The 120,710-nt window shown below is 34.8% G+C and overlaps 8 protein-coding genes, 2 long non-coding RNA genes, 1 other non-coding gene and 4 pseudogenes across 12 annotated transcripts; 6 read left to right on the forward strand and 9 right to left on the reverse strand.

Annotated features, from left to right (window-relative positions):
• Nucleotides 1-5,821: 5,821 nt before the first annotated feature.
• On the reverse strand, nt 5,822-10,584 carry LOC120122947 (annotated as a pseudogene).
• A 6,417-nt stretch (nt 10,585-17,001) lies between these two features.
• Nucleotides 17,002-21,252, reverse strand: LOC120122907 (annotated as a pseudogene).
• A 3,346-nt stretch (nt 21,253-24,598) lies between these two features.
• On the reverse strand, nt 24,599-25,968 carry LOC120122908 (mitogen-activated protein kinase kinase kinase 3-like). The gene is made up of 3 exons (XM_039141951.1): nt 25,748-25,968; nt 25,317-25,420; nt 24,599-25,225 (listed from the first exon to the last, which is right to left on the reverse strand). Exons 1-3 carry the CDS (start codon nt 25,946-25,948, stop codon nt 24,946-24,948), a joined length of 585 nt encoding a protein of 194 aa, XP_038997882.1. The 5' UTR covers nt 25,949-25,968; the 3' UTR covers nt 24,599-24,945.
• Nucleotides 25,969-35,017: 9,049 nt separating this feature from the next.
• On the reverse strand, nt 35,018-37,909 carry LOC120122909. 2 transcript variants are annotated; one of them, XR_005516134.1, is made up of 9 exons: nt 37,772-37,909; nt 36,904-37,250; nt 36,624-36,711; nt 36,412-36,474; nt 36,093-36,253; nt 35,934-36,009; nt 35,420-35,479; nt 35,155-35,262; nt 35,018-35,045 (listed from the first exon to the last, which is right to left on the reverse strand). It is a non-coding gene; the product is annotated as an uncharacterized LOC120122909 (long non-coding RNA). The 2 variants fall into 2 exon arrangements; XR_005516133.1 differs by having other exon boundaries at nt 36,624-37,250.
• A 41-nt stretch (nt 37,910-37,950) lies between these two features.
• LOC120122910 lies at nt 37,951-38,432 on the forward strand. The gene is made up of 2 exons (XR_005516135.1): nt 37,951-38,051; nt 38,186-38,432. It is a non-coding gene; the product is annotated as an uncharacterized LOC120122910 (long non-coding RNA).
• Nucleotides 38,433-50,809: 12,377 nt separating this feature from the next.
• On the forward strand, nt 50,810-56,372 carry LOC120123089 (annotated as a pseudogene).
• Nucleotides 56,373-63,346: 6,974 nt separating this feature from the next.
• On the reverse strand, nt 63,347-63,853 carry LOC120123090. The gene has a single exon (XM_039142080.1). The coding sequence runs from the start codon at nt 63,851-63,853 to the stop codon at nt 63,347-63,349; it is 507 nt and encodes a 168-aa protein (XP_038998011.1).
• A 317-nt stretch (nt 63,854-64,170) lies between these two features.
• Nucleotides 64,171-74,850, forward strand: LOC120123091 (phosphatidylinositol 4-kinase beta 1-like). The gene is made up of 10 exons (XM_039142081.1): nt 64,171-64,338; nt 64,456-64,525; nt 65,212-65,309; nt 65,402-65,506; nt 66,556-66,609; nt 66,822-66,965; nt 67,078-67,131; nt 74,134-74,208; nt 74,473-74,556; nt 74,640-74,850. The coding sequence occupies exons 1-10, from the start codon at nt 64,171-64,173 to the stop codon at nt 74,739-74,741; spliced, it is 954 nt and encodes a 317-aa protein (XP_038998012.1). The 3' UTR covers nt 74,742-74,850.
• A 1,614-nt stretch (nt 74,851-76,464) lies between these two features.
• LOC120122911 (O-fucosyltransferase 38-like) lies at nt 76,465-81,197 on the reverse strand. The gene is made up of 11 exons (XM_039141952.1): nt 80,856-81,197; nt 80,546-80,624; nt 80,266-80,333; nt 79,521-79,609; nt 79,239-79,416; nt 78,941-79,069; nt 78,556-78,692; nt 77,978-78,191; nt 77,693-77,877; nt 77,094-77,186; nt 76,465-76,913 (listed from the first exon to the last, which is right to left on the reverse strand). The coding sequence occupies exons 1-11, from the start codon at nt 81,036-81,038 to the stop codon at nt 76,787-76,789; spliced, it is 1,482 nt and encodes a 493-aa protein (XP_038997883.1). The 5' UTR covers nt 81,039-81,197; the 3' UTR covers nt 76,465-76,786.
• A 1,900-nt stretch (nt 81,198-83,097) lies between these two features.
• LOC120123116 lies at nt 83,098-83,213 on the forward strand. The gene has a single exon (XR_005516157.1). It is a non-coding gene; the product is annotated as a U5 spliceosomal RNA (small nuclear RNA).
• Nucleotides 83,214-87,793: 4,580 nt separating this feature from the next.
• LOC120122912 (T-complex protein 1 subunit eta-like) lies at nt 87,794-92,874 on the reverse strand. Its single transcript, XM_039141953.1, has 14 exons — nt 92,753-92,874; nt 92,402-92,662; nt 92,041-92,166; nt 91,746-91,949; nt 91,204-91,373; nt 90,989-91,124; nt 90,517-90,633; nt 90,283-90,402; nt 90,103-90,201; nt 89,925-90,014; nt 89,268-89,355; nt 89,076-89,164; nt 88,889-88,963; nt 87,794-88,057 (listed from the first exon to the last, which is right to left on the reverse strand). Exons 1-14 carry the CDS (start codon nt 92,765-92,767, stop codon nt 87,959-87,961), a joined length of 1,689 nt encoding a protein of 562 aa, XP_038997884.1. The 5' UTR covers nt 92,768-92,874; the 3' UTR covers nt 87,794-87,958.
• A 1,395-nt stretch (nt 92,875-94,269) lies between these two features.
• LOC120123092 (uridylate kinase-like) lies at nt 94,270-96,190 on the forward strand. The gene is made up of 4 exons (XM_039142083.1): nt 94,270-94,353; nt 94,756-94,847; nt 95,066-95,885; nt 96,019-96,190. The coding sequence occupies exons 1-3, from the start codon at nt 94,270-94,272 to the stop codon at nt 95,298-95,300; spliced, it is 411 nt and encodes a 136-aa protein (XP_038998014.1). The 3' UTR covers nt 95,301-95,885; nt 96,019-96,190.
• A 1,197-nt stretch (nt 96,191-97,387) lies between these two features.
• On the reverse strand, nt 97,388-98,182 carry LOC120123011 (protein MKS1-like). The gene has a single exon (XM_039142034.1). The coding sequence runs from the start codon at nt 98,080-98,082 to the stop codon at nt 97,453-97,455; it is 630 nt and encodes a 209-aa protein (XP_038997965.1). The 5' UTR covers nt 98,083-98,182; the 3' UTR covers nt 97,388-97,452.
• Nucleotides 98,183-100,078: 1,896 nt separating this feature from the next.
• Nucleotides 100,079-102,685, forward strand: LOC120123028 (annotated as a pseudogene).
• Nucleotides 102,686-107,218: 4,533 nt separating this feature from the next.
• Nucleotides 107,219-108,549, reverse strand: LOC120122992 (U-box domain-containing protein 27-like). The gene has a single exon (XM_039142014.1). It carries the CDS (start codon nt 108,455-108,457, stop codon nt 107,258-107,260), a length of 1,200 nt encoding a protein of 399 aa, XP_038997945.1. The 5' UTR covers nt 108,458-108,549; the 3' UTR covers nt 107,219-107,257.
• Between the last annotated feature and the right edge of the window lie 12,161 nt (nt 108,550-120,710).

Below are 120,710 nucleotides of genomic sequence, written 5' to 3' on the forward strand. Positions count from 1 at the left end.
AGAACGAAATTATGTTATATATCTACATAATCACACATATAATATATATATCAACATTCCACTTGGCATACTCTAATCTTTCATTTCTTAAACTAAAATAAAGATCTATTTCCATTTTTCCTTTGTAGTGCATCGGTACACACTATAGTGTATCGCTGCACTCACGACATTCGATGTTTTCATTTTAAGGGGTGCATCGATACACTTCCTGTGCATCGATACACACTGAAAAATTTCTGGAAATTTATCCTTGATACATCGGTACATGTTGAATGTGTACCGATGCACACTAGCCCATAATTGTATTTTAAGCCCGAAAATTCATCCTTTTCAGCTTAAATTCTTCATGTTTCATTCCCTTTTCTATTATTAACTCAAGTACATATACTTACACTAATTTCTACTCATTCAATACATCTTTAACCTCAAAATTCCATATTTCATATAGAAATCAATAATCATACCAAATTTTCAAGATGCTCTAAATCCAATTCTATCACTTCATATCTCTTAATTAAGTTGATGACAAGTTAAATTTAGTTTCAAATTCAACTTATCAACTCTTTTCCAGAAATTCTCTTAAAACCCTATTCTCTTTAATCTTTCATAACTTACAAATCTTTTGAGTTTCTATGACCTTTTTCATCTCCATCATGTTTCCTAAGCCTTCCTTAACCAAAACCATACTTAAATTTTAAGGATTAAGCAAAAGAAATCAAACTCACCTTATCTTGGTAATTCACATTGGATAAGAGAAAAAGATAAGTCTGGAAACTTATCTTCTCAAAACATGCTCCACATGAGTATTATAATACCCACTAATTATTATTTAATTATTTTCCTTGTTCAATGACCCATTTGCCCTTTGACTCTTTTGATAATTACTAATAACTTCCAGGAAATATTTCCAAATAAATCATTGAACTATTCAATTATTCTACTTTAATCACCAAATTCTTAAATTTTACTATTTAATCACTAACCCGGTATTGAGAATGTTACAAATCTCCCATCTTTTTTTAAAAAAATTGTCCTCGAATTTTCACTGTACACATCGATAAGAACATATTTTCTATTGTTCTTATGTTGCTTCCTTTACTTAATATTTCCTGTTTATCACTAGCAGACTTACCTTTTTCCCTTACTCAATTCTTTATATACATCCGACTTTTATAAATCTATACAATGTTATTCGTTATATAGGCATTACTTCAATCCTTACTACTTAATATCATGAATCAATTGATTTCCTTCATCATTCTTTAATTATTTTTACACCATAAACCAAATCTTTACTTATTCCTTAATTATTGTCTGTATCACAATACACAAAATCTTTTCATATAATCTTACATACTTGTCCAAGGAATAATCACCCTTTTATAACAAAAGGTGTTAACTTACTTCAATCCTTCCATTACCTTTTTCCTTTATACCTCCATATCATAATCCTTGTCATACTTGAGCTTTTAAACTCCATCATTTAATTTCCTTAGTCCTTCATTCCTTCACAAATCAAAATCTCCTTACAACATATGTCATATCTTTTTCTTTATATTCCATTACTCTTCTCATATCGATATAAGAAACATCATTAGAACACTTATACTCATATCCGATTAATTTTTTTATCACATCTTCATATCCTTGATAGTCAATACTAATTTGCACAGAACTTTATTCTTTATCATTCTTATACTTGTATTTTCTCCACTCGATTCAACTATTACTAGATTCTAATACTCATCTAATCACTTTAAATACTTTTTCTACTTCAATTTACATAATTTCTAACAGAACTTTTATTCAAATTCACAAAGGTTATCTTTAACCCTGACTTATTATCAATTAACTCCTTGTTTAATCTTCCAATATCAGACCCTAATAATTGAGTCTGTCTGATTCTCATTTGATTTGATTCTCTGGTAGAGAACACAAATAATTCATACTTGGTCGAAAGTTGAAAACCATAATCTATACCTCTCTTTGATGGTGTTGAACTCCATAAATCACTAATTCTCTTAATCATATGATATTTTTGTTCTCCAAACCTTTCATTATGAGCTCTCTCTCTAGAGCTTTAGTGAGATTAACCATTTCTTGAAACAATAACAAATTCAAAACCAATAACATTCTTTTAATTTTAGGCGCAAGCCCTAAGCAACCAATCACATGTATCATCTTTAATCGGAATCAATTCATCAACAAATTTGTTTACTTATTAAACTTACATTCATACACATACATGTATAATTCCCTTGCTTCAAGCTCGTATATTCTAGCTTCATTAGTCTTATGAACTAATCATCGATTTACTTATTCTTGAACTCTTCTATAGTCAATAACTACGTCACTTGATCTTTTAACGTTCTCATGGTGACTTTTGTCCACCATACTCTAACTTGCCAATGTAGTAATGAAACTACTCAATTTAACTTCTCCACTTTGGAGAAATTAAAACCTTATAACATTATCTTCATATCATTTAACCAAAGGTCTGTAACAACAGAACCTTCCTCAAATTCACCCTGGAACTCAGGTGCTCTTAACACTTTTAACTATTCCGATACATTCATTCTATGAGTAAAAGAAGTATAAAATTGAAAACACATCAAAATATCATTCAACATCATGAAAACATTCCATAATCTTATACAGGCACTCCCTGAGGTATTCGCTCTTTTCCCTTCCTGGCCAGGGCAAATGAATTGCTATTACCTTCAGGTCTATCACCTTGTGCTTAACTTTGGAAGCTCTCATGATCATACATCTAATATAACATAACAATTTAACTCTATTAACAAGACAATACCCTCCTTACATTATCAGATCAGAAAATTTTTCACTTTGTGTTGGCATGTATACTTTTTAAAACACTTTTAACTTCTATTTAAGCATAGATTCGGTTAAACCGTAGCTCTGATATCATTAAATGTAACACCCCCAACCCGTACCCGATTCGAATACAATTCCAAGACGTCACATCGACTTTTCAAAACATTTACTTACACAAAATAGTGAATAATTTTAAACTTTTACTAAATACAACTGAATAATTTACATAAAATATAATAATTTGATTTTACAAAACCAAAGAATAACGGATTCAAATATTTATTTACATGCCAACTACAATCGGTATTACAAAAATACATACTATTCAGTTCTCTTCTGAACTGACCATCATTAAGGAGAAACTGACTTGTCTTGCTTTTCATCGGCTCTATAAACTCATCCAAACCTATGTGTGCAACACTCACACGCTAAGTCTTTGACTTAGTGAGACATATAAAACATATAATAGAATCATATAACATTTCATATAACAAAATGCATACATGCACATAAATTATCATTACCATTAATCAATTTATCATATGATCTTGTACTTATCATTTTTTATATCATATAACACATATATCCTTTCACAAAGAAACACATAATATCATAATAATGCAACATTTTTTATATCTTTATGGGCCCATGTACATTACTGAAAACTTAAGGTATTCAAGTACATTGAGGTTGTGGACTTATGCTGTCACCACAGCTCGTATGGAATCCCACTAGGGGCATGTGAAATTTGTCCCGAAAGACCTATGTATTTGTCCCGAATAACCTCTGTATATTGTATATATCCCGAAGGACCGCGTAGACCCTCGACTCTTGGCATGCCAACTATACCTCTAGCTCTCATGACACATGACATGAGCATTATTCTTTATATCATTTCATATATTCACATAAACACACAGTTCACTTACACGTAGAACATTTTCATATGACATAAGTTATGTAACACATTGCATGTAATGACATGACATATATCTTATCAATAATTAATCACTTGTGAAAATATCACATCAATAATATAAATTAAACGTTAATTAACTAATAATTTAGATTACTTTAATTAGAAATTAAAATATTTAAAAATAAAACAGCTTTAAGAAATTATAGGGCACGAAATAATAATTTATACATATGTTAAAATTTGATTTTATGGTTATGTCAATTAGAATAGAATACTTCCTACATTAATGTTATTTCGTTACAAAAAAAGAATGATTATATAATATAATATTATTAAAAAAGATAAATTGGATGCATTTAAACAAAATGTAACATGCGTGATTAACACACTCAAATGTTGATTGATGCAATAAATGACGCATGTGACGTGAAGGCACTAATAAAATGAGCGGAAGATTGTTAAAGATATTGATTTCCGACACCGACAAATAAACAAATAAAATTGCTTAATTTGATCGTATGACATGTCATGTGCATTATTTCTTTATATATGCGTCGACATTATTGACTAAATCTTTCGTGTGTGTAATTGCTCAAAAGATTTAAACTACCCCTGTAATAATTTTATAATCTTCATGATTTTATATCGATTGATCTAAATTTTTATCAATCTAAGGGGGGGAAATTGAAATTTACCCATAGGGTAAGTTATAGCTTTAATGCATTCAAAGGAGCTGGAATATGATTCCCCCCCCCCCCCATTAGGCCGCCCCTTGACTCCTCCAATGTTTTTATGTTTAAGTTTTGGTGGTCAATAATTTAGGTGTTAATGTTTATTAAATTCACCAGTAGATTAAGATTATAAATATATTATTTTAATAGTAAGCGGTGATTATAAGGAGCAGTATATGTTCAGAATTTGTATTTATCATCGACAACATACATATTTTGTAAATATGGTTGTTCAAACCTATAATTTTTAGGAAAAATAATATTCTCCTTAACTATTAAGTTCACTGAATAAACTCGTAAATAGAATTTTTTTTAATTCAAAGAAAAATCACAACCAATATAAATAAATATCTAGAAATAATAATTAAGGATTTAGGCGTCATATGTGGTCGACAATTTCATAGCCTTTAATATTTCAACGCCCAGAAAGAAACCCATACAAAATTATTCAAAACCAAAAAATCCACAATTAATTAAAGTTCAACCTGAATCACAAATTTAGTTATTTTATTTAAAGTTATTTATAAAATTTTGTAATTCAAGTCCATCTGGGTCCATTCTTTTTTCTTTTCCTTCTGGCTTTAAATAATGCTTCTTGTGCCCAAATTTTAACATAAAATCTTTTTTTTAATTATCAATATTTAATCTATTAAATGAATTAATTTTAATTAAATATTTTAAAATAATTTTTATGATATTATGTTTATACTCCAAAATATATCTGGTCAACTTAGAAAGATAAAACGAGTTTAGATCAAATCTACACACAAAGAACTTAAGATTTGTAAGTTCCAAAAACTTTGTTGCCATCAAATTTCTGTCGGAGAAAAACAGAGGGTTTAAAATAAAATAAATAAAAGGGAATTGTGATGATGCAAAGCCTCTTTAATATTTGAATTCGAAAACATTTGAGCTCCAAAAGGTAAGCTAATTAATCTGAATTTATTAGTTTTCAAAAAAATAATTTTTCAAAATGAATCAGAACATATAAACTATTTAATTAGAAAATAAATCAAATTTATGAGTATTGTTTTATTACTTAAACTTGTTTATTTATTTTTAATAGGATTTGTAGAATTCAATTATAATTGAATTAAATGCATATTTTTAAAATTTATATTTATTTATTTATTTATAATATTATAATACTGTTTAATTTTGATTTAAACAATTTCTCCAAGCACATTTTATATGAAACTCGATGTACTATAATAGAAGTTTTAAATTTACGAGTACAGATCCATTTAATAAATTTCCATTGTTTCATAACCCTTGCATCTTCTTCTTGTAAGTTGCAGTAAACATTGCAAATACAAACACTTAATTATCAGGCAAATGCAAAGAACTTTGTTGACTTAATCCTCGCTCACATGGCCACCTTTGGATTTGAGAATCTCTCTAATAGAAATAAAACATGAGTTTGTATACCGACTCAGATTTTATAGGAGGTCCTGTCCTGAAAATGCTTCATAGCATTCGACTCGACTCAACATCCACAACCCGAAAATCACCCTCTCGATTAGGTATACAGTCTCAGACGTGTCGTTATCGGTTGCCGGCACATCGGACATGATGAAATTGTCACCCCACAATCCTTGCAAGTCTTTGAACAACACAAGATAAAACACGATAAGCAATTATATAAAGGAAGTCTAGGTACTCAAACTAACAGAATTTACTGACAACCGAAACCATCGTGGATATAAAAAAAATCCATGTCTCAAACTAACGAAAATGGACATACCGTGTGACCGCATCCGAAAGCCATGTCCTTTGGGTTTGTCAGGCAGATAGGGCATACCTTGAAGAAACAAATGCATATCTCAACATCAGTATACCAACTTGAATGGAGATTTTGTGAAAAAGAAAGTAAAAAACTTAATTGGAAAAGAAGTAAAAGAACCCTATTACCGGTTCCGCTGCAGAACTTATTTCGGGTTGTGCAGGGCCGTTGGCTGCACTGTTTCATAGTTTGTCACGTGTGGGATGATTGAACAACATTATCATGATCGATCACTCCTCGTGGAGGCGGAAGTGGTCTTTCGTGTCTGTATTCTAGTTCTCTACTGCATAATTTAAAAGTTTTATGTCTAAAATTGTTCCAAACTGACATTAGGTATTAACCGAAAGCTGGCATTCTGGACTTACTTATCAAAACGAATATTCAGGGTAGCTTTGTACTGATATGGAATTTCCATGAGGGCAGCAAGAGCAAAGGCTGCTTCTTCTTTGATGTTTGCGTGTTCCAGACATGATTTTCGTGAAGTTGACGAACTGCAAAGAATTGTTGACACAGAACATGTCCAAAGGTTTACTTACAGTCACAAGATAAGATGGAAAAGACAATCCTTTGTAAAGAGATCACCATATGTGAAAATTACATAGTAATAGTAGTGTCAATCCCATGATAATGACCTAGTATTCGCATAAAACACAATATTGTTTAGATATACTAGAAACTAAAAGACAAATTAAACTTACAACAAAAAAGGTTGCTCTTTGCATATTGATTCAAGAAATGTCGACATACCTGGAAGTTGTCAAAGGCACGAGAGGATATTATCATCAAATTGTTGCATTGAATCCCATGGTCCATCCCCCACTCCAACCAAGATAATCGAGAGGATGACTGCTTATTGAATACCATGATCAATACGATAACAACACAATAAATCTTAATCACTAAAAATAACAGTTCTTTACCTAGCAGCAACAATGGAATCAACAGTTGCTTGTTCTTGTGGACTAAGCCTTCCAAGCGGTACGTCGGGATTCCTCGTAACCTATGCAATCAAAAAAAAATTTGGTAAGACTGAAGCATAAAAGAAATGGATTATTTAAAACTAAGTGCATAAAGCATGCTTTTTTAAACCTGTCCATCTGCGATGATGACAAGAACATGGTACTGTCCATTACTGCTATCCACAATGTCAATTGCAGCATTAATAATTGGAGCAAATGAAGTTGGACCTAATAACAAGAATAAGAAATCATCATATTCAAATCTCTGCATCCGTTCTGAAGACTGCGATTAAGAGATTAGATCAAACACCATTGATACTTACAACAACTGTTTTATGAGTAAATAACAGTTTCATACAACTAACTATTTATGAGCATTGATATCCTTCAAGCAATAAAATTAGATGATAATCATGAAATTTAGTACAAAAATTTCTCTGCCAAATAAATTAGAAGAGAGGAATAGATATGTAAACCACAATGGTGTATTTACAAAGTGCTTAAATAAATTAAAGAGAATAGAAGGAAAGATCTTCAAACCTGCCAACTTTATGTGTGGAACAATCTCTTTATACCGTGCAAGAGCTTCCTCAAAACCATGACAAGGTCGGTGATCAGGATAAAAGCTGAATATGTATTTATCATGCGTCGACGCTACCAAAAACAAAAGTGTAATGAAATAACTTATTCAAGCAAGAGAGAAATCACTGAGACAAATAATGAAATAAATATACTAACCATCACCAAAACCAAACAAGGTATTAAATTATCTTCATCAAAAGGATATAAAGTACGACCAATTATAGAGATTGCTTGCTCGTATGGATTAGGTGAGCCACCAATAGCATGAAGGCTTCTTCTGTTGAATGAACTTCTCCCTATAGTAAAAAAATGTGAGTTTTTTTGGACTAAATTTATACAGTTTAATAAGAACCACAAATTAAAATAAAACCGGGGGGGGGGGGGGTTACCTGTCCACTCATTGCTCTTTGTGAAGTCAATACCAAGTATTAAGTTGGATGATTCAAGTCCAGCCTCTCTCAATGCTGAAATAACCTAATTAAAGTGTAATATTCTTGTTATTAAATCACTTCCATTCAAAACTACATCTCTTAAATAAAATAACACCATACAACAATATGATAAGCATATGCAAACATAAGTATCTCACGAAACTCAGAATCTAAAGATGAGAAATGGAAGAGATGTATCATAATGACATTTTGTACGACGCTAGGACCACATTGCACTTCAATTGCTTGTGCATTTTCTAGTGGTGTAGTGACCTCCAAATTTTCATATATTTTTGCTTATATTTAGTCCTCAGTACCATTTTTTAATTTGCAGAACTTTTAATCATTTTTCACATGGTGTATGACCTGGTACTTGTTTAACTCCTAGGGAGGTATGCTGTCACAAGTACATTACAATAATGCACCGTGGTCACACTACTCCATCACAACTTCATGCTAAGTTTAGGACACCTTAGCCAGCAACGGTCATCCATCCTAACCACTTTCAGATAAGTCATTTCAAGTCAAGACATGTTATCTAATCTACATTAAGTAAATTTATTTAAACTTCTTTCAGCTAAATCAAGGACTATGTTCTCCAATAGCTGTAGGGATGCCAAATACTTTTTTACTGCTTAACATGTGATCTTAGTTCTACCTCAATCCCTCCTCATCTCTCCATGTATTTCATCACTCCAGTTAATGTACATCTTCGGCCTGCATTCAATTCATCCTTTAAATTTTATGATGAATGATTTTGTGTTATTCTTTTCATTATAACCAACCAATTCTGGAATTGATTATTTGCTGTTTCACTAGGATTAAAATTTAGTTTATCAGTTCAAATATCAAAATAGGTCATATTTCTATCTAGACTAGCAATGCAACTGTAAAAGTATTATTTTTCAAACAAGCCAAACCAAACAAGACTCTGCAGCAGTCAACAACTATAGTAAAAAAAGTACTCGTCATTCTCTTATGGTATGCTTCATATTTTCACCTTATGAGTTGTACTATCAACAAATAGTATCTCCTATTAGTAAATTAATAATTCAAAGTTCAAATAATGGTAAAAACCTGATCCAACGAGCTGAAATTGTCAGGTATAGATGGGGCTTGCTGTCTGGAGTGATGGTGTCGATCCATTGAAGTTCCTGCTAGGGATGAAGGTGCATAAGAAGGTGTAAACGGGGCTTGCGGCCTGGGTTGATGGTTCCAATCAGTTGAAGTTCCTGCTAGGGATGAAGGTTCATAAGAAGGTTGATGCCAATAGTCAGAGGGAGAAGTATCATCATATCCTGATTCGGTATTTCCCATACCTGAGGAACTGGTACCTTCATGAAAACACAAACACACCTTTATCAAGTTGAGTCGTGAGAAACAAAAAATTTATGCATGCATTGAGAGTTCAACGGAAAAAGGCAGAACACTTGTACTTTCTATTTCAAGCATTTTCTCTATCAGAGCTTCATTCAATAACTTGCTTGGGAAAGAGAACCATTCCAGAATGTGCTCTGATTAGAAACCAAATCTAGAACCAACCAACTACTTCAAACAATAATAGCTAAATCAACTCCAACAAATGCTAATGAATGCAGGGATGATTTTACCAAGATTCTGAATAAAAAAAAAACAAACCTTACTGATTTTGTTAACTTAGTTCCAAGTCCTAAAGTTGTTTATCTGTCATAAATCTATAATTTCCACCTTAATTAAAGCAAACCGTTATCAACCTGAAGTTTGTTATCAGTCATAAATCCTATAATTTCCAGTTAAACGCAATATGAAGCCGGGAAGCTAAGCTATAGAAAAACTGAAACAAAAATTAAAACATCAACAGCAATTCAAAGCTGAATTTTTAATTCCAAAATCCTCTTTTTAACTTCTTTGATAATCATCTCCCAACAACCAGCTAGATTTTTTTTTGGGGGGGGGATCGAATTTTCTCTAGATGAAAACTACTTTATACTCAGTTTCTCTAATTAGACCCAAATGTTTTCCTCTAACTTAGTCCCTAGCAATGAAAATATACTAAATCGCCATTTTCAATAAAATTAACAAAAATTATATCCAAATCCGAGAGAAACGAGACAGAAAGAGATCCAAGGTAATAAATGTAATCACACAAAAGCAAACAGTTAGAAAAAAAGAAAAAAGGAAGTCATTTGCAATGAAACAAAGGGAATTTTGCAGAGAAAGTTACCTTTCTGATCAAGAGAGAGAAAAGGAAAACAAAGAGTGCCGATGATTCAGGTGGGTTGAAGTCTTTTGAGTATACAAATGGATATCCATGGATAAACACACGTTTGTTGACGTTTTTTTTGTTAAAAAGAAATTCATGCCTTTTTCTTTAGTTCCTTGTCGGAGAGGTTCACTTGTTTGATTTCAGTTTTCACAGCCCTACAGATCAATTTTGATTGTCGGTGATCACAGGGCTGTCATGTAGATTTGTGACGGATGCGTTGACTGTTAGCCAATGGTGACCAGAACGTGGACGAGTAATCAGTAAGATTGGTATTTAATGCAGTTTTTCAATTTATGTAGTTGATAATTAAATAATATTACTTACTAAATCGATATTTTATAACAAATATGTTAAGATAATGGTTTATAAAAAAATTGATTCAGATGGGTGTTAGGATATTTTTTTGTTGTTGAGATAGTGTAAATGTTACTGTGTTGGTAGGAAGTCGATCGAACCACTTGGTTTCTTTAAAAAAATATATAGAATAAATGACATCTTTAAGAAGATATATGAAAGACACGATATCTTCTTCGGACAACATGTAATATGATAACATAGATTTCAAGTATCGAGAATCATGCAATTTAAAAATCACTGAATCGTTTGGACTTCTTTTAGATATCGTCAGATGATCCTAACACTTTCTAAATAGATACTACTGTAAACATCCTAAGTAAAAATAAATAAATATTCATGTGTCTTATATAAGTTAATTGTTTTTTCTATCATATTATCTAAGAAATTTCATCAATATCTTATAGTTCAATCTTAGTTTGATTAGATAATAAATGGTTTAATATACAAATATTAAAATAATACAATATGTATATATTTACTAATCCATGACTGATTATGCATAGGCCTACTATAAAAGCAATCCTTCTAACTAATTTATTCTATTTGTAATTGTTATGATTCGAATCTCTAATCATCTGGTGTCTCATTTCACAAGATAAATTGACATTCAAAAAACCTTTAATGTTAGATAAAAAAATAAATACTTTATATATTTATTTTACAAAAATTATTCAATGTTTACATAAAATATAATATACTTTAAATATATAAATAAAACCTTAGGATTGTATTATCAGGTATTGAAAACTAAATGACAGTGTACAAAGACTTGTCAAAAAAGAGGTACTTTCATGTCAGCTTCCCTGAAAAGATTTAGCCTAATGGGTTGCTCACATGCCTCTGTGTCTTGCATAAATGCAAACAAATTTTTGTAGTTGCTAAATTGACTTCAAAATCTTCTCATTTTCCTTCTCTTTTATTCATATATCGTAAAATTTATTAAAAAAACCTAGAAGAAAGATGTTATTTTTTAATATCTCGAGTTCTATCAGTATATATATATAGAATGTATGTATTCATCAATGATTAATTTTTTTTTAAATAAAAATTCTATTGAATGATGTTATCACGTTCGACGAATACAGATGAACAATATTAAATTAATTTATAAAATGTTAAATTATAAAATATTAAATGTATAATTATAAATTAGTTAAAAAAATTAAGTTTAAATGTAATTTAATTAAAATATAATATTTATAAAACATTAGATTTTAGGGTAAACTATACCATTGATCACCTAACTATTTATCATTTTTAATTTAACCACTAATTTTTCAATTTTTTCAATCGAGTGACCTAACTATTTAAATCTTGTCAATCAAGCCACCTGTCGTTAAATATTAACGGAGAAGATGATGTGGCAGTTAATAAAATTTATATAATTACACTTTTAGTCCTCATTCTTACACAGTCTATTAATTTGGCCCTAACTTTTAATTAATTCAATAAATTTAATCCTCAATCTAATGGTAACATGTGTCACTGTGTGATTTGATTTTTTAATATTTTTTAATAAATTTTTCATCCAATCAAATTGTGCCACGTGTCATCAATTAAATGAATGGAAAATATATTAAATTAATAACTGTGGTTGGTGGGACTTAAACCTAATACAGGCTGAAAAACTGAGTGCCTTAACCACTAAGCTAGACTGCTAATTGGTCTAGTATAAAAAATCTATAATTTATAATATAGTTAATGGTAATAAACATTATAAGGATTCAAACATGAAATATTTGAATAGTATAAAAATATAAAATATATAAAAAATATTACAATTGATTAATAAATAAATTTGTTTTATTTATATTTTAAATCACATTTAATGCAAAAATTTTAAAAAATAATTAATATGTTATAATTGAAATGTATCATTTTACATATTTTAAATTAATAAATTATCTTCATTATTGTAATTTTATTGAACTAAAATGTATCATATCTTATATTTTAAAATATTAAAACATCGAACGAATTCTAATCTTATTTAACAACCATTTATTAAAATAGACTAATTCAATAAAACCAAGTTCCCCCTAATATTTTCTCAATATATAATGATATATATATAAATATAAAATTCTTACTCTAACTGGGATATAAACAAGTCAATGCATAAGTTAAAAATGCTTACTGCGATACGCCTTCAGCTATCAGAAAAATTCTAAGTCAACGAAGCTCTTCGTATATTTCAATTATAATATTAAAATTATTTTTATTTTTCCATTAAAACGATTAAAATTAAAATAAATACATTCACATATTAATCAATTATAATGTGTTGTGTGTGTCTATATATATATATATATTATCATATTATTCAATTATTCAATGTTGGAGTTCTTATTAGGTCATTATTTTATTTTCATTAACTATATATATTATGTCGAGATAGGTTTGTCATTTGATTGGTGCACCCAGTGGTTAGGATGTTTGCTTCTTTCCTTACGTCTTGGGTTCAAAACCCCAACAGTTGTGTTGTTGATCTAATCTATTTTCTATTCATCAATTGATAACATGTGACACCATTTGATTGGATGAAAATTTTATTAAATTAAATAAAATATTAAGAAAAAGTCTAATCACATAGTAATACATGTTACCATCTGATTGAGGATTAAATTTATTGAATTAATTAAAAGTTAGGACCAAATTAATTAAATTGATTGAGGATTAAATTTATTGAATTAATAAATTATACATATTTTATTAATTGCCATGTCATCTCCTCCGTTAATATTTAACGGAAGGTGGCTTGATTGACAATATTTAAATAGTTAGGTGACTCGATTGAAAAAATGGTAGTTAAAGTAAAAGGAGTAAATAGTTAGGTGGTCAATGATATAATTTACCCTAAAAACTAATGTTTTATAAATATTATATTTTAATTAAATTACATTTAAATTTTTAACTAATTTATAATTATATGTTTAGTATTTTATAATTTAATATTTTATGAATTAATTTAATGATATTTATCGTTAACCGTGCTCATTTACGATGCGTCATTGTAAAATTTTTCTATTGTGTTATATTCTTCTAGACATAACCTACATATGTAGGATATGCAAAAACGTAGAAATTATTCAAATTCAAATTTTTAGAAATTTATTACCCAACCTACTTAATGAAGTCAATATAGACTAAAACCTACTTAATGAAGGCAAAGCAGGCAGCTGGTGCATGCATAACACAAGTGTACGTTCTATATACATACGTACGTTCTCAAATCTCTATATATACGACTACGTTACGTTCTTCTTCCCTATCACTACTCACTGACTTTTCTAAAATTGGCAACACTCTTCCAGCATAATGCATTCGAGTTCTTCAACCTCGTTTTGCTTCCTTCCATGGAACCAAAAGACGAAAACACTCTTCGTCTTTTCGATCTAAACAAGCTGCAAAGGCAAGCCAACATGCCCCCACAATTCATGTGGCCGACGATGACCTGGTCGGCACCGAGGGAGTGTTCAACGATTCCCCATAGACTGGAAGGGTTCATCAAAGATGAGATCGCCACTGCCAAGGCAGTCGACATCGTCAGGACTGCTTGCACAACCATGATGTCGACTCTGATCTCATTCAAGCTGCGTATTGAGAGATCGATTCGATCTTCGAGTTGCCTTGACAAGAAGCTCGGTTTCCGACAAATGCCCAGCAGTCATTCGGGCTTTTCTTCCGCCCATGCCGACCGATTCTCCACCAATTTGCCTTGGAAGGAAACGTTTAGCTTCAGGTACCGATGAGGAACCGACTCCGCTGTGGTGGTTATTTACATCTACTTTGGGCCAAGTTGTGAGCAAGCCGGGTATTTCTAAATATAATTTTTATATTTTTATTTTAAATTAATTTATTTTTAAAAAGTTTATTGAACAAGGATGGTATGTTCTGATTTTTGGAGGCGGGTTTACCGTATTGTGAAAAGATGAGACAATTGTCTCTGATCATCATGGGAGTTTTGGCACTGAGTTTAGGAGGATCATTCCATACCGCAAAATTTTCCAAGATGGTACTTCTATAATGAGGAGCAATTACTATCCCCATGCAAGAATTCCGGTGTCACCTTCGGCACAGGCCCTCATTGCGACCCTAATTCCATCACTATACTTCACCAAGACAATGTCGGAGGGATCGAAATATTCATCGGTAAAATGGATGGCGGTTCGCCTCGACAGGATACGTTCGCCATCATCATGGGTGACACTTTCATGGTACGTTAAAATATATACCTGTTTTCATTTGATGCTATAATTAAATATTTGGTATCTGAATTTTGTTCTTGTAGGCATTTAGTAACGGGATATACAAAAAGAGCGCAATGGTGAATAGGCGAGGGAGAGGAGATCGTTGGTTTATTTCGTGAGCCCGAAGAAGACGCCATGGTGAAACCACCGGAAGAACTGGTCGTCGGCTCGACCAGGCTTACCCGGATTTCAGCTGGTCCTATCTGATGGACTTCGCAAATACCGCCGTCGAGTTGATCTTCAGACCCTTGAAAACTTCTTCCCATGGCTTCTGTCATCTCAACCCAAAGTTTATATTAATTAAGTGGGTTCCGCCTTGTTCTGTCGTTCTCGTGTTGATGTTTTAATAAAACATGTATGCTTCTAATAATAAGCATCAATCTCATTCCTCTACCTTTGTATGATTCATTCCCAATTGCACAATATACTTCAAACCATAACTTGAACAAACAAAATAACCCAAAATCAAATTAAATAATAAACAATTATTTAAATAAATATATTGATAAAAAATACATTTTTTACCCCCAACGTAGCTTAATCTATGAACACATCCACGTGAAATTCGATTTGGCATGAGTGATCCGAACCCCTTAAATTTCTAAGCCAATAAAGCTCAATAATTTGCATGTACTTAAAACCCATTTCTTATTGTTCATGTTATTTCAATTTTTTGCGATGTCTGGATGTAATAGCGATTAAAAATCACATATTGAGTACATAATTAATAAAAATATTTTAGTGTTTAGGTGTGATTGAGATAAAACATTTCGGTTATGTTGTTGTCTTTCATGTGTTTAAGTCTATTCTATCTTATCTAATTCTATCAATACATCATTCAAATTCATTTGCCCAAGAATTGTCTACATCATTATTTGCCACAATTTGAGTCTGATGTTACGTGTTAGAAAATTATAATGTTAATAAAAAATTAGTATTACTATTCTGTTAGCACTTCAATGAGCTGGTTAGCATGTTGTTAGTGCGCTATATAAGCCTATTATTGTAATGGCTAAATATGCTTTTGTAATCCTTTCTATTCATTTTAGTAAAAGCCCTATTTCCCTCTTATTTGTTCTCTTCACCAAAATAGCTGTTGGTTTCTCTTTCCCTCTGACTGTCTCGTCGTTCGGCGGGCTCCGACCACCTTGCTAAAGTTATAATTCTTACACCATCCAACAAAGAAGTATCTTACTTTAACGTCGTCGTTACTATATTCAAGACGAGAAACCCAAAACATTCTGATGTCAATTTATAAAACTAAATGTCGATAATGATAAATATAAAAAAATCACAATTTTTTTACTATGTAAAAATACAAGAAAATTACTGTTATATATTATTTAAGTACATACTTTAACTTTAATTGATATCTATTATAATAATAAGTACTTAAATATAAAAAAAAATCTTAAGTTTACCTTCTATTTTATTCTTTAAGAAAATTATATCGTAAGTTTTCATGTCAAATCAAAAGAATTCAAGTAACATAATTCATTTAGATATATTATAGATATATATATATAATACGATAAACAAATAAAATTTCTAAAAAAAAATATTGATGTGTTAAAAGAACAACATAAACGAAACATGAATATTTACATGTTAAAACTCGGTTTTCAACTTGACATTTTAAGTTCTTTAAAAAAACTAAAATACTTGAACATTAAAAAAAATCAACCACTCAAAAATGAACAAGAAATGGCTAGAATTCTATAGTAACATCTCAAAGTTAAGAATTAAAACAATGGCAATGACATCTCTCTCCTTTCAAGCTCAGGTTCATCCGAACTAAATTTGTTTTTTAAAGAGTCCGAACTAAACTTAAATGTCTAAGATACATTACATGATCACTTGGACGTTGGACCGGCTATAAGATCAAGGAATAAAAAAACCAAAAATAAAATAAAATAAAAGCATCATAAATGTATTCACGCTAAAACCCTGTTTAAATGATACAAAAGCAAAGCCTCCCTTTGGCTTGGAGTATCAATCACCATGAATTGCAATTTGAACCTAAACAAAAAAATACCTAGTCCACTCTTAAACATGCCGGCAACATCATCCATTCAAAGGTAGAATATGCCTAAGCAATGGCATATTTGATCGTCTCCACCTCCTTGGTCGCCACATGGACTTCTCGACACACAGCAGGCTCTCATTGGCTTTCGAGTATGTCATCCGCACTTCCACTTCATTGACTTTAGCATATTCAAGCTCGTTAATGGTCTCAACATTGTCTCGAACAATAAGCTTTCCTTGTGGCCTTAGTATTCTATCAACCTCTGCAACAACGGCCACCAAGTCGCACCTATATGCCCATAAGCCATTGCAAAGTTAGGCCAAAGCTCAGAATCCGATGAAAAATAAATCAGATATGATGAATGGTGATGATAACGGAGTCAGGAAAAGAATATATTTACACAAACCTCTTTTTAACCTTTGAGAATAGATGGTCCGCATGGAGAAGATCATAAGACCTTGGATAAGTACTAAACGATTCGCACCAATCATGATACATGCCAAATAGACCTCTTTCAAATATTATGGGAAGTGTATCTGCCGAGTCAATTGAGACCACATTCATGACCCATAAATCGAGATCTTTGAGTGCAGCAGCAAGCTGTAGCATACCATAGTCAGAATCAAAGAAAGATGGAATAATATAACAGAAAAATTAGGCGTTAAACCAATATATCCTCCATACCCTCCATAAATGGCGCTCATGTCCATTACATTTCTGACAGATGACCGCTTATTCCCATCCCATTATGTATGACTTGGTACCACCCGTTTCCAGTGCTCATGTCTGCAGCAAAATCCTCTGGCGCTGCTTTGCCATACACTCCAACTTGGGAACTCAACCAATAAGGTGATTTCTCCAACCTTGCTGGCCATTGCTCAGGCCACTGAGACCCCGTTCTGATGCATCTACTGGGGCATTGTGCATGCACGCTTGCAGGGGCACATTCCTATAAACAAGAATCAAATCAAATGGCTGTTTGATAGCTATATTGCAAGAGATCTATATTTATTCTCAAGTAATGGTAAAGCGCAAAGACATCTTAATAGAAAGACATCAAATCAAATGGCTGTTTGATACCAAAAATATTCAATAGTTACTCCATGAATGCAAGTAGCATACTGAAAGCCGTGGATATTTCTAGAGTCATCTTACAAAAAGTGTTAATTTGTTTTTAGCCAAAATATAGATTTTACATCCGAGTCAGAAAATACCATGCCGCATTTGGATCATCAGACTCAGGACAGAGCGGAGGCTCTTGTTTTGCCCTTTGCTCATAGCAGTCGTTAGAGGTAGGCTAAATGCTGCTACAGCCACCCTATTTACTTCATCCTTACTAGTTTTGTTACAAGCTCCCAGCACATAGATTTTGTTAGATCAACCATAGCTGTGCACAGAATCCACACATAAATTAAGCAGCTGTTGCAGACAATAGATTTCTCACACAAGATACAAAGATATGATGATATATACCTTTCCAGATTTCAACATCTTCAGGAATGCTCTGATAAATAGGAGTAGCAGACCACACAAAGAAACCACCAGGTCGCAGGACACGATTCAGCTCCAAGAGGAGTTTACCACCTGCATTTTGTTAAGACCAGTGAATATCAAGCAACAAAAATTCATAAAATAAACTCCAGCACCTGATTATTACGACTAAAAAACGGCTTATAACTAAATGAGGTTTTAAATCTAAATGCCATGGTACTCTACATCGTGCACAATGAACAACATCAAATACTCGCTAGGGTAGGGAAGTCTCTTGGTACCCATCACAGCAGACACAGCAGGAATTCCCCTTTCAAGTGCAAATTGTACTTGGGCTTCATGTTCATCTTTAGGTGCGAAGGACATAGCAACAACATTTCTGTCAAACAGAAAACCTCCAAAGCTGGCAACCCCACATCCAACATCCAATATTACGCGAGTACGTTTCCCCATGCTACATCAGGCACAGACGAACAAGTAATAAAAAAATTACGCATGTATTCAAATCACAAATTGCAAGAGGGGGAAAATAATTTGACCATGAATAAGCTCATCCAAAATAAAAGACAACAAATAATGGTAGCAAACTAACAACAGAGATGACAATAATAACTATGGTGCTCAATAAATGTTATTTTCAGCTATAGCTCAGATCAAAGAGCCACATCAAAGTACTTATCATGGGAGATACAGCTGTTACCAATGTAATGATAGCCAACTATGCTGTGAAGGCGATACTCTGATTTAGGGCACTCACCTCTTCTATGAAGTCAATATAATGAAGCGCACCATGCTTAAACTGGGTTCCACCACCAGGAAATGTGAGGTATTCTCCAGTAACTTTTACCCAATTCTGATGCCCCTAATTTGTGCCAGTTTGGTATGGGGAACATTATAATACCAAATCTGCAGCAGCAACAAAGAATTTGTAAGTTCATCCTATCAAGCACAGAGTCAAAGTGAGAAAAATAAACCAGCACATGTTAAATTAACATACCTTCTCCCTGCTTTTTGGCCACTCGATTGAACGTTTATATCCTTCAGGAAGAGGGACAAGGCAGGTTGGTGGTTCTTCTGGACAGTGCCTCTCTCGATGTTCATAGTGTTTGGTAGATGGGAGATGCTGATTGCTTCCCAATTGTCAAGGCATGGGATATAATCAGGCCCAGCAGTGGAATTGCACACCTTCCAATTATTTCTTGGATGATAACTGAGCCTCTTTTTCAGCCTTAGATTCTGTTGCCTGAGTAGAAAACGATCCGGTTTGAGTTATGGTTTCATTCAAAAGTTCAGATTGAGCTCCAGATGGGGAAAACTTCATTCGAGCTCTGGTTTTTCTCTGACCATCATCTTTCACCTCATCAGAGCTTTTATCCAACTCATTATCATTTTGCTCAACCTTCTCTATCTGACCATCAGCCTGATCTCCATTAGTTTCAGAGGAGCTTTCATCTTGCTTCTTTTCACCATCATCAGAATCAGATTTATTGCCATTCTCATCAGAGTCGGATTTCTCATTGCTCTCTTCTGAATCAGACTTCTTGTCATCAGAATTCTCTTGAGAATCCCCTTCTTCACCAGAGTTCTCACCACTGTCACCGCTTTTCTCTCCACCTTCAGCACCTGATTGTTCATCATCCTTCTTAGTCTCCTCCAATTTAGTTTCTTCAACATTATCCTGATTTTCCTGTGTGTTTAAGTTTCCTTGCCATCATTTTCAGCCAGACTACATTAGTGTCCCCTTTGGTGGCATCCTCGGGCAAATCCCCAGGGTTATCTTCAAACTGTGGGGTGTTGCTGCTGTCACTGTTATCACTGATTACTGGTGTAACCTTATCTTCGAGCTGAGTTTTCTTTTCCTGAGCCGGATCGTCTCCAATAGACACAGCTGAGGACGAAGTCATCATCCATATCCCAACTAAACATAACCCCACGAAAACCACAACGGTGACAGTGGAACAATAACCCGAAGACTTCCTACTAATATTATTATCTACTCTACTATATTTTCCTAATGCCATTATCACTATTTATTTCCTCCTTTTCCAAACAATACTTCAAAATTTTCTCACCTGAAATTTATATAAAAGAAGAATCAGAACTATATTTCAAAGAAAAAACTAATGATTCACTAAAGAAAAATGCAGATCCAATAAGATCTGAAAAAATTGAAGAAAACTAACAAACAGAAGCATATAGAAAACAAACGAGGTATGTAACTAGATATTTTCAAAATTATAGTCAGAAACATTCAGATCTAGTCAAAACAGTGCCCTGGATAGATAATAAAAGAAATAAGGAAGCAAAAATAAGAATTAGATCTGCTACGAACAAAGAAAATTAAATTTACCAGAAACAAAACTGACAGAGATCTGAAAGAGAAAAGCTTCAATTATCGCTAATGCTTCATTGTTCCTGCATTAATCAAATAATTCCTGCTTATAGCTGTCGCTGGAAATTAGAAGCCAAAAGAAAAATCCCTTGGTGTTTCCTTTTTGGATGGTCTAAGCTAATAAAAGGGACCAAGAATTTAGAGTTTATATAAGGAGAACAAAAATATGAGATAAAAATGGAGGGTATCGCTCAACAGAGCAAGGAGCGAAATTGACGGCAAGGGTAAGCCAAAAGCCGCGGTATCAGTGGGATTATAGTATATTAGTAATATTATCAATATAAGGGTAGTTTTGTAAATAAGTATTTATTTAAATATTTACTCAGTAATGACAATTTTGCCATTCCATTATTCTATAAATTTTATAACCCTACTTTTATTATTATTATTATTATTATTATTTAATAAGTGTCTAAACTATATATATTATACACTTTAGGTACTTAAAACTTTTTACTTGAAATGTGTCTAATATTTTATTATTATTATTTTAAGTGTCTTGTTTGTTACTATTGTTAAAAAATTCAACTACTCAAATGTGACAAATGTAAATTCTATAAAATTTTATTTAGAAAACAAAATTATTAATTTTTTAAAACCCTTCATAATTTAAGTAACATCTAAAAAAAACTCTAAAATTTATTTCTAAACCTCTTATTATCATTATCAGTCGTTATTATTATCATCAAACGATCACTTAATCATCGACTCGTCCACTCATTAGTCCACCCTTAATCGTCGTTCGTGTCATTCCTTGGCCTGGACAACAACTCCCTATTTAGCTTTCAAAAGAAATACAATGGGCATCTATATGAAAAAAATATGTTTATAATTTTCACATAATAATGGATGTTTTCTTATTTTAAATAAAATAATAAAATATTTATAATTCATAAACTTTAAGTTTTAAAGTATAATAGAATTGTAATTTAATGTGAATATAAAGTATAATTTAATATTATTAAATTTATCTATATAAATTGTATATTTAGTTGAAATATAATAATAAATATATTTTAAATTAAAATGACATATAATTCAAGAATAATATAAATGTAATTTAATATTTTATTGAAATTTGTCTACGCAAATTTTTATTTAATTTTTAGTATGATAATAAAACCAATGTCTTGTGTTAAAGTATGAAATATTATAAAATATAAATGTTTTTATTTATAAATCTGAACAGTATAAATTAAAATGAAAGTGTAATTCATTTTTAAAAATGATAATTGAAGACTATATATAGAGTGTAATTAAATATTAAAACTATTACTAGATAACTTTTTAAGGGCAAGATAATTAGATGATTGATATCTAGAAAGAACGCTAAAGGATATTTTAGTAATTCAGTAAGTTATTATATATATTTTTTTTTGAAGAGTTGTTATGTAATGAACTGGAAAGGGTAAATTTGTAAGTAATGGGTGTCGATTTGTGAGTGGACATTTTTAGATCCAGTGTCAACCAATCGCCATACGGGGATCGAAACGCACCGACTTAAAAAAATCTAATGAAAATTATAGAAAATAAAATAAAAAGGGAGTGCAGTGAAAGGAAGAAGACTGTAGAGGATTATGAACCGACAATTGCGATGGGTCCCGCATGTCAAGGGATAGGATTATTCCACTGACATATTTATTATTTAGATTATTATCATTTAATTAAAGTATGAATCAAACGATTCTTATTGATATTGAATTTGAATACAAAGTTTATAATGATTAAGAGTATTTATTATTAAATAATTAAGAGTTTTTTTTGAAAAAAATATTATAATAATCCTCATATTAATAAAAATAAAATTCTTGAATTATAATTAATAAAATATAATAAATGAGATGAAATATGAATAAAACACGTTAAGTAATTTTAGTGGTAAGAAAGAATAACATTCTTTTTAAAAGTTTTGGATTTAAGTAACAATTGTCTACAAAGTGCATAGGTTAGGGATGGGCATGAGTCGGGTTTTTGGTTCACTTGACCCGATCTGAGAACAAGAAATCTTCCACTCAAGATCTAATCCGACCAAAACAATATTTCACCCGACCCGACCCGATATATAACTTAAAAACCTGATTCGACCCGAATAATAGAAAATACTATTTTTATTCCATAAAAACATTAACTTAATTGAAATATATATATATATATAGACGGATATTATTGTAATTATTCATAAATATATAATGTAAAATTATATATATATTTTTGAGTCAAATATTTTCATTATAAATCTAAACCCAACCAGAACATCATATTAAAAAACTCTATCCAATTTGAACGGACCGGGCCAAATTAAAACTCATCAGATTCGGATTCGATGACTATCTCTATGCGTTACTTGTTAATTGAATAAGAGAAATTCAGCCTAATGTTATTAAAAATAGAATAGGAATAAGAGGGTCCATCGTATCATGCCGTTTTAATGATGACTGCGTAGCTGTGATTGGTTGATCTCTGGTGGTGTTGGATTAGATCAGATGGAGAGCAATTCCAATGGTTTCTTTCAAAGGTGTGAGAACGTGCATGCCATGCCATCGTCTCTCGTGAATAAAAAAGGAAACCTTCTCTTTACTCTTTAGTGGTGGGTTACCAACCACTCGCACTTGCGTTTGCAAAACCGCGTTTCCCCTAAATACCATGGTTAATATATAGGATTAATTGCCCGTATATTCCCAAAAGCTGCTTTTAATTTAGTACCATGGTTACTGTATATATATATATATGAATACAACTTAGGTTAAACTACACATTAGTGATCAAATTTTAAGGGTCATCTCGTTTTAATCATTAAATTATAAAAAATAATTTTCTACTAATCTTTTGAATTGTTCTTTTATTGCTAAATTATTAATAATCAGATGACAGTTATTCTTGTAGATGTTGGAAGGGAATACGGACTTATAAAGCGTTCCGGAGCCATTCGTCCGGACGGATGAGCTACCAGCGCCCATCCACTAATACCATCATTCTATTTTATTGGTCGTCAACGCTTTGCAGATTGGCGCATATTACTGATACATGGAATGAACCCCTTGTAGCTCAAGTACAAACTTTGCTATATGTTGTTGCATAAAATGATTTTTTTTCAGTGCCAGATTCAATGACTTTGGTCAATCTATAACCCCAAAATGACCACCATGTACGGTCCCAATGTAATAATTGCAGACGTGATCCGACCCTGTTCACTCGATTTTTGTAGGCAATTTTTTATATCTGAAAATATGATTGTTGATACATGCACGAGGTAAATTTAAATGATTTCAGCCTTATCTGTTTTATAAGTTTTAGCCATCTTCCAATGAATTTATGATTAGGGACAAGCATATTAAGATTATATATGGCAATTTTAAATTTTTAGGAGTCCCTCTTAGTCCAGCTTTTTGTATTTTCTATTAATTATCTATTTTCGTCGCCTAAAATTTTATAAGTTCGCTCCCTAATATAAAATCTTTCATCTGTCCGTCCCTACACAAGCTTCATCCAAAAGTGCAATGGGAATGGGGGTCGCCCTTCTCCCAGATTAAAAATGAAGCACCAGTCTCTGGCTAAAATGAAACGATATCACATAACATAATTTGCCCGTTCAACCAATTGATGACAAAGTGATGGTATTACGTACGTAATGAGCTAGTATACAACAACAATAATGTTAATAGACTGAGTGACCACCTTCCATATACAAAAATCAATGTGAGCATGTTACAAGATCGAAGTATCGGAGCAGTGTTTATCTTCCTCCTGCAACAAAACTCCCATTGTCCCCAAATATTCTCATTTCGAGTAGCCTTAAACTAAAATCACAATCACTTTTCTAATTGGATAGAAGAATGACTTAGCTGAATCTACCAGAATAGGGAGGGAGGATCCTCCAATCAATTAAATATACTTGCTTTCGTTGGACTTTGAGATGGAGTGGAAAAGGACATTTCATCCCGTCTCTATTTACAATATCTCAAATAGGTCTCGTTCTTGGAGGGGTGCCCGGTGTTTGAACTTTGAACATTTGGTAGTGAAGTTTGACGCCAAGGATCCAGAGTGTATTTTGGATTTGGCCTCGAAGCATTTGCAGAGAAATCACCCAAGTTGTAACTGCTCTGTCCTACAAACTGATAAGCCGGATGAGGAGGAGAAAGAAAATAACTCTTGTGGGCCGTACCGTGTCTTAATGGACTTGAGCAAGGAGACACAGGCAAAGATGTGATTGCTCTTGCATTATCTCTGTGCATATTAATACGTGACAGGCAATTTGGTTCAGAACTACATGCCATACATTTTGAGTGCAGAAATAAAAAAAAAATATCATTAGTACCTGGGACTCCTTAAAGCTCTTGAAGTTGTAGTCATTCCCCTTGTCTCATAATCTCCATCAAATGAGAGGATATTATTTCTACTGGACTGCATTTCTAATACGGGCTGCTCAGAAAGTTAAAAATAACAACAGAGATTAGCTTAAATTCAGCTTTAGTTACTGATAAACAAACTTCAAGCACATATGTTCATTCATATATAAAAGCTTAAATAGTTAAAGAAACAAGATAAAGGTATGGCTGCAACTAGCAAAGAGGCTAAAACTAGCAAAGAAATTGCATTGAAAATTGACGTATGTTTTAGAACCATTACTTACAAAGTGATTGGTTGATGTACCAATCAGTTTAGGATGTAGAGAAGATACAGTGTAATGCAATCAGAGTGATAAAACCATCAGAAAAAGAAGAGAAACAAGCATCTTAAAATATTTACCGGAGTGCGGCTTCCATCAAAAGTGTAGGGAAATGCATCCTTTGTTATGTTGATGTTAGCAACTCTTGTTGTTGATTGATCACGAATGAAAGGGTGATCTAGTAGTTGCAAGGCTGTAGGACGCGCTGATGGTTCCCTTTGCAAGCAAAGTCTTATGAAACTTTTGGCTTCACTAGAAAGGTGATTAGGAATCTCTGGCATATCTTTACTGTTTCCTATTTTAAATAGAGAAAATCGCCTCAGTGACCAAAAAAAAGTTATAATATACGATTTTAACCAACTTTTTTTGGATTTGCCAAAATGACCAACAAAATCGCAACGCGAAATAAAAATCGCAACGCGATCCCCAGAATCGCAAATCAGTTTCCAGAATCGCAACGCGATTCTTGAAAATCGCGATGCGATAGTACAAATTCGCATTGCGATTTTCCATAATCGCAACGCGAATATGAAAATCGCAACGCGAACACATAAATCGCAACGCGTATCCGTAAATCGCAACGTGTATCCGTAAATCGCAACGCGTATGGGTAAATCGCAATGCGTATCCGTATATCGCAACGCGTATCCGTAAATCGCAACGCGTATCCGTAAACCGCAACGTGTATCCGTAAATCGCAACGCGTATCCGTAAATCGCAATGCGTATCCGTAAATCGCAACGCGTATCCGTAAATCGCAACGATAATCCGTAAATCGCAACGCGTATCCGTAAATCGCAACGATAATCCGTAAATCGCAACGAGAATCTGTAAATCGCAACGATAATCGTAAAATCGCAACGAGAATCTGTAAATCACAACACTGAAATTTGGGTATATAACACTGAAATCATAAACTAAATCCTAAATCGCAACTCATTCCATCTCCATCTATCACTCTCTCCGGCGACATCCGTTCCTATATCCAACGACATCCTTCCCCATCCGGCAACAGGTCTTAGTTTCGCATCTCGTTTGTTTAGTTACAACCATGAAATCATCTAATGTTGATCATGTTGGATAGATTTGTGTTTTGGAGGTCATGGGATAATGTTAATGGTGTTTTACAATATGCCTTTACCCATAAATCTTCAACTAAAATTGTCTTTACAAAAGTTAACTTATGAAACTCTAATGCTACGTGTTTCAAATAAATTGAATTTAGAGCCCCTAAGTGGATTTAGGCTATCTTATCAGAGAAATGGTAAAGTTTATTTGTTAACCGACAATGAAGATGTTGAACGATTCATTGCTTACATTAGTGTTTCACAAGATGATGTTACATTGTATGTTGTTGAACCTAGAAGTAGTATTGTTGGGTCAGTAGCGGTAGTAATCAACTAAGTTTTTCTCAAAACCCACAACCTTTCTCTAATCCAAATCCAATCAACTTTCAGCACCAAATTCCGATTTTCGTATTGACCAGTTAGACGATGATGAGCCAACAGAAAAATTGTGAGTACTAGTCAGTATTCGAAATTTGGTCTTGGTCAATATCCGGACTTTGATATTGGTCAATACACGGATTTGATGATGTTTCAGAAGAAGAAACAGACCATGCGTGTAATGATATTGATATTGGTCAATACCCGAATTTTGATGATGAAACAGCCGTTGCCGAAGAATGTAATGTTGATGATAATGAGGAGGAAGTTACGACTGTGAATGACATGTTGAACATCCATTCTGTAATTCATATAATCCTGAAGAAGAAAAAGAAGAAAAAAGTCCCCGAAGAAAGAAAATGCCACGGCGTATAACTGGAATATGCCAGAATTACTTCAGATACCGGAAGAAGAGTGATAAAGAAAGCAGTTGATTGTTACACAAAAGTTATTCGTATCAAGAAAGATGATTGTTTTGATACAAAGGAAGACTTGAAGATAGCTTTATATACGAAATGTGTGGAAGATGGCTATCAACTAAAAGTTAACAAATCAAGCAAAGATCGTTTCGAAACAAGGTGTATGATTGACAAAAACTGTACGTGGCGTATGATTGCAAAGAGAATAAAAGATTGCAAAATGTTCAAGTTAGGACTTTTATTGATAAACATACATGTTCAAGAACCCAAGTTTTTTCCTCACCATAGACAGGCAAACAAAAGGTGTTGGGTGGTTTTCTGGCTGAGTTAATGTTTTTGAATGGCAGGGTATATCGGGGACATGAAATTATGACTGACATGAATGCTCGGTTCAAGATTAGTATATCATATCTCAAGCTTGGAGAGCCAAATGTTATGCCTTGGAATTGTTGAGGGGGTCGCCAGAAGCATCGTTTGCCCAACTGCCGGCTTATTGTCACAATTTAAAGCTGAAAAATCCTGGTCGGTAACTCATATCAAAACAGATAGAGATGGACGCTTTGAGTTGCTGTTTATCGCCATTGGTGCTACGGTTAGTAAATCAATATAATTTGTTGACTCATTTTTGTTAGTTACATGCATTTCACATTTAAATGATTATATTTCTTGTGTATATTATTTTGTAGATTCGTTCGTTTATTACTTGCATGCGCCCAGTTATTATAGTTGACGGAGCACATTTGAAAGGTCGATACCTTGGAGTAAACTTATTAGCAGTAACCATGGATGCTAACAATGGGATATTGCCAATAGCTTACGGGTTGGCAAATCTGAAACCTCTGATTCATGGACATGGTTTATGGGGCATCTTAGGGATTGCATAGGTCCTATTAGCAATCTGACAATCATATCCGATAGGGCAACTCAATTGACAACGCTGTTAGAAGGTGTTTCCCAGATGCTTTTCATGGACTTTGTGGTGTTCATTTGTATAGAAATCTAAAATCAAGGTCTGCTGGTATAAAAAGCACAATGGACATACTGGAAGGCTGTAAAGCTTATCGGGAAGTGGATTTCAATAAGCATATAAATTGTTTAAGACGTTTTGCCTCAGTGTGCTCAAACACTAAAAGATGTCGGGTTTGAAAGATGGTCAAGAGTACATCAACTTGGAGCAAGATATGGTTTCATGACGTCTAATAGTGCAGAATCAATCAACGCTCTAAGTCGTCATTCCCGGAAATTACCCATTACTATGTTAATGGAGTTTTTTCGAGCCTCTATTCAACAGTGGTACTACAAGAGAAGAAGAGATCGACATGTAGTCGGTGCAAGGAAAGTGGTCATACAAGGTTGACATGTGGATCACCAGTGCCATCAAAATCATCTTTTCCTCTACCAAAATATGGATCCTCATCAAAATCCAAGCTCATATGGTGTGAACTTTGTATTATGTAAACGTTGTTATTCAGTTGTATTATGTAAACGTTTTAACATTTAACATTTTATGTGTATTATGTAAACGTTGCCATCAAAATCATATGCAAACGTTGTATTATGTGATTTTATGTGTGAACTTTTAACATTTTCAGTTGAATTAATGACTCAGGCCAACCATTTTGACTTAACCAACTCTTGTTATTCAGTTGTTATCACTATTAGGCATGCATTTGACTATCGCAACACGGAAAATACAATCGCAACGCGAAATGAAAATCCCAACATGAAAATCGCAATGCGGAAATGAAAATCGCAACGAGAGAATCGTAATGCGAAATGAAAATCGCAATGCGAAATGAAAATCGCAACGAGAGAATCGCAATGCGAAATGAAAATCGCAATGCGAAATGAAAATCGAACCGACATAATCGCAATGCGAAATTAAAATCGCAATACGAAATGAAAATCGCAATGCGAAATGAAAATCGCAATGCGAAATGAAAATCGCAACGAAAGAATCGCAATGCGAAATGTAAATCGCAATGCGAAATGAAAATCGCAACGAGATAATCGCAATGCGAAATTATAAACGCAATGCGAAATCAACAAAATCAACCATTACATTTCAATCAATTAAACAAGCACAAATAAGAATTCTGTTCGCATCAATTACACAAATCAACTTTTACAAATCATCTTTTACAAATCAATTAAACAATCAAAAAATAAGCAATAATTCTTATTTCCGATCATCTACTATTGAATCAACTTTTACAAATCAATTAAACAATCAAAAAACAATCAATTAAACTATTGAATCAACTTTTGCAGCTCGACATCATTTTCACGCAGTTCACTTCTGAGATTAACCTGCAGAAACCAAACATTTGTTCAAACAACACTTTCTACGCAAATTATTGAATTCTAGTTACTTAACCAAACATTTTCATTTATAAGTATATAAACTTACCAATTGTTTATGGACATTTTTATAACGCGGATGCAGGTAGGCAGCGTCTCGTATATATCGATTTAGCCATATAATGCCGAAACCACAAGCCTACTGCAGCTTTATCTCTATCGGTGGGAGGTAGATACTTGATGCTTCCCGTCGTCAAACGCTCCAACGCCAAGCATACGAGAGGACCACAATCTCCTCTGGCTCCGCTCGTTTGTTGTGGCGCGGTCTCGTCTCTAATAACTGTAATATTGAGCTTCTTTGGCTTCTTGTTTCCAGAACGAGTCCAATAATTGATCGCATCCAAGAATTTAGCCAAATGAGAGCTCCATCCCTTAATAACATCTCTTAAATCAGCCAATGATATGTAATTTATCATGCTGTCATACACTATTGTCTTAAGGGATGGGAGCTGAAGCTCGACGAGAATCCAATGTTTACGTTCCAAAACAGGGATAAACACCTGCAATCATAAGTAATAATTCATTCATTTGCGCACTTATTTCATAAAACCTTTAAACTCAATCTAAAATAAATACTAACCTTATCGACCTCCCACCATGCAGGATAAAGTTTAGCTTGTCCATTGCCCAAATCAAATGATTCATCTCGTGCATTCTTCAAGTGAACGGCGTGAAAAGACGTCGGCATTATTGTATATCGTATATTTTTATTTTTCTTAAGTTTTCTTATTATTAGAAGACGTGTCACCCACGCATCGATATGCTGTTTTACAAAAAAGACATATATTAGTGACTTACATAAATTTAAAAAAAAAATTAATCAAATTGAAATATAAAAAAATATAAGACTTACCCCCCCATCGAAATAGCCATTGTCTTCGACCCTAATAATACGCCCCACCAAGGCCGTTCAAGCAACAAAAAGATATCATCGGTGAGCTTGCATATGTCAGTGAAACACCCCTTGCTCCGCTCATGTAGATAAAAATTAACTGCGGTCTTAGCCCAAAGGGTGTTATCCAAAATTGTGTCCGGTAGTTGTTCCCTCTCCTCTTCAGATACCGGTATGGTACTGGCCGGTAACTCTACGAGAGCCAACTCTCATCCATCATGTCCGGAACCGGTGGGGGTTTCTCAATACTTCGATATATTACCCCATGTGAATCAGACTCTGGAATGGTGGGAGGGACCTCTTCAACGATGACAGTTGCCTCTTGAACGTGGGAGGGGACTCTCGAGGAATGATATGGGGGGCCTCTTCAACGATAGGAGTGGACTCTTGAGGGATGACAGGCGAGTCGGGCTTCTTCTTGCGGTGTCTTCGCACTATTGGGTGTACGGAGACTTAATAGCACGTGCACGCTGTCTGATGCGTGAACTCCGTCGTGCAAGCATAACCCGACGTAAAGCATCCACTCTATCGGGCCGCTAAATAATTAAATACAAAAATCAGTAAATAAACAGACATGATCTTTAAACAGTGAAAACAAAAACAAATATGTTTCAAACTTGCATTGTATTCACCCAAGTCATTATTCTATCATAGTTCACAAAATGCATCAGATAACAAAGAAAAATATGTTTCAAACTAATACCCTGAAGTTAGTATTTGTCTTTGTTTTGTCTATTGGTTGAAGTAATGCAATCCATTCAAGTTTCAATTTGCAGAAGAAGAAATAGTTTACTTTCGCAACACGAAACTTAAAATCGCAACGCGAAACCAAAATCGCAACGCGAAATGAAAATCGCAACGACAGAATCGCAATGCGAAATGAAAATCGCAACGAAAGAATCGCAACGCGAAATGAAAATCGCAATGCGATTTTGGTTTCGCGTTGCGATCTTGTCGTTGCGATTTTGGTTTCGCGTTGCGATTCTGTCGTTGCGATTTTCATTTCGCGTTGCGATTTTGGTTTCGCGTTGCGATTTTAAGTTTCGTGTTGCGAAAGTAAACTATTTCTTCTTCTGCAAATTGAAACTTGAATGGATAAATTTACTTTCAACCAAAAGACAAAACAAAGACAAATACTATTTCACAGTGTTAAAGAATACACAGTTTAGCAGAATTGGCAGCAACCGAACAAATTTACTTTCAACCAAAAGACAAAACAAAGACAAATATATTTCACAGTGTTAAAGAATACACAGTTTAGCAGAATTGGCAGCAACCGAACAATTTACTTTCAACCAAAAGACAAAACAAAGACAATACTATTTCACAGTGTTAAAGAATACACAGTTTAGCAGAATTGGCAGCAACCGAACAAATTTACTAAGCAATCTAAGTGAAATGGCTAATCTAAGTGAAATTACGAGTAAATTTATCATTAAGTTAATATGGAAAATCTTAAACTTACCTCGTTGCGTAGAGTATGAACCTCATTCTGCAACGATACTATCATCTCACGTAGAGCGGCAACCTCACCACGTAAAGTTGACACCTCCACACGCCATGCACCATCGTTATCGCGTAGAGTACCGATCTCCTCACGCAAGGCATTGACCTCATCACGTAACTCCCTTGACTCATCCCGTTGAGGTGGAGGTGGAGAACAGGGAGATAGGAGTCGTGGCATCTTTGCCGGTCGCCTATCATGAGGTGATGGTGGAGAAGAGGCTCGATGATGTGACGGGATAGGTGATGGCTCTCGTTCTAGAGATGTATAGTCGGGTCGATCGGGTGATGGCTCTAGGTGAGGTGATGGCTCTCGAATTGGAGGAAGTGGATGCTGCTCATCATCCGTGCCATCAAAAAAATTCTGACTAGCTTGCCACCAATCAGTGGCAAGCTCTTCCTCCGTGGGTGTCAGTCTTTGTAATGGAATGTTGGCCTCCTAAAATATAAAAACTCAAACAAAGTTAAACGTCTACTATTAATAACTTGTTTATATTATATGAAAGTATTTGTGTTAACTTACTTATTTATTGTGGCATATGGTATTAAGTCTTCCAATCCAACAGAGTTTTCCTCTTCCAGGAAATAGCCCTGGGAATATCATTTGACGTTTTTATTGCATATGTACGCATGCTGGGGAAAGCCTCGAATATCCAAATCTACAAACAATATAATAACAAAATTAGTAATTGTTAAATAATTAATTATAATTTTAGAAACATTATATAGAAATCTTACCTTAAAGGCCCAAACAAAGCCTGACAAAGTGTATTTGGACCCATCGCCCCGCAAACTTTTGCGGTCATCAAAGGCAGACGACAACTTAGTCCAGGTAGCTTTCCATATATACGAACCCCACGGAAACAGATTCCATGCATTTAGGTCCTCTACCAATATTATTAGCTCCCGATGAATAGGTTGTCTGGCCTCTCTGCCTAAAAAGCCGGCATACACAAGTAGTAGAAGGCATACTCGGACAACATCGACGTCTTCCATCCGAGTGAAACCAGCTTTCTTATTAAATAATTTCTTCAGGTCGTCGACATGTAGGTTCGGCTTCTCCATTGACTCATCCGGAAAAACCCGGGATAACCATGATGGGCGGGCGATATGACGAGTGTACCGGCCTACATCATCGTGTCCGAATCGTAGACCAGTGATTAAAAGAACTCCTTCCGCCCAAAGCAAGTATACGCTGGTGGAAAATGAAACCATATCTCTTCCTCACCACGTTGTATACTGTCGGGTAGATTTGATGTCATGGTCTGAAGCCACAAATGGGTCAAATTAGCATCTCCACCCGGATGCTGTACTCTCAGCCATGGCCGAAGCAGGTTTCCTCAAACAATTGTCTTTGAGCAGTTGAAAGCTTCTTTGCAATTGTAGTGGCCAGGCTGACTTTATTTCTCAAGGTCAATGAGCCGAAAAAAATTTCTACAAAAACAATAAACATACCAAGTTAGATATACCAAAAACTACACTGTGAAGATATACCAAAAACAATAAACATAAAAAGTAGTAGTTTATTCTTAAACTAAAATTTGCAACACTGTTTTGTCTTTTGGTTGAAATGAAAATCGCAACGAGAGAATCGCAACGCGAGATGACAATCGCAACGAGAGAATCGCAACGCGAAATGAAAATCGCAACGAGAGAATCGCAACGCGAAATGAAAATCGCAATGCGATTTTGGTTTCGCGTTGCGATTCTCTCGTTGCGATTTCCATTTCGCGTTGCGATTCTCTCGTTGCGACAGTCATTCTCTCGTTGCGATTTTCATTTATCTCGTTGCGACTCTTCTGCAAATTGAAACTTGAATGGATTGCATTACTTCAACCAAAAGACAGAACAAAGACAAAGACAAATACTAACTTGAAAATCGCAACGAGAGAATAGCAACGCGAAATGAAAATCGCAACGACAGAATCGTAACGCGAAATGAAATCTAAGTGAAATGGTTAATCTATTATTGAAATGACCAGTAAACTTATCATCAGTTTCAATATGAAAAACCTACAATAATGCAAACATTTCAAAATAAAATAATTAAAAAAACTAACCCTCGGAGGTTGATTTCCATTTCTGAATATTGTGAGGGATTTCTGACCGTGAATGGTTGTGAGGGATTTCGCCGGAGATGGGGACGGAAATCTTCGGAGATGGGGACGGATTTCTTCGCCGTAGAGAGTGAGAGATGGAGATGGGACTGAGTTGTGATTTTAGGTTTAGGTTATGAGTTGCGATTACGGATTTGTCTTAATATTCTTTTTGTAATTTGAAAATAAAATACGCGTAGCGATTATAATGGCGCTTTAAATATCGCGTTGCGATTTACGGATACGCGTTGCGATTTTATGTATTATCGTTGCGATTTACGGATACGCGTTGCGATATACGGATACGCATTGCGATTTACCCATACGCGTTGCGATTTACGGATACACGTTGCGATTTACGGATACGCGTTGCGATTTATGTGTTCGCGTTGCGATTTTCATATTCGCGTTGCGATTTTGGAAAATCGCAATGCGAATTTGTACTATCGCATCGCGATTTTCAAGAATCGCGTTGCGATTTTGGAAACTGATTTGCGATTCTGGAAACTGATTTGCGATTCTGGGGATCGCGTTGCGATTTTTATTTCGCGTTGCGATTTTGTTGGTCATTTTGGCAAATCCAAAAAAAGTTGGTTAAAATCGTATATTATAACTTTTTTTTGGTCACTGAGGCGATTTTCTCTTTTAAATATTGCAGCCACCTGTTGAATTTAGAAAAATAACAGAAGGAATAATCCTAATTCTAAAACAGTTCAGAGCTAGTCAGAAAAAGACATTGTCTTAGAAATGTTAAAAGATAACAAGTCGAACCCCTTCATACTGATGCCATGGTGGTTTTGATGTTGCCATTTCAAGCATAGTGCAACCCAAACTCCAGATATCCACGGCAAGGTTGTAGCCATTTGTATTCATTACAACCTGAAATCATAAAATATACACATAAGTGACCATACCTTGGAGAACTGGAGCAACTAAATGGGGAAAGCAACTAGCAATGAAATAGAAGTTAACGAGTTTAAAATGTGAAAAAAGTGATTCTGTGATCATATAACTGAACGGGAGTGGAAAACAATACCTCAGGTGCCATCCAGTAAGGACTTCCCTTGAATGAAAGCATTGCACCACAAGCTGTTATCTGGTTCAGAAAGAAAAATAACAATAAGCGGCCTGCTTTCCTCATTGACTAGGGATAAACTAAAGTAGGGAGACAATATCACTGGACCTTGTCAATTTTATAAGATTTCGATTAATTAATTTATGTCAGTCTTTACATAAGTTTTCATTATTCATTCACAGGTTTCTTATGTGTTAGATTTGCACCAAAGTCTAGATTTTCCGTCTCAAGACTACAGTAAATTCTGTAAATGTAAGAATTCAATAGGTGTTCAAGTGATTCTCTAAAGGATGATATATTCAAAATACAGTTTCATTTTAATCTCTGTTTCTTTTCAGCCAAAACCAGCATCGCATCAAAGTATCATTTAGTAGATACTTATTATTCTTGGTCAACACCTATTTTCCAGAGATACTTAAGCTTCAATATTCTAGAATTAACCCGATCATCCCTAAGATGAGATAAGGTAACATACATGTTTTGCCATGCTGAAGTCTGCCAACTTGATTTCACCAGTAGGATCTACTAATATGTTTGCCCCTTTTATGTCCCTGAAACATAAAACCCACAGCTTTAAAACATAAGAAAGTTGATGCCAAATTTCCACACTACAGACAACTAATTATCCTAGTACTTGTGCACTGTATTTCTTCCATGCAAGTAAGAAAGCCCGGAAAGAATTTGTCTTGTATAGTTTTGAATAACAGGTTCCTTGAAGGCACCATATTCTTGAAGCAATTTGTGGATTGAACCACCAGAGACATATTCCAAGTAAACTGAGAGTGCTTCTTCACCCTGAAAAATGGCAATTAGGTTTATACGAAGCAAGTACAATAAACTGGTATTTGGAGAAGGATTCCAATTGTCATTCTCCACTCCCCTTTCTTTTCAATTCATAATGCAATTGATCATTTGCTTGTCATGCATTGTAAAGCAGAATAAAAAAACCATACCAGATCGCTTCCATGGTATCTAACAATGTTTGGATGAGATAGCTGACTCAGCAAATTAATCTCCTGTTGATATTAAAAAGAATTAGAAAACCAGGCACTCAAATTTGGCAACTTGTAAATGATCTCAATCTCAACTGGTAGAAACAACAGAATGTGAAATCTGAACAAAGATTATGTATCATTAATCAGTGAGAATCAGACAAAACTATTACATGGTTCAGTTGCTTTAGGCTTTCTTTTGATGTCTGATCATCAGATACGAGCCTGACTTCTTTTATTGCACAAATCTGTCCACTTTAACTGTCGATCATGAATGCACAATACTCAGAGAAGTACAATGGGAAAAAGCTAAAAACATACTGACGATCTTGCATACTAGCAGAACTAATACAATGAATGCATCACAACAGCTAATTTCTGTGATCGGTAAATCTAAATGACTTTATGACTCACAGCATGTGATGATTAATCGATACAAGATGCAAGTCCTACCTATTAAATCCAAGGTAAACATGTCCAAAAGTTCCCCTCCCTAAGAGTCTACCTCTTCGCCATTTTGATAGAGTACAAGGTGTAGTTTCACTCACTACACAAGCTCTTGTGCTGCTACTGCTTGGAAAGGAAGCAGAGGGACTAGTGGGAGAACCTGGTGGAAGAGGCAACTTATGACACACAGATTTCCCTTCTTCCTTTCTCCCTGTAGGAGACTCGATACTCACTGCAGACAATTGATGATGAAGAGGTGATGTTGGGCTGGTCGGCCATCTCGACCCGGATCGGGGCTTCTTGACCTCATGTTCATTCTACTTTCACCTTGGCCTCTGGGATCAATATACGACCTGGATTTCAGCTAATGTCAGCTCTCTGAATATCATCACAGAAAATGCTTCATTTGACTGCGAATAACCCAATAGGCCAATACCATATGACAATTTTGAATATTTAGCTCATTACAGACATATGGTATGTCAATGGTGATTCGTTTTGAACCTTTGGTGAAAATTGTTCTAAGAGTCATCAAATTCAGCGAAAATAGAAACATTAAAGTAAACAAATATCTGACAGCCAAAAATAGGAGGAATATTCAGTTCCAAAAGCTGAAAAATTATTAGCACATTTGCAGACCCAAATGGATACATTGATAAAATTAATTAGACGAAAAAAAAAAGGAAGACGAAGAAGAAGTCATACCCTGACACCCAAGAAAAGACAGAAAAAACACATTTTTATTAATTAGTCAGCAACTGCTTTATATATAATAAAAAACAGTAACTAACCCAATATTAATTCAGAAATTTTAATATTAAAAAATTCATCTTTCAAATTTCAGATTCCAATACATGTTAGGGAGAAGAAGAACCTGTATGCCTTGAATTGAACCGGATCATTTGCAAGCTGATTATCGTCAGAAGAGCTATCACTTAAATCCGAAGGCGACCCGAATCCTAACCCGACAACATGATCACTTTGCATCGATGAAACAGATGGTGTAGGCAAAGGGATCCCTAATTTTTCCCCTGAATCCGAATCGAAACCGAAAACCCAGATGTCCAACCAACAACGCTGAAGTCCTTGCTGGCACATGGCGAATTGCCGGTGGTTAAAACAAGGCCTCCTCCACTATCAAAGCTTTTGGTCAGGTAGCATTTTCGGTTATTTCGGATTTATCGCGATTGCGGCCGTCGAGGACGCTATTACGGCGGGTAACGCGGACAGCGGCGAAACGCGGACTATATCTCGGTCGCGGACCGTTTTTAAACCCTGCTTTGGGTAGTTGTTGTTGTGGTTCTTTTCATCGGCGGCGGTGGCTGCTGCTTTCATTTTACCAGCAGAACCGCCGCCAGTGGAAACGCCAGCAGTGGCAGGCGAAAGCTGGGTGACTCCGAGGCTGGTACCCCGTGGACTTCGATTTTGACTCTCTTCTTTGCTCTTACTCGGCTTTTTACCCCACCAAGCAGACATTTTTTTTAAAATGAAATTATTTCTTCTCTAGGATGACGATGACAATGAACAATAAGAAGGAAAAGTTTTTTATTTGTGAGAATAAAATAGATTTTATATTGTGAAGAGGAAACCGAGAGGAAAAGAAGAGAAAGACTTTAGAGTTTGGTTCACGGATAAGGGAGAATAAAATATTATCAGATAATAAGATTATTAAGAATGTTGTATTTTTTGTTTGGTTGATTTAATAAAATTGTAAGATTACCGTGTTTGGTTAAAGGAATAAAAGATTATTGAAATGTATATTTGACTAAATTATCCTTATTATATATTTGTATAATATTACAAATTGTAAAATATTTATATATTTTTTTTAAAAATTAAATTTATAATATTTATATAATTTTTTTACAAAATTAAAAATATAAAAAATGTTTAATGAAAAGGTAAAAAAAAATTTAACTCCTGAATTTTATATAAAATTTTAATTATAGATTTTTTTGTAAATTTAAAATAATTTAAGGATAAATTTATAATTTATCTTCGTATAATTTTTATTATTCAATGACAGAAGAATGATATTTTTGAAAAAAATATAAAAAATTAAGGGCATTTTAGTCCAAAATGCTACAATGTTACAATACCTAAGGGAATGGAAGTAATGACATTTCCCGATAATATACCCAAAAAATCTACTATTAGTAATAAAACATTACCGAGAATGAAATTTCCAACCAACCAAACATAGGAATATACTTAAACCAAACACCGAGTTCAGACTTAAGAGAGAGAGAAAGATAGCGTTTTATTTATTTACTTTCTTTAATGTCTCTTGTTTATTATTGAATAATACTATAAAATCACATTTTAATGTAAATATTAATAATAAAAAGTCAAAAATTGAGTATGATTACTAGAATATTAAAATAAACATTATTAAATAAATATTAAAATATATTTTTCATTAATACAATAATATATATTTGAATATAACAAAAACTGACTTAAAAATTGTGTACTTACTGTTTTACTGTTTTAATTTTTTCCATTGTTTTATATACTTATTTTCATTTATTGAATTAGTTTAGAATGGTTTATTAATTTCGCATCAAACAAATGTTTTCCCCGAATTTATTTTTATGCAAAATAAATTAAACATAAAATAAGTTATAATTTCTTAAGTGGGCCAGGACTACACTAAGAACAACTAAGGGGGCCAGGACTACATATGTATAATCTATAATGTAATTATAAAATATGATACAAAACTAAAATTAAGTTATCAATTTCATTAACCGTGTCATAAATATTAAAGTGTCGTAGAAACAAAGTACAAATATATAAGTTGTGTTTGTAATTTGGTGAAAAATAAAATTATAAATACCTAAAACTTGATTTAATATTTAGTTATATATAGATATAGTGACCATTAAGAAATAAGTTAATTTCATTTCGGTAGAGAACATTTTTATACAAAAAAAGAAACCATACCCTCTTGAAAGATTTCAACGTTTTAGATGATCTTCAACTATGTATTTAGGTATCTCTCGTAAAAAAATAAATTTATTATTAATGATTTGTCATTATTAGATATTAGATATTAGATTTTGATTTGAATATTGATTATGATTTAATTCCATCAATCATTATCAACCATATTTCTATAAATATTTAGTTTAAGTGTCACTTTTGCTCTTGTAGTATTTTTAATATATCATTTTAATTTCTACAAAATTTTCACATCAATTTAGCCTTTAAAGTTGTTTAATTGAATCATTCTATATATCACCTTAACTTAAAACCCTAAATTTATAACCCTAAACTGTAAACTATAACTCCATATTCTCTAAACCTTAAACCCTAAGCTCCAACTTAAAACCCTCGATTTAGGATTTTTAAGTGAGGGGTAGGGTATAGAATAATGTAACTTAGCAACTTTGAGAGCTAAATTTATGTGAAAAATACGACATGGGCAAAAATGATAAATTGAGTATACTATTGGGACAAAAGTGACCATTTTACTTAAACATTTTATATAATTTATTATTTCTTATATGTTATAAGTGCAACCAAATATAATATTTATTAGTTTTAACCTGATATTATTTTTTATATAATAAATAATATAATATTACATTTTTTATTTTAATTTCAATTTTTATCACATTTTACATATTTTTAACAATTAAATTTTTTTATAAAAAATCAATATAAAGTAAATTCACGTATTTGAAATAAAATAAAAAATAAAAAAAAATAACATTTACTTATTTTCCAATTACACTCTTAATGTTATCATTTAACATTAAAAAAAACTAATAATGTATTTATCCGTGTATGTGAAATCTAGACTAACGACAAGAGAGGCATTTCCCTACCTTTCCATAAAACCACACTATAATGCTAAAAAGTTCAAACATTAGTTGATTATATTAAAAATTACTATTAAGTCATCTTTTGATGGTTCAAATGTATCGGGTCTTTAAAAAAATCGTCACATGACTGAAGCTGATATCAATCGGTTTGGATTGAATATGACCGAATATCCCTAGATCTGACATGCACTTCCATTAAGATCATAACTGAATTCGAGAAATCGATTGCATAAGTAGAAGATTATAGCACCCCCACCACAAAAATAAATGGTACATTCAGAAGAATGTTATGTTATCTCTTAAATAAAAATAATTTTAATGACAATTATATCTTAAAATGAGCGTAAATTTTGAGATGATTTGGACTTAAATGGGTTAAATAGGTTTTAGGGTTTAGGGTTTATAATTTGGTCTTATTAGGTCGAATAAGTTATTGGTTTGAATTAGTATAGGTTTAGTGTGGGCTGAAAGTTTATTTTTAAGAAGATTAGATCCGAGCTTAACAAACAAAATTTGATACTACAAATACAATTTAAAAATGATAAATATTATTAATAAGAGTTGGTTCAAGTAATAAGTAGTTCGATATTGCATAAATAAGTTTCGAGTTTGAAACATTGTGTATGTAGAAATTCTCGCTAGAAGATCCATCCATCAAAATTAGGTATGTGACACGAATCGATCTGGATTAATCAGGAAAAAATTCAAAAAATCAAGAAAGCAACAAAAACAATAAATATTGATTTTTTTTAGACTATATCGAAAAAATGTTTCGTCTTAATTAGGGATGGGCATGGGTTGGGTCAGATTTTCGGTCAACCCGACTTGAAATAATATATTTATTAAAAAATATTATTTTTATTCGATAAAAATAAAAAATTAATTGAAAAAAATATATAGAGACATTATTGTAATTATCTGTAACACCCTCAACCTGTATCTGACCCGAATAAGAGTATGAGGTGTCACATTGACTTTTCAAACTTTGACTCTTGACAAAATTCAATAAAAATTTAAAACTTTCATTAACATAAAAGCGGTTTATTTACATGAAATGACCAAAACAACCAAAATCGATCAGAGCATTCATAACCGACACTTTTCTAACATGCCAACATACTATACACGACAAAATACATACTTTATCAGTTACTTCTGATCTGATCTTCTAGCAGTGTTGTTGTTCTTGCCACCCTATTTCTGCTCTTCTTGATTCTTGGTACCTATGTTTAAATCACTTACACGCTAAGTGATTTATGAACATGCATTCTTATCATTGATCAAGATATTTCAACTTTCATGTATCTATTACACTATAACATATATGATGATAACATGTACATATAACACATACATTCTCATGCTAATTTCACTTTAATTTATCTTTGGATTGCCCATATACATTATTGAGAACAGAAGGTACACGAGTACACTGAGGTTGTGCACAATGCTGTCACCACAGCTCGAATAAAATCCCACTAGAGGCACTGAATATTTGTCCCGAAAGACCACTATGTCCTGAAGGACCACGATATGTCCCGAATGACCACTGCTAATCCCTCGACTCTTGGCATGCCAATTATACCTACAGCTCTCATATTAAATAACATGGGCTTAATTATAATTACATTTCTCATTTCACATCTCTTTCATCACTGTCCATGTAAACACATAAACCACTTCATACGATCATTTCCATTATTTCACATATCTGGAAGGATTCTCTAATAATTGCATTCATTCGTATAATATCATGTATGAAAAATGCATGGAATCACTATAACGTTAACATATATATATATATATATATATATGCACGTGCATGAATATGGAATCATAAATTCAATGATAAGAGATAGACTTATCGCAAGTCTTATCTCAATTCCATTTCATATGAGATAAACATTCACCTTAGCCTTACTTTGACTCAATTCTAATCCTTTGATTGTTCTGGAACGAGATTACTTTCTAAATCTACATAGTAATACATTGATACATATCAGTATACTAATTGATATATTCTAAACTATCACTCCTTAGGCTAAAAGAAAGCTATTTTCATCTTTTAATGAAGGTATGCATCGATGCACTCTATAGTGTATCGATGCATTCCTTAACGGGTGTATCGATGCACTACCTGTGCATCGGTACACAAATCCCATTCGATGTTTGTATTTTAAGCAGGTGCATCGATGCACTCCTTATGCATCGATGAACTCCTTATGCATCGATGCACTAATGACATTCGATGTTCATTTATTTGAGAGTGCATCAGTACACATTGAATGTGCATCAATGCACATAGCCAGGAAATGTTATTTTAGCACGAAAATCCATTCATAATCCTCTCAACACTTCATATTTCACCTCTTTTTATATCCTTAACTTGCATACACCTACTTAAACTAATTAATACACATTCAATATCTCTTAAACTTAAAAATCCATTCCTCCACATAGAATTTAAGAATCTCACTCAAATTCCCACATGTTCTAAATTTAATTCTAACACTTCGTATGTCTTAATTAAGTCGATGACAAGTCAAATTCAACCTCTGATTTCAAATATAAACTCTATTTCAAAATTCCATTCAAGAACTCCTAATCTTTAATTCTTCCCACACCCTTCATCTTGTTGCTTTAAAGCAAATTAAGCTTCCCTTAAGCTTAATTAGCATCTAAGGATCAAAATCAAACTTAAATTTCAGCAAACAATTAGCTCATAAGAAATCTCACCTTTGTTTTGACCTCTTCACGTGTGGAGAATGAAAAGAAAAAGATAACTCTGGAACATTGTGTTTTGCTTCTTTATCTTCCACGTATAGCTAATATATATATACATTCTTTAATTATTTCCTTGCAAATGACCATTATATCCTTCAATTCCATCTTCCTTGCAATTTAACCATATACCAAATTATAATACTATTCAATTATTATGCTTTAATTTCCAAATTCTGAAGTTTTACAATTTAGTCACTAACCCGATATTGAGGCTGTTACAAATCTCCCCCTTAAGAAAATTCTTCCTCGAATTTTCATTATGCGAAGAGATGGGGGTACTGAATCCTCATGTCCTCTTCACGTTCCCATGTTACTTCCTCTATCTTGTGATTCCTCCATAATACTTTAATTAATGGAATAGTCTTGTTTCTTAGTTGCATAATCTCGTGAGCTAAGATTTTAACCGGTTCCTCTTCATAAGTCAAATCCGATTGAACCTCAACCTCTTATGGAGTCACAATATGGGAGGGATCAGATCGATACTTCCGAAGCATTGAGACATGAAAGACATTGTGAATTTTCTTCATTTCAAGTGGCAACGCCAGTTGATATGCCACTGGTCCAACTCTCTTTACGATCTCATACGGTCCGATGAATCTAGGACTAAGTTTTCCCTTACGTCCAAACCTCAAAACTTTCTTCCATAAAGACACTTTGAGAAACACTTTATCTCCAACTTGATATTCTATCTCTTTTCTCTTTAAATATACGTATGATTTCTGTCTATCAGCTGCTGCTTTGATATTACTTTGAATTACCTGGACCTTTTCGTCCACTTACTGGATCAACTCAGGACCAAGAATTTCTTTATCTTTAAGATCAAACCAATTTAGGGGCGTACGATATCTTCTTCCATAAAGAGCTTTATAGGGAGCCATTTTGATACTTGATTGATAACAGTTGTTGTATGAAAACTCGACAAGTGGTAAGTACCCCTTCCATGATCCTTTGAACTCAATAACACAAGCTCTCAACATATCCTCCAAAATTTGGATTGTTCGCTTGGATTGCCCATCGGTTTGAGGATGAAATGCCGTACTAAAGTTCAACCGAGTTCCCAATGTTTTATGTAATGATTTCCAAAACCGTGAAGTAAATCTAGGATTTCGATCCGAAATAATAGAAATAGGTACTCCATGTAGATGTATAATATCCCTGATATACAACTCGACATACTTATCCATGGTAAAGTCAACTTATACTGGAATAAAATGAGCTGACTTAGTCAATCTATCTACAATCACCCAGATGCAATCTCTTTTATTCGAAGTCAAAGGTAATCCCGTTACAAAATCCATTGTTATATTCTCTCATTTCCACTGAGGAATAGACATTGGTTGTAATAATCCTGACGGAACTTGATGCTCAGCTTTAACTTGTTGACACGTTAAACATTTGGATACGGATTCCATAATATCTCTCTTTATTACAGGCCACCAATATCGACTTTTGAGATCCATATACATTTTGTTTCCTCCAGGATGCATGGTCAATGGACTACAATGAATTTCTGTTAACAAGTCTTTCTTTAACTCATCATCATCTGGAATCACTAGTCTCCCTTGATAATATAGGTTCCCATCAGCTTTCATTTCATAATCCGTAACCTCTTCATTCCTTATATGTTGTAGCTTCTTTGAACACTTTTCATCTCTAGCCTGCAATTCTTTAATTCGATCTAGCCATTATGGTTTGAGAGTTAACTCTGCACATATTGCACCATCTCCGCTTAACGATAGTCTGGCATCCAAAGCTCACAAGGTTGTAAAACGTCTTTCGACTTAAGGTATCTGCTACCACATTTGTTTTTCCTTGATGGAAATCAATCACTACATCATAATCTTTTAAGAATTACACACATCTCATTTGTCTTAAATTCAACTCTTTCTGAGTCATCAAGTACTTTAAACTCTTGTGATCTGTATACAAGTAGCACTTTTCACCATACAAATAGTGATGCCAGATCTTAAGTGCAAACACTACTACAGCCATCTCTAGATCATGCGTTGGATAATTCTTTTCATGCGGTTTTAATTGTCTCGATGCACACGCTACCACTTTTCCCTCTTGCATTAACACGCATCCCAAACCGTTATGAGACGCATCATTGTACACTACAAAGTTCTTGCCAGATTCGGGTTGAATCAACACTGGAGATTCTGTTAAAATCCTCTTTAAATTTTCAAAACTCTCTTGGCACTCTGGAGTCCAAGCAAAATTTACCTCTTTCCTCAATAACTTGGTTAGGGGTAATGCTATTATTGAAAAGTTTTTAACAAACCTTAAGTAATAGCCAGCTAACTCCAGAAAACTCCGGACTTCAGACACATTCTTTGGAACTTCCCACTCTAAAATGGTTTTGATCTTTTAAGGATCCACTCGAATTCCTTCTGTAGAAATTACATGTCCAAGGAACGTCACTTCCTTCAACCTAAATTCACATTTAGAGAGTTTAGCATAAAGCTTATTTTCTCTCAAAGTCTGTAAAATAATTTTTAAAGGCCAACTATGTTCTTCTTCCAACTTTCAATACACTAAAATGTCATCGATAAACACCACTACAAATTGATCCAAATAAGGTTGAAATATTCGGTTCATCAAATCCATGAAAGCAGCCGGTGCATTTGTAACTCCAAACGACATCACTATAAACTCATAGTGACCGTATCTCGTTCTAAATATCATCTTTGAAATATCTTTCTCTTGAATCTTCAATTGATGATAACCTAAACGTATATCAATTTTCGAAAACACTGAAGCTCCCTTTAACTGATCAAATAAATCATCAATTCGAAGAAGTGGATACTTGTTCTTGGTGGTCACTTTATTGAGTTGTATATAATCAATGCAAAGACGCATGGATCCATCTTTCTTTTTGACGAACAAAATTGGAGCTCCCCATGGTGAGACACTCGGTCTGATAAACCCTTTGTCCAGTAATTCTTGTAATTAGATCTTTAATTCTTGTAATTAGATCTTTAACTCTTGTAACTCTTTTGGGGCCATTCTGTATGGTGCCATGGCGATAGGTGCAATTCCTGGCATTACCTCAATCTGAAATTCTACCTCTCAATCTGGAGACAAACCCGGTAACTCTGCAGGAAAAATGTCAGAAAACTCTCTGATTATAGGAATTTCTTCAATTCCTTTCTCTTTAGCTCTCACATCCAGCACACTAGCAATAAACCCTTGACATCCCTGCAGAAATAACTTATTTGCCGACATCACTGATATTACATTAGCCAATGGGTTACATCATTCACTATATACAATAACTTCTATACCTTTTGAACTTCTCAACGTTACTCTTTTCAGTCTACAATCAACATTAGCGTAGTAACGATATAACCAGTTCATTACCAGTATCACCTCGAATTCATCAAAGGGTAATTCCATCAGATTAGCAGGGAATTCAATTCCCCGAATCCGTATGGGACACCCTTGATATACCATATTGACCCGAGCATTGTGCCCTAACGGAATAGTCACTATCACCTCATTGCTAGTAGCTTCTAACTGAATATTCAATTCTCTCACTAACTTACTATAAATGTAAGAATAAGTAGACCCCTAATCAATAAATACAAAAACATTCTTGTCATAAAGTTGAAAGGTACCTGCTATAATCTCCGGGTCATCTCTATCCTCTCTAGTCTTGAGATTATACAACTGAGCTGTGGAGCGTATCTCTTATAGAGTCGAAGACTCTGACTGACTTCTTCCTCTACCTCTTCCCCTCGGAATAACCGAGGTAGACCTCTCTGGCTGTACTGATTCACCATCTATCATAGGACAATCCCGAACAAAATATCTGGTGTCCCCATATTTAAAACAGGCTCCAAATATCATTTTACATATCCCCGAATGGTTCATTTCACAATGTGGACATTGTCTGACTTGGCTCAGGTTAGATCTCCCAGCTCTAGATCCCACTGATTATGTCTGTCGACCCCTCATCTGATTCGATCCCCTTGCAGAAGATGTAACTGACTCTGATCTCACTTGGGGTCGAGAACTCACATATCTACCCCTTTTTGATGGTCCAGCACTCGATGATGCGCCCGATCTTTTCGAGAATCTCTGAACCTCTTATTTTGAGCTATTTCTATAGCTTTAGCACGGTTCACCACTTATTGAAATGAAGATAAGTTCAACACAATAAGCAAATCTTTTAAATGAGGATGCAATCCCTCTACAAACCACTCGCAAGCATTATTCTCTGTAGGAATTAACTCAGCAGCGAAGCGGCTCAACTTGTTGAATTCACATTCGTACTCAAACACTGTATGATCTCATTACTTCAAGTTCATGAACTCTTACTTCATTTGTCGGATGAACTGATCTCCGATATATTTATGCTTGAACTCCTCTAAGAATAAGGACCAAATTACTTGATCATCAGACATTCTCAATGTAACGTTGGTCCACCAAATCCTTGCTTGCCTTCTCAGCAAGGAAACCACTTCATCAAGCTTATCAGCATCGAAATAATGAAGTCCCTCAAGCATGATTTTCACGTCATTAAGCCAAAGGTCCGCAGCAACAGGACCTTTTTCGGCTTCACCTCTAAACTCTGGTGCTCTTAAACCCTTCAACTCCTTCGCAACATTCATTATCAGAGTTGAAGTAACAGAAGGTTGGAAACACGCCAAAATCGCGTCCAGTGTTCTGAAGAACACATCTTGATCACTTACAGGCACTCCAAAGGGTGCCTGATCTTCACTCTGCCTGGCCAGGGCAGGTGAATTACTGCTTTCAGCGGGCCTATCGTCTCCCGCTTCACTCCTAGAGCTACCATGTCCGGACATCTATAAAAACATACCCATATCATTCTTATTAGCAAACCAACATACTTACTATTCTATCATATCAGAATTTTTCACTATTTTGTTGGCATGTATACATTATACGAAACTTTAGACTCCGATTTATGCCGAGAATCGACTAAACCGTAGCTCTGATACCATTAAATATAACATTCTCAACCCATATCCGATCCGAATACGAGTATGAGGTGTCATATTGACTTTTCAAACTTTGACTTTTGACAAAATTCAAGGAAAAATTAAAACTTTCATTAACATAAAAATGGTTTATTTACATGAAATGACCAAAACAACCAAAATTGATCAGAGCATTCATAACTGACACTTTTCTTATATGTCAACATACTATACATGACAAAATACATACTTTATCAGCTACTTCTGATATGATATTCTAGCAGTGTTGCTGTTTTTGCCACCTTATTTATACTCTTCTTGATTCTTGGTACCTACGTGTAAATCACTTACACGTTAAGTCACAGACTTAGTGAGGCATAACATAAATATATGTATACACATGTATAACAATGAATTTATGAACATGCATTCTTATCATTGATTAGAACATTTCAACTTTCATGTATCTATTATAATATAACATATATGATGATAACATGTACATATAACACATACATTCTCATGCTAATTTCACTTTAATTTATCTTTGGATTGCCTATGTACATTATTGAGAACAGAAGGTACGCGAGTACACTGAGGTTGTGCACAATGCTATCACCACAGCTCGAATAAAATCCCACTAGGGGCACTGAATATTTGTCCCGAATGACCACTATATCCCGAAGGACCACTGATATGTCCCGAAAGACCACTGCTAATCCCTCGACTCTTGGCATGCCAATTATACCTACAGTTCTCATATTAAATAATATGGCTTAATTATAATTACATTTCTCATTTCACATCTCTTTCATCAATGTCCATGTAAACACATAAGCCACTTTATATGATCATTTCCATTATTTCACATACCTGGAAGGATTCTCTGATAATTGCATTCATTCATATAATATCATGTATGAAAAATGCATAGAATCACTATAACGTTAACACATATATATGTATGCATGTGCATGAATATGGAATCATAAATTCAATGATAAGAGATAAACTTATCGCAAGTCTTATCTCAATTCCATTTCATCTAAGATATGCACTTACCTTAGCCTTGCTTTGACTCGATTCTAATCCTTTGATTGTTTCGGAATGAGATTACGTTCTAAATCTACATAGTAATACATTGATACATATCAATATATTAATTGATATATTCTAAACTATCACTCCTTAGGCTAAAAGAAAGATATTTTCATCTTTTAATGAAGGTATGCATCGATGCATTCTACAGTATATCGATGCATTCCTTAACGGGTGTATCAATGCACTACCTGTGCATCAGTACACAAATCCCATTCGATGTTTGTATTTTAAGCGGGTGCATCAATGCACTAATGACATTCGATGTTCATTTATTTGAGAGTGCATCGGTACACATTTAATGTGCATCGATGCACATAACCAGGAAATGTTATTTTAGCACGAAAATCCCTTCATAATTCTCTCAACACTTCATATTTAACCTCTTTTTATATCATTAACTTGCATACACCTAATTAAACTAATTAATACCCATTTGATACATCTTAAACTTAAAAAATCCATTCCTCCACATAGAATTTAAGAATCTCACTCAAATTCCCACATGTTCTAAATTTAATTCTAACACTTCATATGTCTTAATTAAGTCGATGACAAGTCAAATTCAACCTCTGATTTCAATTATGAACTCTATTTCAAAATTCCATTCAAGAACTCCTAATCTTTAATTCTTCCTACACCCTTCATTTTGTTGCTTTAAAGCAAATTAAGCTTTCCTTAAGCTTAATTAGCATATAAGGAGCAAAACCAAACTTAAATTTCAGCAAACAATTAGCTCATAAGAAATCTCAACTTTGTTTTAATCTCTTCACGTGTGGAGAAATAAGAGAAGAAGAGAACTCTGAAACCTTGTGTTTTGCTTCATTCTCTTCCACGTGTAGCTAATACATATATTTCCCTTCTTTAATTATTTCCTTGCAAATGACCATTCTATCCTTCAATTCCATCTTCCTTGCAATTTAACCCTATACCAAATTACAATACTATTCAATTATTCTGCTTTAATTACCAAATTCTGAAGTTTTACAATTTAGTCACTAACCCGATATTGAGGCTGTTATATTATCCCTATATATAAAGGTGAAATTATATGTTTTTCTAGGGTTGGGTCAGATATTTTTCGCCATAAATCTAAACCCGACCTGATCCGACTCGAACACAACCTCTAAAAGAACCAACCCTATCCAACCTAAACCCATTTTTTTTAAAATCTAACATAATCGAATCAAATCGAATCAAAACTCTCGAATTCATATCCATATCCTTCCCTAAACACAACTTTGGAGGAAAAACAAAATGAAATTTCATAAAATACGCCGCTATTCTTTCCGTTCAAGTTAGTATAACCTTTATCTCACGGAAATATAATAATAATAATAATAATTATTATTATTATACTCACTGTATATTCATTTGTATTTTTAAAAATTAAATAAAAAACCACTAAAAATAAACGTAACTACCTCGCCAGTGTCTCTCTCAAACAACAGAAAAGAAGGCCACCACCGCCAGCATCGCCACCACGTCCGCCATTATCACGACGTCTGTGGGGGAGTTCGATCTACACTATACCTTTTATTTTCTTCCTCGCACAAAAGTCAGAATTTTGTGTTCTGTATATCTAAGAAGAAAATTCCAAAATTCTCTCTTTCTTTAAAAGATCAACTTTTTCAAACTTTTTCATCTTTTCCCCGATCATTTGACCCCTTTTCCTGACAGCCAAACAACTGTGGAAAACCACTATCAATTATACTCTTCTATCATTTTCACTTATGAATCAGGGTTTCTGCTTTTCTCTACCACTGTGATTCCCAAAGAGGGTTTCAACAGTGAGAGCAATATAGGTAATGGATTAGCGAAGCGCTTCCGAATTCGCTCGGGTGAGAGGGAATTAGGGTTCTCTATGGATGTTTTTAGAAGATTATAGGGTTTTGTACTAGATTGAAGACTTCCTACTTGGTAATTTGGTTTCTATTTACCAAACTAGAGAGAGAAATTAGGCTTTAGGATGGTAGATTGGTGGTAGCGATGGTGAGGCTTCTAGGACTGAGTCGAGGAGAATCGGATGAGTCACCTCGTGAAATCACCACCTCGAGGACTACTCTTACAAGTGAGTCAGGTGAAAACGGGTGGCTCATCAGATTCTTTGACTCGGTGTTTTTCTGTGAGTGGATCGGCGTTAGCTATCTTTACAAGCATGATCATACTGGCGTACGAGATTATCTCTGTAACAGAATGTACAAGCTTCCATTAACTGGAATTGAAAGCTATCTAATCCAGATTTGTTACATGATGGTACATAAGCCAAGCCATTCATTGGATAAGTTCGTTATTGATATGTGCTCAAAATCACTGAAAATGGCAATGAAGGTGCATTGGTTTTTGTTGGCTGAGTTAGAGGATTCCGATGATAATGAAGGGATTAATAGGATTCAAGAAAAGTGTCAAATTGCTGCTACTTTGATGGGTGAGTGGCCTCCCCTTGTGCGGCCACCCAATGCAGGTTCAAGTCCAGGGAGTAAAAATCAAGTTTTGCATCGATTCCTATCCTCGAAACAGCTGTTTTTGTCGTTAACTTCACCTTCTCCACAGAGATCAATATCATTGTCCTCCCCCTCTTCAGGGAACCATTTGCAGGAAGATGGTAATCAATTGTTGTCCCCAGAAGAGAATAAAATTATAAAAAAGTTTATTCCAAGTCCTAAAGTCAGAGACGCCTTGTCGTTTAGGAAGTCGGCTGAGAAGGATGAAGAGGAAAATGAAAAAGGATGGTTTTTTCAAGAGGATTTTGAGAGACAACAGAGGGGGAGAGGATGAGGAGTTAACTTCGAGCTCAGATGGGTTCTTTAAGAGGCTTCTAAAGGATAGTAAAGGAGAGGAGGAAGAAATGACTTCAAGTTCTGAAGGGTTTTTTAAGAAATTGTTTCAAGATAGTAAGAGTGATTCTGATGATAAAATGGTTTCTAAGCCAGAAGAAGATGAGAAAGAGGGGTTCTTTAAGAAGTTATTTAAAGATAAATTTGAGGATAAGAAAGAGGTAAATGATAGAATTAATGATGCACGAATGGCGAACTCTGCAGAAAAAGCTTCAAAATCATGTGAAGATGATGAAAAGGAGGGTTTCTTCAGGAAACTTTTCAAGGATAAATCTGAGGAAAAGAAAGACGGGAATTATATGAATGATGATGTAAATGAAAGAAGTGATGATGTACATATGGTTAACTCTGCAGAAAAAGCTTCAAAATCAGGTGAATACGATCAAAAGGAGGGGTTTTTCCGGAAACTTTTCAAGGATAAATCCGAGGGGAAGAAAGACAGGAATGATAAGAATGATGACGGTGAGGAAGAAGATTTTTCAGATTTCTCACTGTTCAGAAGACTGTTCAGAGTGCATCCTGAAGAGAATAAACCTAGTACAACAAATGAATGCAGCAACAGTGACAGTTTGTTTGAGAGAAGTCCAGGGACTGAGAACTTCTTCCGCAAACTCTTTAGGGACCGGGATCGTTCAATCGAAGATTCGGAGCTGTTCAATTCAAAGAAGTATAAAGAGGTTTGTTTGCTTTTTTTTTTGACATGTTGAGGTCTGTTCACTAGTAGTCCTTTGGTTTCCAACATGTGCATCCATGATACATCAACTTTCTGTGATACACATTCCCATCGGACTGGTTTAAACAATCCTCTCATCATATCACATGGATGGTCTTTTATGAACTCTGTGCTTTTAATTTGATGCAATAATCATTTTGAAAGATAAATAGTGGATTATTTGTTTTATGTTGGGACCACAATTGGAAGAAAAATAGAGCTTTTCAGTTCTACTATTTGCTCTCTAGTTGTCGATCTCTGCTGGAAATTGTGAAGGAAATAGTGCTCTTAATCTTTATGAATCTTACCATATACTTATATGTGAATGGTGCTTCCTTATGTATTATAAGTCTTTGTAGCTTTTCAACTGTTTTCCACTCATAATCCCTAGTGTTACAAGTCTTCATTCAACGTATTCTAATGTTTTTAAGGGCCTTCAAATCTTTCAAATGGATGGAATTGTAGATCCTTTAGGCTAATAATCAATCCAGATAATGCATACTTCATAAACCCATTTTTTACGTCTAGATATCTGTAAATGTCATGAACTTATCATGCTTTGTTGTTTGACGAGGCGGAAGTTGGAAATTGTCTAAAATTAGGGTTTTCACATAGTTCTTTAAATGGTTGTTTCCTGTTGTTAGCTTCTTTGCCATTCCAATGGTATGTGATCTAGTAATGTCATCCAATAAACTAAACCTCTTTTAATGAGGTAATGGTTGAACACCATTGTTTGTGAGATTGTGAATTCAAAACTGTTAACTATTGCTGTGTGTGTAAGTGTAACTTTTCTCCTTAATTTTACATCGAATGTTTGTTAAATCTGTTCATTCACTGAATTACTCCTATTAGTATTGATACTGTAGAAATGTTATCCATGTGAAGCTATTTTTCTCATCCTTAGAACTAGTGCGTCCTTTACTTGGTTTCCCATGAATGGAAGGATAACGTCTTCTAAATGATGAATGTACCCGGTTTGGTTTGAAACAGGATTATTATGGATTCTGATCCATCTCACTAAGATACTTTTCTCACCTTCTGGACAATGGGCTATCTCAACTTCTAGGATATGATTATTACATTTGTATTATTTATGACATGTACTGAAATTTTTTCACCTTTTGACATTTTATTTCTTCATAAAAAACACTTATATAACAGCTTCCACTGTGCGTGCAACCTTTTTTTTGTCACGTTAGTACTAGGATGCTTGATTGCTCCAGGAAACATTCTTCTTCTTCTTGCCCTGCATTCTGTTACTTGTTGCTTTCACCATTTGCATGATATCTGATCCTAATCACCAGAGAATGTGAAGCTTTATTGATCTTAGGGGGTGTAGATTGGTTCATAAATAACTGCCTTGCCTTTTCAAAATTAAGGTTTAGGCATTAGGTTTATTGAATGCAATTGAGAATATATTCTGTTATAACAGTGAAGATTGTTTGAGAGTTTGGAACACTGAACATGCCCCTCTCTCACTAGACCAGCTTTTATATTAAGGATTTTGATTCTTCTTCCTTTTTTTTCCGTATTATATTGTTTGGTTATTGGTATCTGCCCCCTTGTGCTTGAGTTGCTTTTTAGAATCTGGATGCCCTTTTGCTTGATTAACATCTTGTACCTCTTAGGAATGTAAAGGCTGGATAAGTTTGTTCTGCTTTCTATTATCTGAAATTGTTGAACTTGAAATCTGTGTGATGTAATTGGAGATTACTTTGGCTTGGCAGAACCAACTTATAGGCCTACTTAGAACATGGCAGTAAATTATGTTTTTTATTGAGATCTAGAGCACTGGACTTGATGAAATAGATTCACATTGTTAAGGAAATAAAGTATAATTCCCTGTAGTAATTGATAAGTTGAATAGCATTGAAGAAGAGAATAAAGCTAAAGAATCCTAACATGTCTAAAGAGGGCATTAAAACAAGTTTTTCCATGTATTTGGAGGGTTATGTCCTCCTACCTATATCCAAATGTGCATTTGACATAGGTGTTGGACGGTGGTACTTCAAGAAAAACAAAGAAGAGTTGGAGTGACATAAGATGGACTATTATAATTAAATGATGGAAAACCCATAAATGATATAGATAGGTTTTTTGATACTGAGAAATTTTCCTTCATTTATTTTCGAAGAAGGATTTGAAGCATGGTTTTTACTGTTTCATGTGATTTTACTGCTCTTTATTTTTCATTATTAGTGTTTTTTTTTCTGGACTTTCTCTCCTGGGAATTTATGTTAATTTTCTGTGCCCACAATTTTGCAGAAGCATCCTGGTTCACCTAAGCAACAGAATGATAGATCGAACTCCAAACCCCCACTTCCAAATAATATTGTATCTCAATTACGAAAAGGGACTTATCATGATTCATTGGATTTTGTACTGTCATTATGTGTCACATCATATAGCTTGGTGGATGTTTTTCCAATTGAAGATCGGAAAACTGCTCTTTGTGAGGTGGTTTGCTCATTTCAAAGTTTAACCAATGCTTCAGTTAATTAATATTCTTCTAGGATTGTTATCTGACATGTTAATTGTTCTTTTCATTTTTGCCTCTTAGTCACTTGCGGAGATTAATTCACACCTAGTTGAGGCCCAAAACAATGGAGGTACAGATTTATTTATGATGAAAGCGATGGCATTGAGTGTCATTTTTTTATTATCTTTAATAAGTTTTAAAGACGGAAAAAACTTGTTCCGAATAAATCGTGTTTATTTCTGCTGAATATGGCTGACTTAAATAGAGTTTACAATGTAACAACTTTACATAAAAAGATGCGTAAAATTAGCAACAGAATAAAAATGATTCTATCTAATTAAAAATGATCCTATCTAATAACTAATAGAATAAAAGACTGATTCTATCTAATTAAAAATGATCCTATCTAATAACTAATAGAATAAAAATTGATTCTATCTAATTAAAACTGATCCTATCTAATATTTAATTTAGATATTCTCGACACCCCCCTCAAGCTGAAGAATAGATATCGATCATTCCCAGCTTGGACAGAAATCCTTCGAACATCATAGTAAACAGTCCCTTGATGAGAACATCGACGAGCTGCTCTGATGATGGAACAAACGGTATGCAGATATCGCCATTTTCCAGCCTCTCCTTGATGAAATGTCTATCTATTTCGACATGTTTGGTCCTGTCATGCTGTACAGGATTCTGAGCAATACTGATTACCGATTTGTTGTCGCAATACAACTTCATCGGTTTATCTCCTTCAACCTTCAACTCCTCCAAGATCCTCCTAAGCCATAACAACTCACATACTCCTTGCGCCATGGCTCTGAACTCGGCCTCCGCACTGCTTCTAGAGACAACTGGTTGTTTCTTGCTCCTCCAAGTAACTAAGTTGCCCCAGACAAAGGAGCAATAACCGGTAGTAGATCTTCTGTCTGTAGAACTTCCGCCTCAATCAACATCAGTGAAGATATCCACTCTTCGACTTCCATTCTTCGAAAACATGATTCCTTTACCAGGACTCCCTTTCAAGTAATGAAGAATCCGGTAAATAGCCTTGGAGTGTTTTTTTGAGGGACAATGCATAAACTGACTAACCAAGCTCACAGCAAATGCAATATATGGTCTCGTATGAGCCAAATAAATCAGTTTCCCCACCATCTTGTGATACCGATTCTTGTCCACAGGCTCAGCACCATCTTCTTTTTCGAGTTTTTGATTCGGATCAATAGGAGTCGCCATTTGTTTACATCCGAGTAATCCGGTCTCTTTCAAGATATCGAGGACATATTTCCTTTGCGAGATAATTATACCTTTTGAGGATCTAGCCACCTCCATTCCAAGGAAATATTTGAGTTGTCCTAGATCCTTGACTTCAAACTGGTTGGATAAGAAGTTCTTCAACGACTCCAACTCTACTGTGTCATCTCCTGTCATAACAATGTCATCTACATACACAATTAAAATAGCAATTTTACCATTATTGTGTTTGTAGAACATAGTATGATCAGACTGGGCCTGAGTGTAACCATGTTGTTTCACAGCTCTCGTGAATCTATCGAACCAGGCTCTCGGAGATTGTTTCAATCCATAAATATATTTCTTTAGCTTACAGACCCTGCCATCCTTCTTCAATTCATCAAAGCCTGGAGGAACTTCCATAAACACCTCTTCCTCTAGCTCACCGTTTAGGAACACATTCTTCACATCAAACTGTCTGAGAGTCCAATCCAGATTGGCGGCTAGTGAGAGTAGGACACGTACGGTGTTTAGTTTGGCCACAGGTGCGAAGGATCTAAAGAATGTAGATGTCGGACAATGTGAGGATTGCATCTTTGGAAAACAAAAGAAAGTCAGTTTTACAAAGATTGGCAAGACTCCCAAAGCAGAAAGGTTAGAATTGGTTCATACTGATGTATGGGGACCATCCCCTGTTCCATCTCTTGCAGGCTCACTATATTATGTCACCTTCATCGATGATTCAACAAGGAAGGTGTGGGTTTATTTTCTGAAGAAGAAATCAGAAGTCTTTGATACCTTCAGAAAATGGAAGGCCATGGTGGAAAATGAGACTGGTTTGAAAGTCAAGCGGTTGAGGTCTGACAATGGAGGAGAGTACAGAGACAGTAGTTTCAGAGATTTCTGCGCAAACAATGGGATCAAGATGGAGACAACAGTTCCCATAACACCGCAGCAGAATGGCGTAGCAGAGCGCGTGAACAGAACTCTGAATGAACGTTCTAGAAGCATGAGGATACATGCCGGATTGCCCAAATTTCTATGGGCTGAAGCTATCAACACTGCAGCTTACCTGATCAACCGTGGGCCCTCAGTTCCTTTGTATGGCGGAATACCAGAGGAAGCTTGGAGCAAGAAAGAAATAAACCTTTCACACTTAAGAGTGTTTGGTTATATTTCTTATGTACACATAAACTCTGCTGAAAGAAGTAAACTTGATGCCAAGTCCAACAAATGCGTCTTTGTTGGTTACGATGGTGATGAGTTCGGTTACCGGTTTTGGGATTACGAAAATCAAAAGATCATCAGAAGCAAAGACGTCATTTTCAATGAAAATGTGATGTACAAAGATAGGTCAACCGCAGAATCAAGTAATACCGAAGCTGAAACAAAGGAATTTGCTGAGTTCGAGGAGATTTCTGGAAATGATGTTCAGATCAATCCTGAAGCAGTTCAAGAAGAACCACACACACCAGAACTGAGACGCTCTTCCAGAATTCCTAAACCAACCCAACGGTATTCGCTTTCTTTGCACTATTTGTTACTGACTGACAATGGTGAACCAGAGTGCTATGATGAAGCAATGCAGGTGGAGGATTCAGTCAAGTGGGAGTCTTCCATGAAAGATGAGATGGACTCGCTTATGTCAAATCAGACGTGGGAATTAGCTGAATTACCACCAGGCAAGAAAGCGCTCCATAACAAGTGGATTTACAGGATCAAAGAAGAACATGATGGGAGAAAACGCTACAAAGCAAGATTGGTTGTCAAAGGTTTTCAGCAAAAAGAAGGTATTGACTATAATGAAATTTTCTCTCCAGTCGTAAAACTGTCTACAATCAGACTGGTGTTGAAAATTGTAGCTGCGGAGAATTTACATCTTGAGCAGTTAGATGTAAAGACAGCTTTCCTTCATGGTGATTTGGAGGAAGAGATCTATATGAGGCAGCCAGAAGGCTTCATAGAGGCAGACAAGAAAAACCTGGTATGCAGGTTGAAGAAGAGCTTGTATGGTTTAAAACAAGCTCCTAGACAGTGGTACAAGAAGTTCGATAGTTTCATGAGTAACAGTGGTTTTACCAGATGCCAAGCAGATCATTGTTGCTACATCAAGAGGTTCGACAATAGTTTCATTATTTTATTATTGTACGTTGATGACATGCTCGCTGCAGGCTCAAACATGCAAGAGATCATAAACTTGAAGCAAAAATTGTCGAAACAGTTTGCTATGAAAGATCTGGGCGCTGCAAAGCAGATTCTTGGGATGAGGATCAAGAGAGACACAAAGTCGGGGACTTTGATGTTATCACAGGTTGAGTACATCAACAAAGTACTCTCCAAATTCAACATGCAAGATGCTAAACCAGTAAGTACACCTTTAGGTGTTCATTTCAGACTCTCCAAAGACCAATCACCAAAGACGGAGGAAGAACGTGCACACATGGTGAAGGTGCCGTATGCCTCAGCAATTGGAAGTCTGATGTATGCCATGGTTTGTACCAGACCAGATATTGCTCATGCAGTGGGAGCTGTTAGCAGGTACATGAATAATCCGGGCAAGGTACACTGGGAAGCAGTCAAATGGATCCTCAGATATCTTCGGGGTACCACAAACAAAGCACTTTGTTTCAAAGGTGGAGATATGATACTGACAGGCTATGTAGATGCTGACTTAGCCGGAAATGTCGACATCAGAATGAGCACTACAGGGTATGTCTATACTCTAGGAGGAACTGCAGTGAGTTAGGTTTCTCAACTACAGAAGATAGTTGCTCTCTCCACAACTGAAGCAGAATATGTCGCTGTTACGGAAGCCAGCAAGGAGATGGTTTGGCTCCAAAGTTTCTTGGAAGAGTTAGGCAAGAAACAAGAAAACAATATATTGTATTGCGACAGTCAAAGTGCTATCCATCTAGCAAAGAATCCGTCTTTTCATTCCAGGACAAAGCACATACAATTGAGATATCATTTTATCCGGTCTCTTCTGGAAGATGGGATTTTGAAACTTGAAAAGATTAGTGGAGCTCAAAATCCGGCAGACACGTTGACAAAGACGGTGACTACGGACAAACTGAAGTTATGTTCAGCTTCAGTTGGCATGCTAGAATAACAAGACCAGACATGCTGCTGCATTGATCGAGGTGTGAAGACATATTAAAATCAGTCTTCAAGTGGGAGATTGTTAAAAGTTTCAAAGTTTGGCAACCAACTTTGGAAAATGTTTTTTCAAAGTTTGGTAAATGTTTCTTTGAAAAATGTTTTTCAAAGTTTGGTAAAATTTTGGTAGATGTTTGTTGAAAATAGGAATGGGTAAATTCACTTTAGTCATTGCACTTTAGGGTATTTTCAAAGATTAGTCCCTAAGTTTCTACTATAAATACCCTTACCCATTTAGCTTCAAAATCATCCCAAAACATTTCTTTCTTCCTATACTAGAGAGCTTTCTTGTGAGTAGTGAGTGTTTTGTAAACACCTGTAAATTTTCTCTCTTAGTAAAAGATCTGCAGCAGCCCGGAGACGTAAGCACAATTGGCTGAACTCTGTTATCAATTTTTGGGTATTATTTTTCCGCTTTTATTTCACATTCTCACTAATCTGGTTATAGGGAAATTACTTGTACTCGGTTTATTTTTCCTAACATAGCCCAACGACCAGAACAAAAACATAACAGCTAAAACAGAGACCGAATAACTCAGCTGGCTCAATCCATAAAAGGCAAAATGGTTGTATGTGCCTAATTAGTTGCACAATGGTTTTATTTGTATAAAGAAATGGATTTCTGTTTAGTATGATCACTAACAGATCTTTTCTATTGTTTGTCTTTAGTAGAGAATCATCTATCCACCATCTACCATAACTATCACAATGACTAGCTGTGAACCTCTAACCAGCAAAATTTCCCCTACACCTACAAATCTCAATTAAATAACTAAAACTTTTCTTTTTTGGATCCTCAACACCACCCCAAAAAAAAACTGACAGAGATGATGTGTTTGGAACTTGAGATGTAGTACATGGGTTTGGGTCTGTTAAGTTTGTGGACACAATTTTAATATGTTGAGGTTGATAATGATAGAGAGAAGAGAAAGGAGAAAAGAACAGGAGAAAAGTCTCAATTTGTAAACGAAAGAAGGGACAATTTGGAGTGGTGATGAAAAGGAGAAAGAATCCGTTCATGTTTAAGTGAAGCAAGGGAGGAGTTATCACTCTAAGAAAAGTGTGGGGGAGAGACAGAGAGCAGCTGTCTGTGAAAGGGAATGCCAATGAGAAAGTGGAAAAGTGGAGATTTCTTAAGTGAAGAGGGAGATTGAAGGAGAGGCAAAGGTTCCGGCTGCGGTATTTGATTGTATGGTAATGGGTTGGCTTTAAGCAGGTGTTGAAGGTAAAGAGCAAGTTGGCTTTGTTGTGAGAAAGTTGAAAAAAAATAAGAGAACATTGTAGACAATTTCTGGAAGCCATTTTACTTAACAAAGTGACCTTAGTTCCATTTGTTTTCATTTCACTGCTGCCTTTAAATGGCATCATGTCACCAGCTAGCCCTTGAAAATGATAATATCAACCTTTATTGTTTATTAGTCCCATTGATGCAGCTGGTAGAGATGCTTGTTCGATTGCAAGAAATAATTTATTGGTCCTACAAAAGTTTTAGTATTTGGCATTTAAAGCTTTGACATGAACCTTTTTTGTCCTTTTCTATGTAATTGGCATTAGTTGATTAAGGTATTTGATATTATCATTTTGGTGTAAGGCTGATTTTTTTGGTGAATGCTATTTAATTCTGTACTCTTTTTCTTCCTATCATGTGCTATTTTTTTTATAGAAGTTGGAGGTCTCATTAAAAACTCCCTTCGTATTCGTCCACATACTAAGAAGTATGTTAACGAACATTGGAAGAAAAGAGTACCTCATATTTCATTGAATAAAATACCCATTACATATGAAAACACGAAATACCCTCAAACGAGGATAGACGCCATTACAAAAAACATAATCACCTAAAACTCTCGCCTTCTCGACCACAAAAATCAAGAGGCAATCACCCTAAACCTAAGATAAGCCTACATCAATAGGAAAACAACCCAACAGTTAATGACATAACATACATTAAAACAACACCTAAAACCATTAAACCAAAAACATCCGCCTATGAAGGGAACTCCACAAAATACCAACATGTATCAAAATCACCAAAAAAGTCAGCTCGATAAGTTATCCTCAATGAACCAAAATCGCACTTCCTTCCATTCAATCAATATATCCTTGCCACTTAATTCAGAACTCTTTTCTTTGTCTTACATTTCTTCGCCACACGATTAGTTCTTAATTTCCCAAGGATAGGGGGCACCACTGGGGTATCTTCCTTTAATTGGAATGTGTCACTAGATGAACCATGAGAAGTAATGAGACCCATCATAAGAACATCTTCCGAGGCCCTAAGGCTAACACCATCAGAATGATCAACTGATTTATTAGCTAGATGATCCACGATATTTAATTTTGATTGATCCACAGCCTCCAGTGTGTGCAACCCCAATTTGTTACTCGGATTCTCATCGCTTTTGACACTCTTTATGAGTGAAACCTTTTCTACGTGGGGACCTTTAATTGCAACATCTTCGACGGGGCAATTTAAACCTGGGGATGACACTGACGATCCTGACAGAGAATTCTTCGACGTTGTCCCAAGAGAACAAATCAGGTATGGAGAATCATCGACTTCCTCAGGGATCCAAGAGTTTGGTTTGAAAGAAGGCTCAACTTCATGCACCATGATTTCAAAAAAATTAGAACCGACCTTCAAACTCAAGGACTCATCAATCCTCAATTTAGTATTTGTGAGGATTTGAAGTTTTGCACGATCAAAAGATGAAGGAAACTGAGAGCTTTCATCAATTGATACTAATTTGCCCCACTTAGCCACAATGTTCTTGAAAGTACCCCAATTCCACGCGTGAAAAGGAATCCCTTCGCAAACTACCCATACTCGACGGCATTCTACCACTAGACTCTCCGACCAAGCTTCAACTCTAGAAAACCACCCTGCAAGAGTCTATGATTGTTCATTCTTAACCCTTTTCAACGTAGCAGAGTCCTCGAATATCATGAGAACTACATTCCCAGCAGCTCTCATTAACGAGAAACCGTTTGAGTCCTTTGTCTTGCATTTGGCTAGCAAGATCGCCGATTTTGGTATAGTTCTTGCACCACCCCATTAGGCAGTTATCCAAAACTTGAAGTTTAGCTTCATCAACAACGCCGTTTACTGTATAGAGATTATTTCTTGTAACATTTTCCGTCTCGGGCTTTTGGTGGACAACTGGCGAAGACTTTCTCCAAAAAGAATGTCTTTGGTTGTATTTAGAAAAAAAGACTCCAATTTTACTACCATCAATGTGAGCGCCATTCATCTTTGAGATCGCTCTACGGGCTTCTCCAATTGTAGCAAAGCGAATGAAACCGAAACGTACCCCCTTTGAATTTCTTTTAGTTGGAATGAAGGCGTCAATAACCTGAACGTAAGGGCAAAATAACGATCAAAACCGCTTCCAATGAATCTTCTCTGGTAAATTATCAATGTATAACGTAAAGCAACTAGTTCTATACCCATTGTTGATTATTGGATAATCTTTCTTCCACCAGTAATTAAAAATGTGGGAATTCTGTGGTAGGATTTCCGCCTCAGGAATCTGCGCAATGGCCCCTTCCACACTCCTTGCTTCAACCAACGAATCATCCCTATTCTTTTTTGTCACCAGCACCATCCTCTCATATTCATCCGCTGCCACTGTACTACTCAGCTTCTTCCTCGCCTCCTCTGATTTCTGCACAGTCCTTGTCTGCTGCCCATCTCTATGATTTTGTTTCTCCCCTTCAGACACCTTTGACAATATAAAATCCACCCGTTTCTCCATAAAATCTGGTTTTTTCAAAGGTTTTACGATCTCATGTTCCTCTATCTCGGACTGACGACGATTCTTAGTCTGGCAAGCTGAGGTTTCATCCCGTTTCTCTGTTACTTCATCGCGATTCTTGGACGTCATTTTTAAATGCAGAGGCTTCCGAGCTGTTTTAATTTTTACGAAAAAAACCAGAGAAGTATTTTGCTAGGGAAGTTTATGCCTCCGTACGTGAAGACCTAGAGCCAGCAGCAACGTTCTGGAAATATAAGAACTCCTGAACAGTGACGGAAATTTTCGCAGTAAGATTTCCGGTGAACGGCAGTGGGTATTCACAGTAGAGAACTTGGGTTTTTGTCACGAGCTTCCGGCGAGCACAGTGGAACGGATGAATTGAAACACGGAAAAAAGTTGGTGGAAAAAATCGGCGGAGAAAGACGAGTAGATTTGCTCTGATTGAAATGGAATCTATCAAAAAGAACCAGGAATATGGAAACGCAGTGGGTAGACGAAGATCCTTGAGAAAAACGGCGTCAAAAGGAGGTCGGAGTGCGGCGGTGGTCGGAGGACGACAAACGACGGACGGTGGAAGGCTAGCGACGGATGGCGGTAGTGAAGGCTGTTTAAACGTCACTCAGATTCTCTCTCCCTCTGGCCCTGGAAATTTGAAAACGCCTAGGTTCCTATCATGTGCTATTTAGTTTGGTTTAAGTAAATACGCCCCCTTTGTTATTTGTATCATGTAGGTTATTGTAAAGAGTGGGGATGATTGTAGGCAAGAGCATCTTTCTGTGCAGCTTCTCTCTCATTTTTATGGTATGTCCCTTTATTACATTTTGTGCTTCTTTTCTCCCAATATTCTTTGCTCTTTTGCTTTGTATCCAACCTAGTCTTTGTATAAGCATCAACTTTTGGAATCACGTTTTCTTCCTACATCGTATGTTATTAGAAATGAATTGAGAAAATGTCAAGGCAGTGAATATCATATTTCCCCTCTAGAAAGGGTGACATGATTTTGCATGCACAAAGATGATCAAGAATGCATTATGTTGAATAAACTGTAAAAATTACATTCATGGGTGCATAATGTATATGTATTTCAATCATGATGTCAAACATTAGTGAACTCATAACTGATTTATTGTCAGTGGCGGATCTTGACAACATAGTTTAGTGGTGCCTACTTAATTTTTTTTTAAATTCAGGTCTAAATTAAAATTTTCAAAAATTTAGAATAGTTTATTTTATAATTTAAAAAAAAGGGGTTTAAGTAAGTTTTTTTTTTAATTGAGACTTAATTAGAGTTTTTAAAAATTTTAGGAGGGGACTTGATTAAAAATATTCAAAGTTTTTGAAACATAATAAGAATTTCTAAATTTTTTGAAGGGACCAAATTAAAATTTTTAACTTTTTGAAAATATTGGTGGGGCCAGGGCCCCCACTGGCCCCTGTTTATTGTTCCATTATCATGGTTGAAGTGTGTTTATGGTTTTAAATGCTAGATATCTTCCAAGAAGCAGGTCTTCCTCTATGGTTGCGCCCTTATGAAGTTTTGGTTACATCTTCTTATACAGCTCTTATTGAAACAATTCCAGATACGGTAACATCACTTTTTCTGTTCAACCGACTGTATTGTATCTATGGTTGAAACTTAGGCTGTTTAAATGGTTATAGCTTTGCTGTTTTCTGCAGGCTTCTCTTCATTCTATCAAAAGTAGATATCCCAATGTATCAAGCTTACGTGAATTCTTTGCTGCTAAATATCTGGAAAATTCTCCTAGTTTTAAATTGGCACAGGTAATCTAGTAGCAAAGAGGCAGGTCTCTCCTGTTATTTGTTTGTTAGGCAAGTTCATTCTTACTCTTCAAGTAATTGTCGTATTTTACAAAATATTTTAGCTTTATATTTAAGCTTTTAGGAGTTTTATTGGACCATTAGGAGGAGTCAGAGTTTGCTTCTCTCTCTTTTTACCCTGGAAAAAATATTTTTTCTGTATAACTGCAGATACTACGATGGTGATGTTCTAGTAATTGCAAAGATTGCTGTTAAATAAGAGAAACACGGGAACATTCCTTTCCACTTCTATACAATTTTGAGTTGGACAACAATTTTGGTTTGTGATGTAAAATTTTCCTACTCTTTTTTAAGCTGCAGTGTGATTTACATTTTATACTATTTTAAAGTTTATTGTTTTTGAGTTACTTTAAGGTTACTTTCTTTTTGAACCAACCATCCTATGTAACCAGTTTTTTGTGGTTACTGTCAAATCTTGCTATCTTATGATAGTTACCTTGTATATGTTGATTGCTTGATGCGATGGGTTTTGGTAAGTTGGTGGATCACTCTTGTTGGTATCTTTCTTTAGTAATAAAATTTGTGATTATGAGAGTCTTCTTGACTAACTGCACTGGTCAAGTCCAAGCCTTATGTGATAATGGGATGTAGGAGCAAGATACTTTAGTGGCAGTGTTCTGATGGATGGTAATCAATTTCTCATCTTCAAAATGCTGTAATGTGTACATTTGTTTTTTGGAAAGATGAACGTTTCTGTGGTTTGCTGATTTAATTGAAATTACCCAGAGTTTTCTGTTAACATGCTTTTTTATCTTGCATGTGAATGTCCAATATTTTATTAGCTAAAGTTCATGAAATACTAGGTTTTGCTCTTTTTGTTTTTGGTGTTTATTGAATGCACTAGAACGTGTTTGTAGTTTGCTATTTTTGTTCATATTTTGTTTCCTTTATGTTTTAATCAGTCAAATTGTGATGTTATTTTTTCTATAGAAGGTGCATATTTTCTTTTGTTTAATGTTTCTATTGCTCACATTAAGCTAATTTTATTGCAGAGAAATTTTGTTGAAAGTATGGCTGGGTATTCCCTTTTGTGCTATCTTCTGCAGGTATGTATGGTTTTCTCTCGTTCTGTTTATCAATTCAACGCAGAAATTAAGTGAGCATCATGGGATATAAACTTTTAAGAGTGTTGATGGTTTTGTTCTGTACCATAAGCTTATTATAACAGTGTTTGATTCTTGGTGGTTATAAATTTGATGAGCTTATCATGTTATATACTCCTTTTTTATTTTTAATTTGCCAATTTATCCAAGTGTAGGTGAAGGATAGGCATAATGGAAATCTGCTACTGGATGAAGAAGGTCACATAATACATATCGATTTTGGCTTCATGCTCTCCAATTCACCTGGTAGTGTAAATTTTGAGAGTGCACCATTCAAATTAACCCGTGAACTTCTTGAGGTAAGTCTGCTGAACATGAGATTCTATCTTATAGCTCAATATTTGTCGGTCTGACACTATTCTATCAGTTAGTTCAGATTTGCTCTTAATGCTCAATTGTTGGGTGTGCTAGGTCATGGATTCCGATGCTGAGGGAGTTCCAAGTGAATTTTTTGACTACTTTAAGGTATTAATGCCCTTTCTTTCTGTGTTTAAGACCTGTGTGGTCTGTTCACTCTTTTACGTAAGTTTGTGATGGGCGTCATGCACACCAACATATAGCAAATTAGAGTTGTTAGAAGATGCTTGCTTACTGAGAATAAATGTTATGAAAACATGAAGTGAATGATAAAGACATAACCGATACTTACTAAAAGACCAATATGTGAAGTTGTATGTAATTATATAATAAAAACACAACTGAACTAATATTGGCAAAGAGGAAAAAAATGAGTGAGAAAGAGAAAAACGTAGAGAGAGAGAATTTAAAAAAAAAATCAGTTCCCGATGAGTGTTGGTCGGCGTTTATTGACAACCTGAGTAGGAGGGTTTCTCGTCATACGCTTAGGGAATTATTCTTAGTCCATGGTCCGGTTATAAGAGTTTTTATTCCCAATCAAATTAGAAATCCTAAGTACAGATTTTCCACCTTTGATTTTGTTCAATTTAAGAGGGAGGAAGATTTAAGGAGGGATGTTGATGAGTTAAACGGGGTTGTGATTGATGGAAGGAAGATCTTAGTTAGTCCTGCCAGATTTAAGGATGAACGTTCAAGGTCAAGGGTGGTGCATACTTCTTCAAACGAGGCTTCTGGTCAGATTAATGCAGATTCTTCGAAATCAAGAGAAAGAGAAAATATTAGCAGAAGTAGAAGGGACGATAGAACTTATAGGGATGCTCTGATGTCAAATGAGATTACAAGGGGGTACAAAGAACTATTGTCTGAGGATATCCAAAGGAGGAATGTCAAGAAAAACATTATGGAGATGCATATTCCATCAGAAAGTGCCAATTGGGTGAAGAGGTCGTTAACAGGGATTATCAAATACTCGTTTCAAGTTGAGTTCATTCGGAATGCCTTATTTAAGGAAGGCTATGATGTTCAAATTGCTAGATGGGGTTATGTTTGGAACTCTTGAGTTTTAGTTCTTAATTCCCATGAGGAGATGCTGGATTTGTGGAGCAAAAAGGAAGAGGTTTTAAAACAGTGGTTTGAACGAGTGGAACCTTTACTGAATGAGGCCGGAGTTCCCACGGCCTTCTGCATGGCAGAATTAATAGGGGTTCCTTTGTTATGCTGGAATGAATCTTTCTTCGAGAAGATGACTGGTAGATGGGGCAAAGTGGTAGGTATTCATGAGAGTACAAGGAAAAGAGAAGACCTTACAATGGCAAGAATTTTATTGAGGGTGGAAAGCCCCTTTGATGTTCCAGAGGTGATCACTCTTGGATCTTATGGAAGATCATTCAAAGTAAGTATTAAGATTGGATCAGCAAGTAAGTATTCAAGTTCATTTTTCAGTAATTTTCCGGTGGAGGATTCCGATAAGGCATTTTCTGAAGAAATTAGGTCTGAGGAGGATGTAGACAGGTTGTTGTCAGATCATGGGGAAGGTGAGGCATGTGCAGCAAGGAAAAATCGTCTGTCAGTGGACAATTGGATTGATCAGGGTGTGTTCAGTGGTTCTGGAGGAGTTAGTGAGAATAGACAGCTAGCAAGGCTTTCCTTAGATAGGAAAGGTATTACTTGTAGTTTGCCAGAAAGTCAAAAGGTTGGGAGTTTAAAAGTTGGTGAGTTTGTAGGTTTGGGGATTAGAAGTCAACATTATTCGGCTGATGGATCTCAGGCCCATTCTGAAGACTCTGGGCAGTCTGGGTCAAAAGATTTTTCGGGTTTCATTTATGGGCCAGCATATACAGTTAATAAGTGTGGGGATTTTGTGGAGAACCTTAATTTAGCAGGAAAAAACAGGAAAACGTTTAGAGTATTGGAGACGAGCCCAATTACAGAGAAGTTGGTTAATGCAGAAATAGAGGCTGAAGAAGAAAGTTTAAGGTTGGTTGAACCGGTTACAACTAATTTAGGAAACATCTCAAGGGGGAGATAGTTACACCGTTCTAGAAAAAAGGTCTCATCTGAGAGTGAGGTGCTGGAAACTAGAAGTTTGAGCAGTTGCAAAAGGGTCAATAGCAGGTCGAGGGAAAGAAGATATTGGTATGGAGATTTGTTGAACTTTACGAATGAAATAAATGGCACCAAGGTTGGGCAGAGGAAGTTGGATATGGATTCCAGCATTGCAAAACATATTTGTTTTTCAGCAGAGCTCATTGCTGATGGGAGTCTTCTTCCTAGCTTTGTTAATGGTCTTGGGGATGGGACCGCAGAGCGGGAGATTGAAGGTTACTTTTCTGAAGGTGAATGCTTAAGACCCAAATCTGGTTTGTTAATTAGAAGGAAGAGGAGAGCTAGAAGGATCCTGTTTCGAGAAGCCCTTGACCAGGTGAGCATTGATACAACATCCTCCTCAGCTTTCTCGAGTTTATTGAAAGAAGTCGTAGAAACTTGGGAGGTTAGTAAGCTTTTGGGAGTATCTTTTAAGGAAGGGAAAGAAGCATTTTTGGAAAAAATCATAGCTCTAGAGAAAGGCTTGATTGGGATTAATCAAGGTTTGGTTGATTGAGGGTTTTGATTGTACCTTTTTCCCTTTATGAAGATGTCAAAGTTAGTAATATGTTCATGGAATGTTAGGGGTTTGGAGAAAAATGAAAAAAAGAGGGTTGTTCAGAATTTAGTCACTAGCTTAAATCCTACTTTCCTTTGGTTGCAAGAAACAAAGACTGAAAAATTTAAGAGGTCTTTCTTTAGGAGAAGTGGGATTAATAAGCTTAAAGGAGTTTTGGAATCTCCTTCAGTTGGATCAGCGAGGGGCCTGTTGTGTTGTTGGGATGACAATATCTTTGAGTTGGAGAGTCAGTTTATTAGTAGGAGATTTATAGCTACCTTTGGTAAATTTCAGAATAAAAACTTCAGTTGTGGTTTCATCAATGTATACGGTCCAGCAGTGGAGGAAGAGAAAGCTGGTTTTTTTGAAGAATTAAGCAGTTTTCTTAGTGGACAGAATTTTCCCGTTTGTGTGGGAGGGGACTTCAATGTCTATTTACAAGAAGGTGAGAAGATGGGCAGAGGTCAAACTAGGAGCTCAATGGAGATCTTTAATGACTTCATTCTTCATACGGGCTTAATTGATCTTCCTATGAATAGGGGAAGGTTCACTTGGTGTAATAACCAAGAGAATCCCACGTTTGTAAGATTAGATCATTTTTTGGTTGACAGTCAATTTCTAGAGTTATTTCCGGACAGTTTGCAGTCTCTTCTACCAAGATCATTGTCATATCACAATGCCATAATTCTTGTGAATAAAGGAGTGGACTGGGGTCAAAAACCGTTTAAAATGTTCAACTATTTGATGGATGAGGAGGGTTTTGAGGATATGGTTATTTCTTCTATTCAGAGTTCTAAGAAAAGTCAGAAGAAGGCAGGTGCTTTTAGTCTTTTAAGGAGTGCCAAACATGCAATAAAAAAGTGGTCTGGAAACAGAGATAAGTATCCAGGAGACTTGATTTCTGAGTTAGAGAAGAAAATTTCGAAGATAGAGGCTGATATTCAACAAAAGCAGGGTGTTGTCGATAGTGAGGTATTAACTGAGTTGAATAATTGTAGAGCAGAATTGTGGAAGCTGCACAAGATCCAAGAGCAGATTTGGTTTCAGTATTCGAGATCTAAATGGATTGAAGACGGGGATCGCAACACTAAATACTTCCATACCTGTGCTACGGTTAGGAAGAAGAGGAATGCACTGGTGGCACTTAATTTTAGAGGAGAAACAGTTGAAGACCCATTTGCAATTAAGGACATTGTGAAGGATTATTTTTTTAAGATCTACAATAACCGATCTACTCTAGAAATTGATGAATTAAATCTGAATTTTTCCAGAATTTCTTTGGAGCAGAATCAGTTCTTAGAGTAGGAATTTTCAGAGGAGGAAGTTTGGGATGTTGTGAAGTCTTGTGGAAGTAACAAAGCTCCGGGTCCTGATGGCTTTAATATGGGTTTTTTCAAGAGGTTTTGGCAGGTCCTTAAGGAAGATATTATGATCTTCTTTAAGAATTTTTACTTGGGGAAGGAATGAGAACATGGAATAAATCACACTTTCATCACTCTTATTCCGAAAATTTCAAACATTGGTGGTTTGGACGATTTTAGACCTATTAGCTTAGTTGGTGGTTTGTACAAGATCCTCTCTAAATGTCTGTCAATGAGACTTAGGAGCTGCATTTCAGATTTGATTAGTCTATGTCAATTCGCTTTTATTCCCTGTCGACAAATCTTGGATTGTTCCCTTATAGCCAATGAAGGGATTGACTTTTGGAAGAAGAATGGTTTAAAAGGATGTGTTTTTAAAGCTGATTTCAAGAAGGCATATGATACTCTTGACTGGCCTATTTTGTTCAGAATTATGAAGGAAATGGGCTTTGGTTCTAGATGGATAGGGTGGATTTCGAAGTGCATCACTTCAGCAACTGTTTCAGTCTTGGTGAATGGGGTTCCAACCGAGGAAATCCCAATGGCTAAGGGTCTTCGTCAAGGCTGTTCTTTGTCTCCGTTGTTGTTTAATATAGTTGGGGAACTCTTGAATTTATTGATACTTAAGGCTGTTTCAGGGGGTCTCTTTTCGAGTTTGATGATTAGAAATGAGGAGAAGAATTTTAATTTAACACATCTACAATTTGCTGACGACCTTATAATTTTCTGTGGTGCGTCGAAAAAACAGATCTTAAATGTGAAGAGGGTGCTTCGAGTGTTTGAGATTATTTCTGGACTTCAGTTGAACTTGAAGAAGTGCAAATTGTTTGGGGTGAATTTAAGGGAAGAGGAAATTAAGGATTGGGCAGCTACGATTGGATGTTCAGTGGGTTTTTTTCCCTCAGAATATTTGAGACTCCCTCTTGGTCCACACAGGAACTCTAACATTCTGTGGGACCCAGTGGTTCAAAGCTTCAATAAGAGGTTAGCAGGCTGGAAAGGCTCTTCTTTGTCACTGGCGGGCAGGCTGGTTTTGATTAAATCAGTCCTATGTTCACTTCCTATATACTATTTGTCATTGTTTAAGGTTCCAGCTTCAGTATACAAGACCCTAAACTCTATTATGTCAAATTTTTTATGGGGTGGAGGAGGTGGGAGGAAGAAAATCCATTGGGTAAGCTGGACCAGCGTTTGTAAACCAAAAATTGAAGGAGGCTTGGGAGTTCCTAATATAAATACGATGAATAGGGCTCTATTGGAAAAGTGGGCTTGGAGGTTTGCTATTGAGAGGAAGGCGATTTGGAGGGAAATGATTTGCACTAAATACAAAATGGATTCTTCATTGATGCAGCTTGACAGTAAGGTTTCTCCTAAATTTTCTTGGATATGGAGATCTTTGGTGAATAATCATTTTAAAGCTGATTCGATGGGCTGTAGTATCAGAAGCAATTATAGCTATAAAATTGGCAATGGGAGGAATATTCGATTTTGGCAAGACAATTGGGCATTGGATCATCCTTTGATGGTCATGTTCCCTAGACTATTCTCTATTGCAGTGAACAAAACTGGAAGATTATTTCAGTTTGGGGATTACAGTTCTGGGGGCTGGTTTTGGAACGTCCAGTTGAGAAGGGAGTTGAATGACTGGGAATTTGAACAATGGTCAAACTTGATGGCTGTTATTTCAGATTTTTCTATTTCTACTGATGTTGTTGATGGACTGTTGTGGAAGGGGAATGGAGAAGGGGTTTTCAATGTTAAATCATGTGCCAATCTATATTATTCGGGTATTTCCGATTTGGAGGAAGCTAATTTTTGGAAATCTATTGTTTGGAGGGGCCTACTGCCTCCAAGAGTGGAGACTTTTCTTTGGCAAGTTATCTTAAAGAAGCTGGCAGTGAAGACATCTCTGGTTAAGAGAGGTGTTCAGGGCATAAATGATTCTATGTGTCCTTTTTGTAATCTAGAAGAAGAGTCTTCATCTCATCTATTTTTTTCCTGTTCGGTTGTTTGGCCAATATGGACTAAATTCATGGATTATTGGAATTTTCAGTCTGTTTTTCATGAAGATGCAAAAAAATTCCTAGTAGCATGGACTAACTTAAAGACCAACTCTCTGATGTGGTCATTTATCCCTGGAGTGGTCTTATGGACAATATGGAAAACTAGGAATTATATAGTGTTTGAAGGAGGGAAGTTTGATCGAGCAGAAATATTCTTTCTAGCAAGGTGCAGGATTGCTTCATGGTTTCTAGCTAGGGAAACTCAGATTTCTATTTCCAAGGATGCTCTTATTGCCGACCCGTCCTTAGTGGATTCTTGCTCGTCTCATACTAATCAGATTTCAACTAAGGTTCCTTGGTCCCCTCCTCCAAAGGGTTTTATTAAACTTAATGTGGATGCGGCTACTTCTAGTGATTGGAAGAGGAGTGGTTTAGGTGGTGTTCTGAAAGATATTTCTGGTTCGATTCTTGGCTCCTTCAAAGACCCTGCTGGTCCTAGACCTCCAACTTTGATGGAATTGAAAGCTATCCTAAAGGGGTTATATTATTATGAATATATTCGCCACAGATTTAAAGAGAGATTGATTATCGAGAGTGATAGTAAGGTGGCAATTGGTTGGGTCAAGGATGTTGGTTCTTGTCCTGTCGTTTTTGTTCAAGTTGTTAAGGAAATTATTCAAAAGCTTAGTGTTTATGAAGGTCTTATTAGATGGGTAAGTAGAACAGCCAATATAGAGGCGGATGTTCTAGCTAAGGCTGGTATTGGTTGAGAATTATGTTCTGTTAAGGGCTGTTTCCTTTTGGCTTTTTATCTCTGGAGGGAGATTAGTCTTTGTATTACTTTGTAATGTTTTAAGATTAATGAATTCCTAGGGCACTCTTTTCCTCCTTCCGCTGATTAAGGAACTATTTTCAAGTTCCGTTAATCATGAAGGGGGTTTTTAGTGAGGCCTACTATTCCTATAAAAAAAAATTATATAATCTTTCTTATTTCATTGATATTATACCAAATTGGTGCGTACGAACTGAAACTCCAGCTCTTAATTAGTAAATATTATTCTTATGCTAAATTGATTCTGATATCTTTATCCCTTAAATTCAGGTATTATGCATCCAAGGTTTCCTAACCTGCCGTAAGCATGCAGGGCGCATAATTCTTGTTGTTGAAATGTTGCAGGTAACATGCTATAGTTTATTTCTGGTGATACTATATTTTTTTCACATAATCACCACATGATAATTAGAGAATGGAGTAGGGACAGCCTGTATTTCTTCAAGGCTGCGAGTCACAGTTAACTGAGCCTGGTTGTGTCTCGCTGACTAACACACAATATATATAGTTAGGAAAAAGAAAAAGGTTGAGCTGTCTAGAAAGACATGTTAGTAATATGTAAGGCTGGAGAAAGAACATATATACTCAACATATTTTTGTTTGTATTAGGATTCTGGTTACCCATGCTTCAAAGGTGGTCCTCGAGGAATACAAAATTTAAGAAAACGGTTCCACTTAAGTCTGACAGAAGAGGTTTGTTGTTTTAAGCTTTTTATCTATTTTTAATAATGCCCTGCATTTAATCTTGATTGTGGTTATCTGTTGGCTTCTTGCAGCAATGTGTGTCATTGGTGCTTTCCCTGATCAGCATCAGTTTAGATGCATGGCGGACACGGCAGTACGATTATTATCAAAGGGTTTTGAATGGAATATTGTGAATTCAGATCTCATTTGGTGCCCCATTCTTACATGTTTGCTAAAATCAGACTAGTGAAGATTTTCATACGAAAAAGATGCCCATTATACAAGGATGGTTCGCCATGCATCAACTTCAAAGTTTGCAAAGGGAGAAGGATGATTCATACCAGTTTGTGGCCCGTCTTATCTTGGTTTGAGGAATTTGTAACTGTATCGGCGTATATAACATAGGAAGGGTAGCAAGCAAACTTTTCCATAGCAGAGCTCTCTTCTATTCTTCAGTTCAGTTCTTCTGGCTCGTGGTGATTAAATTACTATGATTTCTACTAGAATGTGACTTACCTGTTCTCAGACATCGCATACTGTACAGAATGATTTGAACATGGACAAAAAAAAATCAAGGTAAGAGATGGCTCTGAAATGAGGTCTTTACAGATTGAAACAGCAGTTACTTCAAAACTTGCACCAGTTTGCCATGGATAATATGAGTTTGTACATGCGACATTCACATTTAAAGATGATACATTTTCGCAATCAAATGATGGATGGCAATGCATGCTATAAGTAAAGTTTGTGTGGATTCATCAGAGTTTAGTTAATGGCGTGTCCCGGGTGTAATTTCTCCCATTATATAGTTTATCAGCAAGAAAAGAATGCTTGATTGTATCATATGACATTACAATTCATCACATTTTCTTCAGAGTGAGGTTGGTTCATTAGAAACTCGTATAGCTGGTTTGTTTGCTTTGGATATATTCTATTTGACTTGTCTCCTTCCATTGAGTTTCTACTACTAATTTTGGTTAATACTTCTTTTAAAGTTAAAAAAATAATACAAAATATGGTAAAAATAGTAAAAATAAATAAATAAAGCCAACGTGTGTATTTCAGTAGAAAGTTGTTAATTCTTTTTTCTCTTAAAACTGTAATTTGTCATAAAATTATTGTTTAAATACTATTTTAAAAATAAATCGGAGTTCGATCAGTCTTTGCGGGCCGACCGTGCCAAGGATTGGATGTTTGAACTTTAATCGATTACTGAAGCTTTATCTCACTGATTGGGTTGTATTTTGATGATTTTTCTAAATATTTTTTATTTTGTATTGGCCAAAAAGAAAAGGTGAATGGGAAAAGCACAATAAGTTTTTTTTAACAGTTGTGAAAATTTTGATGATTTTCATAATGTTTTACATTTTTTGTATATATTCTTTTTTTTTTTTTGTAATTGTTTAATATTTTATAAAAAAAATGGGGTTTGAGAATTTTATTATCACGAAAAAGACGGGAGCTTCGCTGGTAAATTTTTATACTTTAATATTTTTCGTGAATACTAAAATTTTATGTGTTTATAATATATTTTGTATTTTTTAATAATATATTCAGTATAAAAAATTATTTGATACATGTACGGGCATATTGTAGACTATATAAGCTTGTTTATTTTAATTTACACGGTTTTTAATTCCTTTACTTGATATTTTTTTTTATAAATCTGAGGTATAGTGTAGTCGCTTGGTTGGTGCTCCTTTACATGAATATACATACATGATTCTCTCTAGGAATTTGGATTCCACTAAATGAACAATCTAATGACTTATAGTGAAGACCAGAATATGGCAGGGGAGAACCAAAGGATTTATGTATATGTATAAACTATCTAATAAGTTACATCAAAATCATAATTGCTTCTTCTATGTGTCCTCATTATACATGAAAACCATCATCATGTCTTCAAAACTAAGAACAAATGAGGGAGGGAAAGATTTTATCTGAAATCAAATTCGGGGGCAAAATGTGTGAGCTTTACCTATTAAGAGGAAAGGGGGAATTAAAGAAAATTCAACTACCTATTAACTGCAGGCACTATGTGATGCAACTGTAACTGAGTTATGCATTTAGAACTTTGGGTCAATCAAATAGAAGGCAGGCAGCCACTGCTCAAACTTCATTTCAGGGGCACCTACCATCGGGGTTCAACTTATCTTAACCACTCGAATGGGGGATTCTCAGGCAACTCTGATAAATCATATTGCAGATGGCAAGCCAAATCGGGTCATGACCATCTTTATACACCCTTTGGACTACATATACATTCATGATATGGATTTTCGTAGAAGGATTCTTCAGTCCTGAAACGTTCTTTCCCTTTGGCTCCTGGTGAAGGACCTTTTCTTTTTCTTGGAGCTCCTTTTCTACAATGTAAATATAAAGAATATCGAAATTCATTAAAAAAAATATACCATTCCATTGAACACTGCAATAAGACAGATACCATTGATATTTAATTACACATCCCTTGGTACTTAATTTGTACAAGTTTCCACGGCCTAGTTGTGCTAGGTCCATCATAGAGGCATAGTTGCAATAGCTACCTGTTTTTGTGCATCTGCCACACAAGTTCAGAGAACGTTGATATTCTTATTTTTCCTCTTTCCAACTCATCAAAAAGCTTGACAAGTCCTTTCCTGCATAAAATATTAACAAACTTGAGATAAGAGTATAAATTGCTTTGATAAGAATGCTAGTTCTTTCAAGGAAATAAAATCATAAAAAATGTTCTTATAGGGTGTCACTCAACAGTACAAAGTATTTCTAGAAAAGAAGTTGAAAAAACATCATTAAAGTTGATCACCTTGTATTAAGAGAATTAGACAAACAAACTAACTAACAAGACCAGACAAGATGAGACAAGGCCATGCTATGCTATTCTCCAAGAAAATATTGTTACTGGAACCTAAAACAAAGTACACAAACTTCATCCAAAGAGATAATTCCTCTGGAAAAATCAACCGCTCACTTCTCACATCGTTGTAAATTAATGAGTCACAAAGATAAATTGGATGAATGAATTGCATTAAGTCACACTTATGGCATAAAATGGTTATGCGAATACTACATGTATTAATGGTTCATGTCCTTACAGAAAACCTATTCCTAGAAGAAACCAAATGCCATTTTCACAATTTGTAACCTGTCTGGGGAGATTGTCTTTCGATGGCCCAAGAATCTGCGGTGCCCCTCAATAGCTTGTGCCATGTTACCTGAATATGATGGAACAAACACATCGCTTTCCAAAGAAACAATGTAATCTAGTGCAGCACTTTGAGTTGCATGGTTAGCAAATGCATTCAACTCTTCCTCTGTTGCCAGTGTCTCCTGTCATCAATAAAAGCACCAAGTCATGAAGGCACCACATCCTCATGGCAGATTATGCACATCAAACTATTTATAACAAGGAAAAATGACAATAGTAAACCTTGAAAACTAGATTTGGGAAATATGACTTGAGCTCTGAAAGGCGAGCATCACCACCATAAATTTCACCAGATGCAACATAAATTAGTGTTGATGGAGGATAACCAGTAGCTCGAAGAAATATTCCCACTTCTTTGGGGGTTAGTGGACAAAAGCCACCTTTTCTCTGATCAGTAGGGTTTATATCTTTAACCCTCCAATGTTTTGTGTTCTCCCTGTAAAGATATTTAGAAAAATCAGTATAAGCTTAAAACACAAACACCTGAGAACCAAAAAAATTACTTCTTCCATATTCAAATTGGTCAATTTAGTCACATTCTTCCCCAAATTTTAGTAAATTTAACTAACAACCCATAATTCAAAGCACATCAAGGATAAGGTGAAACTGCACAATTTTTTCCCAAAATTTCAAAGAATTTAATAAAAAATTTTGAAGTCTGTATATCGAGACTATTACCAGGTTAGATTATTCCTACAGGTTACTTGATAAAGTGTCTTGTTTTCAATAAGACAAATTGGTAAAGAAAAGGATTCCTGTTAAGATTGAAAGTAAATGCATGAAAAAGGATAGGTTCCCACCTCATTATTCTCAGCTCTTCAGATTCTGCACCAGTCAAACCAGAAGTACAACCAGTAAAAGCAAGCATGTCTTTCTCATATCTTAAGTGAAGTGCAATGTATTTTCCACTCTGCGTTCTCAGACGATCCACCAGCTCCTGTGGTGTCACCGTCATGCATACTCAGAAAATAATTTAAAGAGGAAGTCCCGTAAGAGACCTCTTAAATCAATCAATAATGAAATCAAACATGAATGTTTGTTGTGCTTATTATATTCTAGCATTGCACAATGAATTTGTTATAAGATCCTAAATTTTACTGCATTTCAAAAGCTTCTTATGCCTTTCATTTCAGTGTGGGGGCAGTAAATTCACAAGGGTATAAATACCAAAGAGTGGCAATTCACCTTTCCTAAGTTCTCAATGGGGACAGAGAAGCGAAGAGCATGGTACACAGCACGGCATCTCAACCTCTGTATGTCAAGAGGAAGATCATTGTTCGCGAGTCTAGAATCTGATTTAACAACATGGATAACCTGCAAATGTTTCTTGGTCAGCATCCTTGGATTAAATGTAACAGTGCATTATATTCTGAAAAACATTAACTCAGACAGATTGTCGTGTCATCACTGCAGAACAATCACATCTAGGAAGGTATTTAAAACAGGCCACAACCAAAAACAAATAATGCCAACAAGTAAATACCTGATACTCGTTCCACAGCTGAGTCATTTCTTTGTAGTAACCCATGCTAGACCACGAAGTAAAGTGCTTTCGAGCCTGAGGAACATGTTCCAGTTCCTTTGGAAGTTCCTTAACAATCTTCACATCTTGTTGTAAAGTTGCGATGAAATGAAGCTCATCAAATATATCAGAAAATGCACTGTTCCATTCAAGATGGAAGACCTTAAGTAATAACAGGAAACTAAATAAGACCAAAACAATTACAGATTTTGGTGGAGTTGAGAGAGAAACAAATGAGAATACCTTGAGTCTTGCCAGAAGGATTGTTTATCCAGCTTTGGAATAACTAAGGTTGCATTCATTATGTGTGCTACAGCCACCATGTCTGATATCTACAAGAGAATGGTTACCAAAGTTTTGGCCAATGAACTGACAGTGCAACATCCATGAAACTTGAAAGCAAAAAAAAAAATGGATTGTAGAGCTAACAAATCCACTCAATAAATGCACTCAATGAAACACAAGTTCAAGTCAGTTAAGCAGGTTATACATCGAGACAATTTTTTGTGGTGTGCCAACTGTTAAAAGCTTATGCCAACGGTAGTTATAGACCCAAAACCAAATTAAAAGTGTAAAAACTGATATGCATATTACTCTTAGAGTACTGAGCATCTATAGCTTAGTTCTGACCTAAAATATAGGCTATTCCATATCATTAATAAAAACCACTTAACCTTGGGAAACAGAACTCCACTGATTTCAACTGAAATTGATCAAATTGTTGTTTTTTTATAGGCCTGAGTATCGTAGAACTGTAGTCCATTGTAGGAGGCTAACATGTAAGAAGATGAGCACAATTATTAACTGCATAAACTCCATAAAGGCTTAGAAAATTCTATGATAGGTGGCAAAACTATCTTAACCACGCAAGCATTTTTCTAATTCTATAAAATCATTAATCATAGAATGAGACCCTGAATGTAGTTAGACACATATATACGGAAAGAGCAGGCAAAAGCAAAAAAGAGAAAGATAAAAGAAAACATACACCAGTACGCATTTGATTCAATCCTCCATTACAGTTCACTGTTAAATACCGGTCGGATCCATGAGAACCTGGTATAGCATTAAATGAAATTAGAGAAAACCAAAATTATCGATTACAGACAGATAAACAAAGAAACAATTAGACATTGAATAAAAGAGCAAGCTCTACAAAAGAACTGATCCAAAAAGAAAAGGGATAGTCTTCAACAGAATAGAAATTACAATTATGCGATAATTGAGCGCAGGAATGAAGGAGAACCAATATATTTCTAGATTTTTACCTATATATTTGAGCGTACGATGAGCACAAGGACGTAAGCCACGGCTAGAAGGAGGATCCCAAAGTTCTTCATCAGTTATCTGCACAACTCAAAAAGGAAATATAGAAGCAATTTATCCTTGAATTTCCCTTTTATAAAAAAAATATTTTCCAAAAATAAACTCTACAGTTAATAATAAGAACAATGGTAAGATTGCTGCTAATTTGTGCAAATAAATTTCAGATAGTGCAAAAAGACAGTGACTCATTTTTGAAAAGCCTCCAATACGACTACCCATTTACAGAAACAGAAGAAATACTGAATCACAAACCTGTACAGAGATTGGGTTGAATTGTTCTTCTTCAATGTTGCCAGCATTGAAGACAAAAAAGAAGATGGACAAAGCAAAGAGCAAGAATATGTAAAGAGCAATGGCCCTGGGAGATTGTCTCCTATAGATTGATTTGTTTGTTGAAACGTTTTTCATAAGAGACGACCCTCTATGGTTTACCATCTCAACCAGTAGATCTCCGGCTTTAGTTTCTGTATTTCCGCCACCGGTATTATATAATTTACACCCTGATTAAATAAAGGGAGATTCTAAGGAAACAAACTCAATACTACTAAATTTAAGGTAAACTAATAGGAGCCAATACATAAGAGATGGTTCTAAGAAATGGTGAAATGAAAAGCTAGAGAGATCTATGTAACCTAATCGAAGGGGAAACTTGGTAAAAGTACAACATCAATCCTTGTAGTATACTTGAAGTCTGTGAAAAATTAGGGTAAAGTACACAAATGGTCCTCCGATTATAAAGGGCTACTTTGTTGAGTCTTGAATATGTTAAACTCAGTTCAATCGATCGTCAATTTTTTAATAGAAAATGATGATTTTAAAACATATGAATAGTCGAGTGATAATTTTATAATTTTTTTAATAGTTGGGGACTCAACAAAAAATAATGTTATATAGTCAGGATGTTATTTTGTAACTTTTAATAGTCGATGGACTTAACAAAATAGCAGTGTATAATCGGAAGATCATTTGTGTACTTTAAAAAAATTGACTTATCAAAAATATAATATATTTGTTTGACAGCCTAAAGAAATATGAGGAAACAAAAATAAATAGTTTGATCAATCGAACAAACAAATATGTTTGTTCAAAAAAAAAATATATTTTATTTACACAAATATCAAAAGAATTATAAATTGTATGAAAAATATATCTAAATAATAATGATTCGTGATAAGTAATAATAAGAAATTATATATCTGAAGAAAAATGTTGTATAAAATTTAAATTCAAAAATATATTTTATTGATAGATATAACATCTTAAATCCGACTTAAAATTTTTTCGAGTTTGTAAACTGTACGGGGTAACTTAAATATTTTAAAACAATATCGGCCATGAATTCTCAAATTAAAAGCATTTTATATAAAATTTAGAGCTCCATTATTTTAAAAATAAGATATACAAATAATAGTAAATTACAAGTTTGGTAACTGAACTTTACTCTCTCTTCTATTTTACTCATCGTATTTTTAAATTTTTTTCATTTTACTCATTGAACTTTAGAGATTGAATTTTTTTGGTCACTCCACCGTTAAATAATTAAACGACGTTATGACATGAAGACTTACATCAAAACGACGTCGTTTTTAATTCTTCAAAAGAATTAAATTTTAGACTAAAACGACGATGTTTTGATTAAAATACGACCATGTCATAACACCGTTAGTTTTTTAAAGGCAAAGTGACCCAAAAAATTCAAACTATTAAGTTCAATGAGTAAATTGAAAAAAATTGAAAGTACGATGAGTAAAATAGGAGAGAGAATAAAGTTCAGTTATCAAATATGTAGTTTACCCTACAAATAAATATGTGTAAACTTGGCTCGGATAGAATTCTAACCTTTATATGTTCATGTAAATAATCATTATAATCAGATAATTTCATTGAGACTCACCAATTATGTAATTGTCCCGTCGTGATCTACAAAATATATAATTGTACAGAAAAAAGCTCGATGATATACATTTACTCTATCATATTTCACGAGTTTCATAAACATAAACATGAACATGTGAGTATGATACGAACATATAAACATTAGATATTTACACCTATAATCCAAGTTAATTATCTTGATTTCTTATACTTACTCGATATTTAGGAAGTAGCTTATTTCAAATCATTATACATCTTTTTCATTTTATTATGATAAACATTAACAATATTCTTAAATTGTTTTGCAACATATCCTACATCTCACTCGGCCTAAGATATAATATTTATTCATAACAGACATTGCACTTACCAAGCAAATTCACACACTGAAATGAAATTATTGGAGGATGAAATAAATACTTCAATTAGGAAGAATAAAATCATACTGAGAGTTTAAAGTACATAATAAAACGTGGAAAATAAAATCGAGGGTTAACAGCTAAGGGGATAAAGAGCAAAAGAAACTTAAAGACCACAATCCCACATCATTTGGAGACAAGCAGTTTCACCCAAGCGGATTATATAAATAAACGCCCATATCCCCTTCTTACTCTCACGGAGCTGTGCGGTGAACGCAAAGCGAATTATTCTTTCGCCTTTTACTAAAGAATACCGTGTGTTCGCCGCTTAAAGCGGCATACGCCTATTTTTGGAGGGTTGTTCTTTCGAGAACCGCCCCAACAATTATTAGTCAAATTTCCCTTCTCTTTCGACCTATTATTAGGTTTTTCTAATGACTCGTGTTACTGACGGTTGTAGAATGGGTGTTGGAATTATGCATCTTAATACTTTTCATATTTTTATATTAAACATTATGTAATTGAAATATACAACAGACATATTTATTTCATTTTAATATGAAACAAGAATCGTTACAAATATAGACTATGTTGGTTCTTATTCTTTATTATTTTATTTATGTTGGATAAACCTTTTTCTGGTATGTTAAAAAGACTAAAAATAAAAATTGTTTTGCAATTCATATTTTTTACAAATATTTGATAAATTTTATTTATAAATTTTGGATTTTTTTCTTTAGATATGTTAGATTGCATTTAGTAACGTGACCTTGAGAGCGTTGCATTGTCTATTCGGATGAAAAAACTTTTATAATAGAAAACATACCTAAAGGTAAAAAAACATGATTTTTATTATAAAGCTTTTAATTTATTCAATTCCAATATTTATAATATTGTAAACTCAACACCTACTTATTATTTTTTAATCATATTTATAAAATTTGAATTGAGTTGTTTAGATTTTTATTTATTTATTTATAAATATTTATAATATTGTAATATTATTTTATTTCAATTTAAATAATTTTCTATAACCGTATGATACGTATATATATTTCTTTATATTTGTTCATATGTGACATATATTATACAGTCGAGAGATTCGACTCAAACTTGAAAACTAATCTATTAATCACTAAAAACTTCGAGTTATTCAAATTCTATTTTATAACTCAACTAGAATTTTTAAAAAATTTCGAGTCGAGTTTATGAAATTACGATTCAAAGTAATTTTAAGTCAAAAAAATTAATTTTTTTAAATTGAATCCAATTCTGCCTGCCCTGTTATATTGAAGATGAAATATTTCTTTTTTTTAATTAATTATTAGTATCCGATTTATTGACCGATTAATCCAGGTCGGGTATTGCAGAGGCAAGGGCGACCCTCCCAATCTAGTTTGTTCCATTTGCAAACGTCAGGATTTGAACCTCTGACTTTACTTAAATGACCTAGTGTCTCATTCCACTAGATGAACTGGTTGTTAGTGAAGATGAAATATTTCAGTTAGGAAGAAACAAATCATGTTGATTTATATAATAAACCGTGAGAAATAACTAAGAAAATTGGGGGTGAAAAGGTGAACAGCAAAAGGATGGATAAAAGAATAACGAAACTTAAAGACCACAATCCCACATCATTTGTAGACAAGCAAAGTTCACCCAAGCGGCTTGTATAAATAAAAGCCCATATCTAACCAATTATCCACGAGCCGTGCAGTGAGCACAGAGCACGTAGCGAACTATTCTTCTGTTTCTTATTAAAAAGGTACAGTGTGTTTGCCGCTCAAAGTGGCATACGCCTATTTTTGGAGGGTGATTCTTTCGAGAACTGTCCCAACAATTCTTAGATTAATATTATCAAAGCAAATCGGACTGTGATACATTTTCTAAAATTATTTTACATGCCAGATTTATATATACGTTATTTATTTCATTATAAAACAAAGAGATCGATGTGTTTAAATAATAACATATAAGTGCGTACGTACAATATTAATGTTAAAATCAAAATTATATTACGTAAGTGATTTTAAAAATTATTATATGCTTAAATTAAGCTTTGGATCATAGAAGACTGATACGAGGTGGTTTTCATTTTGTTAAAATATTAATTCTAAATTTCCAGTTGATTGAACTTTTCAACAAACGCCCAAATAAAATAATATTTGAAGAATAAAAGTAACTTGGAACAAATATTAAATTATTTTGCTTTCGATAAAGTTTACAATAGGTTTGATTTATATATCGTTTTCTTTACCAGTGAAAGAGATTTAATCAAGGCAGTACCAACTGTAGTGCCCAGTCACGAGGGGAAAAACTATTGGTTTGTGAGTGGAGCAGGGTAACCTGTTATAGATGAAAAATATGATGCGTATAAACAATCTCTTCGAACACATTTTATTTACATTGACGTAAATGACCAAACCGTAAACATATGTCAATCAGTTCAAGGTAAAACTGTGGCCTAATTACACACTACGGTATTAACCATTGGATCTAGGGATGGGTATGGGACTCAAATCCAACGGGTTATCGGTTAGATTTTTTATAAAAAATTCAGGTTCGAGTCGGATCGTGTTTTTTTTAATGTGATGCTCGGGTCGGGTTGGGTTACCCGAGAATATATAATTTTACCTTATATATTTAGGAATAATTACAATAATACCCCTTTATATATTATTTTTTTCAATTAAGTCAATGTTTTTATTGAATAAAAATATATTTTTTATTTCGAGTCGGGTCGAGGTTTTAAGTTATATATCGGATCGGGTGAAAACTTGTTTTGGTTGGGTCGGGTCTCGGGTGGATGACTCATTGTTCTCGGGTCGGGTCGGATGAACCAAAAACCCGACTCGACCCATGCCCATCCCTATTTGGACCTGTAATCCATCTTGTTGCCTTCAAGGGCCGAAAACAAGAAGCTGCATGCTTTTTACATTCCTGTATCGCGATATTCTGTTATGCGGCGGTTAAAAAACGGCGTGACCGGTTAAAATTTACACCGATTATGTTATATCATTTAACCGAAAATATTATCAAGTACAATAACATATTAGGTAGCGCTTATATAATGTAATATGTAGCGTTTATATAATAAAATATGCATTTAACCGAAAATATTATCAAGTACAATAACATATTAGGTAGAGCTTATATAATGTAATAGACATCGCTTATATAATAAAATAAGCATTTAGTCGGAAATATTATCAAGTACAATAATATATTAGGTAATGCTTATATTGACATAACTAAACATATATATTTATACAGGTAATATTGCAAATTTACCTATTACATTATAATTATCAGTTTCGATGTTTTTGGGATCGATACAATTTTAAATGTATCGACATTTTATGTGTGCACCTTGTTGGGCATTCATTCTGGAAAAAAGTATCGACACAAACTTAAAACGTGTCCATACATTATGTAGACATATTTTCTCATAAAATCGGTATATTTCTACCTGGTACATTGTAAATTTACCTATTATATTATAATTATCGGTTTCGATGTTTTTGGGTCGATATTTTTAGAAAATGTATCGACACATATGTTTACCTATTATCTCATTAAACCGATATATTTGACCTATTACTTTATAATAATTGGTTTCGATATTTTGATGATCGATACTTACAAGAAATGTATTTACACTGTTTTTGAAACTTTATGTTTGAGAATCATATTGGACAAAATGTTAGAAATAAATCTTTGTGTTTACTAATTTTGTTATTAAAAAAGTCTATTTTTACCGGTTTTGTTATTGTTAACATAACAAAACCGGTAAAAATTACCTAAAACATTATTATTTTTATCTAAAACATCAATTTTTTTAACATTTTCGGTAAAATGTCCAACAATAACAAAACAAGTAAAAAAATAACAAAACTTGTAGCACTTTTACTGGTTTTGTTAAGAAACCCGATAAAATGTCAATAATAACAAAACCGGTAGAAATAATGATGTTTTCGATGATTTTTACCAGTTTTGTTATGCACAACAACAATAAACCGGTAGCGCTTTTATCAATTTTATTAAAAAACCTGATAAACTGCTAAAATAATAATAAAACCAATAGAAATAATGATGTTTTCAGTAATTTTTATCGACTTTGTTATGAATAACAATAACAAAACAGGTACTAAAGGGATGGACCAACCTAGCAGGAGTAGAATCAATGATCACGACTTTCAAGTGACAAGGACGCATCTAGTAACATGGCTCCTCTGGATTTCTTTGGCGACGGTGACTGGTACGTCGATACCGGTGTTAAAAGGGATGGATCACAATGCCTTGTAATTGGAGCCGTAAACTAATCAAATAGAATTCAAGTATTGTTGAATTAGATTTAAAAATCTGCGAGCTTAAAATTAACAAACTCAGCTCAAACTTAAAAAATAAAATATTAAAACTCAGTTCGGACTAAAAATATTTAAACTTCAAAAAAATTATCAAACTTAATTCAATTAAAACTCGAATTGAATCTGAATCTTAAATATATGAACTTTATATTAATTTTTTTACAAAAATATATAAACATTAATATTATTAATAATTTAATTTAAGAAATTAAAAATTTAATATGTTAGTTCTTTGATTTAAATATTAATTAAACTTCTCAAGTCAAATATCAAATAATTCACTTCAACTTCAACTTGTTGAGACAATATATCTTCTTATTTACAATCTTACTTGCGATGGTAATAAAGTACAAGAGAAGTGATGTCAAGGTTGCTCATGGGAACCGGTGGTCTCTTTGAGTTGATGTTCCCCATTATGAAGGGTCAGAATGCAAAGTGATCTCCTCACCTTTCGTAATAATGCCTTTTCTTCAATGAAATTCAATTATGTTTATTTTATTTTTCTCTCAAAATGTACAATTTCAACATCCACAAAGAAAGGAAACGGATTTTAATTTTGCTTCATGTAAAATTCCTTCGAAAAATAAGATGAAAGGAACAAGTATCATTTTCTACAGCAAACGAAAGCACCTAAAAATTCAATCCCACATCCCAACACAAAGGAAGTGAATAACAAAAACCAAATTAAACTAAAATATCTCGTTTTCTGATCAGACATACCAATTCTGATAACAAAAACAAAACGGGGTAGAGTCTATCGTCTCCTCATTCCACGTCCCCGGCCAGGGAAACCACCTCCACGCCCTCTGCCACCCATGGCACTTGCAGCGGCTTCTCCTTGTGCACTCTCCGACTGCAAAATGAAACACACCAAAGCAATAAAGGAGCTTTACAACACTGTAAATGGATGGGAACAAATCAAGACCAGTAGAATTTATGGCGTCAAAAGATGCAAGAACAAAGCTTTGTGCTTAAAGTTTCAGTTTCCTTCAAGGATACTAGTAAAGGAACTGAATAAAGCATGCTTCCAATTTTAGTGTCTTTTATTAATGGTGATTACCTGAAGTTGGTGATTGAAGAATTCAACATCTTAACTATCATCCAGTTTTCTTATTTTTTCCTTTTCCAACATTTGTACACAGTTTCTGCTCCCATATTTTAATTGTATTAAGATTCAGTACTCATTAAAGACATTTTCACACGATCAAAAAAGAAAATAATTAGATAAATAAGATAACTCTCATTTGCACTTTCTAGTCTACTTTAGAGAAGAAAACAACTAGAAGACTTTCCTGGAGTTCATAACCAAAAATCTAAATGTAATTTCATCTATATGTTTGATTATCAATTATTTTCTCATTGTCTACTTAATAGTATAAAAGGTCTCGCTAACAAAATTTAAGCTAAGGGTGAGCTCCAATAATCGATATTTTGACATATAGTACTTGATAAAAAAATAAGAGGGATTATGAAGCTTATCAAGGGTACAAACTGCACTTATGATTATAATACACCTTGACAACAATGATTATGAGTATCATAAAGACACCAAACTCTTGAAATTTTGGAGCATTTTTTATTGAGCAATATAGAGATATAAGGATCACAGATAAAAAAGGAAATGAAAAACCACGGAATATAAAAAAGCATGCATGTACTTCTAGACAGGGAACAATGCATTTACCTTGGGATTCTTAACAGTCTCATCGACGCTAAGAATAAGACATGCAGCCTCAGTTGCAGCATTGATGGCATTGATCTGTCAAGCAAACATTTTAGATGCCAGAGGCACAAAACTTAAGAAGATTAGTACAGAAATTAAAGGTGCAGAATCATATAACTAATTGTTAGATGGAAATTGGTCAAGCCACCTTTACAACTGATGGCTCCCACACAAAATTTGCAAATGAATCTTCTATTCCACCAGTGTTGATGTCCACTCCGTAAGATGCACCCTCACCTGCCCAGAACCTCAAATGTTAAAGGAGAATCTTTCACATATAACAATAGGGAATAAATGATTAAAAAAAAAAATTTAAAATATTTTTTTTATAGAATATAACCAGATGGAAGTGCATGCTTCTGCCTTAATTTGTTTAACACGTCGGTTGCATCAAAGCCAGCATTATCACAAAGCTGCCGTGGGATAACCTGAAGATGAGAACATCAAGATGTCAAACGATTGCCCCACAAATTGAAAAGTTTCATCTTGATAGAAGGCAATGTTACATCCTACTTTCCCAAATATATTGTTCTCATCATATTATTGTTTTCATACATTCATGATGAAATCATACTACGGCAGGAATTAAACAGCGATCTCCAAATATCTCCAAACAAAAGCATAAACAAGGAAGGACAATAAACTGTATATAGAATCTTCCCACGGATATATCAAACTTCCTTTTATTCTGGTAATTATTAACACAACAGGCTCCCTTTGACAAAATAAATAAATTCAGATTTGCTTTTTTATCGGATGTCCCCGAAGGGACTATAAATTCAAAAAAGGTTCATCAAAATCAAGTGAGGCTTTGGCATAAATTAATGTTGTGGCACGACTACATGTGTATATCCATGCAGGGTAATGACTTATTTTGTATTAAAAAAATCAAAAAACAGCTTTGCAAGGCCCAGCCTTGCAAGAGTCTATCTTCTAAGGAAGATGAAAGACATCTGAGATAAGCCAGGAAGAAAAAGCAGAGGGAAGAAACACCTACCTCAAGTGCTTTTGCATAAGAGTTGATAAAAAGTTGAGATTTCCCAGCTATTGTGCGTGCATGTTGCCTCAAGTATCGACTTATCTCCATCTGCCAGCAAAGGCAAGTATCACATATCGAGATAAAAAATCGTCTTCAAATATGCTTTAACAATTCACTAGTTATGTAAAATACATACATCTATTGCACCACCTCCAGCAACTACAGTAGAGTTCTTCAAAGCTCTTCTAACAATCATAATTGCATCATGTAAGCTCCTCTCAGCTTCTTCAATGAACTGAAAATAATCATTTAGTCTCCAACATCAGCATGAAAAAGTAGTCATATTAATAAAAATCACTAGTAAAAATATGAAAACCTGATCAGCTCCACCACGTAGAACTATGGTAGCTGTCTGTCCTGATGGGCAACCGCTGAATATATTAAACCTTTCATTTCCAACCTGTTTTTCCTCAAAAACCTCACATGTTCCCAGAACCTTTAAAACAACAAAGAAGAAACTTAGATTCAAGAAGTTCAATAAGCACTGATAAGTTGGAAAGGTTGAACTTGGGAAGGGGGAGTTGGCCACATTTCCATAAGTATATAAAACCTCATCAATTATGTTGTTAACTGATGTCTGTACGGTTCCACCAGTTGCAGCAGTCACCCGGTGAAGATCTTCCTCAGCTACACGACCAGCACAGAAAATATCTCTGTCTGCAAAATACTGCCAACAAACATTCAAGTCAATAAAACTTGAGAGAATAAAGAAGTCATAATAACTGAGAAACATCACTCCTCAAAGTTCCATGCAAAAGCAAAACTATCAATAGAGAGAGCACAGGAGCTGGAAAGAAATAGATATGTCAGAATAATAAGGTCTCAAATAAGAACATGCACATGGCTACATTAACTTTTTTACAAGGTCCAACAAAAGAACTCACACAAGCAGGTAACGAAGTAGCAAGAGAGAAGAAGGCCATAGGTCTTTTGTAGTCACCAGGTAAAACTAATTTTCACAACCAGAGACATGTTTAAAGAAATACAAATGCAGCATTTACGATCAAGGGAAAATTTCACACCTGTGTTGCCAAATCACCAATAGCCAACCGTGAGAGCACAACTTTTGCACCACTCTTCACACATTTATCCAACTTGTCATAAATGATATTCCATTCCGCATCGACAATTGATTGATATTGTGATGGATCTGAAAGTCTAGCATATAAAACAAAAGGTAGAGTCAACACTGACTTAAGGAAAAATAATTCAAACCCAAGATAGCAAAAACAACTACCTTATCTCAGCATTTTCTTTCTCAGATTTCAGTTCCAACTCGATGTTTAACAGAAGTATTTTGGGATTCAAAAACTTCTTTGGCTGCTGTTCAAAACCAGCATATGAAAATGTCTTTTTAAAGGCAACACCATTAACCAAAAAAGAGTCCCTCATATTACCACCAGGAACCTTGCAAAAGAAAAAAAAATCAATTATTGGCATGACAGTGATATATGATACAAGAAACATAAAACCTTGACCCATAAATTAAATCTTATAGAAATCAAAGTCAAATTGATGCCTACCTCATTTCCTAAAGGTACATTGCAGCACTTACACTTACATGAAGCTAAATCACTAATGGATGAGAATCTAAACATAAAGAACGGCCAGGTGCTACACACAGCTAAGTAAGATAGAAAAATATAAGACACATTGTGTCCAAAATATCATTTTCCTAACAAAATTTAAGGTGTCATTTTAAAAGATCCAAGTATAAATATCAGAAAAAAAGGTTAAGGGTAAAAAAGGTTGACAATAAGGCACGAAGCAGAAGATTACCTTCTTAATTCCAATCATATTTAATCTATCTTCATTGCCAATTGCAATAACAGCATCCACAACCATTGATGCAAAGAACTCCTTTTCTCCACCAATGAGTTTAGAAGAAAGTGTTGTTGCAGCACATTTAGCCAATAAGATTTTCTTCTCTTCTAGACTTTTCCCCTCTATACTGACAGCAAGTTCTTTGATCTTCTCAATAGCCTGCCCGTAGCGTAAAACATTCAGCATAAATAGAATCATAAAAACTACTGCAACATCTAATCCATGAAAGGAGGCTAAAACACAAACTAACCAAATTGCAAGCAGTTCGATAACTGCGAATAAGATTTTGAGGGTGGACTCCATCCTCAACAAAAGGCTTGGCCTCTTTCAAAAATTCTCCGGCTAGCAGTACAACAGTTGTAGTACCATCACCAACCTGCACGACACAAAAAGAAAGTAGTGTAAATAAACTAAATAGCATGAAAAACAGTGGATCTCGATAACACCAATACCTTCAGCAGATTCGTGATGCTAAACAAAACCAACTTGAAATTAAACGTTTTCAAATGAAAACCCAAGGTCTAAGCAACTATACAAAAAACAATTCAACTAAAACTGGAGAAAACGATTCGGAATCTACAACAAAAAAAAGGAGTGACGGCGAGAGTGACCTCGGAGTCCTGAGATTTGGCTATATCAACGAGGATCTTGGCGGCAGGATGGACAATATCAAGAAGCTTCATGATGGTGGCGCCATCGTTGGAAATGGTGACATTTCCTTTGTCATCGTGGATGAGCTTGTCCATGCCCCTGGGACCCAGGGTCGTTCTAAGCACATCAGCCACGGCGGTGCAAGCGTTGATGTTGCTGACTAACTGCGCTTTCCCCTGGGAAGTGTCCGTCCCTTCTTTCAAAAGAATGATTTGGGGTTGCTGAAACAAAAAAAAGGGGAAAAGATTTAGCAGCAGTTAAAAAAGAAATTCAAAACACCAAGAAAAATGAGTGAAGACAAGTGAAGTTACCAGCATGGATGCCATTGCTGCTAGGGTTTTGCTTGCTGTTTTACGAGGAAGAGAGATGCAGAGTGAGACAGAAAGAGGGGTGACGAGCGTTTGAGTTATTTCTTGAGTTTTTTTTTTATGGGCTTAAGTTTTTAATTCTTTGAGAAGGCTATTGGACCATGAACATAAATAAAGGAAAGAATATGTTTTAGTTTCGGCCTAAATTGGGCTTTTTTCCATCTATCCTAGTTTATGACCCAACTTCAAAGCTTATCACTTTGGCGGCACCAATTTGAAGCAGCCCATTATTCTTTTGCAGTAAATCAAATTTTCATTTTTGTTTCTAAATAAAGAAAATAAAAAAAAAAACCCAGTTTTTCCCATGCCAGTCTCTACTCCTTTTCTACCCATTATCTCATTTGGTCCAATCTCTTCATGTTAGTCATCATTTTTTAGTCGTACTTCTGTGAAAACCCATGAACTCAAGGTATGTCTCATCGTTCTATTTTTGTTTATGTACTGTGAGTTTTGATGCTCAGTGTGGGTCTTGTTGTCGTATTGTTAGAATTTGATTATATATTCTATGGTATGTGCTTATGTTGGTAATTCTATTATAATTCTGATAATAAGCGGGCATTAATTTCGAGGAAAAGTGGAAATTCCAAAATTCTTGCACTTATGTATCCGATGTCAGTATAAATGGATTTGCTCTTTGAACAATATTTTTCAATTTTTTTTAATCCTATTTCAGTTGCAAAGTCTCTATAAAATGTTGAAGTTACTATGACTAATGTAAAAGTGATATGAAATGATTGTTATAAGGAACCTAGCAATTTATGGTGAACTTTAGCTGTGTACAACGTTGTCTTTTTAATTCCTAATAGTCAAACTATTCGATGGTCTCATGCTTACTTTGTGCTCATCTTGGCAGTGGAAAAGGTATATGAGAGATATAAATTTATCTTAACAATTCTTAGTATCAGTCTTGAGCTATGTTGGCGGGTTCTTTCACGTGCATAAGAAATCATTTTAGCTCATATCTAATACTTGAGACTCTGATTTTCTCCTTAGATAATTCTGTGGTTAAGGAATCAGAATTATTGATTTATCCTTATATTTTTATTTAATTTTTTAGCTTGTTGAGGATGCTATTATAATCATTTATGCTTGAGAGTTCAATCTTCCATTGCTGTTTTGAAGGTTACTGAATTGAAATTCTTGATTCATACATGTGGGCTATGGTCCCATGGTTTGCTCTATATTTGCTTGAAACTTCTCTCCAACCCTCCCACACCCCTTCATTTTTCTCAACATCCTTGAATGCACTTGATTATCTACATTTTTAACCACCTTGTTTTAGCAGGCATAATCACATGTCATCCTTGGATCCGTTTGGAATGCAAACGAATGACAAACCTTCTTATAAATGGCAAAGGGTTTTGCTTAAAGTAAGTGGATAAGCACTTGCAGGCGATCAGTCTCAAAACATTGACCTGTGAATAAACTGTCTTAGTTTGTGTTATATTTCTTGATAATAAATGAAGTATGAAGTGTCTACTTGGATACAGATTACAATGGCTATTGCAACGGAGGTTGCATCAGTGACATGCTTGGGCATTGAGGCCAGTCTGAACTCTCTTCTTTCATTTATATACTTTGTGCCTTTTTCTTTCTTCTCTAGTCCTTTAAATTTGGTTGTGGTTGCTTAACTTATCTTTTCTCAGTTTTAGTAAGTATATTATTGCAATATAATGTTTAATTTGAGTAGGATAAACAGTTCATACTACAAAATAAAATGGCATCAATCTTGCTTGTTAATGAAGTTGAGCAGACTATAAATTACCTGGAGTTGTAACTTACTTGATAAATGCTTTCTCATGAAGTTATTAAAAAAATTCTGGGAGGATGTTGCTTAGCAAGAAAGAGTCACCCTTGTTTGTGTGAACTTGCTAACTGAAAGAGATTAGAAACAACACTGTTTGATTTGTTTTATATGTCTGAATCATTTAAGTACATGTCCACAGGTCGCAATTGTGGTTGGTGGGGGTAACATTTTTCGTGGATCCTCTTGGGCAGGATCGAGTGGGCTTGACCGTTCGTCTGCCGACTACATCGGGTAAATATTTTATTTTAGTTGATGTTTTGTTATCTGTTTCAGATGTCTTTATGGTTTTTTACTGAGATTCTATTTCCTTAATTGACCATTTAAAGTGCTTAATTGATACTCCTTTGTTGTAGTTTGTCAAAAAAAAATTAATTCAAAGACCATAACTAAATGGGTATAATTTTATCTCTCGCTTTCTTATGTGTATTATTGCCACATTGTTTTATTAGTATGTTAGCAACCGCAATAAATGCTATATTTCTTCAAGCAGCAATGGAGAGTATCGGCATCCCAACACGTGTCCAGACTGCATTTTGTATGTCAGAGGTTGCAGAGCCATATATACGTCGGAGGGCTGCGAGGCATTTGGCGAAAGGAAGGGTTGTCATTTTTGCAGCTGGAACTGGTAATCCGTTTTTCACTACAGATACTGCTGCAGCCCTTTGTTGTGCAGAAAGTAAGTAATTTTTTCTTCATTCAGAATTAGGGGCTCAAAACTTGAGTCGAGCTTGATGGAGCTAAATATTGAACTGCTCAAGTTCTTAACTTTATCTCAATTTTTGTGCTCAAGCTCAAGTTTGAATATTCGAAACAAACCGCTGGTTTAATCTCTCTCTCTCAAGCTACTTATGCAGGGCATCAGGATGCGTAAGTTGGCTCGCTCAATAAGTCGAGCTGCTTGAGCTTGGCTTGACAATTGTTCAACTGAATTCATTTTTTATATCCAAAGCCATTGACACTATTGGAGTGTACTATATATAAATCTTGCACAGATGAATTTTGTTGGAATAGTGTTAACAGACTTAAAATGTGAATTTGTTTAACTTTTTTTCCAATAAATGTTTCTTTTAATGCCAAGACAAAGCTATGGTTTGAAATAGAACTAATGTTCTATTTGTTGGCTCAGTCAATGCAGCAACGATGATGATCCTAGGCATAATCCAAGTGCTCGTCTTCATGATACACTAACTTATCATGAGGTCACTTCTAAAGATCTATCCGTCATGGACATGACTGCCATTACTCTGTGCCAAGAAAATAACATTCCCGGTATGTTTAAACTTTTGTAATCTGCATAAGTGTAACTTAGAAGTGGTTTATATTTGGGATTTGCAAGTTGGCGAAGTGAGTAAACTGAAGGGAATAGGAGTTAATTCATCTAAGTGTCTTTCTTTCAATGCAGTTGTTGTCTTCAATCTGAACAAAATCGGTAACATTTCAAAAGCAATAAAGGGAGAGAAGGTCGGTACATTGATCGGAGGAACATGGAACTCAGTGGTGGCAAGGACATGAAGATATCCACTGCAGTTTCCTAACATGTAGGGACTTCTCCTACTTTGCTTTTCATTTCCCAGGAAAAAAAAGAATGTATCTGATGGTTTTTCATTGCCTAAGCATGCTGAGAGTTTTCGTTTGAAAACCGAGATGAAAACCATTAAGTCTGAAGTTCAGTCCACTCTTTCGACCAATCAAGATTATCATCATTGCTGATTTTGTACTTAAATATGCAGAACGTAGTCCTATTCAAACTTTGTAGCAATCTCAATCGAACAAGCGATTCTTCAATGACTTTTGACATGAATTTTATAATGTTTGTGGTAAGCAGTTGTGAGGGGCACAAGGGATTGAGTACTACATTTTGGCTTGTTATTTCTTTTCTTATATCATCAGTTCCTTTACTTGTGGAAGAGATCCAAGGTTTAAAGATCAGTAATTAAAGAGTTCATCGGAGCCCTGGTTGCTACGGGACCTCCAGGTTTATTTCATTATGTCATAACTGCTTCGACGCTTAACATTTTTAACTGTGAAAAACTGGCTTGTATTTACCTCTGATGTCGTTCTCTATTTCGAATGCTTAGCAGGTTTTCTTCTCCCAGGTTCCGGAAATTGGTGGCAAAAATGTATAACTTGCACAAATGTTTACCATCACTTAAACATGGTCATTTACTCAGTAGCACTGTAGCAGACATTTCTCGGCTGCCTGCCGTTACCTCCTCCGACATCGTAGGTGGTTACCTCTTACTTCTCTGCAAATGTCATTCACATCTATGTTTATGTCAAAGAAAGTATCTAGGGTATCTTAGGTTTTCGTGGGAAATGGAAGAAAACTCCAACATAATAATTGAGAAATGGACCACCAGATCACAATCTTATGGCATGGGACCAAATTTGAGGAAGGTACACATCTTTATATATTTCTATATCTATATCTATATATTCCAGATTTTAGAGAAAATTGGTGCTTGTTTTCTTTTGTTTACAAGTATTACTAATTTTAGAGAAAATAATTTAAATGGAAGGAAATACAACAAAATGATTCTGTCATCATAAAATAACAAAGAAAAGTCAGTCTCCATTGTCCAAGAAATTCCCATATTCTACAATTACAATTCCCAGAAAAATAAAATAAGTCGCACAGACAAAATCCCTTGAGAACAAATGAACCATCCTACTCTAATTCTCTCTATATACTATATGGGGAAAAAAGTTAGTAAATTTGAGACATTATTTATTAACTAAGATTATTACAATTTGAAGGAATCTGATCTAATCTAGTAATAGAATCCCCAGATTTGTAAACCCCAAAATTTGATTCGGAAATATTCAAAAGGAATGGCTAAAAGTTCCAAATTTGAGCAAAAATGTCGGAATTTGGAGAAGAAATTAAAGGCCCCGAAAGCAACGTTGAAGGGCTAGCCATGAACCCACTTCCATGTACCATCGGGCTCCAATCGTGCCAAGGCGACATCATTCTCGCTTCCGAAGCTGGTGTAAAGAAAGTCCCCGTCGACACAGTCGGCAACGTATCCGGTGCAGGCGAAAGTATCCCTGTCGGCGGTCGAATCAGACCCTCTTCCATCCCACCATCCCCCATAATCTCCGAGTCCAGTGTCTTCTCTCTAGGGCCGGGACTCGCCTTTTCCGTCACTGCCAACCTCGCCGCAGGGGATACGTCGCCGTCTCCAGAGAAGTTGACGGATGAAAGTCCCGTGTAGCGTTGGACGATGGACATGAACTCGGACTCTTCGGCGTGGATGACTTTGGGTGAGACGGCATAGATGATGACAGGCTGACGGCGTTGATCTGCAGCTGGTGGTGGGCCTGCAGCTGCGGCGTGGGGTGGTGGGTGAGGCGGTTTTCTGATTTTATGGGAGTCTTTGCCGACTTTTAGTGGAGTTGGTCGCGGACCTTGGATTTGAAGCGGACGCTTTGGGGTTGTCCCGCCGGTGGGAAACTGAGAATCCATGGCTGATGATGAGCGGCGAAGAAAGGGTGGATTCTTTCTGCGGGGGAAGCAGAAGGGAAAGAGAGGACCAAAATTGTTGGTAGATGAAGTGAACACTGAGGCAAACATTATTTGACTTTGGAAAACACGAAGATTAAGAATAGTCAATGCAATTAGTCTTTTTCTTATTTTCTGCTAAATTATTTTGTTTCTAATATTTCTCCATTCCATACTTATTAAGTTCTTTCTGGCCACAAGCTTATTACTCTTTTTCCTTTCAGCGGGAAAATGCCAATTTATTATTTATTTTATAATCGTTAAGAAACTGTCTTCCGGTTTCAATGAACATCTTTATAATAATTAACCGATCTTAGGTAATTATGGGATAATATCTAGAGATAGATATAAGATTTGGTGTTTGGGATATTAATTAACTGATTTTATTAAGAATATTATTATTTTTTTAGAGATTTTGAGTTTGCGCAGTTACGTCTTCACTATATGTGTACATTGTCATTAGATTTAAAAATTTTTGAGCAAATACATAATCAATTTGATTTTAGTATATTAAAAATGAAAGAAAATAATATGATATTAAGGGCAGATTAGACGAGGATATACAATTTTATAATTATAAATTTTTATAAAATAATTTTAATTTTTCAAAAAGACAGATAAAGCATAACCCTATGTGAAAGGGAAGAAATTATAGAGAATGGTTGAGAGAAATTAAGAACTTATGAGAAAAGTTTGTTTACTGAATACTAGAGCTAGTGAAACGAAGTGTTGCAGGAACTATAGATCGATCACATACCCATCAAGTGATATCAGCCGTAAAAAGAAAGATTATTCTTTATAGAGGTCTTAGATTTAAATAGTTGTGTCTGTAAGGTATGTATGCATTACCAATAGATTATGAAAATTCTAAATAAATACTATCTTATAATTGCTTCCAACTATTAAAAAACTTATTCAACAGACTAAATATATTTGAAGAACCTAAAACCATGTCTCCTATGAGAAGTTAGGATGATGTTGAAGAGACGAGTTGTTTGGTATGTTGGTAGCCTTTATCATTCATACTAATATAAGTTTGATGAGAGTATAAATATTGATGTCTAAATTAAATGGTACGGCTAAAAAAGTATGTCTTCGAATATTTTAAAATTTTGGATGGGAGGTAAAAATACAAATCTACGTCTTTCCTCTTCAGTCAATCAAAATAAAGAATTTTAGTGTTTCTTATCGTGTAGGAAAAAGACGTATCCGCTTGAGAGCGTCTTTTGTTAAGATATCCCCAGTTGCATACGTCTTTACGCTGTGTGATAAAAAGTATTATTTTTTTAAATAATGTTATTTGAGTGTTATTTTAGTAATCAAATTAAAAATAAGTATTATTTCCATAAATTAGCTTGTTTTAGATGATTGAAAATTAATCTATTATTATTTTGTCAATTATTTTTTAATACATTAATATATATATATATATATATATATATATATAATACCTACCTTTATAGGTGTAAATCATATTTATGCTTAATAATTAATAATATTAAATTTATATTGAACAGTACCATATGGGAGCTTGTTAAATGAATTTTTGAATACTAATTAGCATCAAACAATATCATCTTTTCTCTTTTGCGCTTTCTCCCTTTGCATTATTTTTTCTCTTTTCTTCTTTAAACTTGTACTCCAAGTCCTCTTCAATACCCCAGGGTTTATTCTTTGTTTATACTTGCAAGGCACAAAAGCAATTTCATCAACTGGAATGTTAGCAATTTGTAGAGAAAAGTAGAAGAAGCTACTGCATGTGGGGATAAAACACAGTTGGAACACTACTCTAAGGGACACAAATATATTATACATGTATATATATATAAAGTCCAGATTTGTTCAAAAAGTGAAAAATATTTTAATTTTATATTTTTTTAGGGTCATTGGATGAGTAGAAATAAACGACTGAGACTAACTTCTTGTTTCTTTATATAATCTTATGGGTTGTCAAATATTGGAGTGCCTTCAGTTCATGCTTGCAGTGCAAAAGGCCTGGAAAATATAGCCTGTAAGTGATAATATAATGAAATCATATGCTGCATACATTTTTATTTAAGCGTGATCATATGAAAATTTTGGTTTGCTTTGGGTTTTCATTATATTGTTCTAACGTGATATTAAGCATTTTTCAATTTTTAAAAAATAGGCTGTTTATCCATTAGAAAATGAGGCCACTGGAAGCTACACATGGTGATTTGGCCCCTCCTTATAGGAGATCAACGAGCAGTACCACTGAACATCTCCCATTGTACAAAGCAGTGGATGGTGGTGATTTGGAAGCTACCAAGAAGTTCCTGGACCAGTATCCCAATGCATTGTACGGTAGCCTTTCTACCGACGGAGACACCGCCCTTCACATCGCTGTCCTAGCCGGTCACGTAGACATCGTCGAGAAGTTGGTGGGGCGCATGTCGGCAGAAGATGTAGCGGTTAAACAGATACTTGGTTCGACTGCCCTTAATTTTGCCGCCATCGGAGGAGTCACGGAGATTGCCGAGTTATTGGTGGAAAAGAATAGAGACTTGCTTACGATTCCAAATGATTATGATCAGATCCCCCTTGTTGTTGCTGCTCTCTATGGACATAAAGATTTAGTGCAGTATCTTTACTTGGAGACTCCCATTGAAGAGCTTGATCCCAGGAATACAAACCATGGAGCTATTTTTCTTACAGCTTGCATTATGGATGAATTTTATGGTATGCAAAAAACCAAAGGATTGTTTTCATTTTTCATCTATTTTGATTCCTTGTGATACAAGCAGAGGGTCGGAGGTTCGAGACAGATCTTCCGGGTGAACGTCATTAGCCTCCGACCCTTCATCCGAAAACATCGTTTCCCTAATTGTTACTCTCTTTAGATATCGCTTTGGATCTACTCCAGCGCTACCCTCTACTGGCAACTGCCGAAGACACCGATAAAGACACAGATCTGTATATATTGGCTCAAAAACCATCTGCATTCCCAAGTGGAACTCTGCTTTCATTTTGGCAGCGCTGGACTTATAAATGTTGGTACTCGGTAACTTGTCATTGGTTGAAACGACACGGAAATTTTCGCTACATAGTCGTTACATTGATCGAATTATCTTGATCTCAGGTATTCATTTAAATCGGGAAAAGGCGTCTTTCATCGATTCGGGAGACATCGAAAGGCCTAACGAGGGTGCGCCTCATCGAAGGAGCTTCACTAAACGAGGTACATTATTGTTTTAGATCCGCAACATCAACAAGTTTGTTCTTGTGTTGAAAATCTAGTTTCATTTCTGCAGTACTTCACCAACTATCAAAAATTTTCTGGAAAGGCTTGAAACTATCTGGTAAGAAACAAGCAACTTTGCATGCCTACACCTTTTATATTTGATTTAGTCTGATTAATCGACTTCTCGACATCAGTCCCGGGATTTACGAGCATATACGAGTTAAAGCTGACACATCTTCAAGCCAAAGAGCTTCTAACTTGCATTTGCCGAGAGGTATCTGAATTTAGAAGACGATATAAAACTGGAAGCTCTGGTGAAAAAATCACTATTTCAAGCCGTTAAGCAAGGGATTGTGGAGTTTGTCACCGAGATTATGAAGCATTATCCCGAAGTGGTATGGTTCGCCGATGACAAAGACCGGAACATATTCTTCGTGGCGGCGGCGGAATGCCAAGAAAAGATTTTCAGCCTTATATATAAAATGGGTGCCAAGCAACACTCCCTGGCTACTCATTGGGATGAGGACTATAACAACATGTTACATCAGGCTGCGTTCTTAGCCCCTTCTTCTCAGCTCGATCGAGTTTCGGGTGCAGCTCTGCAGATGCAAAGGGAGCTTCAATGGTTCAAGGTGACGGCCGATTCAACAAACATGTTACATGTATGTACTAGATTTTCTTATATGTTTTCACAGGATTGATTTAATTTGCAGGAGGTGGAGAGAGTTGTGCAACCCAAGTACAAGGAGATGATCAACAACCATTTCAAGACACCACGAGCTTTGTTCTCGGATCATCATAAGAAACTAGTGGAACAAGGGGAGCAATGGACAAAGGACACAGCCGAATCATGCACCGTGGTCACCGCTCTCATCGTCACCATTATGTTCTCGGCCGTGTTTACGGCTCCCGGAGGATACGATAACTCTGGCGTCCCGATCTACTTGAACCGAAACTCCTTCTTGGTTTTCATAATATCGGACGCGTTATCGCTTTTCAGTTCCACGACGTCGTTGCTGATGTTCTTGGGAATACTAACGTCTCGATACAGGGAAGAAGATTTCCTGAAGACGGTGCCGACGAAGCTGATGGTCGGACTTTCCATGCTTTTCTTCTCGCTTGCGACGATGATGATAAGCTTTGGGGTTGCGTTGTACATAGTTCTACGGGAAAGAATAGCGTGGGTTTCGTTTCCGATCATCTTGCTGGCTAGTATGCCGATTACTCTGTTCGCATTTCTGCAGTTCCCGCTGCTTGTGGAGATTTTCATTTCCACTTATGGACCTGGAATCTTTGACAAGCCGAAGAAGAAATTTTGCCGATCGGGTTCTTCCCGATCTTCAACGCGCTGCTTTCGTTAGCTCAGGATTGCTGCTACCAAGCAACATGATTGTGGGCATTAATATTTTGTATTAATTTCATTACTAAATTTCTGTATCTTCAAACGTAATAAGAATAAGGGTAAATTACGAGTTCAGTACCTAAACTATTAATTTTATTCTGTTTTAGTACTTAAACTTTATTTTTTTTCAAAACTATACATAACGTTTAGTTTAGATTTTATTTTAACACCGAACCGTTTAAAACTGAATAGTGATGTTGACATGTTACTATAAAGTAATGAAATGGCATAATTAAAAAATTAAAAGATATTATATCAACAGTTCTATTAATTTTTTAACGACGAGTGCCGAATTAGAACTTAAACTAGAAATTAGATATTATTTTTTTAAAAAATAAAATATTAAAAATAAAATAATAATAATTTAAATACTAAACTTGTAATTTATACTCTAATCATTTAGTAGAAAAACGTCCCAGCCATGTTATTAAGACACCAGTTCCAATTGATGGTCATTTTAATTTCATGGTTATATATATAATTTGTGGGAAAGTGCTGCAGAGGAGGAAAAAGTACCAGTTGCAACAAAAATAGAGAATATAATGATTGAATATCAGTAATTAACTAAAAAAAATAGAGAATATAAACATTGCTTTAAAATAAAGAAAAGCGTTAATTGTTGATTTAATAGAGTTGGATTAATAACATATATTAATAAAATTTAGAGTGAATTTTAATGGATCTAGAAATATCTTGTAAGCTAAGCTATATATAAACATATATATTAAGAATATAAAATATTTATATGATGTGAGTATAAATAAATTTTCAAAGTTGACACAATTTGTTCTTGATTTGCATTTTGGAAGCTTTGATTATTATTATTATTATTATTATTATTATTATTATTATTATTATTCTTTAATGTTGTTGGAGTGTCTTGACTTGTAGTTTTAAGATTGTTAAGGAAAAATGATTATGTAGAACATTAATTATGTGTATTTAAAATATAATTGGTTAAATGATAAAAGATAATTATATTGTTTCATCTTATATGAGTTAGTTATTAGTGGAATGTGTCACTAAATTCTTAAGTAATGTCAGTGGTTTGAATCTTGTCTTTTACGAATAGAGTAAATTGGGTTGGGAGAGTCGTTCTCACTCCTACAAATACCTTATATGAATTAATAGATTGAATGCGAATAGTTATAAGAAAAAATACAAAATGTTTGCAATTATACCTAGAATCTTAGCCCCTCTTGACACGTCCCACGAAATTACAAGCAAAAATTGCATTAGGAGAATTCATCAAACATTAATTTAACATTTTTAATCATATAGACACTTATTTTTGTTTGGATCTTAAAAAATTATTATTATTATTATTATTACATTTTGCAGGCTCCACCGAAACTCATTACAAGGAACCAGATACAACAACCCACCTGAAGACTAAACCAACCAGCTCAATTACAACACCCAGCAACCCAGATACAACAGCCCGCCCCAATAGTCGACCTGAATCGACTCAAAGAGAAGATCCGATTCGACCCGATTCACTTAGGGTTTCATCATAACCCTAGGTAATTATTACCGTCGTCAGTTCTGATACTACCGCTAACTATTTCCACCTACACTAATCTATCCTACATTGATCGAAAATCAATCAAACAATTCATCACAGTCCATCAACAACCCAAATAAAAAAGGAAAACAAATCTAAACAAGTCCCACTTGACACGTCCCACGAAATTATACCCAGAATCTTAGCCCCTCTTCACACGTCCCGCGAAATTATAAGCAAAAATTGCATTCCGATAATCCATCAAACATTAATTTAACATTTTTAATCATATAATATGATAGCTTAAAGGTTAAAAATAATTATAAATGTAAGATGTGTCCCAACAATTTAGCCATGGAATTATGAGACATCCCACTCAATTACACCCGTCAATTACGGCTCACAAATCTATGTGTGATAATTAATGATTATTTAATTATTATCTAATTTTTTATTTAATATATTATATTGAAGTAGATGCTATGTTTTAAATCATCATAATTTTGGAAATTGAATTTAAATTTTATTTGATATTTAAGTTTCTAAAAGAAAGTGTATAAACTATTTTTTTTTTGACAAGATGTATAAACTATTTTTAAATCTCTATATTTTTTCTTTTGTTTATTATTATTTTTGTTTAATAACAGACCTTTTGATTATAGAAAATAATTTTTTTATGAACATTACATATTCAGTGTTAGATTAAAAATTACTATGCATATAAATGTATTAATTTATCAATATCAATTGAACTAAAATCCAATTGAGATGTTATTTGTTCATAAAAACTAGTTTTATTAAAATAAAAAAAATATTCAAATTATAATAAAAATTTATAATCTCAATAGTAAACTAACTACATAATAAGAATATTTTACTGTAATTAATAACACAAGAAACTAATCACTTAAGATCACATAAGGACCATACAAGGAAAATATTTAAAAAATCTAACCAAATAAACTCAAATAAAAGGTAGATACGAACAATTTTGATCGTATTGGCCAACGAACCACAAAAAGAGATCAAACTATTGAAAGAATGTCTATAAACCGTAAATAAGTGTTGAGTGACGTGAAATAAATATACACACATAAATTGTGTATCCAAATCCAATTCGAGATCCAAAATAAGAAAGATCAACACTATAACAAATTAATATTATTTTGATCAGTCGTGTAGATATTAAATCCAACAATGATAAAAGGTCAAACGATCGAAAACGTGTCAAAAGGAAGAAGTAAAAGTACCATAAAGACATATAAAAACGTGTCAAAAAAAACATAATTAATTAAAAAATAAAAATACAACATAATAAAATTTAAAAAAAATAAATATTAACAATCGATGATCAACATCAAAACTAATATTATCGTGAAGAACACATGATCAATCATCATCAAATCTAGCTATAAAATTACAAACATAAAAGAATCGAACATAGACATACACAAATAATATCTCAAACGTAAGATACGAAAATCCAATAAAAATATATGAATTATTTGTACAAAAAATAAAATAAAATAAAATATATGAATATTGGCGAACCCCAAAAGAAAAAGGGGGAATTAAGAGTGGTGGAAAGAACCAAATCCATCCCTTCCAATCCCCAAAACCCCAAATCCAATCAACCACCTATTGTTTATTAATTCTTTGCTTAGATTTAGGGTTTCAGTGCATTCAACACCTCTCTTCTCTCATCTTGTTTAAGATTATACTAAAGTGGGCGCATTGGTCAAATCTATCTCCCTCACACATATATATATATATATATATATTATAAACAAATTTCTCTTTTCAGATTGTGATTCCAATCCTTTTTCAATCGAAAAACTGATCTGTTTTTGTGTTAATTAAAGGTCTGGATGTTGAAATTACAGTCAGCAAAGCAGACTCCATTTCAGCAACTGCGGGCACTTTGTCCTCTTGTTGTTGCTTTCTCTGTAATTAAGCACTAGCTTTTTTGTTTGTCCAAGTTCTTTGCCTCATTTGCCTGGATTCTTTGCTTTGTTTTACTTTTACAAGTAAACTCACTTGCCTTTACTTCTAGGCCTCGGGTTCCTAGTAGATGACCATACGCAATTTCTATTTATATATTCAAATTAAATCTTCATATCTAAGTTTTTTAAAATTTAACTTTATACTTTGAATTTAGATAAAAAGTCACAGTAAATGATTAAATGATAAGTAACCGATATTAAGATCTCCCATTTTCATGTGAGAAAGAAAGGATAAAGTGATGAATGTGATTTCATATCATTCTTTTGATCTTGACTGGGAATTTTATAGCAACCGTTAATATTGATGTTAGACATGATTATAATAATTATTTGTAATTGATAGACTCACAAGTAAATACTATTTAACTTTGTACGAACCAAATTACCTCAATAGCTAATGTTGTTGTTTCTAAAAGTAATGGATTCGAGCACTAACACCGCAAGGATGATTGGACTTTCATTGTCAAATGATACATATGATATTATGTATTTGTACTCTTCATAATTTCTGCGGTTATAGTGAATTCTTTTTTCTCATATGTGAGGTAAACAAAATCAAACTACGTTAAAATCTCACTTCTTATATGTCTTATTTTTATGTCGATATTATTTTGATTAATCTACTATAACTGAAATCTATTATCAGCTAATTATATTTATACTTCAAAATATTTATATTTTTACTTTAAAAAAAACAATTGATAACTGTAAATCACCGCAATTTACCGTACCACACTTGAAGCTGCAAACTGATATAAATTACAAGCATAGTGTTTCATTGAATGGGTCAGGCCACGCTTTTGACGTTTCGTTGTCGAAAATCAAATCAAAAACCAAAAATGTACCTTCTGAAACAAAACGAGCAATAAATGAATCAACGATTTCATTAGTCCCAAAACATTGTAATCACCGTGATACAAATACCAAACTGATTCGTTTGATGTAGCGTTCGATTGAATTTTCTGTTTTAATATATTTCACTAAAAAAAATTAATTTCATTTTATTTACGATTTTCCCCCTTTCTTTATCAATAGGGCATGATATGGGTAGTTTTAGTGTCATAACTTGATAAACAAGACTTGGAATTAACCCGGAAAGTCTTGAGCAAATCCGCCGACATTTGCCGAACGGCAGCCGAGCAGTTGCTTTGCATCACCAACAAAAACTTGGTCATCCCATTGCTATTAGCCACCGCTTCTCGCGCTTTCTCGTCCCTAAACAAGCAGCAAACGCACCAGAGTATCGTCACCGCGTGCTCCGTCGCTTTGTTCGATACTTTCAATACTTTCTGTACAATCGCTTGTAGCAATATGGAATCGTGCCATATCTCAACCCTTCCTTCTCTGCAAGACGAAAACGTTTCAAGCAGTTTTAATGACTTCTCGATTATGGAAACGCTCGTGTTTGGCTCGGATAGGCGTTTCTTTAATTCTGGGATTGATCCGGATTGGATTGCTTTGATTTTTACTCTTTTGGGCATTGTGATTTCCATCAAACAAGATAAGCTTGCATCGATCAAGCTTGAATCCTTCTCTCCGCTGAATGATTTCACCAGTTCCTGCAGTAGTCCTTCTTCTTCGGCTATTTTGAGCTTGGACTCTCTATCGACCGCAATGGACTTCAGCAATCTAATTGAATGGATTTGCGAATCTAAACTTCCTCGTTGTATAACCAGAAGGATCATCGACAAGGAACTTGATTCCAACAACGGCTTCTTCTCCAAGATTTTACTCAACGTCAAATTCAAAATCTCAACCACTTGTTCGATTAATTTGATGTCCGATTCCATATTTCTCATGAAATCGAACATCGCGTTCAAAAAGCCATCGATTCGAGCCAGGAATTCGAGGTTCTCCTCCGATTCTCTAGCGAAACAAACGATCTTCTTCAACGATGAAACGAAATTGCTGTTGTCGAGCTGCTTGACCAAGAGACCGATCTGATCTTGAGAAGGAACAGCTGAATTGGCCTCCAGCTGACGGTGAGCAATTGAGTCGGACCAGATCTGAATGAATCGTTGTAAATTCCTGTTCGGGACGAATTCCTTGCTTAGGAGAACTTGCATGGTTGCCGGACACGTATTGTTGCCGCTGTCCAGCCACCGTTGGATGCTGGCTCGGTCGTAGGTTACGCCCGTGCACAAGCTCACTGGGGATTTCATCACGTCCAACGATATCGGACACCGAAAGATACTCGGGACCGTAATGTACAAATCGTTTCTTCCCATATAAGTTTTTTCTTTTCCTTGTTTGGACAGAAAGAAAATGAGAGAAAAATTAAAATTTCTAAGAGAAAGTGGAAGAAAGAGAAGTGGGGAGATCGAAGAGGGAGGGAACGGTGCGGGTTTAAAGAAGGGAGGGAATCAGTCAAAGGACAACTGACGTCATAAAATTCACCTTTTATTTTATTTTTTAAGAAAGAATATTCTTTTTATTTTTTCGCCTTTTATGAAACATTGGTCAAAGGAGAGTAAGGTTTTGGGGGAAGTTTTATAATGGGACAATCTTAATATATAATTAAAAAAAATATGTTATCGGTATTATTATTTTTTAATAAAATCAGTAAAAAATTATTTAAAATATTATTATTTTATTTAAAATATTAATGTTTTTTAATATTTTTGGTAAAGTGTCTAATACTAATAAAATTAGTAGAAAAAATAATGTTTTAGGTAACGTTTTATCGGATATATTAACAAAATCGGTAAAGTGCCAAATAATAACAAAAATGATAGAAATAATAATGTTTTTGATAATTTTTTATTAGTTTTGTTAAAAAAATAATAACAAAACCGGAAAAGTGTCCAATAATAAAAAAACGATAGAAATAATAATGTTTTTGATAATTTTTTATTAGTTTTGTTAAAAAATAATAACAAAACCGATAGCATCTTTTTTTAATCGTATATTAAGAATGTTGCACGTGAGAATTTTTTGGTTGTGGGAGGAATCTTCACGCGCGTGTAAGTTCAGATTTTGGGGTTTAAATTCTTGGCCGTTTGATGAAAGTCAGAAAATTAATAATTCAGATCACGAGATGGAATGTACGGTAGAGATTAGATGAAGGGAAATATACGCGTAGATTAACGATGGTAAAGTGAGTGGCCCACCAGAGGGTTCAGTTGGTCGGTCTTGATTTTTGCATCATTTGTAGTTTCAGGACTTAGGAGACCCGTGCACCTTTAATTTTGTGAGGTGACTTTTAATTTATGGCAAATTATATAAAATTGTCATTAATAAAGTATGAGTAAATTCTTATTCTCTCCGCAAATGTTTTAAAAGCATTGATATTATAATATAATTAATTTATAATAAATTAATCACTCGACGATAATAATCGTTATCACAATTACAAAAATTTGATGAAACACATTTGAACGATTGATTTGACATTGTTTGATCACGTTGACACTGTTGAGTAGTTATTTTAACTCTCACTTTAAATATAAATCAAGCATCAGTTAAAATTTAGAAGGGAAAAAAATTGGGGGAATGAAGTTGTCAAAAATAGATGTAACGCAGTATTGGGAGATTACTGCTGAAGGTGAAAGATAATGATAGGTTCATTGATATGATGTAGAAGTATTTCGGGAAGCCGGCTGAGTTCAAGAGTTTGCAGGAGTAACACACAAGGGAGTGGAGTTGACATGAAGCATGGTTGATGAAGAAATGCAAGAGAAGCTGAAGGCACCGCCACCCAAAGCCACACGATCAAACTCTTTACGATTCATGCATGGCATCGTGCCTCTCTTGTATCTCTGAATTGTATCCAGAATCTGCCCTCGCCCTTGTTATTGAATTGCCTGTTGCAAGAGCGTTTCACTTCCTCCGCTTTCTATCAGTTTTTCCATCATTTCGTCATCTACTTCCTGTCCAGTCACTGTAAAGTATCCTCTCTCTATGGTTTCTTTGTATTCTGCTGTTAATTTGCTCTTAAGCCATGAAAATCATATCCATCACAGCCTTTACTTTACTGCCTAAGCCACTAACAACAGACGTCCTGGTTCGATATAAGCCGATGGTTCAGGACAACATCCTGGAAGTTTCTGACGAGATGCGTTTGATTTTTCAAGTGCTTCAACTTTCTCCTTTATGACTTTGACCCGTTGTAAGACCTGCTCGACATTCGAGCTCAAATATCCTCCACGGCTTTAGCACTGTGAGCTGCTTTGGACTTTTCATTCGATTGTTGCCATCTCTTGTACACCTGCTCAACTACTCTCGTATTGGCCTTCACATTGTCTACATCTTCGAAGAACTTATGGAGGTTCACCGTCTCGTTCCTAGCCTTTAAGTCATCCAAGTGAACTTTAGAGGCGATGGTAATCAATAACTCACTGAGATAAACCCTGGTAGTGGCTTAGAAGGAGGAAAAACCAGTATCAGTGTCAATCTTGGGGCCAGTCATCAAGATACTGAAGGGGACCATTCCGCAGTTCTCTATCAAAACATCTGCACCCACATCAGTAGCCAGTTAAGCTTAATGCCCTTTTGTATCGAGGGCGTAACAAAATCGGTTATACATCTGCATCAACATTTCTTCGTGGCAACCTAATAAATCTTCTATTTTTTCTGTTGAGTTGGTTCATTTAAAAAAAACAAAAAAGATGTATAAGGTTTTGTTCCTATCAATCATCTAATCAAGTTATTAAGCATGATTTTTATAAATTGTATTAATCGATTAATATATCAAATAACACTCGATTGTATCTAAGAAAATTAAATAGATTACCCAAACCGATGATCAAATGTCAGCCACATTTATCAATTAAGCCCAAACGTTAGATTAGTATAAAATTCAAAAATCATAGGAACACTTAATTTTAGGAGGAAATGTCAGCTTACTCCTAAAATTAAGTTAGAAATCATAGGAACACTTAAACGTTAGAATTTAGTCCCTTGATTAACATATTATTATAAATGGATTTCTTTTTTTGAATTAATTACTATTATATGATTTATTGATCGACTAATTCAAATCGAATTTTATAGGGGTATATTATGGGACAACCTCTCAATCCAGTTTACTCCATTTGCAAATGTCAGATTTTGAATCTAATTTGCAAATGTGGCTTGGTTTAATAATAATTATAGTCCTCAAAATTTACATATTCAATCAATTTTAATATTGTCGGAATCGTCTTTCGGTTGGGCCCGGAATTAGGCTTGACTTAGGAAAATGGGTTATAGTCGCTGCTGATCACTTTAAAAACATTTAGGTGGACCGGATACCATCTTACCTGATCTGCGTTTTACCATAAATGTGTCGGGTTCGGGAGTCGGTTACTGTCAAGGAATGATTAGCACCATTGAACCGCCCTTTCGGTACCAATTAATTTTTCGGTTGTCTTTAATTGTGAAAATTCAAAATTTAAATTAAAATTTAAAAGATCTGATTCAAATTACTTACCTTCGATTGGTTGTAATTTCTCTAAAAAGTCGAAAATGTTAGATAAGAAATAACAAGCAACTATTAAATAAATCAATGAAAAACCATAAAAAATAAAATATAAAAATAATAATAAATCATAATAATAATTCAAATGGGAAAAAAACAATGTTAAATAAAAAAAAATTTAAAGAAAATAAATTAAAGTGTTGGTATATGTCAAGAACATAATATATATACATATGTGCATGTATATACAACAGATATAAATAAGGGACCCAAATGCTTTAATTCAAGAGAAAGGGGCCAAACTAATCTTCATTCAAAATTAGAATGGTTACATGCATAATATATCTAATATATTAATAAACATGATACATGGTCAAAACCCAAAACAAATTAAAAATGGGTTCATCTTTTTTACCAGAGCATAACACGAGAGAGAGGGGGGAGAGAGCACTTTGTCGCTTTCTCGCCGAAGAATCAAGGTTCCGCCGCCGATAACCTGATCGTCCGATCTTCGAAAGACGAAGAGATTCCAGCGACCTTTTGAACTCCCCGATGGCCCTCCAATCAAGGTATGGTTTTCCTCCTTTTTGTTTTCTTTCGGTCTTTTGTTTCAAATGGATTTCGGGTTTTTTTCGAATAATTTTTTGTGTAACTTGCTTCGAATCTCTATTGCCAGTGATTCCCCTTCAGTTTTTGTTCGGTGTTTGGCTTCCCCCGTGCTTTCCTCTCCGATTCCGTCAAATATAATCCCTCCTCGTATGAAATTCCTTCTCTTATTTATAGTAGTAAATGTCCTATTTTTAAACTTGGTTATAGAGCCTTAATCGGACTAAAATGTCTGCTTGTTGGTTGTTTGGAGTCTATGAAAATCACGTTCATTGGTGGTGATGTTGGCGCCGTGAGAATCGGAGGTTAGTTGTTGTTGTTCGTTGAACGCTAGAAAAATGGGGCTTTGACTATGCAGCCGAAAATTAGTGTCTACAGTTACCCCTCTTTGTCCTTTTTTGTGAAACAAAAAATAGGACAAAGACAAAAAGACACTAATTTTCGTTCGGTGGAGTTGAAGAATACCTCTGTAACACCCCAATTTAGGGGCTAAAATTAAGAAATTATAAAGTGGCGGATTTAATTGATATTTTGAAAGAAACATTGGGGATTAAATTGTAAAGTTTTAAAGTTGGTAGACCGTTTTATAAATTACAGGAAATTCAGTGGCTAAACCCATGATTTAACCATTTCTTATATATGATGAATTATAAGCTCCTCCCCGTGCGCAGGTTTCATATTTTCCAGATTTCCCTTCTCCAACAACCCAACTTCCAACTCCGATCTACTCGCCGTCCGACCTCCAAACGACGAGCCGAAACCACCATCATGTTCGTTGTCAATCGAGGAACAAAACCCCTCAAACCTTTCGTCGTGAATTTCAGTCGGAGGTATCGTCGGTAATAACTCGATTTTAGTAGGTTTTTCATCGATTCACGACGATCGGGTCATCTGTTTACGACACCTCCCGCACCATCGTGTTCGTTGCATTGTTCCGAGTTTGCCGGTGTCATCCTTGGTCTCTGTCGACGGCGGCGCGTGAGGAGGTGAAGCGGTCAAAGTTTCCGATTTGTTGAAACCGAGCTCTCCGCCATTCAAAATTGTGAACCGAGCTTTGTAAGTATCTCGAAATCGTTCAAAATAATTTTTAGAAATTTTTCCGGGAAGAAAAAAATGACCGGTTTTGGTGCATAGTTGACCGGTTTGACCGGTCACAACCCGACCCGATCCGTTGACCCGACCCGACCCGTTTACCCGACCCGTTGACCCGACCCGACCTGTCATCCTATTCGATCTCCTGAAAATGTCATACTTTGAAAGGTTTCTTATGAACTGAGATTCATGGTTTCTACTCGATGAACTTCTAAGGGAACCCCAAATTATTCTGCAAGCTAGTATACGTATGATTCAATAAGGAAATTATATGGCTTTCCATTTATCTATATGTCATGTAGCATCATCTGGTAGTTCTGTATTACTGAGCTTTCCAAAGCTCACTCTATTACTCACCTTTTCAGGTTAAAACAATTGTACCAGTGCATCTATCGACTTCAGTAAGGGAGTTCTTCCGGCGTGGTTGCAGAGAATGGTACTTGTGATTAGGGGGCATGTAATTGTATTTTGATTTATATACGAGTTTGGAAATCTGTTTTATTTTTTAAATAGTGATAAATGATTTTATAAGTTTACATGTTATGATAAAAAGTTTTAAAATTTCCGCTATTTTTACCGTGGGTCGCTTCGGTGGCCCTAATGTGAATTCCCGAATCAGATCGGGCTACCCGCATCGGTCTGTGGGGGTTACATTTAGTGGTATCAGAGCTATGGTTTAAGTCAAAATTTTTCAAGATAGATCGGCCGGTCGAATATCAAAATATGTCTGATCACTACATGCCCCTAGACTGCAATCATACCTCTCTGAGCCGGAACTCCAGGGCTGAGTCCCTATCTGTAACGAATAAACTGAAGTTTCTATCCGTTAAGGCTATACTTGTACAAAAAGAAATATCAGTAACATCTGTCTTAACGCAGTAAATTACCTTAGCCATGTGAGAGTTATTCATCTGAGAAATTCTGACTCGACTCCAGAAATAAAATTGAGATATGTTGCTGCTCTACGAGCCTATTCACGTAACCAAGGCTGAATTGATTTCACAAGGATAAAGTTGTTTTGATTACTTACTTGGACTGAGGGAGAATTCTGAAGATTTTGATTACTCGAGAAAATTTTCGTTCAGATTCTTTTATTGAAATGAGGAAGAGTTCTGATAAGAATGTATACTCAACTGGTTAAGGATTAGTGGAGAATCTGTATTTCTATAAAAAGCTACTCGAAGATATGGAAGAGTTGATGAAAGTTTCATTTCTACAATTATGTGACATGAATGAATTTCGAGGACGGAATTCTTTTAAGGAGGGGAGAATTGTAACACCCCAATTTAGGGGCTAAAATTAAGAAATTATAAAGTAGCGGATTTAATTGATATTTTGAAAGAAACATTGGGGATTAAATTGTAAAGTTTTAAAGTTGGCAGACCGTTTTATAAAGTGCAGGAAATTCAGTGGCTAAACCCATGATTTAACCATTTCTTATAAATGATGAATTATAAGCTCCTCCCCGTGCGCAGGTTTCATATTTTCCAGATTAAGCTCCTCCCCGTGCGCAGGTTTCATATTTTCCAGATTTCCCTTCTCCAACAACCCAACTTCCAACTCCGATCTACTCGCCGTTCGACCTCCAAACGACGAGCCAAAACCACCATCATGTTCGTTGTCAATCGAGGAACAAAACCCCTCAAACCTTTCGTCGTGAATCATCGCCGTTCGTCGTGAATTTCAGTCAGAGGTATCGTCGGTAATAACTCGGTTTTAGTAGGTTTTTCATCGATTCACGACGATCGGGTCATCTGTTTACGACACCTCCCGCACCATCGTGTTCGTTGCATTGTTCCGAGTTTGCCGGTGTCATCCTTGGTCTCTGTCGACGGCGGCGCGTGAGGAGGTGAAGCGGTCAAAGTTTCCGATTTGTTGAAACCGAGCTCTCCGCCATTCAAAATTGTGAACCGAGCTTTGTAAGTATCTCGAAATCGCTCAAAATAATTTTTAGAAATTTTTCCGGGATTTTAGCACTGTTCACGCGCCCCCACGCGCCGCCATTGCGCGTGGGGAAGAAAAAAATGACCGGTTTGACCGGTTTTGGTGCATAGTTGACCGGTTTGACCGTTCACAACCCGACCCGAACCATTGACCCGACCCGACCCGTTTACCCGACCCGACATGTTGACTCGACCCGTTGACCCGTTGACCGTCGTTGACCACTGTTGACCAAAACTTTGACTGGCTTTGACGGGGCATTAAACGACCTTTGACTTCGACCGAGTATACCTATCCTGACATTTTTCGACGTTCCAAATCCGATTCCGCTGTCCGTTTTTCGAAATTCGAACCCGAAGGCCTCGAAATTGCCAGTCAAACCCGTTGACTTTGATTTTGACCAGAAATTCCAAATTTCTGAAATGTCACATTTTATGCTTTCGACGTCCTGAATCCGAATCCGAAGTCCGTTTTGCCAAATTCGAACCCGATAAGTTGTCTTTCATTGATTTATCAACCGATTTGATCCGTTTATCGCAATTAAGCTCCGTTTCTGATATAATTTATGTTGATATGTATATGAGGAATTATTTGAAGTTGAATTAAAGATCAAAGGCATTCGAATGGAATTTTTATGGTCGATCAGTATTGCACGGAAATCGAGGTAATACTTTACTACCTCTTTATGCTTTATGGAACATGTTGATATTGGTAAATGCATGAATAAGATAATGTTGGTCACTTTTGTGGAGTTGAATAATTTATTCACTCGATATGAATGTGGTAGAAATTCTGTAACTGAATACGGATCGAATGACTAAGATAAGAGATTGATAATTGTTAGAATTACATTACAAGTTTGTGATAGGTGATAAAGAAATCAGCTCTGGATTTGTAACTTATATTTTATATCATCAAGGGTTAAATGTTAAAGATACTTGGATGAAAAATTATGAGAATACTCCGATATGGTAAAATTACGAAATTACCCTTATGTTGGAAAATGATAAGAATTGCCATGGAAGTTGGTTAATAACTCTGAAAAGACATATTGATCCGATATAACTACTGATGTGCATAAGAAATATTAGTTTTATTTGGAAATTATGGATAACCGGTTTTAATCCTATGAGAGTTTGTGAAGGAATCATTTCAAAATCAAAGAATGTTCGGGAAAGCAATTGATCATAGGATCTCTAAATTATAATTATTTTCGTTAAGTGCTAATATTGAAATTATCTTGTTAAGAAAGTACGAAAATGCCCTTGAGAGATAAAATAGTCTGAATTGACCCTGCATGAGAGAGTACTTTGAGGATTTGTACTTAATTCGATTAAGTACGAATTTAATTGTTAAGATCCTGTCTTTGTACAGAAAAATTTATAATATTCCGTTTGTAAAATCTGAGAAGACACTTGACCCGAAAATATTCGAATAAGGAGTAAATACTTAAAGAGTAATTTATCGAAGGTATTCTGCTGACAGAATTGTTCGAAAGGACTGAAGTAAATGATAAGATTGAATCAAATAATAAGACCGAATGGAAGGAAATGATTGAAATATTCTAGAATTATAAAATGACCAAATTACCCCTACAATGAAAATGACTCAAGAATGTCACCAAGCTCAGGAATGAATGGATATACACAAGCTTTGAAATGAATAGAAAAAATGTTAAGCACCAAAATGACCAAAATGCCCTTATGACCTAGAATAAGTAAATGTCTTGGATTAATTAAGAAATCCAAATAAACATGGATGTTGTGCAACCAGTAAAAGTTGTGGAACGCAACTTAAGTGATTAACCAACGTTAGTACTATATCATTACCTGAATGATTTTATTATATGAATAAATTGAAATGAAATGAAGTACAACGTGTATTTGAAATTTAGAAACGTCTGAATTATTCTGGAAAACTTTAAAGTAATCGGGATAGACTTGCTTACCAAACGAACTAACATCAATGACTAAGGATTAAATAGGTGATTTGATGAGTTTGGAAACACTGTTGAACTTACATGATGAATTGTCATTATGGGTTATGAGCCATGGATCAAGTACGTCAGTATTTCCTGATATTGTTGAAACGTGGAAATGAAATAAAGACCGTTGGAAGATTTATTCAGTGATGATTATGGGGATGATCTATGGATCTGCACTATGGTATTAAAGAGTGAATACACTGGAAGGATAATGAATTGACTTGTTGACATGCATCAGTTTGAGAGTTGTGTAACTCGAGTTGTTTGATAATATGATCGATAGTCGTAGATTGTAAATGACTTGAATCTTCGATTCTATATTTCATCTAAAATCACTTCGGTCATGTTTGAAAAAAAAACAAGTAACGCAGATGAAAAAGATTCTGAATATCTCATTTGGTTCAATTGGGCTGAAATCCTATGAATTTAAAGTATATTCCTGAATACCCCTGATTGTTTGGGTAATGGAATCACTCGCAGTAAATCTGAATTTAGAATTATTATGTATAAAGGTTCCTGAACGTTTTCCTAAAGCACACGAAAATATAGTGGGATTCTAATGTATCAACATTAAATGTCTGGCTAGATCGGTTAGTAATCGATTCTCCTCAATAGGACCTTGTTCCAGGAATTCGATCAAATTTCATAAGTTTCATGTTATCCAAAATGATAACTACAATGGCCTCTGGAAATACTTGGATTCTCTAGTGTGTTCCCTACTTATTACTAAATTGTTTTATTGGTTTTAATATGTGGTACACCGAATTCATTGGTTATTGTTTTATGGATGCACCAATTTAATGTGACAATTTATGGAATATGGCTGCTATCTAATTTTTGTTTTGAAATGGTATATGATTACCATGTTTTTGGATTTATGGAATTTATGTCACGGTGCAATTGAATTTTGGAATTGAATTACGATGGAATAGCTCTGATCAAGCTAAATGGGCCTAATGTGACTCTTGAGGGCCCCAAGATGTTTCATTAGGTCGGCTTTCCTTTGCTGTGTGCTTAGGGTAAGCTATATGGACTTATTGACTTGGGCTTAAGGATACAAGCTTCATAGCCTATCCTTAAGTCGGCTTTCTTTTTGCTATGTGCATAAAGTAAGCTATATGGAAAATAATTTTGGGAACTACTGATGGTGTACCAGAAAAGGGTTTAAACTATGATTTTCAAAAGTTAAACTCTTTTACAAAATTGTGAGATTTACTGGACTATGATTTGTACCTATTATGATTTTATTATACTGTTGGAACACACTACACATCCTATTCGATCTCCTGAAAATGTCATACTTTGAAAGGTTTCTTATGAACTGAGATTCATGGCTTCTACTCGATGAACTTCTAAGGGAACCCCAAATTATTCTGCAAGCCAGTATACATATGTTTCAATAAGGAAATTATATGGCTTTCCATTTATCTATATGTCATGTAGCATCATCTGGTAGTTCTGTATTACTGAGCTTTCCAAAGCTCACTCTATTACTCACCTTTTCAGGTTAAAACAATTGTACCAGTGCATCTATCGACTTTAGTAAGGGAGTTCTTCCGGCGTGGTTGCAGAGAATGGTACTTGTGATTAGGGGGCATGTAATTGTATTTTGATTTATATACGAGTTTGGAAATCTGTTTTATTTTTTAAATAGTGATAAATGATTTTATAAGTTTACATGTTCTGATAAAAAGTTTTAAAATTTCCGCTATTTTTACAGTGGTTCGCTTCGGTGGCCCTAATGTGACTTCCCGAATCAGATCGGGCTACCCGCATCGGTATGTGGAGGTTACAACCTCCCTGTCGAATTGCGTTGCAGATGGCTCATCTATCGCGAACTCGAGTCCATCTTGAAATAATATGGAATTGAAGCCACAATTCAGAATTTGAATCGGAACATGGCTTCTCGTTACCAAATTGTAGTCAACCTCGATCATATTCTCGATTTAAAGACCTTGGTTTAAAAATTCATTTGGAAAATAGTTTTTTGACTCCACCATGTGACTGATATGCCCTTGAGCTAAACGAAATTGAACTCAAAAGGTCTTTATTGACAGATAGTTTTTCTCGACTTAAGTTATGCTGCCGAAAAACAGTTTCTTGTCACTAAGGCACGGATAACTCAGGTCTTCTTCTCGACTTGAAAACCACGACTGCAACCGGGCGGTAGTGTGATTGATGTGTCATCGAGCTGAATGAAATCGAACTCGACAATTTTGTTGACAGATATCCCTTCTTGCCTTGAGCTATGCTGCAAATGATGTACCCTCGAAGATGAGTGTAATCGAACTCGAAGGTCTTGGGTTTCAAGAGAAACATTTTCAAATGTTTTTTTTTGTCTTTCAAGAGAAACTGTCCCAAGGGAGACAAAATTTTGTTTCAAGAGAAACATATTCAAAGATTGGTGTTTCAAGAGAAACTGTCTCAAGAGAGACAAAACTTTGTTTCAAGGGAAACTGTCTCAAGAGAAATAAGATTTGTTTCAATAAAAACTGTCTCAAGAGAGACAAAACTTAGTTCCAAAAGAAACTGCCTCAAGGGAGACGAAATTTGTTTCAAGGAAAACAGATTTAAAGATTTTTTTTCAAGGGACACTGTCTCAAGAGAGACAAAAATTTGTTTTGATTAAATTAGTCTTAAGCAAGACGAGCCCTTGTTTCGAGATAAACAATCTCAAAGGCGATCGATAATTTGCTTGTTCATGCATGTTAAAGAAATCTTTTCAGAAGCTCTAATCGTTGACTTAAGAAAGTCAAATATGTGGATGACATGTTTGTTGCGACACTAAATCACTTCATCGGGCACGATATCCTTCGTCGTGAAGTTGAAATCGTGGATGGCCTCTTCATTGTGAAGTTGAGCCTCGAATTGGATATCCCTCGTCATGAGGTTGAAATCCAATCTTGAGTAAGTTGGTTATTCGTCGTGAAGTTGAAATTGGCTCTGAATGAAACTTGGAAAGTTGTTTGTTGAATCGCCCCTTCGCTGTGAAGTTGAGCAACCACCATAAATTTTTGAATATGCTTTTAAATCGAGTATCTTTGAAACTTGACTCTAAAAGCTAAAACTTATGTATACAAAAAATGATAAATGTGATGCTCTTAAGTATGTCTAAGATGCATGTAACATGAATTAGTTCTATTTTCTCCTGGATGGAGTCTTGTGCTTTGTCTGCTTGTTCCTGTATGTGGAGGAAATGCCTTTAGAATGTCTGATAATTCATATCAGGATGTTGAATCCCCAAAGATGTCCCAATATTCGATGTTGAATCTCTAAAAATGCTCCAATATTTTATATTGAATCTTCAAAGATGCCCCCAATGTTCCTCATTTCTTGCTTCAACATTGATTCTGAGCATGAGTTTTATGTCTGAGAGCCACATGTCATTTTCCAAGATCCACTCTAGAGAGATTGTTTTGTTTGAAAAAATGTTTTTCTTTCTCTTTCTCGGTTTTGAAAA

Source organism: Hibiscus syriacus, unplaced genomic scaffold (assembly GCF_006381635.1).
Source record: "Hibiscus syriacus cultivar Baekdansim isolate YM2019G1 unplaced genomic scaffold, ASM638163v2 tig00110388_pilon, whole genome shotgun sequence".
Lineage (NCBI taxonomy): Eukaryota > Viridiplantae > Streptophyta > Magnoliopsida > Malvales > Malvaceae > Hibiscus > Hibiscus syriacus.

Coding starts and splice junctions, on each gene's coding strand:
- LOC120122908 (XM_039141951.1), bottom strand. CDS start 25,948: ATGCCAGAGATTCCTAATCACCTTTCTAGTGAAGCCAAAAGTTTCATA. Junction 25,421..25,747: donor TTGATGGAAGCCGCACTCCG/GTAAATATTTTA, acceptor CTTTCTGAGCAG/CCCGTATTAGAAATGCAGTC. Junction 25,226..25,316: donor AGAGCTTTAAGGAGTCCCAG/GTACTAATGATA, acceptor TAATATGCACAG/AGATAATGCAAGAGCAATCA.
- LOC120123090 (XM_039142080.1), bottom strand. CDS start 63,853: ATGACGTCCAAGAATCGCGATGAAGTAACAGAGAAACGGGATGAAACC.
- LOC120123091 (XM_039142081.1), top strand. CDS start 64,171: ATGGAATCTATCAAAAAGAACCAGGAATATGGAAACGCAGTGGGTAGA. Junction 65,507..66,555: donor CTAGTTTTAAATTGGCACAG/GTAATCTAGTAG, acceptor ATTTTATTGCAG/AGAAATTTTGTTGAAAGTAT. Junction 67,132..74,133: donor AATTTTTTGACTACTTTAAG/GTATTAATGCCC, acceptor CCTTAAATTCAG/GTATTATGCATCCAAGGTTT.
- LOC120122911 (XM_039141952.1), bottom strand. CDS start 81,038: ATGGTAAACCATAGAGGGTCGTCTCTTATGAAAAACGTTTCAACAAAC. Junction 80,334..80,545: donor TCGTACGCTCAAATATATAG/GTAAAAATCTAG, acceptor ATGCTATACCAG/GTTCTCATGGATCCGACCGG. Junction 76,914..77,093: donor TGGCAGATGCACAAAAACAG/GTAGCTATTGCA, acceptor TTTACATTGTAG/AAAAGGAGCTCCAAGAAAAA.
- LOC120122912 (XM_039141953.1), bottom strand. Junction 91,374..91,745: donor ATATGATTGGAATTAAGAAG/GTAATCTTCTGC, acceptor TTCTTTTGCAAG/GTTCCTGGTGGTAATATGAG. Junction 90,015..90,102: donor CTGGAGGTGGTGCAATAGAT/GTATGTATTTTA, acceptor CTTTGCTGGCAG/ATGGAGATAAGTCGATACTT.
- LOC120123092 (XM_039142083.1), top strand. CDS start 94,270: ATGAAGTATGAAGTGTCTACTTGGATACAGATTACAATGGCTATTGCA. Junction 94,354..94,755: donor TGACATGCTTGGGCATTGAG/GCCAGTCTGAAC, acceptor ACATGTCCACAG/GTCGCAATTGTGGTTGGTGG. Junction 94,848..95,065: donor TCGTCTGCCGACTACATCGG/GTAAATATTTTA, acceptor TTGTTTTATTAG/TATGTTAGCAACCGCAATAA.
- LOC120123011 (XM_039142034.1), bottom strand. CDS start 98,082: ATGGATTCTCAGTTTCCCACCGGCGGGACAACCCCAAAGCGTCCGCTT.
- LOC120122992 (XM_039142014.1), bottom strand. CDS start 108,457: ATGGGAAGAAACGATTTGTACATTACGGTCCCGAGTATCTTTCGGTGT.